The sequence below is a fragment of the Colius striatus genome, chromosome Z (assembly GCF_028858725.1).
Source record: "Colius striatus isolate bColStr4 chromosome Z, bColStr4.1.hap1, whole genome shotgun sequence".
NCBI classification, from domain to species: Eukaryota; Metazoa; Chordata; class Aves; order Coliiformes; family Coliidae; genus Colius; species Colius striatus.
In genome coordinates, this window is record NC_084790.1 from 51,328,514 (window position 1) to 51,453,505 (window position 124,992).

A 124,992-nucleotide genomic window follows, 5' to 3' on the forward strand; every position below is an offset into this window, starting at 1 on the left:
GCAGCAGCCGCGCGCACCGGCGGACGCAGCGGCGCCCCCTCGCGGCGGCGGCGGGTCGGAGCGGGGCGGGGCAGGCGCGGCCAGCGGCCGCGGGCAGCGCCCGGGGTGCCGAGGAGTCCTGGGAGAGCGGCAGCTCGGGCTCCGCGCGGAATCGAGGGCGCGGTGCAGGGCTCCCGAGTAAGCCGCGGGGCCCTGCGCCGAAATACGGCTCTGCGGAAAGGAACGAGCCCTACTTACAGGTTTGTTGGGGTTTCCTGTTTTGTTTTGGTTGGGGTTTTTGTTTGGTTTGGTTTTGTTTTTGTTTTATTTTTCCCGAGATCCCAATCTCCTAAATCTCGATTCAGTTTAAAACCAACTCATTGGGATTTCAGCAGCCCTGCTGTTGAGTATTCACTTGTTCAGGCGTTCTGCTCGGGTACCTCGGTGTGGGCACTCACACGGGAGCACCTGTGGCAGAAATGGGCACCTCTGGTGAAACCTGTGAGAAAAGGCTGTGCAGCCAAGGCAAAGCAAACCTCTACTCGTATATACATGTGCTTCCTTGCAGATACTCTCTCTCTGCCCTGGTAAGGCCACATCTTGGGTACTGTGACAAGTTCTGGGCTCCCCAATCCGAGAGATAAGATACTTCAGAAGAGAGTCCAGTGGAGGTCTACCAAGACGACTGGGGGATTGGAACATCTCTCTTATGAGGAAAGGCTATGAAACCTGGATCTGTATAGCCTGGAGAGGAGAAGGCTGAGAGGGCACCTTATCAACATTTATAAATAAATTTCTGTAGTGTTCAGTGACAGAACTAGGGGTAATGGATGAAAGCTGGAACATAAAAAGTTCCATTTAAACACAAGGGAAAACTTATTTCCTGTGAAGGTCAGGGAACCCTGGCACAGGCTGCCCAGGGAGATTGTGGCATCTCGTCTAGAGGTTTCCAAACCCACCTGAATATGTTCCTGAGCAATCTGATCGAGGTGAACCTGCTTTAGCATGGGGATAGGACTAAAGGTCTCTTCCAAACCGTAGCATTCTGTGATTCTCTGATTCTGTGATATAGTAGCACTGATGTAAAAAAGGAAGCTTCAGATTTGGAGTTTATCTGAAAAGAAATTAACACACAAAAGCTGTGTTCAGCATGTGGCATTTAGTGTTTTGAAATAGCTCTTCAATCTTAGAACAGGTCTGTGCAGTATTTTTACTGCAATGACTAGATTGTGCTCAACTCATATTGATAGATGTGTCTGTACCAATTTCATATGTTACCCAGCTTATGGTCCAAGTCTTATAAATGGAGTCACACTAAGAAAAATCCCAATAACTCATTCAGTGTCATAGAGTTGAAAACCCATGTACAACTTCTATCACTACGGCTAGAATTTGAGACACATCTAACTATTACAAAGCATAATTCTGCAGGTCCACAGTAGCCTTAAAGATTAAACCTTAAAGATTAAAAAAAAAAAAGTTAAAAAACATTGAAGTAGAAGGGGGAAGGAAAAGGGTGAAGAAAAGCCTTTGTAGAGTATTGCTCTGTTCTTAAAAACAATAATCAGCATTCACTACAGCAAGGAAATGTCATCACATTGGAGCTTCTCAAATATCAGTACAGCGTGAAAAGACTTCTACAGAATTGAGGACCAACATCATTTTGATACATAGTTATTTAAATGTATTTATTCAACCTTCTCCCTAAAAAGAAATCCAGGGCTCTTTCAATGAACTTAGCGCATACAGAAGTGAACTTGAAAATCAATATGTAGTCAACAGTGCAGCCTTCTGGATTTCTCATATTTAATCTGATAGTAATATTTGGTGTCATGAAAATAAAGCTACAATTACACCATGAAACATGCTGTGCCACATATTTGGGGAGGAAAAGAAAAAAAGAGCAAAACCCTGTAGTTCCTGACTGAAGGAATTTTCTTGTTGTGAGGGAGGGTGATCGGGTAGAAATTTTGACCCTGGTCCTGCAATTGGATCCATCACGCCTGACCTCTGTGCTGCTGCAGTGCTTGCTGGAGTCAGCAGAACTACATGCTAAGTGCAGGGATCTGTCCATGTGGAACTAACTGGGGATTTGGGACCTTCGAATTTCCTGCTGTGGAGGGAGGATGAGTTCACCTCTGTGTAAATTCTGGAAGAGAAGCTAGAGATTTCCATAAGAAAAACTTGCATTTATTTTTAGACCTTCTGTTCTCACTCTCAATCCCACGGAGATTATGCTGAACACAGAGTGCGTGCCTTTTTCCAACTACACGTGCCTACCTGCTAACACCAGGCCGTCACTGCTGAATAGATTTCCAATGAGAAAAACCTTGTATGTAGCTTGTAGTCACTGTCTGGTGGCTGCTGATGCAGTTGCTGATGCAGCTTTGAGACCGTTTAAATGTTATGTCCCAAATATGACCTCTTGACAGTGTCGTGTCCATCACTGTGAACTGTCTCAGGACACTCAAAAAATGTGCTATTTCTTGACATCCTCCCAAGTATACAGGACAGGAAAGTCAGTGCACACCTGTATCTTCATGCAAGTGGGCCATGTTTTCCATCCAGAGCTACATCTCCTGATGACTAGTGAGGCTGCACAGACGCTCAGTGACTTCAGCTGCCACATACCTCCTGTGTGTCCTGCCTATGGTCAACACCAGGCTTCTCCAGCCCTCAGGAGTGAGATCAATGAGATCAGTCATAGATCAATGACATCTGGCAAGAGCTGAGACAGCTGTGCTGGCACATAAGAGAAAGTTTATGCACTCCATAATGGACACCTGCTAGCCATGCTATTCCAGGCCAGGAGACTGACCTGCAGGCACACCAGCAACATGCTGCTCAGTTACTTCGGACAGAGGCATTTGTCTGCCACATTATTTTGCATGGAGCTTGCTTCAGCAAGTATGGGCTGAAAAGAGCTTTTGGTTTGAGCCCTTTGAGGGAGAGAGGCAAAACCAATGGCATCCTGCATGAGACATACTGGCTTGTCCAGCTGTATTAGGGTACTTCTAAGCACACTCAAAAGCAGAATACGAATCATATGTGGAAATAAAAACTAAAAATGAAAGGACTCATGGCATTCTCATTGCTCTGAGATTTAGACAGCTCCTGAGCAAAAGCATTCTGGGACCTCCATTCTGAATTGCAAGATCGAGGAGCTTATGCACTTCCTCCTTTCTTCGCAACGGCTCTAAACCCGTTTGTCAATACAAAGCCTGGAAGCACATTGATCTTGAAAGCTGAACTTGAAAGTTTGTTGCAGCCCATAGTTGTCAGGATGCTCTGGGAGAATCTAGAGCCTGAGTTGTGTTCCTAGGATCACATTCAAAGAATAGGCACCTCAGGAGGGTTTCTGCCACATCTCTCCCATAGGGTGAGGGTGCAGCAGGCAGAAGCTATGACTGTTAAGCCTTTAAAATGGGTAGGACCATGCATCTCTGTCAAGGCTTCAGAATGATGACATTGTCTCCAGGGACATTAAGCTAGTAGTTGTTCAGACTCTTGGTGGGAGACAGCTTTGCATCCTATCAAATGGGGAAGGGAACTGATCTCTTAAGGATCAGGATCTCTTAAGAGCTCTGTGTAAAAATGATCAGAGGTCACACTGTGTATTTTCTCTGTTCTGTGATGCTCTGGGGCAAGCAGTGTTCTTAAAAATGCCTGCAGGGATGGGCTGTACAGGTGAACCAAGCAGAGGAAGTCTAGTGTGTAGGCTGGACTTATTCATGAGTGAGCTAGTCTAAAGAATCAGACAGAATTAAGACATCACAGATATTTTCACAGATCAGACACTTTAGCACTTTGGAAGTTTCCCAAGCAATCAAGAAGGAAAAGATATCAAGAATAAATCAAGTGTTTTCTAGTGATGCTGAATATCCAGGAGCAATCATGACTTTCCACAAACATCTTGTGCGTTCACCGTTCACACTGGTTTCAGCAAGTCTGAAAATCAAGCTTCTTGTTGGCAAACTCTAATAAGGGTGTAGATCCTTGAGTTAATTAGTTATGCTATTAATACTTTTGCTATTAAATAATTAATAGCTCTGTTATTAAACCACACAGCAAAGGGCTAATTAATTCTGGGGGAGAAAAAGAAGGAATTGGTTAAATAATTTCAGGGATACTGAGCTATGTATCAGTACCAAGATCTTGCTCACACTTGCTCATCGTGTAAGTATTTAAAGAAAAGATTCTTCAAGATTAAAATGATGGCATCTCTTAGAACTGTCACCCATTGTCCACGGTTATTTCATGAAGACAGTGGGTATAATTCCTCATAACGTGGAGGTGACAAGTCACCACAGGCGTAATCTTCTAGCAGTTCTTCTGGCTCATCAGAACTGTCCTCCGACCTGAAAATAGGAAGAGGAGCAGGTGCATAAGGAACTTATCAAACAAGATGCAGGCAAGTGACCTCAGTGCTGCATCCTGTTAACCTTATCTGGGCAAAGCGCTTCCTGACGTCTTAAGAAAATGCTACAAGATAAAGTTTTACTGTGATTCAACCATTTGCCATGTTCTTGTGAAGTATGACAGTTTCAGGAGGTGACCTCTGTTTTCATGCTGTCTGTGCTTGTCACACATATTGCTGATGTCAGTCAGCAGTTCTTCAGACCTTGATAAATGAACTAAAAGTGTCTTGTGTTCTAGGAAAGATATAATTCTGAGTAGTTACTATAATTAGAATATCTTTCATCAGAAGAAAGAACTATATAAAATTAGGGTCTGAAGTAGATTCTAAAGCTCTGCAGTATCAACAGTCTCATTTATCCCCCCAAACAAGGAAAAGAGTAAGGGCTGGAAGGCTGCTATAGTGTGAGAGGAGTGTGTTGCGACCAGACACAATCAGGAGGGAGAAAGTCTGGTATCAAACTGATACTCACATTGTTGTAAAAGTGCTGTTTGTGTGCTGACTCATGTGATATGATTGTGTTTAAGTGAAGGCTTCTGGCTATATGGCTAATGACCTTCTGGTCAACAGTCTAAAGGTAGTAAGATAAGCAAAAAAACCCAAACCAACAAACCAAACATGGGCAGGAGCACCTATACTAATATCTTCAAAACCAACAAGAGATTTAGTAGACTGAAAATCAAAAGAATGCAATTTGGTTTAAAATGCTTTTCAAGAAAAATATGTCTCCATAGCCTTTAATCAATAAGTACTCCTAACAAAGAAATAATAACTCTGAAAATCACCTTAAACTAGCTTTTATTTCTTTTGAAACCATACATAGCACTTAAAATACTTGGAAGCCTGTATCCAAACATTGTAAGGCATTTCAGAAGAAGTACCTCTGATTCCTGGTATTCGCGGCAGGACAAGTATCGTAGTTCTCATCTCCGGTAAAAGCTAGGTTATCCATGGGGTAGGCAGGACAGAAACGAGCAGAGCCTGGGGTGGGAATCGGTGAGGCACTGGATGAAACAGCACCGCAGCAGCTGAGCATGGGGTGAAGGTAGCCAGGACTCACAGCAATGCCCTCCTGGGCTGGGTAGGGTGGAGGGATGTATTGTACCACTGTGGCACCGTGAAAAGTTATAGGCTGGTTAATGCCGGTGAAGACAAAAGACTGTCCGCTTGCGGTCTGGTCAAGGTCTGATGTATTTTCCTCCCTTTCTTTACAGGGCTTGCATGTAAGCATGTTAAACTTACAAACGGCAATCAGAATAAAAGTCACGCCGACAGAGAGCAGGATAGGCCCTAGTAACTGAGTCCACTCCAAGTGAGTAATGCCGTTGTATTTTATCCATCCCATCACAGTGAACGTGATCCCCACCAGTCCCAAAAACACACCTGAAAAGAGCAAAGTGGTGCCGGCTTTATCTCCATCTGACACCAAGACATCAGATCGGTTGGGCTGGTAAGGAGTGACAGAAAAGACATTCAAGGAGAAATCTTCTACATTGCTGTTATTTTGCTCCATTACTGAGTGTAATGTATCTTCTGCCTCAAGAGAAAGGGGGCTTGTAAGGGACTTGGCAGAACATTTAAAGTCGAAGGTTCAGGTTAGTTATGCAAGATCTTTGTGCGTATATGGTTAACAGAGTCCATCATGTGAAAGAATAAACTTTGCTTAGAAGAATAAAGGTCTCTGGGAAGTGAAGCCTGAAGCAATCGCTAAAGACTTCTTGAATTACCACCATAGCTTCCGAAATGGCTTCACCCTTGCAGGGGCTGCTCATCTCTTTATCTTCTTCTTTAATTTGGCACCCACTGATGCTTCCTTGCTCTGCCTGTGCCAGATAGGAGAGAAAGGAAGCTGCAGCCACTGCAGCTTTTCCTAGGCCCTCTGCCAGTTGATGCATCCCGCATATGGACAGTATACATCTAGTCAACAGCACTGAGGCGTGTCTTGCTCCCCTTGGCCCACTGCTCCAGCAACCTGGATCTGCAGGAAAATGCAAGGCCATTGTTGGGAGTGCTTTGCAGGGCTCTGAAGTGTGGTATTTATTACCATGCCTGGACCTCTGTTGTGGCTCATTCTGCAGTCCAGAGCTTCTGAGGTTTAAAAAATACCAAAGTAGGCTATCTGATATTTTACCAAGGGAGACCAGTGGGTGGGTGGGAGGGTAAAAGCAGCAACAGGATTGTGAGTGCTAACAGCTTGGGAGAGCTGCTGGGAGAAAAGTTATTACAAGTGAGACAAAGCTTTGCAGCTATTTGAAGGTAGCAAAATTGCCCTGTAATTTCCCCTTAATTGTGGACATTTTTTGTTGTGGGATCTCCACCCCTTCCTCAAAGTTTACACTGAACAAAGCTCACATACTCTGAACAGCACACCACTGCAGGAACGAGAAAGCACCTCCTGAAATGTTAAACCAGGTAAAGTGAGGCATCTTATCCGGTACTCAGAAGTACCTAGATTTTTAAAATTTTTCTGTTTTTTACATCACAATGAACAGTTCGGTTGAATACACGTCCCACATAGTAAACAGATTAATTGAATGTTGAGATTTCTGTGTCCTAACAGTTTCAGAGTAAAATAGTTTCTGTCAGAGGGTTCAGATAGAACATCTTTGGTGTAATTCCTTAAGGAGGAAACATGTCCAACTACTCGATCTGTTTTGACTAGCATGGCAAAGGAGTACACACAGGACAGAGTTACTCCTGAGGTGGTAGAAAGTATAATGCTGTTTCTTGCTACCAGCAGCTCTGGGGAAGCAAGCTTACCCTGAGATTTATAAAATAAAAATAGCTCTAGAACTAGAAAACTCACCTTTCAGACTGCTTCTTCAAAAGATACTGTACGTGTAATGTGCATTCATTTCACAGTGTGACAACAGTTCACTTCTGAAAGGGACTGCTCACCAAATTTGGTGTCTTCAGAACTGATGCTGAATGCAATCACAGATGTATCCTTCTCATTTTTTAGCAGACCTTGAAGAACATTAGTGCTTGACTCCTTAAAAAAAAATGTCTGGGAAGTTTCCAAAGTCAGTATTATGTCTCTTCCATTTACCTAGGGTGCCAATAAATTTTCTGACAAATGCACTCAAGATCAGCCCTTCACCCAGCACTGGTCTAGTCTCTGCACACTTGAGCAAGGTGTTAGAGCTTGCAATGCAGTGATTTTGTACAATGACAACTCAATTAGAAAGTGCTGAAATACCAGATAAGCTGTCCTTGTATTGGTAATTACAGTCAAAACCTAAGTCACCTTAAAATTTATATTTAGTAACCTTAACGGAATGAACTTCTGCTACTGCTCTCTGCAAGTCAGGCTTTTCCACACCATGAATCATTCCTGTTGCTGTTTACTGAACCTTCCAAGCTTTCCAACACCCTTTTAAAAGCAGCATTATGTCATTATATCTGTCTAACTAGTGGTATGTACAGATGTAGTGTCACCTCCTCCTTTCATTTATTCAAAAACTCTGCAACCATGTTTTGCAGCAGGATTGTTCTGGAGGACTTCCTTGGTTCTACCCAGTGGTCATTAGATGTGGTCTGGATGCAGAGTTTTCAAGTCAGGTGTTGCATCATCCCATGGCTGAAGCTCTTCGCCTGTGGCGTAGGACAACTTCATGGTTGCTGAGCAAGTGCAAAGTACAGCTAGAGAGTACAGGTGTTTTTTTTCCAAGGGTACTTGTCACTTCAACTTTGAAAGCAGGATGGAAAACATTTTCTGTTTGTGCAGTGGAATCTAGATTGAAATGACACCTTTCCCTGTAAATTGCCACCTTTTCAACATTTCCTCTAAGCCTCCCCATGTTTCTCCTATTATTTCCCCAGATAGTGGCAATGCTGCATTCAGGCAGTTGCCTAGATCTTAAGAGATTACTGGACTGCATTAATTTTTTTAAGAGCACTACTTTTCTTTGCTAAGTACTGGTCTTGGTATGTTCTGGATACTGGTGCTGATTTCCTAAATTAATCCCTTTTTACCTGGAATAACTCCTAAACAAATGAAAACAGTTTTGTGAAACCTAAGGAACTGATCAGAGTGAAGTTTTCAGAATGGGTGCTGTTTTCATGTCTTACTACAGTTTTGTGACCGTCTTCCTCCCTGAATGGAAGCCCTGCTTTGCTTTCTGTTACTCTACATAATTTTCTGTCTCCAATGCTGACTTCTCCTACAGCACTTGCTGCTGGAAGCAGGTTTCCTGTAATGGTCTGCACCTCCTCAGTTCTCTAACTTGTTTTAAGAATCATCCTAGTAAACACTCATAGGCCCTCAGGTCATCCTTTTCTGCTGCAAATAATTTTTACATAGTTGTTCACCTTACTGTCCTGCTGTAATGAGATTTTCTTACATGCCTGTACTACAGTCAGGGCCTTAGTCACAGAACATGCAAAAGGTGTAATATAAAGGAAAATTGTGGCACAAAATCACATGCTAATTGGCTTTAAAAGAGTAGGTAAGAAGCATCACTCCATAACGAAACACTCAATTGTAAGGTGACTGCGGAGCCAATTAGTCGGCTAAGAGAGATTTTTTCCTAGAGAAAGGTGACTGCATGTGGCATCTTTAATAGGAGACAGGTTCAGTCAGCTGCCTGTGGCAGCACGTACCTGCAAGGTGGTTTTGTATGCTCCCAGAGAACATTGTCCTGTCAGCATACACACCAAACTGGAGGTATTTCCATACCTACTTATCCAGATGTATGAATGTGTGTTAAGAAAGAGGAACAAAAATCCAGATGAAGGCTGACACATCTGCTGCAGAATTGTGGAGGTGTCCTGCTGAGACACAGAAATGCCCCACGAGCTGTGACTGAAGAGGCAGGATGGAAAGGGGACAGATGGATACAGAGCTACTAACTGCAAAGGGCAAGGATGAGGTGTGTGCAACCCACTCAGTGCTGCTGTCCCCTAGAACACAGCATCATTGTAGAGATCTGTGCAATCTCAGTTTTTCAGGGGAGTTACCTTTTGCTTTTTTTTTTTTTTTTGCTTTTTTTTTTTTTTAGCTGCTGATGATGCAGGAAGGGCTTCTCCTAGAGAAGAGGCTTGCATTTATATTTTTATTAATCCTTCTCATATCCAAAGGATTATAGTGTTGCAGTTAGAAGCAGCAATGCCAGTGCAGGCAGAAAGGAACAGACCTTAACTTCACTTAGAGAGGATTAGCAGTTGTTACCTCCCACTTTGCCTGTTTAAGTAAGTGTGAATCCGTAACCAACTTGATTTGCTCCCTAGCATTTGTATGTCAAGCACTTTAGCTAACCTTAAGGCAGAAAGGGGGTTACAGCACCATTAGTGTGACAGTAAAGTATCTCACTTCCTCAATAAAAATGCTATTCCATATTATTTTAAACTACTTTTATAGTTTTACAAGGTGTTGCTTCCTTTCTAATCAGAGGTTTCACCCCTACTCCCCACATCAAAAATTCCTCCCACTAATGCTCTTCACCCAGTGGCAGGCTTCACTGGTGGAGGCAGGTCTGGTGGCCTCTCACTCATGTTTTCCGACCTTGCTGAAACAGATTTTGACAGCACACTAAGCAAATACTGTTGCCCTAGCTATGTTACCTCCCTCAGCACTATGCACATTATGGAGACATATCCAGCATATCCACTGAGTTTCCAAGGAATGATGGTCCAAGTCAAAAATAGAAGATGCTAACAGAGCTGCATATTGAACTATTTACTAAGCATCTTCTCAAAATAGTACAGAGAGAAATTCTGGTTCCAGTCCCCACTTTCAGAGGTAACACTACAAAGAGTGAGGTCAGCAGCTTTCTAAAGAATGCTTTATGTTAAGACTAGTTTCTTTAAGAAATAGATTGGAGGCTATATCATAGAAAATCGAGACATAATAACCTTGTAGAAAAATATGATGTCTGTGTTTCAGTTCCACAGGACTCAGCTCTGAAGTAACATATTCTACTTGATTTGTCTGGTCTCTTGCATACATCTTGGGAACAACTGATTGAGCAAGCAGCACAAAAAGTTAAAACCTTTACAGTTAGCAATCAGACTGTATTTTTTTTTAAAAAAGAGGTGTCAGATTTCAAGATTTATTTGTTTAAGAGTAAATGCTTTTTGTCATCTTACCATTCCAGCAGATGAGCATTCATTTTTAATGCAGACAATGGAACAAAGCCAACATGAGTCTTTGTTTGCATGAGATCTCTCAGGCAAAACACCTCAGTCTCTGTACTTGCATGACAAAACTAGAGAGACAAGCTCGTTTGACACCTGCAAGGATTTTAACCACTGTTAAATTCAGGTTAGAAACAAAAGTTAAGAAAACAAAAAAAGAGATGGTAAACCATAGCTTGGACTACAGAAGGCATTCAAGGAACAGGCATCCTTGAAAAATTCACCAGGTAAAAAACATTTGAGAGAAAAGAGGACAAAATGCCTGCTGGCTTTTAGGTGGATCTGCTTTTTTCATACAGACATTTCCCATGGCTGAGTCATGCCAGTTAAATCAGCTTCCATATACTAAATCCTTTTCTGTGCTGGTTTGCTTATTACTCTGCATGCATAAGCCCCTCAGCTCAACTGCTGGCTAAATATACTTCCCTCACTGGCTGATTCAGTTTTGTGCGGCTGCACAAAGAGCTGCCCTGGCATGACTGAGGGGACAAAACACAGCTGAAAACAAATGGCCAAATGCAGGAGCTCCTGAACACCTCTCCAAAAAACTCTGCAGGTGAGAGGAATGTTCAAAGAAAGACAACACAACAAAGATCACCTTTCCCTAGGCACAGGAGGGAACTTGAGTGCTTAGTTCAAAGCTTGGCATTCTGTTGCAGACAGGTTCCCTGAAATTCAGCATGGCAGAAGACAAGGTGAGGTGTAGCTGAAGTCACAGAACATATGGGTGTTCAAAGACTCAGCTGAAGAAGAAAGAGATGGCTCTTCAGCATGCTGAACCAAGCCCAAACAGTAGCTCAGTTACCTTCTGTTTCCGGGCACAGAATCAGGTTTGTTTTCCTCAAATAGAGTTCATCCTGGGCACAGAGTGAGGTCTGTTTTTCTCAAGCAAGAGTTCAGAGCAAGTTGTAAAGCATCAAAGGTCTGCAGCAATTCACTTCCAGATAACTATCCTTACCTAGTAGGAGGAAATCCTTCCATTCAGGAATGGGTGCAGACATTGCAAAATAGAACTAGGACGTGCTGTCGCTCCACACTGAAGGCAGGCAGCTACTGCTAACTTAGGGGCTGCACAGGGACGCAGGATCTTAAAGAGGGCTGCATTTCTGCCACTTAAAACAGCTGTTTGTGTGCGTGTCCATGAAGCTGCCTCTCTTGCATTGGCTGGTAAGTAATGTTCCCACCTGGAAGACAACCATTGCTGGGTGGGAGTCACTCACTAAGAAAACACTCCTTGTACAAACCATGAATGATGACATACACAGTAATACAATCTCCCTGAAATCAGTCACTAACACGGTTAAACTGTTAGCCTATTAACTACCCTCAGCATTGCCTCAGGCCTCTTAACTGCTGGTTAAAACTGATTTTCATGAGGATTACACTTACGTAAGGACCAGAGAGAGTCTAAATTAAGGTACAGAGTGTTTGTTACCAGGCAGACCAAAAAGTAACTGTTTTAAGTTTTCCATAACATATTTGGTCCTAATCTTAAACATCCCTATTTGTGCTACTCTCAAGATTACACATAAAGTCAATAACTGCGAAGAAGTATTTTCCACAAAAGTCATACAAAAATAGAAATAAAAACACTTCCTAATTATTTCTTTTTTGAAGCTCCAAACAGATTTAATTAAAATAAGAAGAAGAAAAAAAAGTTGGTCTCTACTTAGTGCTTCCATTATATAAAGAACAACTGAAAATAGAAACTGAAGCTGCAACAGAACAGGATGAGCACTTAACATTCTTGCACTGAACTGAATCCCTTCGGCCTATATGTGCAGAAGCTCAGCATTATCTAGTACTTACTGAAACCCGAATTCCATCATTTGTGCTTCTTGATGAAAAATTAGACAAGGCCAACGTTATTGCTTTTATTACAAAATGTAAATAAATTCAAAAACTGTAAATCTGAGCACATGACTTAATTTAAAAATGAAGTCCAACTGACAGTCCTCTATGAGCTGGTGTCAGATGTGGATAAGGAAATAGAAGAAAACGACGAGGATGAAGGAGAATATTCACTATTTGTTATTGAAGCTTTTTCTTCATATTTTGGAGGCGATTCAGAGGAGAGATACAGCATGGGTAGAATATCCGAAGGTGAGCTGCTTCCAGAAATGGTATATATGGTTTCATAGTCTCTAACACCAACTGTTCTCTCATCATCTGCAAGCTGTGCTCTATAAAACACAAAACTGTGTATTAGCATAATTCATTTCTCTTCGGCAAGTGAAATTCCACTTGACTTACATAAACATACATGTATGCACACACGCCCTCAAAACCCCCGAAGCAAAGAAGTTGCCTAAGCATTAGGATTTTATTCTGTGGGCTACATTATGACTCATATGAAAACTCCACTGCTTTGTAGAAAGGCAAACAAGCTCCCTTCTTTCACACCACAGCCTGGCTTATGGCTATTAGCTGCTTCTGGCAGGACTGTCTCACAATCTTACTAAGTCTTCTTCTGATCTTTAGCTTCTACCACATCTTTCCTTTTGCAGACTGTCACATAGATACTGTTATCTTTCCTTATGAAAGACAATTACTACAATTCAAATTGCATCCGAAAAACAACAAACTGTAGCCACTTAAGATCTCACATGAAAGGCAATTTTTGAAACTTTCGCTAAGCTTTCCAGCAACTGTGGCAGACATCAGGAGTAGCAATTCTGCTCACAGCTGGAGAAATGGAAGCAAATGGACACAATCAGACTGCTAAGTTCCCAGTGACAGTCAAAGGGGACAGCCAACTATTTGCTGCCTTCCTCTGAGCACTCAACTGGATCCCATTCGGTTGCACCTGTGTGGTTCTGGTACTCTGCTCATGTCACCCTGGAGCTTGCCCTCAGCATATCATGTCATCTCCTTCTCAAGGAAAGGGAAGAACTCCGCATTCCTCATGACTCACTCCCAGAGCTGACTCTTGCCTTTGCGAACGCACCTGTACCCCCACCAATACTGTGTGATGAGCAAAACTGCAGAGCATAGTCACCTCACCTTCAGTGCATGTGAGGGTGTGTGTTTAAAGAAGAACATGCTACAAGGCAAATGCTGAAGTGGTGTATAACAGAATGCAGGAAGAACCCAACCACTTCTGGGATCAGACCATGACTCAGCTTCTTACAAACTTTCTCATCCAGTACAGCCTTTACCACAGCACTTGCTGGTGGAACAAGGAGCAATGGTCTGAAGAGGCAAACCACATTTGCTTGGTAACCACCTATGTACGAAATGGGTATTCTCTTCCAGCTTTGGAATCATCAATCACAGCACTGTGAGGAGGAACAAGTGCCCTTGTTCCTCCTCCATGAGTGAGTTTGCGAACAAGTTTGCCCCAGTCAAGACACTGCGGCTGTGAGTGTTGCACCATGGGAGAGCATGACTGAGTGGAACACCTAGAGGTGGTATTGACCCATAGGGTCCCAGCGAGGACCCCAGGGAGCACAGGAGGGCAACAGCTACAGCAGCTACAGAACGCCACGAGAGGAGGTCAGGTCTTCAGCATCCATGGCTGAGGTGTTCTCCCTGCTCCATTAGAAATTGCCCCAATGAGCTGGGGTACAAACTGGCTCTTTGTGTACATGTTGTCACAAGTCAGAGAAGTCCAGACAGGTAACCAACGATGGCTGAGGTGATGGGATCACACACAAAGTTTGGAGCACCAGAATTGGACACTCATGGGTTGAGGCAATTTATCAAGCTACAGGGGAATTTTATAGGAGAACAGGTGAAGGAAAGAGGTGTCATCTGGTATGTGTACCAGCAGAGAGAGCCTACAAGTTGTCTGAGGAACTAGCTTTATTGCCATTCCCCCCTGCCCTTTATTCTTCCATTTTTCATTGCAGGACATACCACTTGCACTCTTTCATACCCTTTGATAATCTTCACATTTTATCAAGCACATGGGTAGGCAGACCACACCTGAACTCAGGCCCTGAAATGACAGTGTAGCAAGGACTTGTAGCCCTCTGTTTTGTGCACTGTACTTTTACAGAAAGGTGGCACAAGAGTCATTCTTGCCTCTCAGCTACTTGTAAGGCTACAGTAGAACACGTATGTTCATATATTTATCTCAGTTACCAATTCCAGACTAGTTTTCTAAATGTATTTTAACTTAAATTATTTTTGAGGGTGCCCTTGGGCCACGTTTGAATTAGCTGCCTTGGGGCTATCAGACATCCCAGATCCTGATCAGGGCAAGTTGTTTCTCCAAACACACCAATTGCTTTGTATGTACAATACAGAAAGGAGCAAGATCACACACTGGAGTTGTAGCACAGACAGGCTCAGCATGGTGCTTAACTCCAGGATGAGCAGCAACTATATACAAAACACCTTCTAGCTGTGGATGCCTTCACCCAGACCAGTAAGACCACAGACACCTCAGGCAAAATCCTTCCTTCAGCAGTAGTTTCTCCCTCCTGCTTGTTCTGGGTGTCCTTTGATTGTACAGGTCTGACAGCTGGTATTTTATTTGCAATCTGAGAATACGCAGAGATTTTTATATTTAAAAGAGCATGTTTATTTGCATAAACAATTTGTGCCTGGTCACGAGAGCCACTACTCTCTGGAAAGCACTTTTGCTTGATCAGCCCCAACATCTTCTCATCTTGCATCTAGCCTTGTCATCCTGAATCAGCAGGTGTATAGGGCACTGAGTGATCAACAGATTGTCATCATCTTTGTACAAGATGATGTACAAGATGATGTCTCTCTCAAACAAGTAAAAAACAGTAGACAATTATCTGTGTAGCTAGGCTTTATTAGTCATTGCACCCCTCAGCACAAGTCATCAATCTCAAGCTGGACCTCAGTCAGTGAGAATCAGACACTGTGTGTCTCCCTTCCTTAGGTGGTACATACATGATTATTCTTTTCTTTGCAGGCTGGTCCCACTGTGCACTAGTAGCAAGGAAGAGTGTTTATTCCATGTTAAAAGAAGAAAAGTAATTTTGAAAAGAGGCAGAAGGATAGTCTGGCTTGTGGCAATAGCAAGAGGAAGACATCTGTTGTCTCCAATGAAGATGAAGAGAAAGTGTTTGGAGGACGGCACCGGGAAAGACATTATAAAGAGATGTTGACAGTGATTCACTAGAGAACAGAGCATCTTGCACAGTGGAGATGAGCCTCAAGAATCCACTAGGTATACTTGAAACAGTGACTTAAAAACCACAGATATGGCTGCAGACAGCACGGTAACAAGAGTAATCACTGTTGCTAACACAAGTATCCCCCTCCTGTGGCATTTATGTCTTTGGGCAAGAAGAAACTTTGTGCTTGCTTGCTTCAAAAGGAAGATTAGCACCAGACTTTTGAAGAAATACTGAAATCAGGCACAAAGCTGGTACAGATGATTACAGCCTCACGTGAGTGGAGGAGTCTGGTTAATAGTAAAAAGCCGTTAAAGCAATGTCCCAGCAGCTAATACAACTGGACAGAGCCACACAGGCTGGGGCTCCTGCTGTGGTGATGGTGCTTAGGATGCTTCAGGTACAGTCTTGTAAAACCAAGTTATCCAGTGAAAAAGTATCCTACTACCTACCTACTCTCAGATCAAAACCAAGCTGACATACAACCTTCTAAAAGGTAAAGCCAAGTCAATTCTGGACCACTGAGGGCCTGGAAATAAGTTGGGGGTGGCCAGATCTAGCTGTGGCTCCTAGTATGTGGCCTTTGCAGTGACCATTTTCACCTTCAAGTTAGCAGGCTACTGGTGGTAATCTGCAGGGGATAAATAACCCTGTAAGTTCTTGTGCTGCAGACAACTCTTCAGTCAGTCAGCAGCTCCTGCTCCCTGAGACTTCCACAAAGAGAGAATAAAACAGTCTTACCCGTCACTGAAGATTGAGTGGTATGGTGGAGGATTTTCACTTGCAGGCAATCCACTTGACATAAGACAACATGTCACGGTTGGTGACACAGAGTCAGCAAAATAAGGAGGTGGTGGAGGTGGGAATACTACTACAGCATCACCTGGGAAAAAAAGCCACCAATTATTACCTCTGAAAAACTGAGCACCACTGTTTATTCTAACTGTATCCTAGAACATCTTCTGTCTTTCAAATTACAGTATTTACAATTACCTGACACAGAATTTCTATATTCAGGCTGTTGAGGTACGTTCAAACCCAAAACTATCTCAAAATAAAGATGCAGCATATTCATGAATGGAAGAATGTTAATTTAGAAAATATGGCTAAGGAAACTGAGTGTTCCCTCTGGGCAAGAGACACAAACCTCTTCAATTCTGTCTTCAGAAACTAGAAGTGCAAAGCACACAGTTACTGCTGATTCATTTTAAGGGCAGGCATGTTTTCTTCACATACCTAAAACAGGGCGGTTTAAGTTTCTCCACATCTACTGCAGTGTAAGAACAAAAGCATTCATCTCATTAATAGTTCTGGTGACTGATCTGTGTGCCTTGACAGTTCCCCTAGTAAATTACCTGTAGCTGAAGGCACACTACCAATATCAGTGCTGTGACACCACTGATACATAATTCACTGCTAAGTGTAGCATGCAGCAGCATTTCTGCCAATTTCAACTTTGTAATTGAAGAGTTTCAAATTTTATTTTGTTTTTAAACTGAAAGTGTATTGACAGTCACTGAGCTTACACAATTTATACAAACATTCACAGCTGTCTGGCACTCTTTTATTTTCTTTGTGATTTTTGTGCTGCCACAGGTCAGGGAGCATCAAAAAATGTTGAGTGAGGTGGGGTGAGGTGTGTTTTCTGTCTGAGTCACCACGTTCTAGAATGTCACTATGCTAATCTGATGTCACCCTTCAGCCTTTCAGTTTTACTTTTCCTGATGGAAGTATAAAAGGAATCCACTTGCCTTTAAAGACAATCTGAATTCCTTTCTACAACCCTTTGATTTGGTGCTGGTGACTGGAAAACTGGCTTTAAGCACTCACGTTTTGTGAGGGTCACTGGGTTACAGGTCGGTACGCTGGCTTGACAAGCAGAAGAAAAAATGGCTTTGCATAATGAATTTTCAGTCAGTCAGATGACAGTCAAGCAATATTACGATTCACCCATTAATCCTTCCTGAGAGCTAGAAAGCTTTCAGAATAATCTATGTATAGAGTGTATTCATGGAGTACTAAAAGCAGTGCTACATGCTGACAAACATTCCCTGCTACCATACTACACTTACTCAAATACTCTGCAATTAACAGAAGCATTGTGCAAATACATCTCTAACCAATAGAAGACATGGCTGTAATTTTAAAAAGCCCATAAACAATACACTGCTTATGAATCAGATTCTACTGTTTAAGTGGTCAGAGCTCAAGGCTAAAACAAATCTTAAATACAGTCCCAGAAGTCATTAGACTTGTGATTTTTTTTGCTGGCTACACCCTTCGGGAAAGGAAATGGAACTGGACTCTTTTGTATCAGATTACATGGTTTCTTTTGCATAGGCAGTCACTTTTCTTTTTATGCCAAAGGAGAGGTTTTGTCTTTGAGAGAAAGCTAACTGAACTGACCATAAAGAAAATGTATGAGACATCAACATTTTTCTGGTTGGGCTGGTTTGACATGCCAGAACTGACACGTTTAAGAGCTCAAATAAGCAATATTCAGAAGTAAATCATTAGTGGAAAACACACCCTACAAACTCTCGAATGTAATGTTCACAAGTTGTTTGTTTACCCACCTACTGTAATCTGAAAAGATTCAGGGCTCTGAGGATGTTCTTCACTTTCACAGGATTCTTGGTTGAGATATAAGTTTTGTTTCTTTTTAACATGAGCTATCACAAAGAAACACAACCCAGTAAGCACAATCAAAGGTCCCATGATTTGAAGCGACAGGAATCCACAGCCCTGGAGGTCCACATCAGAACTGCCGGTGTGGTTGAGCTGTATGTTGTGCCAGCTGGGGCTGCAGCCAGGAACCCAAATGCCCAGGATGCTAATCAGCATTCCACTAGTTAAAAACAGGAATCCAAATATGAGAAACTGGGTAAACTGGCAGTTCCCACGACAAAAAACAAGGCTATACACCTGCTCATTTTGCAACTGTCTTTGCCTGAAATACAGCCTGGCCCTTGACCGTGCCAGCAAAACACAAACCAGGCCACTTACAGCCAGCACAGGCCCAGCAGCCTTAAGGACCTCATTACAGTCACTAAAGGTTCCAGATGGGCACGACTGGAGAATAAAGACTGAAAGCAGGAATCCAGCACAGAGCAACACAGCTCCAAAAATAAAAAGGGAAAAAATAAGCTTCCCCTGTTGTCCATCACTTCCTCCATCTCCTGGTGCAGGAACAGCAACTGGATACATTACAACAGAATCTCCTCAAGCAGATAGGTTGGGGTTTTTTTTCCTGTTTGCATTAAGTGGCAGAAAATTACAGTGGATCTGTGAACACAAAAATATATGAATCAAAATAAGAAAAAAAAAAACGGTGGGACTAGCCACATTATAATATTTACTTCTTCATTTGCTACCCAGCCTATTTTGTATACTCTCAGTGTATTTTCTGTTTTGTAGTACCTCCATTATGGATTAAAAGATCAAGTTTGCTACTCCTGAATGCTGATGAAAAGATAGAACTTGCTTTACAGTTATGCCAAAAACAACTGTTGCATGGCTAAATTAATTGTTTCTTTAGGTACAGAGCTGTATGTTTTTCTGTTTTCAAAGGCTGAATCTCTGGAAGAAGACAGGCTGGCCATCCCCTTGAAAAGAGAAAGCTAGGAGAAAGTTTTGTACTGAATGGCAGGAAGTGACAGCTCTTGAGAGAAGAATCTTAACGCAAATGGATATTGACAATTATTGGGTTCTTTAAATCTTCTAAAACATACCTTTTCAAAGCATATAAATCTTGCTTCTCCTTCTACAGGCAGTAAAGACTTGCCTGTTTCTCTCCTTCAATCAACTTTCTGTCCTATACAGCTGCAAGAGCAAGTATACAGGAGAACAGGTTCTGTTCTGAAAGGGAAAAAAAGAAAAAAATAACAAAGCCATAGTAAAGACCATGTGCTTCATGTTCGACTGATTCCACAATCAGAGTTGGTAAGCATACTGCTCCCACTCTTCCTTTCAACATCCCCTACTCTTGAATCCTTCTGGTGTACTCCAAGAAAGCTTTAAAAAGGAATGTAACAAAGGTGGGTCCTGGAAGGCTTCTGAGCCCACAGGAGTCTAGATTCAGAAACAAACCAGAAGAAAACTACTGCTGAGGCCAGTAACAGTCCATACGGTAGTATGGATAACAAATTTGCTGGATGTGGACAAAACTGGGACAAGGAAAGCCTGACTGAAGATTGAACAGGCTGCCACTTACTGAGTTCTAGAAAAAGAGATATTTCTGTCATTATGTGCAAGAAAGTCTGTGCTGCTCTGACACTCTGACCTACAAGGCTCAGACGGACACCATACTCCATAGCATGGTGACTAGCAAACCCAGAGATTTCGGTCTGAGTGGCTATCATCCATCAAAGTCAACCTGAAACTCACGAGAATTTCAGACCATGGAAAATAACAAGTCTGGACAGACCATGGGAAAGCTGTCCCCACCACATGCGCGAGGTATTTAAGTGTGCTCATGTTGCAATGTTTTAACACTGCCCTCTTCCCTCACCAGCAGTCTCTCGTGACAGACAATCTACGACTTGGATATATCAGGATATATCAGGTATATATGGACTGAAGGAGTTTGTCATGGATGGAAACAGGGAATCTGCTTACTAACTGCTGTTTGCCAGTTAACCTGCAGTCTTTCCTTTACCATCTTCCACCGCTCTGATACTAGTTCCACTGACTGGAAGCTGGAAGTCAAGTGACTCCTCCTTACATATGCCTTGACAACAGTTATTGCACAAGAAAAACAAAATAGTATGTGATTTCTGGAAGCAAACTGTTGAACATGTGTCAGCCACAACAAGCTTCACATCACTCCCCAGTTACTGCGGTGCCCCACTGGGATGAAAACAAAACACAACCATAAAACCCACTAGTCACTCAAATACACAATTATCTGTCTGCAATGCAAGGCAATCTATCCTGTCACTTTACTTAGCCACTTGTAAGAGTAGGATCCAATTAAAAAGTCGGATGAGCACATACATTAATGATGAAGTTATTAGATATTTTGCTGCTGAACATGAAACCCGTTGGGAATGAAAATAACTTGGTTGTAAAATATCATAATTAGTTGTGCAAAATCAGGATGAACTGTGATTTCTTAAACCTGAACAACTTTATGAGTGCAGTAGCCCGAGCCCACATACTTAAAGGTGACAAAGCACTGGGAGTCATCTGGAGCTGAACAACATAAACTAGAAGATGGGTGAGGAAATCATCCTGCATGAAGTTAATAAGGGACTGGTGACACTGACAACCACAAATGCAGATAATATAGATAGGAGGATATAAAATTGCAAGACTCTGAGATGAGAACACACAGCAACCTCTGAGATAAGCAACAGAAACCAACTAGAAACAGAGAAAGGAACAAGAAAATCCCAGACTCTGCTGTTACTCTTGGACTAGGCCATCACAGTAAAGGAGGGGAACTTAGGCTGTAAAGGTATAATCACCCAAGGTTTTCTTGGTTAGGGACTGCTCTCATAAAACTAGGTCCAGCTTCAGCTCTAATAAACCAACCTGTACAAGAACCCAGCGTCCAAATTCTTCTTAATGGTCAGGGAGTAAGACTGGATCCGGCTGCACCTAGGCTCCTGTCAGCAAGTCAGAAAGCAAGGGAGTCCAGTCTGAACCTCATGACTCACCAGGAGAAGCCTTACTGGAAGTTTCTACAACAACCAGACCCCCAGCAGCACAGAAGAAGGCCGAGAGCAGCATAAAGGTAAAAGGCATAACAATCATGAGATGCAATGGGCAAAGAAACAGGGTGCACCAGTTAGCAAAGAGGCTACTGCAGGAAGCAGCAAAGTCTCCCAGTGGCCTAACCCAAATGACCTCCCTTAATGCATCTCATTACCATGGTCAGTTAATGAGTAAACTATGTCTGCTAAGTGTTTCTTCACTGTTCTGAATTCAGTCTATTCCTCTACTAAAACTGGTTTGAAAAACTGCTTGTAAAACTTTGGTTTTGTTACTGCTTTGTAACCTGCTTTTTACTTCTTGGTAAACGATGCACAGCTTTACTCTGGAGAAATAAAGGTTGCAGAAAGCACTAGAGATACGAGTGTGTAATGAAAACAAAATAAAAGAAATTCTGATAGATTTCAAACTGAAGACCTTTAGCCATGCACATCTTCGGCACTTCATGAGCCATGTTGAAGGCTCTGCTTCTAAGCAGAGAAAAAGCATTAGGCTGTTCGCTCCTTCCACGATTTCACTGCTCTTTCCTAAGTTAATAAAATTGTTTCTCGTTACTGCATATGCTTTTTTATGTCTAACAACTTTCTCCATTTTTCTAGTTGATTGGGGTGTCTCAGAGTTACTGACCTACCAATAAATGCACAAAACCGAGTAAAGGGCCTCTGAAGTAAAAAAACCCCAAATCCAGCAAAGCCATTTCAGACACAACTGTCTTGAGATATTTTTTCTGCTGAGGGACATTAACCATTATAACAGCAATACACTATAATTAGAGAGAATTCTGGGTCCTTTCTTTGCGGTTCCCTCTAGGGAAGAAAACATGAACTTAAGCACAAGTAAATTAGGACAAAGGGAAATAATGTGAAGCAAAAAGAAATTCAAGCGTTTAGTCCTTAAAAAGAAAAAATTCTAGAGATTTGTTCTTATTACTCCAACACAGCGCCTGCTTCTCTTCCACCAGTCTTCTTGTTATGAGATTAAGTTAAAACACACATTAGAAATGAAGCATGTGCATATTTTCTTAATTTTTTTCAGGCCACAAAAGAAGGAACATTCAGAACAGTCTGTTGTGGCTTTGAAGATGAAAGCCACAGATCTTATGCTGCCAAGTCCAAGGGAGGAATAATTTTCATTTATGCTACCACCAAATTTTAATAGAAAACCCAAAGCAAAATGAAGCTTCTTTTTTTCTGTTACAAGAAAAAGTGTTCTAAGAAAGAAGCAAGCCTTATATTGACTATGTACTTGAAATACTTCGATTAGATCTGGTATCTGCACAGGCATATTGACATAAGGGAATTTTCCCTTCATATTGACCCCAAGTCTGAGAGCAGACGTGGAAATACCAGGTCAGAAACAACTAGAAAAAAATCCAGTAGTGTGGAGGCAGTTAAGTATGATGGAAAACGGAATTGGAAACATAGTTTGTAAAGGAAGTCTGGTTATGAGCTTAACTTAAATGATATAGTACTTCACCCTTTTCTAAGCCTGGCCCATGCCAGGTATACAGAACAGGAAATCACATCACAATTTCTTGTCATTTTTCTATGCAACACTTGCAATACAACTTTCACATTATGGATGACTCCAAGGATTTTAAAACACAAATTTTAATGATGAAACTGGGACTTTTTGCTTTCTGTTTAAACCTTCAGAGTACATATTGTCCAAGATTTCCACTGCAAACACAAGGGCTATAAATTTACTCCCCTTTCTCATATGAAATTTGATAGCCTCATGCGGTCCTATGAATTCAGGAACTAAAGATTAAAAGAAAAAAAAACCACTGAAACAAGGAAAACATTGCTGTTTCTCTGCTTTATGTTTCCTAGAGTAAGCCCTGCTTCTGCTCTTTCACTCGCAAACGCACCCAAACCATCTCATTCAGAAGGATCAGGTCTAGTCTGTGTTGTTATATCAGGAACTACAATACCCTGTCGGTTGCAGTCTACAATGGAAACCCCATTAGAAGCCACAAACAATCCTTTTCAAGAGTGCTTTCGAAACCATACTTCCAATTTTTTAACTGCTACTGGGAAATTGCCACTGCCATTGTGTGATTTTATTTTTTCTTCCCAGGTTTCAAATTAACCATGACTCAAAGTCCTCTCAACTTCTTTAACTTCCATGTCAAAATATGAACAGATCTCCACTCCTCTCACTCCCTAAATCCAATTTCCTCCTCCATTCACATCTGTCCCTGTAACCATGCCATTTTCTGTTCTTTATCATATCAGTTTCCCCCTCTGGGTTGCACTGTTAACTTGATATTCAGCAGAAGCACACATCCATGAACATAGATGATTAAACTAAAGTGAATTGGAGTTAGTCACCTTCATCCCCATGCTCTTTGCTCCCTGTGGTGTGTTTTGGTCATATGAAGATCTCAGAGGAAATGCCAGACAGGACGTAGTTTCAGTTTTCTGCCTTCCAGCAGCATTAAGACTACAAGTACTACCAAGTTTTGAGATGTCAAATATATAAAATTTGATTTATTGTGTACAGTCTCCAACTAGTGCCTGAGAGTCTTCCCATCTCATGAAGCATTCAACTCTGATAGCCCAGGCAAAGGATTTCTAAAATTTAGATGCTTTGCAAAAAGATCCCTAAGCAGAGTGCAGATGCCACAGCAACTCTGCCCACTGGTGTTGACTAAATGATTATGCCAGCTCACAGTATAAGGGTATCAGAGAATGGTAGGGGTTGGAAGGGACCTTTAGAGATCATCTAGTCCAAGCCCCCTGCAGAAGCTATGCTGGTGTTAATGACAATTACACGTGGAGCAGGAGTCAATATCTGGAAAACTGCTAGAAAGCAGCTGAGGTAGGAATTTCGAGAAAATGGGATGAATCCTGTCAGTCTCCAGACACATGTGCACCAGGGATCCTTCTCACCACAAACTGGCAGAGTCAAGGATTCTGACCTGCACCAGACAAAACTCTGCTCTGTAAAGAAGCTGCCAACTACTATCCCTGTGGGCTGCACGAGGAAAAACAGCTAAAGTAAAAGCTGCTCCACAAATGTTCCCCACTCACTTTGGTGGGAAAGAGAGTCCTGATGTCACAGTTGGATGAGGAGATCCCAAAAAGCTCCCCAGAAGGGAGCTTGCAAAGCAGAGTTTGGTAGCCTGTTAGTTGGATGTCATGCCGGCAACTAGGACAGTATCTAGGTTCAACAATGGGCTCTGAAGGGTCCCATGCATATGGACAGAATGCTTTCTTACATGACATACTGGTGGCACACAAAAGCAGGGACAAAGCAGTTCCTGTTTCCTGGAGAACCTGCAGGGAGACTGGAGGGAAGGTAGACAAGACACAGATCAAGTCACAGAGCTGCCTTTCTTTACAAGAAGTCAGGTAACACAAGACAGAGCAGTTTCTGGGAAGATCTGTTCCATTAATCCGATGTACCCCAAGGAGGAAAATGGCAGAGGCAAAGAGACTTAGAGCTCTTTGAAAGTATATGACTGTGAGCATCAGAAAGTCACAGGATTCCAAAAGCTGCCCAAAGCCTTCCTATCCCCGTTTCCTGAGATTGTCCAGTGACATTAAACCATATCTAACTCACAGGCAAGCAGGCAAGCTCTAGTTCATCTGGGAAAAGCAGCATCCCGTGTCATACTTGCACACCAGCCCATGAGGCATGCCGTCTTCTAAGTCACTAAGTCTTGCAAGTCACACTATGGTCTTCAAGGACAGATCATACCCCAAAAGCACAGTTCCTGTGCTTCATGCTGAGGGAAGAAGCAGGTCTGGGCTGCCAGTTCATCACTTCCCTCTGAGGGAGCTGCACCTGGCCCACGCAGTGCCAGCCCACTGCCCCAGTGAGAGCCTCCTCACCACTTGCCATGTGCCATGAACGACAGCTGGACCACTACACATCAGTGGAATGATTTACAGAGCCCCCTTCAGAGGCACCCTATCCTCTAACAGGGATAGCACAAAGGTCACTGCGGGCACGCAGTGTGGGGAGCAGTGGACTCTCTGGGGAGGACATAAGAGGCTTCTCGTAGCCCAGGACATGTATACCTGGCGTCAGTGACACGCAGAGGCACAGCGCGTCCGCCACTGAGGACTGCAAAAACCACGGCAATGGCAGCGGCCGAGCCGGCGGCGGCAGCCCGCGGGAGACACGGCACAAGCCCGCCCACCCGCCGCGGCCCTCTCACCGGCGGCAGACGGGCCACGAGCCGTGCTGCGGCAGCGCCCGTCCCGCGGCACGCAGCCTGCCCGCCGCAAGTTCCCCCTCTCCCCACCGCGCCCTGCCTCTCTTCACGGCCTCCCCTCGGCACCCGCGGAGTGCTGCCCGCCATCTTCCCTCCCGCTCGATCGCTTTCTTCAACCCGCGGCAAGAGCTGCGCCAGCCCCGGCGGCGGGCAGCGGGACGGGCTCCGCTCACCACGGCCTGCGGGCACGGGCGGCTCAGCATAGCGGAGCAGGTGCGGGAAAGGGTCAGCGGCGAAGGGCTCCCAGCGCCCGCCCCTTACCTGGCCGCGGTACGAAGGACAGCAGTAGCGCGGCCGACGCCGCTATTTAAGCACCTGCGGGAGACAGCACATACCTGGGCGGCACTGGACTGGGCAGGGCCGGGCCGGGCCGGGCCGGGCCGGGCCGGGCCGGGCCGAGCCGAGCCGGGCCGGGCCGGGCCGGGCCGGGCCGAGCCGGGCCGAGCCGGGCCGGGCCGGGCCGGGCCGGGCCGGGCCGAGCCGAGCCGAGCCGGGCCGAGCCGAGCCCGAGGAGCGTGGGCGCAGCAGCAGCTGCGGCACCGCCCCCCGCAGTGCTGCGAGCCCCACAGCCGCTGGCCTCGGCCGCCCCGCGCCGCCTCTCGGCCGCCCCAGCGCGCCAGGGCGCTTCCCGCAGCCCGCAGGGAGGGGGCGGCCGCTGCGGAGCAGGTTTTGTCGTCGCTTGCCCACAGGCGCGACTCTCCTGGCGGAGCTGTGCCGGGGACCCGCTGCGCGTTGGCTCCCTCCGCACAGCCATGGCGGGTGAGGAGGAGGAGGAGATGCGCGGCGACGCAGTAATAGTCATCTCCCTCGATATGCTGAGGTGACCCGCAGCTTCTGGTGGCTGAAGTCCAGGCTGATGAGATCATAGAATCACAGAACCACCGTTTGGAAGGGACCTGTAGAGATCATCCAGTCCAATCCACCTGCTAAGCAAGGTCACCTAGATCAGGTCACACAGGAATGCATCCCAGGTGGGTTTGAAGACCTCCAGGGTAGGAGACTCCACAACCTCCCTGGGAAGCCTGTGCCAGGGCTCCCTCACCTGAACATGAAATAAGTTTTTCCTTGTGCTTAAGTGAGACTTTCAGTGTTCCAGCTTGTGTCCATTACCCCTAGTCCTGTTGCTAATGACCCTCCTGGCTGGCGGTAAGCCAGCTCCACATCTGTGCAGGTGTGTGTGCCACCCGGCCAGGAGATTCCCAAGGTAGCAGTCAGGAGCATGAGTGCAGCTCACTGTGCAGGGCTATTCCAGGCTTCTGTGGCGATGTCCGTACGTGACTGAGATCAAGTGTGTACCTGAAATACCACTGTCTTCAAGGTGAGGCAGGTGAGCAGCCCTTTCAGGGAGGTTGTGTTGCATGTTCCATTTCAGGAGCCGTGTTTGTTGTGGTTACTTTAGCTTGACCAACGTTAGTCCAGCTTCTGCACACTTGGGAACTCACTAGGCATTAAAGGCAGGCCAAGCCTAGATGTGACTGATTTCCTTTAGTGAAGAGCCAGTTCAGCCACTGGAAATGGGAGATGAGGCTTTCTCTCTTCCTTGCTATGTGCATGCACTGTGGAGGAAGAAGCTGACCTTGTTAGTGGAGGCAAGAGATGCATGAACTTTAAGAAGCAACTGTGATGGAGGACGAGGAGCCAGGGGAACTTGAGTTTGGGGACTTGAGTTTGGATAGAGAACTAGTGAAAACCTGGATTTCAATGAAAGAATGCCTGAAAATACATGTGGGCTGTAGGAAGTAGCTTGTGATGGGGTAGAAGGCTGCAGGCTTTCCAGAGTTGTAGACTGCTGGATGTCAGTGACTTTTTGCTGTTTGTGTCCCAACTCAGCTACCAGTGACTGGAAAGTGGATTTCAGTTGTGAAGCACTCAGATGCTTGCTAAGGATAGACAGGAAAGTAACAATTATTATATTCTGTGAAGAGTGAAATATTTCAGTGACAAAAACAAAACCCAGAAGTATGGAATTTAAAGAAAAACCCCTAAGAGAACAAAAGAAGATAAGCAGTCTTTGTTATGATCAAAAGCTGAAGCTGTAGTCTTTGCCAAAGGTAAAAAAAGCATGGAAATGTACAATCAGACTGCTTTATGACGTGTGACAACAGTGGCACAAGATTTAATTACGTTTGTATAACAGGTTTTTAATATCTAATTGTCATTCTGTTGTTTTTCTGACACAGAGCTTTAATAATACCCCCCCCCCCAATTTCCATGGTGCTTGTTTCTGTATGAAATATCAGTCTAAAATTTCTTTAGTTATCTGACACCATTAAATGAATTAACTACTGCTATAATATATGTTCTTTTTATTTTCCTATTATGTAAACACTTTTTTCCTTTTGTTTAAATACTTCTTGTACCAAACCTAACATGTCTTAATAATTTCACTTAAAAAAAACCCCCAGCACTCACCAAAACAACCTGTTGGGGCCTGGTCTATAATGAATGTTATGGAGTCAGTCAGAAATGAAGAAAGTCTGCAGTTTGTCTTTGAACTGCCTTCTACAGCGAAAAAGGACAGAAAGGAATGCCTATGTGAAAGCAAGCTTGAGCAAGGGGAAAACCGAAACAGCAGATTGTAACAGAAACAAGGTCAAAGCAAGAAGATAGGACAGGACATTAAACTAAGCATTGTTAGAAGACTGAATAGAGCATTCAATTTAGCATTATATGATTGACTGTACTTGACTAATAAATTGTAACATGTGTAACTAACAATAATATAAAGTTAACTGAATGTAAGGTAAGCATAACCATAGTGTGAGAGAAAACTAACTGAAGGTCGAATAGATGGGGCGATATTTTAGACACAATAAGGCTGATGTTTCAAGCACAATAAGGATGGTGTTTTTACACAATGAGGTTGGTGTTTAAGTTGTTACAAAAATGAAACTTTGAGGCCTTATGCATAGCACGTGATGCTTAGTATTAACTTTTGCCATGAATTGTAGCACGTACACAGCATTTGAAAAAGGTAGATAAGTGATGATTATGTGACAATAAATTGGAGCTGATGCACATCATATTGGTGTCTGGTCACTCCCGTTTCACGCAACAAAGAAGAAGAAGAACCCCTGCACAAAGAAAAAGGGACCCTGCAACAACCCAGAAGTCAGCCTTGACAAAAGTTAACAAGTTCCATTGGCTGGCATCTACATGCAAATGATTTCTCTTTCCAAAACTTGTCATCAGCTTTTCCCCTTCATTCACCACTTGGGTTCCTTGTAGTGTTGGGTTTCAGGATTTGACACCAATAATGAAAGGAGGAATTTCAGGAATATCATTCTTCAGTTGGTGAGATTCTGACTCAGCCTGGTATGAATTTTCAGTGGATTAAGTGCCTGTTAATTCCTGTCATACGACTACAGTCATAAAGCTGTAATCTTGAGCTGTATCTTGTGATTTAAGAATTGGGGTTTTTTAACTTTTTTTTTTTTTTTTTAAAACCTTTTAACATAGTAACTGTTTAACTGTAAGTAATGCCTATTTTAATTCGAGATCAAAGTGGTGATACTTGGCAAAAATGGAACTAAAGTATTTTTCACTGTAGAGGAAAGTACTGCGAGACTTGTTTGTGTAAAGTCAGGATACAGTTGTATGAGAGTGGCTTTTGGATGTTGGTGCTAATAGATAAAATATTTTGAACTGGCCTGTAAAGCAATCCTAGAGCTATGGAAAGTGACAGTGGGGTATGACAGGGAACCCAGAACTAACAGAGAGCCCTTGCTGTCGATTTTTTTTCTACTACAGTCACAGTAACACTTCTGAAGACATGGACAGAAAGTTTACGTTTTGGTATAACGAGCAGAAAAATGGAATTGTTTATTGGTTGGGAATTAGTCAAGGCTGTTTGGATAGATGCCACTACTTAAAGCAATGATTTGATTAAATATAAAGACAATAACTAACTTCACATTCCACTTTTTGTTTTGTTTTGTTTCCAGTTATGAAACATGCTTAAAAATGGCAAAGCCATTTATGTGGTTTGGATTGTTTGCATAATGATGGTTATCTCTAGAGACGAGGGTACAAGTAAGTAAGACTAAATGCTGGTCACTTCTAGAACAAAATTCCACTGTGCAGCAGACATGGTAATCTGTTATGAGCAATACGCGACTGGTCAATAAAGTCACAGCTGTTAATTTCCTCTCTTCTGAGATAGGCATGAGAAATACTGAATTCGCTGAGGTTGTGCTTCAGTTCAAAACACTAAATGCTATCAGTGGAGCTTCTTTAGATGTTTGAAAACAGTGACAGAATCCAGACTCTAAACTGTCCAGATGAGAATGTAACCACCACAGAAGTATCTAGTGCTTCTAGTTCACAGTACAAGATTCTCCAGTCAAGGTTGGTGCTACTTGCTTTGTTTCAGTTAGAGGTGACCTTTAATTAGTATACTTCAAGCTGCTGAAGAACACATGGAGGTGATACATAGTAGACTTGACTTTATAAACTTGCAACTGGCTTGTTACGGTGTGGACCAAGTGAGATGGTGTTGCAGAAGCTATAGTGACCCAGTTCCCCAACTCCCATTAAGTTCTCTAACAGCCAGTTCACAGAAAGCACTTGGTGTGCATAGAAACTGCAAAGCTCAAATGAATAACTAAGAACTGTGTGTTTTGGTTTATTTAAGTTCTGGTAGGTTCAAAAGAGCTATACTTAGAAATATGAGTATGTAAAAAATGTTTGTTTTATTAGAATTGTCAGTTCATAGTCTCAGAAATGAAAAAAGCATCTCTGCTAGCATTCAGTAAGCTTTTGAACCAAACTTAATTAACTCTTAAATAGCTCTGCTTTGCAATTTGGCAGATAGCTACAAAAGAACCACAGAAAAGAGTGTCATGCTGGCTGTAGTAGAAGGGAGAGTGAACTAGGCATCATACTCTCTCCCCAGAATAGCAGCTGACTGGGTCTGTGGTGTTACACTCAAGTAGTGTACCCTAGTGACCTCTGAAGATCTTTCTTCCAGGAGGAACTGAGGAAGGGTCTAAGAACAAACCCAACATGACTGCTCTCCTCACGGCATGAGAATGCCAAGAGTGCTCACGACCTGGCTGGCAGTCACTGCCCTTTCTGTGTATCTCTTTCTGCCCATCTTGTCCCTCTAAAGTGTGTGAATGCAACAATCTCATTCAATATTTCTTTTAGTAAACCAAAGAAGTGTAGAAAGTTTTCGACTGGAAGGGACCTTTAAAGGCTCAGCTCCCCCTGCCATGGGTAGGGACATTTTCACCTCAGTCACCTCAGGTTGCTCAGAGCCCTGTCCAACCTGATGTTGAATGTTTCCAGGGATGGGGCATCTGCCACCTTGCTGGGCAACCTGTTCCATTGTTTCACCACCTGCATCATAAAAAAACGTCTCCATTGTATCCAGCCTGAATCTACCCTCTTAGTTTTAAACCACCACCCCATGTCCTGTCACTACAGGTCCTACTAAAAGTCTGTCCCATCTTTGTTATAAGCCCCCTGTAAGTATTTAAAGGAAATTAAGAAGTTTAGAGAGAAATGATTAACAATTAATAAAATTCAAGAAGGTTATGCATTAACCCTAATAAAAAACAAATAGTTTTGCTTTGGCCAGGAGAGGTACACCCGTATCTTGCATCTGCATCTTAATTTGTTGGGTTTGCTTATCATGCATTTGCATTTGATTTTTAGGAGAAAGACATGGCAGATGCTTCAGCTGGTGGCACTGGTAACCCCTGACCTGTTGTGCTGTGCTGTGATGCCACTGGGGTGAGGAAGGGAAGGTGAGCACAATATAGGAGTGTTCCCTGGTTGAGGGCTGTGCTCAGGGCTGAAGCCTGGAGAAAGGCAGGTTGGTTGTGCTGAAGAAGGAGGCATAGCTGGAAGCAGAGCATTTCCTTTTCTTATCCACTACACACAGAGACCCAGTATAGACTCGGGGAAGGTTTTGCCCATGTAAGCTGCACATTTCTAAAGCACTATTAAAAGATTTGTCATTTTCTGTTCATCATTAATGCCTCTATTTAAAAGCAACATGGGGTTGCTAGGTTGGGTATACACATAACGAGGAGAAGATACACATAGGCCTTGTGTTTTTCTATCTATGTTCATATCAGCTGTGATGAAGTCACTCCTTTGACTTTGATAGTCTAAAATAGACTCAAATCAATTGGTGTCCTGTTCCACTCACTGTGCAAGTCCCATATTTTTTTTTTTTTGTAAATTCTCTCCATGTTGGCTTTAAAGTAAGTTAAATGGAATAGGTTGGGTGTTTTTTTAGTGTCTCTATCTCTGCATTTTATGTTTCAGTGTGTCTTGTTTAGAAGTAAAAAAAAATCAGGAAGTATTAGCTTAATCATAGACAGTACTTTTGCATATTATCATAAATACAGTAGTTGGGGTGGGTTTTTTGGTTTTTGTGTTTTGTTTTGCTTTTTTTCTCTGTACAGAAACCTTGCCTGAGCTGATTTGTTTGGTAATGTTTTGCTTGCTTTATCTAATTGTCTTGATTCTCTGTTTAGTTACATCTTAAAACTATTTTTTTCCTCTATCATGTTCTTGCGTTGCTCTAGTTATAAACCTAAATGTTGTGTACTGCTAAATCAGGTAAATTACATAAATCTTTTTTTTCCTTTGACCCTATTGCTTTTCTGATCCAGATTTTCAGCCTAATCCTAAATTAGTTTAAGACCTCTATTCAGTACATCTATGACTGATACTAATTATCTCAACAGTGCTTTAATTTTATTACCAAGTTCTATATTACAGCTATGTGGATTGCCACCTTTTATTTTGTAATAGTGGATTGTTAGCTTTCTTCTAATGTAATAATTTCCAGTGTTTTAAGACTCACTGAAGTAAAAATTTCCACAGTATGGCCTATTTAACTTCCTAAATTCTTGGATGTTGTTTATCTGACCTGCTGGCTTAAAAATATTTAGCCTTAGTATATGATGTGTTAACATCTCTCTTTAGATACTGTTGGATTGCAAAACATTTTCACCATATGACTACATAATCTAGATATCCTTTATGAAATGTGGCAAAATATTTCTTGAGTGTTTTTCTTCCTCCCTGTTCAGTTTTCTCACTGATTCTGGCATTTCCAGCTACTATGGGCCTAGTAGCACTGTGGAAATGAAACACTTTTGTTGGTTTTTTTTTGAATGCACTCCTTTCTGTTGCCCTCGGTTGAACTATCCGCATGGACTTTCCTACCCCCTGTGTTTCTTTGCTTTTCTTATCAATCTCTCAGAGTTTATGACTTCAGTGTTTATAGCCACTATTAAGAGAAGTCTTCCATTATGTCATGTTTTAGTTCTTCTCTCTTTCTGTGGTTTACTGATCAGCTGAGCCAGGCTGATGATGTGGTGCTGCCAGAAGGGTGAGGTCTCAATCCCTACCCCTTCTCTGCTCTTGGGTTGAGACTTCCTGTGTCCTGTGTTTGCCAGATCCTTGTGCAGGCTGGTTCAGTTGGCTCAACTGAGCATCTTGGGGTTTTTTTCCCTTTTTCTGGGTTTGATATATGTCTTGTTGGTGAATTAAGTTGACTCATAAACAGATATGATGCATGTCGGAGCTGGTACAAAGTGTGGTGGGTGAAGATGGAGAGCATGGCCTATACCTTTTGGCAACACTGAACTGTTCAACTGGCTCATCATGAAGCTGTAACCTAAGCCAGCTTGGTTATGTGAAGAGACCCCCCCCAGACCCACAGGGACACCCCCAGACCCACAGGGACACCCCCAAACATCCCCAACTGAGGCAAGGAGACCCAAGAGATGCTCAGGATCAGGTTGGGGAGGGGTCAGAGACCCCCTGAGACCCCTCCCAGATTCACAGGATTCATTAGTATATGCATTGCTTTATGAGCATCTAGAAAATCTTCTGAAGTACCATGTGCTCATAGTACTTGAACCTGGTTATAAGCAACAAATGCAATCAAGTAATAGTGACTTGGTTGTCACTAGAATTTGTTAGTGCAATCCAGCCAGGTGTCTCAAGATGAGGTATAATTTATGATTCTTTGTTTAGCAACAAAGCATTTCATTGGTGTTTCTTTCTTTCCACAACCTCTATACTCTAACCTCCAGTTCTGAGCTCAGTTTGGGGCACTACAACTCACAGCCAGCAAGCATGGGAGCTTCTTCAGAGTGTAGGACCCTCCTAGAGGAAAGCAGCTACTGTGCAAAACCATGAGAGGAAGGAAATTACCACTGAAGTGTCCAGGAGACACTTAAGAATTTTAATGTAGTTGGATAACCCACCTTTGGACTCAATAGATGGGTGATGGTAGATACTGTTGTTCACTATGGACACTAACAAAGTTCTTAAAAATACTCTGCAGTTTTCTCAGAGAAAGAGATCACAGGGGTTTGAATATAGAAGCAGGAGATCCTAGATGTTACCAGTTACCTTTTACAGGGTTGATGCAGAAATCTGTCTCATGTTCAAACTGTGTTGTCTACATTACAGAATGCAACAAATACTTGACAGCTTCTGTGAAGTGGACATAGCAGGCTACTGGTGCTGCCGGACACTGCAGCAAGGTCTTAAGATTTGCTCCAGATGCTAAAATAATTACTTGTAGACTGTTGGGAGTAGTCAAAATAGTGAATATGTCTTCTGGATGCTACTGTTTCTGCTGTTGTGTGGCTATAAATTTTTTAAAAGCTTCTTTTCAACTTGGCACAACTGTTGGCTTTTCCTAACGTCTGTCAGCATGAAAAGCAGGGGATTGCATTGCTGCTGCCTACACAGCTTCTTGAAACACAAATTACGATTTTGCTGTTCTTGACTAAAGCCTGGTTACTGTAGGAATGTCTCGAGATGGATGACCCCTTGGAGGAAAGGCTGGAAGACACTATTTGCAAAACCCTGTGCATTCTAATGTGTGTCTTCATGGTGTCTTGTGGGGGATCAGCTGGCAGAAGTGCTCCCAACTTCAGCAACTTGGAAAGCTCAGGGAAATGCGGATACAGGTTCCCCACATCTCCCTCTAGGAAATGCATTCTTGCCTGGAAGCAAAGGAGGATGCACGGGTGAACTGTGCTCCCCAGGCTCGGTCAGCACAGAGTGCAGCAATGCCATGTTCTACCTCACAGCTTCACAGACAGAGCAGCACTCCTTCTAAAGGAAGACATCCTGCATGCTCTCCCACACTGTTAAAGATAACACTTCAGTTTTGAGAAGGTTAAGAGTCTCTTCAGATACCTTGCAACACACCAAGACAATAGCTCTAATAGCCTGTTATCTTGACTTTTCAATATTTCTGAACTCCTTTGTGGGAAAGTTGTGTCAAAAACATATTCTTCCCCTTAATCTAAAGGAAACAGTGGACCCCACATTTGTTTTTCCATGTTATTTCCTGATTTTGTCTCTTGTGAGTGTAGTGGTTTTCTCTATGTTACCTAGAGAAGCTATGCCACAATAACAGTGGCCATCTGAAGTGCACAAGACGGAGTAGTCTTCTGCATTTTACACCTTAAACAAAATGAAATTTATTCTGTCTTCTCACTAGAAGCAGCCATGCCAGCCTACTGTTTGTTATCAAGTGACTTGGAACACGGACATGTGATTTCAGCAGGAGAAAAGAAAATGCAGAATTTGAGTATTAAATGTTTAATGAGTAGTTCAGAAAAGGCCTCTTGTTTTTAAGATTATTTTCTTCTGTAAAGATTGTTATTCTTTCTGTTGTTTATTTAATGAACTAAGAGAAAACTTAAAAATCAACACATCAGTGAAGATGGAGCTGAGAAGGAATACTCTCAGTAGTGTAATAATGAAATATTAAACTTTCAATTAAGAGGCCAGTCAAGGGCACCAGATAGTAAATGTCATTTGCTGCTTTAGTACCTTAAACTGTTTCTGGTTTACCCTGTCCTTGGAGGAATTTTTTCTTGCATGCTCTGAAGTAAAATTGCTCTTTCATGACAACTGAAATGGAAACCAATTATCTGTCAATTCCAAGAAAACAAAAGGTATACAGATATTAAGATGCTTATCTTAAGCTTCTCAAACACACAGGACTTGAAATGCAATCCTTTTTGGCACAATGCAAGACCTGCCTCTCTAGTTAGATAGCAAAACCCGCCACACCTATAACTCCCACGCTGTTCCAGTTCATAATCAAATAACTCCTTCAAATACCCTACATAAAAAATATTTGGCAGTGGTAGTCAGTTACCCCTGAAAAACTATCTGATCATGTACTTAGATAATCACAAACTTCCCTGAGCAGTATAAATCCAGTTTGTAGTAGTTGTGAGCAGTATGTGAGTGCTGGCTTACAATAATAGAAGTCAAATGTTACCAGAAGTGCAAGGGCAGTGACCTCTGACATTTCAAGTTCCATGAAGACTAGAAGAACTGAGCAGCCTCGTACCCTTTCACATCCCTAGCCAACAACTGAGGATGCAGGGGAAGTAGAAAGGAAATGGCTTGTGATTTCTCTATGCCATAGTCTGTTCTTTGGCCATTGTTGGAGACAGAGTGCTGGGCTGGCTGGGCCATTCGGTCTGACCATCAGGCATCCGTGTTCTTCACTCCTGCCTTCCAGCAGAAGATAAGAATCAAGCCCTTGGACACGCTTGTTTTCCAGAATGACAAGAATGGTACTTACTGCAGTCATGCCCAGCCAGCTGAGAAAGTCAATTAGATATGTCATTACCTACTAAACTTACACAGGCTGTGGAATTAGTAGGAAAGAAACAAACTCATTTGTTCTGACTTTTGTTTCTGTGCTCACAGCTCAGAAGGACTATTCTCAGACTGACAAAGCAATATCTAAATTGTCTACTTGTTTTGATTGGTGGAACATAAGAAATCAGAAAGAATTACTTTCACCTTGCCACTGAAACAGAGGCTTATTAAGAAAGTCAAGGAGCACACAGCATTTGATAGCACTACTTACAAAGAGCAGTTCAAATCTACAGAGTTGAGATTTCTCTGATAAACACATCCGCAGTTTTGCCTGATCAAAGTTTAGTTAAGTGTATCAGTTTAGTGAAGGCATGGGCCATTGCAGGCATCTCAGGCATTCCAGTGTAGTAAAGATGCAACTCTTTGTAGAAGTCCTCTTTCCACCTGCCTTCTCTATGATGTTTTTTAAATACATAAAAAGGTTTGTGCATTACTTCTCCCCCCATCACTTAAAATTCAATCAACACTTTAAAAATATTCAATAAAGGCAGAATTTGGCTTCGTTACCTTATTGATTAGAAGCTCTGTGGGACAAACTGCAAAAGTATAGGCAATACAAATCAGTATTAAAATTATATATTACATGTTTATTATGGGTGCACATTTTTAAAAATTTACATTTTATGAAAAATCAGAAGTATTTACAATTTTTGTAAGATAAACTTGTGTGCTCTAAGTTACAGACTGACATAGTAACAATTCATAAAAATTCAGATCCTTTAGAGCTGTGTTTACAAATTCATTTTCCCAGGAGGCAGCTACAATGGATATTGATGTTTACACAAGCAAGAACCAGCTTGCTAGATGTGGTGTTTGGTTGTTTTTTTTTTTATCAGACTACATGTAATTTTTACATTGTTTTTGAATTTCTTTACAAAAAGTGTACACAAACTTATATGGCTTCAAAATTGTAACCTGCACCCAATGCAAATGTATGTATAATCACCTGAATGAAGGCTAGTTTAAAAGTGCTGAAACATAACTACTTCATTTAACTTAGAAATTAAAGTAATACTTGACTGAAATACCAATACAGTTTTGGGTTTTCATTGATAAAATATTGTCATGTTAAACACAGTTTGATTGCAAAGCAGATTACAATTAAGATTCCAGTAAAAAGACTGTACCATTTTATAAGTTACAAGTTTATCATTCAGTAAGATTAGCAAATTAAGAGCCAAACATACTCTTCCAATCAAATCTGCAGTACAGTACATGCTTAGTGCTAACAATGGAACTCCTGCAGTATGCATTAGAATTTATGTAGCCTCTACAAAGCTTAGTTTCCTGTAAAGCTTCAGCAGTCCAATTCTCTATGGGTTTTGCATGAATTAGTTCAAGCACATTTTACTGTTTCAATAGAGAATCTGAAACATTTATCAGTATTCAAAATGGTCATACGAAATCCCCATGTGTCGCCCCAATACTTTCGATTGTGGCGTTGAATAAAAACACTTGATCATACAAATACAAATCAGATTTTCTAAATTAGCAACTTGCTTTAAAAAAAGGTTACTAATGTGTCACTTCCCTGTGCTTAGGCTGTGGCAAGCAGATTAGATGACAACAGAAATATTAAAACTAGTAGTTACAGAAAAAAGCTAAACTGACGGAAGTGGCAGTACTCGTCATCCTGCTGCCATAAAATACCCTTCTAAAATGCTACTCATCCCCAAGTACTGTGTTTACATTCACACCACACAACCCCAAAAGCGCTCAGAGTCTGAAGACTTGCATTCAAAGAGAAGGGAAATGCTTTCAAAAGTTTGCTTTTACCATGTTGGGTGATGTCTCAGGACTCTCGTCTTTGGTGACATTGAAGTTACTACCTCCAAGTTTCAAAGTCCTGCATGCTGCATCTCCCTTTGCTACAGCCACATTTATTGCCGTCACCCCATAAGGAAGTAATCCAGTCTTTAAAATCTCTTTTAAAACAACCTCCAGTTTTTGCAAATCTGCCCTCTAAAATCCCAGTGACGGGAATTTTTACATCATGTGTATTATACAAACACCGTGCTTTCTTGATGAAGAGTCAAACTTAGAAAAAGGAAGCGAGGCATGTGAGTAACAGATTGGATAGGCACAGGCTTTTTTTAAAGGCACAAACGTTATGCAATTCATATAAAAATAAATTAAATCTACAGCATTAATTCAAACACAACGCCTATAAAATCTACTAGCTGCAGAAGTAAATCTCTGCCGTCTTTTGCAATTTTGTAACACATTGCACTTAAAAAAATCCCCTATGTGAAACGACTTATGTGTTAATCATATATGATACACAGGCATCAAGTTACATTTCCTTTATACATCTCTAACTCGGCTGGTTTTGTGAGATGAGTGGGCAGAAGAACCACATGAGACTTTGCCTCTGCTTTCTTTAAAAACTGGCAATTCAAGAATCTGAAGAATTAGTATTACTTATGGAAGGCTCAAACATTTCTTACTTGCTCTCCTACATTTTAGGGTTTAGCGTTTACAGCATAACATATGATTTCATACTTTCATTACAACTATGGATTACTATTTTGATTTCATCTATATAAACTTGCTAAAATTTTTAAAAATTCTCCCCAATATTGCAGTTGATCATTTACAGACAGTGTTGAAGTTAACTTCAGTGCTATTATAAAGTGATAAAAGGTTTGCAAAATGACTTTTAAAAGTGCATTTTCTGTTCTGTAGTTCAACCTTAAAGTAGGCAACAATAAAAAAAAAAATTAATGCATGTTAAAATAGTGTCTGAAAAGCAGAGAGGGCAGAGTGAGCTTCTTGTACTCCTTTGATCCAATGACTTTCGCAGGTACATCAGCAGTCTGCCATATACCGTCCTAAAAAATAAAGGTAGGTTTTGAGCAGTCAGTACATAAAGCAGATTTTTGCCAGCATTTTCCTGGGAGCAGTTTGAGTAACTATGGAAACCCCCAAAAACTGTGAAACAGTTTTAATGAAAAATAACTACTTAATGCATCACTTAACAGTTTCATATCTTATAATTATTATGACATTTCAGAATATGAATTTGAACATAGAAGCATGACAGTGTCTTACCAGTGGCAAATCTCTTCTTAAGGAGGGAGAGCCGATAGCCAGTGCCTACAAGCTCTACGTCTACTCCTGAAAGGGTGCTTCCTTCACTAATGAATTGCACTGCAAGTGTTGCTGGTTTACTGGGTCCTTCTGAAAGTTCAAATTTTGCCCTGAGGGATCCAGAACCTAAGAAAAGAACAAAACTGAAAAGCCGGTTGTTTTGCAAGAACAGGACAATCTCCCAGAATGTTCAGTAGTAAGAAGTGAAGCTAAACGTGGTGACCTTTGAGATCTACTCCTAGTGGCTGTCCTACGTAAATTTTCAAGAGACATGAGAGTGAAGGTCTGTTTTTTCCAATACTCTAAGGCTTGTGAACAATTTGAAAATGAATGATACACACGTGGTGGCTTTGCCTTGGCCAGGTTTTGGTAGTGGAGAGGCTACAGGGGTGGCTTCTTTAAATAAAGAGCTGCGAGAAGCTTCCCCGGTAGCTGACGGGGCTAATGCCAGTCATTTCTAAGATGAACCTATAGCTGACCCAGGCCTGGCCAATTACTCACCTCTGTGAGTAACATATTTGAGAGGGGAAGAAGTTGCTGCACAGTTGCAAAATGGCAGCAGCAGAAGGCAGTGAGAATGTGAGAACATCTCTGCAGACACCAAAGCCAGTGCAGAAGAAGGGGGAGAAGGGTGCTCAGGCCCTAGAATAAAGACTCTGCTGTGACCTGTGGTGAGGACCATGGTGAGGCCGCTGTGCCCCTGCAGCTCATGGAGGCCAGTGGGGAGCAGAGATCCATTCACAGTCCATGGAGGAGCTCACGCCAGAGTGGGTGGATGCCTGAAGGAGGCTGTGACTCCAAGGGAAGCTCACCCTGGAACAAGTTCCTGGCAGGACCTGGGAGCCCATGGGAAAAGAGGAGCCCATGCCAGAGCAGGTTTGCTGTCAGGACTTGTGACTCTGTGCGGGACTCAGACTGGAGCAGTTGGTTCCTGAAAGACTGTTCTTCCAGTGGATGACCCATGCTGGGGCAGGGTGTGAGGAGCTGCCCCTGTGGGAGGCCCCATGCTGGAGCACTTTGTGAGAAACTGCAGCCCATGGGAAGGACCCACATTGGAGAAGTTCATGAGGGACTGTCTCCTGTGGGAGGGACCCCACAGTGTAGCAGTGGGAAATGTGAGGAGGCCTCCCCCTGAGAAGAAGCAGCAGCAAAGTCCATCTGTAATGAACTGACTGCAACCCCCATCCCCTGGGCTGCTGGGGGGGAAGGAAGGACATTTCTGGGAAGAAGGAGAGGTGGGGGGTGTCTTAAGATTCAGTTTTAGTTCTCATCTCCCTGCTGTGTTCTGATTGTTGAGTCTGTTTTGCTGGTGACACTAATTGCCGAGTGATCTCCCTGTCCTTGCCTTGACTCACAAACCTCTTGTTATATTTATCTCTCCCCTGTCCAGTTTAGGAGGTGGAGTGACAGAACAACTTGGTGGGCATCTGGCACCCAGCCAGGGCTAAAACCATCACAACACACTTCTGCAAGATTATACAGAATGTGTATGTCAGACAGCTTGGTAATCACTTGTTACTTGAAATATTGGATTGGTCCCTATAATAGTCATTTATGCTTGTGGGTCTGTAAGTACTTACTACCACCCATCCTGTATGTGGTACGTCTCATTAGCAGATGTAAGATTTTTAAATGTGGTCACACTGTCTGTATCAATGTCCATGAACAAAACCACTGGAAGAAATGCAACTATACAGTAATATACCAGGAAGAATGACATTCTTATTTTCCTAATCAAGACAAGGTCTGATGAAATACTTTTCCCAACAAATTTCAGTTGATTTTTTCAGAGACAGTGTTGAAGTTTCATCACTGTAATGCTATTATAAAGCAGTAATAGTTCAAAATTAAGTGTATTTCTGCAGTCACTGCAAGGCACTTAAAAAAACCCCAAACCACAACACTGTTACTAGTCTCTTTTTCTAGCTTTTAAACAAGCCCTTTTCTCACTCTTGCAAAATATGCTGGGAAAAATATGTAATAATAATGAAAGTCAACTATTTTTACTTCTTTAAAACAATTCACTATCCTAGTCAATAGGGATTGCTAAATGATGAGGAGAGCTAGTAGCCAAAAAGTTAATGAATTAATTAAGGAATTAATGAGTCAAATTGCTATGCAATCGCTTGCTTGTGATAAATTTGGCTTAAGATCCATTTAATTTCTTCAATAGGTCTGTCATAGTTTGGGTAAACTGGAACTCCATTCCACTGGAAGTATAGAAATCCTATAATCAAGTGCTTTGAAATTTTGTTCTGTGTTTCACCTTTGTCTGCAATTGACAGCTCACATAATGTGTTGGACCACAAAACCCCAGAACATTTCACCACCCTGTACACCAAGATAAAGAAGAATTCACCATTTGTCCCAATATTAAGAGTGTACAACTCCCTTTTTGTTTCCCTAAGTGTAAGACCGATGTAGTATTACTTCCTCATCAACACTGAAGTGTGAGTACTGTGTGTTACACTCAAAGAAAAGGGGAAAAAAGATGGTGGGAGGAGAAGGGAATATAGCAGAACGAGTGGGATATAGGTGAGTCTACTGAGCACACACAAGCTGCAATCCACATCACCAGAAGTCCATTTTATGCAGTTCTGCAGGTGTATAGTAGCTCTTTATCTGCTGCATTTGTGGTCTAGTGTGATTTGTTTCCTTTAAAAAAGCTTCACAGTTTGGAGAAGGAGGGAAAAAAAGGCAGTCTGTATGTGATTGTAATGGAAGACAGATGGCAAAGAACTGTGAGGTCAATGAAGGATAAAGAACACCAGAATACAGCAATGTCTCTATCAGAGAAAATTATCTCTGATTTTGTTTAACAATAGCCACAATTTTACAGCCTTTGCAGGAATGGTTTTCTCTTTCCACACTTGTAGATTTTATATGAAGTCAGTCACATTTACAAGCTAATATGTTGCTTCTGTAATGCCCTTCACTAAACTGTTCACAAAGCTAAAGGACTCTCCTTTACACCATGAGTTCATTTCTCCACAGAGGCTTTCAGGAAATCCCAGAATGGAAGGGGCTGGAAGGGACTTTCCAAGGGAAGATCATGTAGTCCAATTCTCTGCTCTAGCAGGTCCACTTAGATCAGGTCACACAGGACTGTGTTTTGAAAACCTCCTGAGAAAGAGACTCCACAACTTCCCTGCGCTGCCCATGCCAGGAGTCTGTCACCCTCATAGAAAATGAGTTTTTCATTAAGTGGAACATTTTGTGTTCAGCTTTTGTCCATTACTCCTTGTCCTGTCACTGGACACTACAGAAAAAAATGTTGCCTCATCCTCTTGACACACACCTTTCAACTACTGTCTCAGTCTCAGTCTTCTCTGGGCTGAACAGCCCCAGTTCCCGCAGCCTTTCCTCACAAGGAAGATGCTCCAGTCCCCTGATCATCTTGGTGGCCCTGTGCTGGACTCTCTCCAGAAGTTCTCTGTCCCTCTTGAGCTGGGGAGCCCAGACTGGACACAGGACTCCAGATGAAGCCTCACCCAGGGCAGAACAGAGGGAGAACCTCCCTCGACCTGCTGGACACACTGCTTTAAGGATGAGATGCTTCCCTTTGTCTTCTGCTCCTCTGCTGCAGAAAAATATTGCACCTGCAGAAGCTGCAAGGGCTGTGACATCAGACAGCTGATGGTACCTTACAAAATGCTACATAAATTGCCACTGTGAGCAGATATGCACAGATTCATTTTTTGTCCCCTTCATCTGTATATAGCCAAAACAAAGACCCTCCAAATGTTGGTCAAGAATCATCTTTTGTTTGAGTCCACCTCAGCACAGGACCTGTGGATTTTTTTTTTTCCCCCCTGCCTCCCCCAAGTTCTTCCACTTACTACTTTCTACTTTATCTGAATTGTCAGTATATGGAAAGACACAGATATTAAACATATGTTCTGTATATGTCCAAATAGCATTGATGTAATAATTTTATACCCAGTCTAAACTGGGGTTTGGGCTACTAGTAGTTTTGGGCTACTAATTGCTTTCATGGTGCTTCATTATTTTTCCTTTTATAACTAATTAATACATTTCTGTTTAGTCACCATGAAATCTTTCAGGAGGAAATTAATTGAGAAGCAGGTGGACTGGTAAACAAGACAATGCATGGGAGGACATGTAAACAGGCATGAGGACATAGAGGATAAAACTTACCTCCATTCTCAGACTTCTCTGAAATGCTAGATATTTTCCAATATGCTTTCATCTGATCTGCACACCTGCAAGAGAATGGTAGGTCAGTTGTAAGCACCAGTTTCAGCTTATTAGTTCCCCAGATTTACATCTGTGTGATACAAGAATCTCTAAACAGAGGTTTATAAAAATACTTGATAATTTTGTGGAAAGCTATACAAAGCAAACAAGAAGGGAGTGTGTATCTGCATTGACCCAGAGCAGCAGAGTTCAGAAGCACACACCACCTTTTTACAGTGTTAATGCTGTCCTGTGCCCCTGCTGTAGCTCCACAGCTCAGAGCCCTCTGTTCTCAGGGGGTAAGGACAGGGCAAATACCCTAGAAGCAGTGTAAAAGCTTCATGATGATGGTATGAGGGGGAGCAATGTTGATTGTTCTCCCCTATGCGAGACTCCTGCCAGCATGAATTTTATTCCCTTTCCATTCTAGTAAAACCAGTTGGCTTAAATGACACATGGTTTAAGCTAACTGCTGATGCTGTAAAGGGACAGGAAAGGGCACTGAGCACCACAGTCTCCAAGCTGACATGGTATTTTAACTCATGAGGCATGGTGCAGCAGTCCCATCAAAGGAAAGTCAACAATTTCAAGATGCAAGCAGCATGAAGTTCTGATAGGTTTGAAATTGCTTTTGGCATTGGTGTAGTAGGAGTGAAATAAACACACAAGTAGCACAGATGGTAGCCATTACATGCAGGAGGTCAAGTTATAAACCATTTATTTTTAAAAAAACAAACGCCCACCAACCCAACCCACTAGACCAAACAAGCAGCAAAACGAATACTAGAGCTGCCTGGGACATGACTGTTTTGGGTTTTTTTGGTAAGCTTTCCAGGCTCAAAATTCTGGCCTTGGGTAAGACAGAATCTGGGCTCAAGACCCTTAATCTCATGAATTTGCAATGAAATTGTCACTGAGATTCTTCCTAGCTAACAGTAGGTGTTCTGGGTGGGTGTTCCTGCCCTCAATCAGGCTTCATTACAGAGGGTTTGTGGAAGAAGCCTGGTTGGGGAGACTGGCTCCATCGGATGTTCTTGTCGTTTTACTCAGGCGGGATACTAAACCCGCCCTTGCTCAGAATAAGCTTAAGATGATTTGGTTAAAACTATTGCTCTTTTGAAATACCAAGTTAGGAAAGATTCAGTCTTGCCAGGATTTTTTCCACTTATAATGATAATGTTATACTACTTTGTCCAATTTACACATTTAAATGTGTTGTCTCAGAAACATCAGAACCTATCTGACAAATGCATCAAGTTTGTATTTTTCTTCTGAACCTTGCTTTATATGGTAAACTGTAAGTAACAAGGTTAACAAGGCCTGACTTCCTCCAACTTGGTATTCTTGGAAATAAACAGTCCATGAATTATGATAGAGCTGGGCAAGTACCTATGAACTGCCATGCCATGGGCACAGTGATTGTATTCTGCTCATCTTTTGCTTCAGGGACGTACTACTATGCCTACTACCACTATCCTCTGTTTTCACAGACTTGTAGAAACATAGTTACCAGAGATCTATGTCTCACTTTCAAGTGCTACTGTAAATACAAGCAACGAAAGTGATGGCAGGTAGCTACTGCTCAGACAATAATCCACACAACTCTCAAACTGAGAGCCAGTGTGGTTTGGATTATGGAGAGTTACTAAAGCTTGTTTTAAAACTACTTAAACTAGAAGTTAATTTGTAAGCCCAAATAATCAAGAAATCCTAAGAATGGCTTTTCTTCTACTCCTCCTATATAATCCATAGATATGGATATATTGACACAAATATAAAATGTGGGTTTTTTTAAACATTAAGATTTTTGGCTTTAAATCAGTATATTAAAAATGTCTACCCTGTGTACCAGACAAAAGAAACTTCACATAGCTTGGCATTATTATGCAGTTGAATGGGAGCACATTGTCTATTTTAGTTTACATGAACTGGCTGCACATGATCTGTTGTGGATCAGAAAATGTCCTGAACATCTGATACTATGCATTTTATGAAGACACCAAAAAAATCAAACATTTCTTCCAGTGAAAGTTTTCAGGTTGACACTAATGAAAACACTGAAATGAATCTGAAATAATCAGTATTACCATTTTGCAGGTGGAAGTGACTGCATGTTTGTTACTCCTCCATCTACTGGTACCACAACCTGGACATTAGACAGCATACTAGGCACATTCATAGACTCCGGATTGTACTTATAATCCACTCTCACATCAGTAGTGCTAGCATTACATTTCCAGTAAGTTGCAAGATTCAAGGGAGTGGACTGGATGCCATTTGAAGTTACCTGTAAAAGAATAAACCATTGAAAGGCATTAATTAAAATATTCACCTTTGGGGCAGAATTAGGGAATGATGGAAATGAACGTATCTGTAAATCCTGACAAAAGATCAAGGCCTGTCAGTCCTTACTGCAGTATTCTGAAGACCTGTTGCAGCCTAAAGTAATTCCTGTTATTTTAAATTAAAGTAGCTAAAGAAAAGGGTTAAACTCCCTCTGCCCCATGAGGCTCCTTCCTCTTCTGGCTTTTATAAATCAAAATAGTTTTGTTTTAGTCTTGTGTTCTGCCTCACACAGGGAGCACTCTTTTGGCAAAATTACTTCATTCTTAGCAGTCATGTGCCAGCTCAGCTGCCCAGGCAGCCCTAAGTGAAAGCGAATACACATCATCTTGGCACAGGCAGACAGCAAAACAGTTCTTACCTATTCAGTGCATTGTTTTCCTCCTGCAGGAGGGCTGGATGCTGCTTCCATAGCTCAGCTTGTGCTGCTGCATGTCTGCCACCTTCCTGGTCTACTTGAGGACCGTTCTATGTCCTGGTGGCCCCTCTCCCCTGTCCTTGGCAGCCCAACATCTTTCTGTCTGCCACAACTTCTGCATGCCAATGCCTCATTTTTCACCAACAGTAAAGATCTTAAATACGTATCATTCTTCCACAGTACTCATCTCTGCAATCCAAAGACATGTTTTGTTCCTTCCATCTTTCTCAGGAACTCTGTGTGCCTAACATGATTTTTACAGATTTGGTATGCCAAGACTTTAAACTGTATTGGGAGAATGTGGAAACTACAATGGTATCAATGGCTGGACTGACAGATTCCTTTGCACGCTGTCAGAAAAAGAACAATTCCTTTAATTTCTGTGTAGATACCAAACCTGACAGAGTTCCTTAAAAAAAAACGGAAGTACTTACCTGATACTTCAAAACATCTACATTATAATAGGATGCAGATGGGTTCTGCTCGGATAATTTCTTGAGGTAGACAGTTATAGCTTGCATGTTCATCCAAAAATCCTTAGTACTGGTATCACTTTGTGACTGATCACTACAAAGGAAGAGAAAGGCAATACCAAGTTTTATTATTTTGGATGACTAAAATATTAAGATTAGATCATTCCTCTTCTTCACTTTTTCAAACAAGAATTTGTTCTAGTACTTTGTAACACACAATTGTACCTTTCTAATCATTAAGACAAATTAAATGTTTGTTGTATCTGCTAACATTTTCTCTTTTCAGGCAATAGGCAGTGAGTTTCCTCCACTGACAACTTGCATCACAAGATGGAATTAATGCTGAACTTTGATTTTATGCTTAATAAAACACAATTTTAATACACTTAGGTGCTGTGGGGATACGTGGGAGGACAAAAGTCAGTTAAGAATGAAAGATCTCTTCTGAATGTTTGTGTATACAGTGAAGAAAGGCATCCATCCCTAGGGAGTACACCCGCAGAATGAAAGCTGATAATGAGCACCTGGAACACAGTAAATACGACTGCAGTGGATTGAGTGTCCTAGAACACTGACATAAGTACCAGCAGTTTAAAGAAATTGGGTCTCAATTAATTGTTGTGATTCATGACATTTTCCATTTTCTTTAAAATGTAAACACCACTACAGAGGCCTTCCACAACTTAAATAAATGAAACCAGTAGTAAAATCTTTCTGTTGCTCTACAACCATTAGAGCAATTCAGATCACGAATTACGATATCATCACAAATATCACTCTCATTATAAAAATTTTAATCTCTTCAACACCAAGCAATGGGATACCCTTTGTAATACATGATGAAAAGTCTAATTATTACTGTATGGGTTTAGCTTTGTTAAATATCCATTACATGCATCCTTTCTAATTTTAGGTGAACTGTTACAGCATTCAGACAAGACTACTGGACATTGTAACTTTTCTGCAAAATATACTTTTTCAGTACAACTTGCTAACATTTCAGCTATCGTATCAAAAAGTAATGAAACTATTTTGTATGAATTATTCATTACTTTAAGTATTAACAATCAAAATGAAATTAGATACAAAAGAATGGATGGCTATGGTTTGACTGTTTCAGTAATTTAAAAAATGTAGCATCTAAAAGCACTTAACTAGTCTTCAAATAACTTCTACAATAAATTAAATGGACACTGCTCAGATGAAATACAATTCTGTTTAATAATTACAGCCTTTATATTTTTCTTAAAAGAGATCTCCAAGTGCTGTGGCTTTCAACAATTATCCTAGTCAATCAGCAGCCTTTTTTCATAAGAATTATCCCAAGAATATTGCAACACACCCGAGAGATAATGTTTATGTTGACCTACTGCAGGAATGATCAGATTAAAAATACTCTAGTGAGTGACAAATGAGATAGGTGTAGCTCCTACTACTTGTTTTCCATTTAAGGCTACTATTTCTTCACTTAATCTTACAACTACTGTATAAAGAAATAACTTAGAAAGGCATATAAAAAACCAGCTACATTTATAAACTATTTTTTATGGCTCCTGTTACTTTCAGCAGAAGTTTCACGTCCTGTGATCACTGAGACTTTTAATGGTGGTAAAGAACTAAGCTGAACAGGATTAACAGGAAATTAAACTATGTAAAAGCAAATCATCAAGACTGTAGAGAATTCTGATTTACACTTACAAAAGCTCACATTTTACAAATAATATTTTATATATATAGAGATATATTTAAAAGTACAAAACCTGTATACAAGTTGTGCATTTGGAAGAATCTGTTCTAGTTTGCTTGTGTTTTTCACCCTGAAGCAGAGCACAGCTGGAGATGGGTTGCTGGTGAAGACTTTAATAATCCCACTTGGGAATGATACTGTCATATCACCAGTAATCTTCACAATACATCTAGAAAAGAATGGAAACACTGGTTTCATTGCAACTCATTAACTGCCTAGCTTTACTGCCAATTTTAAAGCAATCACTGTACTTTCACAGTCTGCTGAATTGGATTACAAACAGAACATCTATTTTGAATGAAGGTAGTAATGTGACAATGTACTGCCACTTTTAACTTGGAAGTCAGATGAGGTAAGAAAAAAGTTTAGCTGGTTAAGCATACAGTAGTCTCGGATATTTTTGAGGCTTTGAAAACATGGCGTGACTATGCTTAGGTAAGGCCTAGGTAGCATAGCAAGGGATGTTATATAGAGAATGAGGTGCTTTTAGCTGCCCAAATTTACATGTAGCACCTACCTGACTATGACAAAAACCCTTCTCATTTTCAGTGTTCTCACTGAATGCGTTTTTGCAAACCAGAGATATATCAACTCCTAGTGGGATGCAGGCCAATATAGAGCAATAAGCCACTCATGTCACTTATACCATGTTAAAAACCACCCCTTTGAATCCCCCTTCCACTCTATATACATTTCCCCCATAAATATTAAAAGTAAACTCAGTGTGTTTCTTAGTGTAACATTACATTCAAAACAATTCACTATTTAACTAACTTTGTGGGATCTGCTCCTTTAAAGTAGGCGTTAACAGATTCAGTAAGGGCTACTGCAACAGGCAAGGTGTCCTGGTTTCCAAGGCTGACAGGGCTGGGACCACGTGAAACACCTAGAATACATACAGTGTATAGGTTTAATTTTCAAAAAGCTTAGCAACAGATTCAGAATGGTTGACTATGTGTATAATTTTCGCAAGAGGTTAATATCATCAAGGTCACAGTAGCATCTGAAGTATTACTTCAAAAGTGTGTAGAAAAATACTAACATAGTACAATCATACTGTCAAAACACTGCTGAGCAGCCTAAAAAAACCAGGACTATCATTAGGACTTTATGTAAACAGACAGACACAAGAAATAAATATATGACAGAGGAAAACTGCATTAAAATGGCTACTGATGAAAGTGAAGTCAAGAGATCCAAAGGCAACTAGACATTGACTATGATACTTAAAAATCCCTACTGTATGCTTATTGTATGGAAAAATGTATGACAAAATGGTCACAGGAATGCAAATAATTCACTTACAGTATGAACGGACTTAAATGCAAATATGTTAATATTACCCCACATATGTGAACTGTTGAACATTTTTTCAACTATTTCTGCCAAAGACTGTAATTCCCAAGCAGGAATTGTTGGAGAAGCCTTCACAGATGCCTGTGTCAACACAGTTCCAGTGCATCACAGAATCAAATATAGCATGGCTATAAAAATAAACTCAGACCACATGCTAAGGCTTTTTGAAAAGTGTCTACACAGTAGACCAAACCAGTTGTCATGGAATTTTAATTTTCACAAAATGTGTACTGAATACAAAAGACAATACTGTAAGTTCTGTCTTTTTATTAGTGCAGCAGCATAGTGAAGAGCATCCTGCTAATACTTTGTGCCACTGCTAAAACAGTCTGTATCACATAATGTTATCTATCACAAAGGAGGTGACTCATTTCACAGACACAATTAGAAATTTTCTTACATACCACAAAGTTGAAACAAAATGCTTCTGTGTAACATTGCTCATAGCAGGCTAATCTGATTTGCTCTAAAATGGTGGTTGCGCTTTCTGAGCTTTTTCAGAAGCAAAAAGTAACTTGGGGCTTTCTTCTTCACAGGCTAATATGAAATATTGCACCTTAATTCAGAGAGAAGTGAAACAGGTAGTATAGGAAGAGTAAACGATGGGAGCTGGTCTACCATGGTAATCTCATACCTCAGACTCCAACATGACTTCTTGCCTAAGGCAGTTAAATGTTCAGAGTACATCTCAGCATCATGAAAAAAAACAGTGCAGCATTCAGACTTCTTTAGACTGAAGGCATTATGGTGTTTAAACCCAAAATTTCATGGGTGAACAAAATATTACGATGCCATCCTCAAAACTCAGATTTACTTATTTATTTACTCAACATGAACAGTTGTTTTTATTTATTCTTTCAGACTATACTTTTTCCAAACTGTTCTTTCTCTCACTGAAAAACTACCAAGAAAAGCTGTGATTCTCAGTGGTCTTGGGAATCCAGAAATCATGATTTACCAAAAAGCAAAAGAGCAATAAAAAAATGAGTTAACAGCAACCAGAAATTTTGTTTGGTAAAATACTGAACTCCAAAAGTATTCTCCATTAAAGACAAAACATGCACTCAATGGGATGCTGCACTATGGTTGCCAGGGTGTCTTTTTGCTGCAGTTTACTAAGGAACAACAAACAATTGCAGAGCAGAAAGGTGGTGATGACTCTGTATTATAATCACACCAGATTGTTTACAGACGTATTAAAAAATATCTTTTACCTATAATGGCCTTGTATATATTTTCATGTTGATATCTGAAAATAATGCACAGTAATGCAAATATGTAAATGATATCCCCGTTGGTAAATAACTGCATCATTGGTCATAAAAAGGGCCAATAAACAAACCCAACCAATGGCTTGTAAACAGCTCAGGAGCAAAGATTCAGACAGTTTTATTACTGGCTGAACAGCTGTCCTGAAAACAAAATGTATTTATGTGTATTGTCAAAGATGTTTATTATAAGAAATCACATAAACATTTTTACCTACTAGTTTTATGAAAATAAGGATTGTTAAAATAAAAATGTATTCACTTTATTTGAAAGAAAGTAGTAATGACAAACTGAAGACGTCAGACCAAGTTTCAGCTTGTTTGGGTTGGGAGTGGGATAGAAGATTAAATTATATAAAAGTGGTTATAACAAATTTTGGTGATTTCAGCAACACATAACTTGTTAAGTGGTTGAGAATTCAAGCTACTCGTATCTGCCAGATACCAGAAATTACTGGAAAAAACTTGCTTCAAAAGAAATACAGGTGTAGTGTATTAGGACAATTAGTTAACACATAAATCTGCTTTGAATACAATACCTTGTGGTGTCTCACAATGCTTTTCAATTGTAGGAAGATTTCCAATCAAAAGATCATCCTCTATTACATTTAAATGAAACAAAACATTGCAAGAAAACAAAATGTTTCAAGCAAAAATAACTGTTAAAAATTACTACCTGTAAAAATACTTTGCAAATTAAAATAAGGCTAAAGCATAAAAGAAACATTTTATGCATGTCTTAAAGTCTGCTTGGAAAAAGTCAGTTCTCCATTACTCAGGATAAATGGGCTAAGGGAAACACTAGCTTGTGCAAAAGTCAAAAGACTCTTAAAAACTCAGTAATGCAGAGTACATCCTCAGTGGCTCAAGGTCATTCAGCTGTCTGCACTGTCCTTCCCAGCTCTGCAGTACTAATTATTGTACACCATCAGCGCAGATGGAACTGGCTGTGTTTATTTTTGGTAGGCCAGGTCAATAACCATGTCAAACACTGGTGTCAGCACACACCTCCTTACCTCCTCGCTCACCTCATGATTTCACTCTGTCACTGTCTCCAAACACATACACTCAGAGCTGGGGCTATTAATGCTGCTGCCACCAACTTTTGGCTCCTGGGCACCAGTGCTGAGGATTAAGGATGTCAGCCTGGATGGACTTTGGCAACCAAAATACCAGTTATCTTTCTGTCATACTCTTCAGCTTTTGGGAAACTGATGGTCACTGAACTGTGGTAGCTAAGGCTGGAGAGACTTTACTAACTTTGGTCCTGCACAGGGTAAAAACAGGGTGGAAACTCCCACTACAAAGATGCTCTCCTGAGCTGCTGCCTTGGCATTGATAACATTCATGGATAACTTGAGTGTTAGCTCAAGAATGTGATTTAACTTGGGACTAAAGTGGTAGCAGTGGTAAGCCACGAAACATTTCAAATCTGCTGAAGAAACAAGTTAAAATGTCTTTAAAAACAGCCTCAAACCGTTCTAGTAAGCCTCCTTTTCGTTTGTTATAACAAATATAATTTGTTATATTTGTTATAATATAAAAACTGAGAGTCCTTCCTTTAAAAACATGAGAAGAATTTCAGAAATTAGTGGCAACACATGAAGACTAAGTTGCTTTCATCTTCATCTTTCTTGTCTATCTCTTTTTCTGCTTTTACTGAACACCTCTGTTTAGCTTATACATTTCACTAACTTGTAGAAGATGCATTAGTTTAATTTCTTTTTGCAAATTGCAATTACAGGAAAAAAACAAAATAAAAAGAACTCCATTTATCAGTAACTCAAACTATTTCTACACCTATACAATATCTTCCGAACAAATACACAACCATTGTGTTTAATGAATGAACAAGCATAGCAAATAAGAATTAACAGAATATTAATTAAAAAAAAAATATTTCCGTAAAGAACACACTATAATTGGATCTGTGGTCTAATCTAATTAAAACCATTGCCCTGTTTCTCAGTGCCATTTAGGAGCAAGTATTGCAAAGGATGCTTATGACAAATGGCTTTTCTACCAGGTGGAACATAGTTTCAGAATTATGCTATTTCAAAAATAGGTTAAAATGGTTAATTTAACTTACCAACTGTAGGTGTGTTTGCTGCACTGAGAGAAGCAGAAGAGGATATAGAGGAAATGCTCTCTGCACGTGCCAAGGGAGCTGCAGGAGGTGGACTTGAGTTAGAGGTCAATGGAGGGCTGAATGGCCTGGGCTGAAAAAAAGATATTACAAGAGTATTACACAAAGTGGTTATAAAGAGACAAAAGAAAGACTGTAAGGTTCATTTCACATCTCAATCAATTTCATAGTGTTTCTCAACGTCCTTTAATGTTTTATCTACCCTAGTTTTTAGCATAATACAGAGAATTCACATTTTCTATTGTAATCCATTCCATTAATAATGATAATCTATGAGACATTTTTTGCCCGGGTAGTTAAGTCCAATATATTTGATTATGCAGCAGATGATCAATAATTGTGCTACAACACAGCAACAGAATCTAGGCCTACAGCCCTGTCTGTATATGTGCAGCAAATAAAGAAGAGAAGAAAAAACGCTACTAACAAACTGGAAGAGTCCAGCAGAGTACACCTAAAATCACAAAATCACACAGAATGGTAGGGGTTGGAAGGGACCTTTAGAGATCATCCAGTTCAACCCCTGCCAAAGCAGGACCACCTAGATCAGGTCAGTCAGGAATGTATCCACGTGGGTCCTGAAAACCTCCAGAGGAGGAGACTAAACACATTCCCTGGGCAGCCTGTGTCAGGGCTGCCTCACCCTCACAGTGAAATAGTTTTTCCTTATGTTTAAACAGAACTTTTTGTGTTCCAGCTCTTTTCCATACGTGGGATGAGTACACGAGAGGCAAGCTTAAGAACCTGAATTTGTTGAGCCTGGAGAACAAAAGCCTAAGCAGGGCTCTGCTAGCAATCCATTACTAGATAAAAGCAGGTAAAAAGAAGGCAGAGTTAGCCTCTTCTCAGAGATGCATGAGCTACAGCAAAGGAAATTTCAGCTGAACTTAGGGTAAAAATTCCTTCTTGTCACCTCCTGGTTAAACCCTGGGACAAGTTGCCCAAAGAGACTGTAAGTTCTCCCTCTCTGGAGACTTGCAAAACTCACCATGTCCCTGAACAACCTGATGCAATTTTGAAGTTGTCTCTTCTTTGAGCAGGAGGTCGTCCTGTTCAAAAGTTCCTTCCATACTAAGTCTCTTAGTGGTTTTATGATTCACTTGATTAGTATTAAAATAACTAATGACAATTTTGGGGATTAACCTATCTAAAAGGCACTAGAACCCCTGAAGGATCCATCTGGGTAACTGGTTGGTGTTTTTTGCTTAATTTTGTTTCTATCACACTTGTAGCTGGGTATGTGGCTTTTATACAGACTATGGGAATTGCAAAAGGAGCTGATATATAATGAAGGCAACTGATAATCCTCCACTTGTATCCAGGTAACAGCCGACTTCTAGAACAGTTCAAAACAAACGTAGCTTTGTGCAGAGTCTAAACAGAATTGTTCCAGATAAATTCTTCTCTTTATGATGACATGAAGAACAGATTCCTTGATCTAACAGCAATTACTACAATTTTAAACTAGAATGAGAGGAGAAACTCAAAGCAAAGCCTATTTTGGCCTTATTCTGATCTTACAGAAGTGCAGAACTGTTTAAAAATGTTTCAGTTTTCATAGAATCATAGAATGGTAGGGGTTGGAAGGGACCTTTAGAGATCATCCAGTCCAACCCTCTTCCAGAAGCAGGGTCACCTAGATCAGGTCATACAGAAACATCTCCAGCTGGGTCTTGAAGACCTCCAAGGAAGGAGACTCCACAATCCCTCTGGGCAGCCTGTGCCACTGCTCACTCACCCTCACAGTAAAAAAGTTTTTTCTTATGTTTAAGTGGAACTGTTTGTGTTCCAGCTTCATCCCATTACCCCTTGTCCTATTACTAGCTAATATAGAAAAAAGGGACGTCCCAACCTCCTGACACCAACCCTTTAGATATTTATAAATGTTAATAAGATCTCCCCTCAGTCTCCTCTTCTCCAGACTAAACAGCCCCAATTCCCGCAGCTTTTCCTTGTATGAAAGATGTTTCAGTCCCCTGATCATCTTGGTGGCCCTGTGCTGGACTCTCTCCAGCACTTCCCTGTCCCTCTTGAGCTGAGGAGCCCAGAACTGGACACAGGACTCCAGATGAGGCCTCACCAGGGCAGAGTAGAGAGGGAGAAGAACCTCCCTTGACCTGCTGGCCACATTCTTCTTGATGAGACCAGAATCTTGTCCATAAGAAGAACTTGGTGAAAATACCTTGCCATTTTGAAAGACAGTTAAGAGTCAGTAAGTCAAACGCAACCCAAAGAATCCTAATATTCACAGAGGAGATTAAGCATGGCTTGGTCTGATACGCTGTCTTGGTATCTGCATTCTTTGCCACATTCCTTATGGGCAGGTGGACCTGCACTGTGGGCAGCAAGCAGAGATCAGGCAGTGTGTAACCTCTCACTATCCAGATGGGTAGTTGCTGCAATCTGCTACTTCTTTTCTCCACCAACCAGCATCAAGGGCAACGAGAAGTCACAGCGAGACTGCTTCTGTCAACACGTGACTGATAAAGATCTACTTAATATCATTCATTCCCCAAAGCTTTGGTTATATGCCTAACTGAAGGAAATTCTGTTAATAACTTGTCTAGTATTTTGCATTTTGAAAACTTCAATCTCATACATAGGCCGTCCTTTCATTAACAGATTGTTGACTTGTTCAATCAAAAAATATTCAGCCAGTGCAAAAATGATGTTTTGGATCTTTGTAGTTCTGTTAAGAATTATTTTGTTACAGTAACACAGTAAAACCCGAACAACTTCCATGCCTGTCTGGCAGTGGTGGAAATCCACTTCTGTGATTCCTTCGGCGTAGTCTGGAAAGTGAAACTGTGTAAATGGATGGTTATATGAGAAATGAATTTACAATGGAGAACTGAAGAAACAACCAATACGTACTATTTCATTAATCCCACTAAGTTTCCCAGAAGACAGCTTTGGTCTTGAAGCAGGCCTTGGTGGGGGAACAATGGTACCTACAGAAAGAGGTGTTGTGGGCCTTGCTGCAAGAAAGCACAAATAAGAAAATAAATATTAAAAAGATCACACTGGTGTAAATATATACTCATTTGAAAAACTGAAAGTTACATTTCTGTTACAGGTTCCTATTTTATAAGCTCCATTTGGTAAGATTGGTAATCCATTGGTAAGATTACCACTAACCGTAACTGCTTTTAAAATAGAGCCATGTGATACCCTGAAAAGTGACTCTAAAAATGGCATCGTGGGCTTTCTCATTGCTCTCAAACCATTTTATATTAACTATTCTGGGAGGTATGTATGTCAAAAGATGGTTTTACCTGTTTCCTTTTGTGTGTAAGCTATATAGATTGAGAATACAGGACAGCCTTTCATGTTCCACCACAAATGGAAAATTCAGTGGAAATTAATATCTAGTCCTGTCCGATGATGTTTTACACCTGATTTTGCCCACTGAAATCCCACTGACTTCAGCAAGAATATACCTGAGTAACAGATAAATTGCTTTGTTGATTTTAAGAAGACACTTAACTCCTCATTACCACCTAGCCAACCTGTCAGCAATAAAAAAGTTAAAAAAACCACACTGCTCCCATGCTCTTCTAAATCTAACGGAAACAACTGATGGTGGCAGCAGGACAAAGATGCCACTTTTATAAAGTCACTTTTCTGAATAGAACAAATAGAACAATATTTCAAAATAAATGTTAGATGTCATCCAATGAGTACACCAGATCTACAATTAACATCAAAATAGACTGAAATCCTCATATATGACTATGATCAGCTAATATTACTTAAAATACAGCTTTTAAACATGGAGTTTTCTCAGGCATTCAGCATAACTCTGCCATCATGTAAGTACGGGAATTTTATTACTGACTTGGGAAGAAAGAAGTTAGACTAATGCTGAACCTGTTTAAGAGTTGCAAACTCAAATGTCCCCAGACAAATTAACTTTTAAAATATCAGTTATTCCTTTAAAATTCTTATTATGCCCCGAGATGACAGCACATGCCAAAGGCCAAGTGTTCTGCTGCAGTACTACAGGTATCCAGTCAGCCATAGTACACTTGGCACAAATGCACTTTTCCTTTGCCTAGCTACTAAGTCGCATTACTGTGGTATCATCCACACTTCCAAATACTGGATGTTAAAAAGGAACAGTTTAAAATCCAATTTATTTAACTTTAGTTAATCTGAAAACATCTATGCAAAATCACTTAGGAATGAAATGTTTCTGCAAATTCAATCATGTAAATCTTTGAGATTTCACTAACATCTGACATTCTACAAAAATACATTCCTGTTTCTAGAAAAGCAAAGCCCTGCATAGTTAAGAGAAAGCAATGCCTTTAATTGAATAATTCGATTTTTTTCTTATTATTTCAAGTTGAATATTTACTTTGTTGTCCTAAATTTAAAGGAAGTTGGTGCTAATAAGCAGTTTAGTACATTCTAAGTAAGATGAGTTACTTTTAATGTCAGGTGAGTGATAATAAACAAAAAGAAAAAAAGAGTCCAGAGCTTGCTTTTTGGAGTCAGTTATTAGCAAAGAGCAGTATACAATGCATGCTTGCCATACCCTTATTTGTATGAGCACAAGAAGATACTAAACTACAGTCCAGTAGTGCTGAAGATGATGCAGAAGGAATTTCAGCAGCAGTGCCAGTTTCTTCAATGAATAATTGTTGATGGCATATAGTATTATTGAAAAAGTCATTTTGATCCTCAGAAGCACAGCTGTTGGAAGAATTCCCAAGAAAAGCCGAAGAGGCAAGGCAGGCATTTTCAGTTTTAAAATGCCATCTTTGGGGCTCCTTCTTATCTGCACTTATGTCTCTAATTGTAAGAAGTTCATCAGCAAAGGAAATCCACTGACTGTGAGACCGTGAAACACAGGATAAAGTACCAGTACTCCCTGATGGTGCTGCTGTAATACCAGATTTGCAGAAAATGCTCAAGGTAAAGTCTGGTGAGGATGGGCTTGTAGACCTAGAATCTGTCTGGTATCCAAGCAAAGACTCAGATACTCTACACCGAGGCAAATCAGTGGTAGAAGATGAGGAGCTCCTACTGTGCTCTTTTAGGGTAGCTGAAGAAAAAGGGAAAAACTGAAAATAGGACCAACATTGAAAAGATAAAAATTTCAATATTCAAAAAAGTATTCAGTACCCACTGCATAAGGATTACTAGCCAGCATGAAAAATAACTGTTCTAGGCTAAAAATCCCACCACTCACAAATGAAAGAATAAAAAACCGAGCCACATATCATATGTACTTTATTCATGCTGTCAAAAATGTCAACCATGTCACTTTCCATTTTTTAAGTAAGCCAAAATGCAATTTCCTGTGTTTATCTCCACTCATGGCCCTTACTTCTCTGGACTCTCCTTATTCCACTAACTTCCTACTTGTCATGGTTTAACTTCTTCTCAACTTTGTCTGCTTGTGTCCTGCCCCATTTTTGTTTCCTCTCCATAGATTTCTGCCTTTCACTTCATTCAAAGCTATTTGACCAAACCTATCCTATCCTGCTCCTTCCATTTGTGTCCTCTTACTCTGAATACTTGTAATGGGAAGGCCTGACATAAACAGCTGTCCAGTGAGTGAACGAAGCCAATGCAGTAATGAGACTCTGTTTGATATTATTCTGTCTGTAACAACCTGTATTGAGTGAGTAACTACACTTAAGATACATTGTTCACCCTAGTTTATTCCTTCTCTCATCCTATAGTGTTCAGGTTGCTTGAAAACGGGAGTTGTTCACGGGTATTCCCTGAACTTGGCTATTGCCTGTTGCAGTAGATGAAGGCTAGTTAATTTTCAACATCTCGCAGATGGGCAAAGCTAGGAGCAGAGTGACATACTGAATCAAAAAGAGAGCAACATGTTCGAAAGTTCAGCTCGAGAGTATAGATGTCCTTTCTACAGTTGTCCTTTTGCCACAAACAAGTACATTCTCTATGCCCACAAACAGAACTTGAACACAGCTTTCCCTTTCTGATAGGTATTTTAAATATCATACAAAGGTTTAAAAATACCACTCTAAATCCTACTCAAAAAGCAATGCGGAAATTTTCAAAACTATTTAAAAAATACATTTGGATGATAATGAGGAAGATAAATTAAAAAAAGCATTTTTACAATGTCAATAGCTGGCTGAAAAATGTCTGCTGTGTTTGTTTAAGATAACAAAGTTAGTTTAAACTTCTAATAAAGCAGGATTATTCATGGATAACCACAGTTTACTTCTGTACTGCATAAACCACTGTCTGCTCAAATATCATGGTAGTTTAAGTGTTCAATGATTAACAGAGTTACAAAACAGTATCTAAAGAATTGTTTTAACAGTAAAAAAAAAGTTATCTGTGGGACATGCTACATCATGAGGTGCAGATATGCTGTATATAAAAAACCTAATTTATGTAATTTAAATTTTGGATTGACATTTTTGAAACTTTTAAGCACTAGCTTGCCTATACTAACCTTCAGTTGAAGATGAAACACTGACTTCAAAGAAAATAAAGTCAGATCACAGTTGTATATTTCTTGAAGTCTTCAGAACTGAGCTGCAGGTTAGTGAGCATTAGAGCTTGATTTAAACATTATGACCTACTTCAATCCAGTATTTTTTTCCCTTCAAAATGTATTAATAATTTGGTATACTTTAGAACACTCACTTTCTACTTAAGTCCATGGATCATTTAACAAGTGAAAATATCTCAATTAACTCCTTGCACAACAACCCTTCAAATAATTACTTAGCAGATAAAGGTTGCCAAGGCACAAACGTCTTCTACCTAAAATGGACTTACGCCCACAAGACACCATATTCCACTAATTTCAACAAAATGTAGGGCTCTATGCATAAGCCTTTTTTGGGTATGAGGGCTGAGGCAGATGACTCCCTCTCAAATAATGCTACAGAGGATGTTACAGATCCCAATTACCTGTCACTACTCATCAGCCAGAAACTGGTTTCTCCACAGCTCTGCTGCCAGGATGGACTGTATGAACAGTTCCTAACCTGCTTTGACATTCCCACCAGACACAGCAATAAAGAAATGCATACAGTAACACAACAGGTATCATACAACATACCAACACAACAGGTATCCTCTGCCTTCCTCTATAGGCAGACCAAACCACACCAAACCCAGAAAACAAATTAATTTGAGAAAGCTTGACTTGCTTGACTTCCTTTCAGATTTTCCATTAATACATATCTCTGTATTATTTATCCTTAAACATGTTACAAATTTGGATACACAAGCCAATAATCTTGATTAGTTACCTGAGGAGGAGATAATCTAATTATTTTCATAAGCCAGATTTGTTAAAGACCACAACTTTTAAAGAACATGAATTTGTAGTGAAAGAGCAAGTTCCACTTAAAACCCAAAGTTACATAGCAATGCTGGTTGCCGCTAAAAGGACATTACTAAAGCCAAGAAGACTAGTTGTGCAGAATTCCCCTATTGATATGTGTAATCTTCCTTGCTGTTTTTCAATCTGTACCACCAATCACAGAGGAAAACTACTAGAAAGCCATGATTGTGAATAAAGAAGTGAGGTAGATTATAAATTCTGGAATATGCATACTTAGCTAAAAGAAACACTTCCTTTCTCAGGCATGTGGGAGGAGTAGCAGGTTCTGCTTTAAATCTCCCAAGATAATCAACATAAATACTCCTAGAAAGCAGGTCCTAACATAGCCATAGTATTTGCTTTTGTTCCAAAAAAACTCTCTCCTTCCTGCTTCTGAACTAGTTTCTCAACATCTCGTGCTCTTAGCCTCTTCAACACACTATCCACTTATATGCTCTTTTGTCCCCTACTCTTTCACTCCCTTTCGAATTTAACAACCAATATTGACTATTTTGGTGACCTTTTCTCTCCCCACTCTGCCACTCTGCGCCTGCCCTGTAAGGACAGGAAAGCTGGCCAGTATCCTGCCCACATGGGGATATATCTGATATATCTCACTCTCAATTCTGTATTACTTATCAGATAGCATGCTGCTTTCCAAAATTCTTTCATTTCAATGGTCAAAGCCTGTCCACCTGCAATAACTAAAAAAAAAATTACAACAGAACATCCTGAGGTATATAGACAGAATATTTTCTACTATCAGATATTTTACCTGAGGAGGATGAGGATGCCAAGGAAGCCGATGAGGAAGATTCAAGAGAACTGCTGAAGAGTGGATCCCATGCCAAGAGGTCATTGTTCCCCTTTCTACATTGAGTTACAATTGGAATATAAATTAAAGATGTATACAATAATTAATTAAAAAGAAAAAAACAAACTACAACTTCATTAGGTAGTAATGTTGATAATACTTGATAATATAATAAACATAATATGATACATAAAACTGACAAATTCTTCTTTATTAGACTTTGCATCTAAAAATAAAAAGTACTTAGAGATTGCAGGTCAAGGAACTGATCTACACACAATGAGACTACCTGAACTGACACTTTGATGCAAGTTTGTGTGTGGATATACTTCATAATGTCAATTAAATCAATGTCATTTTCAAGGAGACATACATCTAATAAATTTTTTTCAGTATATGCTTATATAAGAAATGTATACAGACATCCAAATTTGAGGCTTATAATCCTAAACACTTTACTATGAAACACTATAGGATAGAAACTAAACCCATCTTATTTAAAAACTGAGTTTTTAATAAAAAAAACCCTTTGTAATCATAACTATAAATAAATTGTGACAGATCATAATGAAGGGGAAAAAACTACTAGAACTCCCCATTGTTACACAATTACTCTATGGTTCCACAATGTCATAAATGCCCAGCTTAAAATAGCAGATACCTTTTACCTCCAATGAGTTTCCAAGTATTAGATCAAAATGAGGCCAAATTCCAGCAAAGCTGCATTTGATAGAAATTTAAATTTGAACTTACTCATTAGTTGGAGCAGAAAGCTTTGATTTTGTTAACTCTTCACCTAAGCAAAAGACACAGTATTATCACTTTCAGTTTAATGATAAAGAGACAGTAAAGATGAACAGTCGCAATTCAAAACTACTTATGAATTATTAAAAAGGAAATTAGAAAATTAATTATTTCTGATTAAATTAATAATTCAAATACTCCTGATATAGCTTCTAATAGGAGAGGATTACACATTCGAGTAAAACATTTTTGGAGGAAGTGTTACTTCACTTCAAATTTCTTCCTTAAATTATACTGTTTACATCAGTACTATTTTTCAGCAAATCTGGCCTGGATTCCTACTGAAAAAGCCCTACAGGACACAGACTAATGCTGTGTCCTCAGTCTCCATGGCCACCTTTTATGTGTTTGAATATAAAACACAGAGACTGTGCTTTGCTGGTTTGTGGATCATACTAAAATTGAGTGGGTGGAAGGGTTTTAAGAACTTGCACAGGAGTCTTTCCCATGAGGTCCTCCTTTTGGCTCCTGGATCCGTTCCTCATCACTGTCCCGAGACAGCCTCATCTCTTTCCCAGAACAGGGAAAGAACAGTCAAGTATATAGAAAAAGAACAACTAGAATCTAGAAGTGACAAGAGAACTATTTTTTCCTGTTTAAAAATACAGATACTTCAAAAGCTTATTTCTTCAACAATTAAAAAAAAAATTCTATTTTCTCGCTATGTTAAAAAACTAATGTAAATAGACTTAAAAGTTGAAGATTTACACTTACTGGATGAATTTCGATTCATTTGTGCCTGAAATGGGGGAAAAAAAGAATAAATTATTTTATCAAGTGTCAGATAAAATGCTTAATAGTCCCAGGGTTCTTATTTCCACTCAGCTTTCTATGAGATACTTGGCTTTCAATGCCAGGCAAAACATTCTATGCTTGCAGAAGACCAGAACATGAGCCAGGTCGGAGTAATCAGTGCACACCTGTCACACCAGCAAGAACGGGCAGGAATGAACACTGTAGAGCTGACAAAGGGACCAGTATTACTAAATCCTTTCACAGGCTGGGGAAGTAAAATTAAACAGCTTACATATCACATGGTATATATGAAAAGAAACATTCCTGAGGTTTTCTCAATAACTCCTCTTACCTACTACACTTACTCGGTTTTAATCTAAAAATGTGAATAAAAAGTCATTCTTTACTTACAGGACTGTGTCTCTGCTTTCAAAATGTGGGGAAAAAAAGAGAAAAATTATTATTTTAACGTGTTATGCAGAATTTTTTCCTTAAAAATCACAACTGTTCTTACCCTGCTGGCAATACTGTACTAGTATACTTTAACACTATTTATTTGTAATACTATCTCACAGTATAAAGGATCACTCTTGAATTGGCAGAATACATCAATAAAGCTGCACTGTAAATGTTAAACGCATTCACATAATAGGATCTGTTATAAAGGTTGTGTATCACCTAATACTAATTAGTAACCTATGTTAAAAGCCATGTTCAGTTTTCTCCACAATGTATTCTAATGTCTTGTGGTGGCAGCAGCAGAAATATAAGGACTGAACACTTCAAAGACTCCAAGGAAAGTTAAAATCTGAGAAGGAAGAATTAATTAATGCTACACTGCAATAAAGCATACCAAAGATGACCTAGAACATCATGAAAAAACAACAACAAAGAACCATTGAACTCGGACACAGACTATATTACAAATAGTAAAATGTACATTTACACTAAAAATTCTTTATCACGTTTCTATGCATTAAAAATACAAGGCACAAAAGAACTTACAGATATTGCTGGGGAAAGAGTGATGTTCCCTATTGACACCTTTAATTCATCCAAGGAAGGCATGGTATATTGAGAGCTATTATTTGGCTGGACAGGTTTTATTTCTACATGGAACCTCCTGGGTTCGTCATCTTCTGAGTCAGAATCACTGGATGTATCACAGTCATTCTCTTTGGTATGTTTTTCTCAGTTAAGGTAGAAATAATATTAATCTGCTAAATCTGTTCTATAACTAAGCTCTAAAAATTGCCAATATTAAGCAAACACCACAGATAAACTATGCTGCCTAACCTCTTTGTGCACATCTACAGACACTTCAAATATATCCACCACCCAAAATTCACAACTCAGAGTTAAAATTTACTTTCTCTATTTTATATTAATGTTCCTAATGGTATTATGTTCTGAAACACACTATGCCATATAACTGAATGCATGCAATGTCTGTCACATAACTGAACATATTTTAAGGCATCAAGAAAAAATAAAGATCCTACAGTAGCACCACTTCAGCATATTAAACTTGTGACTTGTAAAGACTCAACCAGGGAACTCTTGGATGCTAAGGAAGAAAAAGGAAATGTACTGTCAACTTCCTGACTCTGGTCAGGAATGATGGCCTTCTTTATTGTTTCACAACAAGAATAATGTTGAAAAGGATGCCTAGACGAACCATTTATGAAGTACAGATGTTGTTCACTCTTCTCTCCCTTTCAAAAATGTATGCAAAGCATGAAATAATTCCCCTCTCAGAACTGGATAAAGCCCTTTCACTTTTATATAAATGTTGTTAACAGAAGCTAAACTTTAAGCAGCACAGGAATAGTCACTGGGAGCAACAGAGACATATTCTGCAAAGCTGATGAAAACAGAGAAGCTTTGATAATGGACTGGCCCACTTCAGGGTGCTGATAATTGCTTAAAAGTTTTCGCAGTTGGAGGTAATTGCAAAAGTGTAAGTTTACCTTTTCTCTGTAGTATTCACAGAATTAAGAGAATAGATTTCAAAATAAATGAGCTGTCTTGCTAATGTATTAGGCTTGCTTAGATCTACAGCAACTATTCCCACCTCTTACGCAGAGCTTACCTCTGACAAGAAGAGAAAAGAGGACAATAATTGTTTCTTTCATGGAAAAGCAGAGAAAAATGACAAACCTGTAAAAAGTAACTCATAACAAACATTTATTCTACATTATCAGAGCTATTAATAACAAGACAATAAAAGCTAGAAGCAGCTATTAGAAACAGCATGTGGTGTAAAGATTTCATTAATTAAAAGAAATTCTACTTGACTGCTGGAGTTCAGTATGTTTTTAGTGGTGTGATAAAAGTGGGAGGGTGCAGGTATAGAACAGCAAAAACACCACTTAAAAGCAGTTAACAGGGTTTATAAAATCAGAGAGTTCTTCAAGGAGAGAGATCTGCACATTCACCTTAAAGCTTTTGTTCAGGATTTTTATTTAGTTGTCAGCCAAAATTCATGGTCTTGAGGTTCACAAGACATTTGATCCAATCTTTAACATTTGCATACACACAAAATCTAAGATGGATAAAATTCTGTACTTTTTCCAAAAGCTATGAACCTAAGAATACAAGGTTGCATGACAAACATGAATGTCATTCATCTTCCTTCACTGAATGCTTTAATCAGTACTTACTCTCTTCAAAGAACTGTAATAACATCAAGTAACTTGTAACAATAATAGTGAAAAGGATATCCTGTGTTGCTTCTGGTTTTATGCTGTATCCTTCATTATCTACATCAGGAATGTTCTAAAAATAACAATAAAAATTATGATATTGACAAATAACAAAAAAACCCACGTTCTTACATCAGACTGAATTTTACATAATTGACAAATTCAAATTTTATTACAACAGCTCACGAAAGTCATTGTTATTCATTAGTTATCTCAAGTAACGATCTCTAGTTCAGAAGTAGCATTAGAAGATACCTCGGGAACAGAATACAATAAAACCTCCAAATTGACTATAAAGGCTGCCAAGTTTAATGCATCTCCTTTTACTGATACTCTGTCAAAAAGGTCAGAAACCAACAGCAGAATTTTAGCTTTACTACTAAGTCTTAAATAAGCCTGCTGTTCTCTTGGTCCCACATATTTTTCCAATTTCTATTTTTACTCACTCAGAAATCTCAGTAATTTTATTATGTAAAACCCACGACTCAAGTGCCTTCAAAATTTAGTGATTTCACTAGTTATAAATTTCTTATAAAAATGGCAAAGATTCATATAACAAAGTGATTTATTCTAGTGTATGTGTCAGTTTATTCTACCAGAAAGTAGGTACTGGGGAGCAGTTTGACTAATCAAGATATATACACTATGGCAAAAATATACCTTGACGTTACAACTCAGAAGTTGTAACAAAATGACTAACACTGGAGACTTCAAGTGGACTAGCAAGGAACCACTTGACCTCACCGAAAATGTGAAGCCAAATTTAAAGAAATATTCAGTTTCAATAGCTTTTAAATTACAGAGGAGTACAAACACAAAAATGTAATTGTCTCTCCATTCGTTTTACAGATGTCACAAATGGATTTTAACAAGAGAGATTCTCCTCTGTATAGCTTCCTAAATCTAGCACTTCTGAATTAAATTAAATTAATTTGAACACAGACCAAACATTCTGCTAAAATGAGTAAGGACCACAAACCTGTATACAAGACATAAACATGAACTCAATTAAAAAGCGCATAAAAAAGTAATCTTTAAGCTCAAACCTTAAAATATGAAACATATAGATGCAATTTCTTGAAATACTTCTAAGATTCAGACTTTAAAAAAAGGAATAAAATGAACTGAAAAAAAAAACCCCATAGTAAGAGTAGGATCACACGGTCCAGTACCTTAGCTCTACTTGCTCAAATCAGGGTTCTTAGCTACGCTTGACCTCAGGCCGACCTTGTTTATATACCGAAAAACACTAATGAAACTTGACATCAAAGTAAACAGAACAAAAACATATAGCTACAGGGTAGGTACACTTTCCTATAACACTACAACTCTTCAATTCTGAAATCATTTTAGTTGTCATACTAGGAAACTTTCAATAGATCGGGATCATCTATGAGATGAACTGAAAGAAAACAAAATCTTTAGACAAACAACTTTTAGTTTTTCTTCCAGCTGGCCATATATGTAAAAGATATTACTGGGCACACTCAGCATGCACAACATAGCTGGCAAATATGACTATTTTGATATAAAATGTGAAAGAAAATAATTTGCAGAAGTTGTTTTTATTTACTGAGTTAATTTACCGAATACTATATTGGATAAAATAAATCCTTAGAAAGCACCACATCTTGAAGTTGTTAAGATGCTAAATTTATTTCTTGTTATTTTCTTGTTAATTACTTCTGATCTTGCAAAGATATTTGAATCATATGCTCCTCAGCAATAACACTTTACCATGTACTTAATACATACACATCAAAGATGGATGGTCTACAGATTAATTTCTGAATGCAGGAACTGAATCATTCTTTGGTTCTTTTTCATTAGGCCTACATCACTACTTTTTTCTAACACTGTGCCAAAAACTTCATTTATACTTTTTTCTATGTATAACATTCATATAATTTCAAGCATCTCACTTCACACAGTGTATATAATCTGAAATGATCTGCTTTTTTCTGTCAGATTTGCCAATGATTCACATTGATCTTGTACCAATTTGTGATCATTCTTTAAATGATACATACAAAAAAAGCACGAGGACTAAGCACTCTCTTGCTGAAAATGACTTTTCTGAGTTTCAGTAAATACTTTGCCTAAGTTTCCTTGTCATACAAAAGCAATGGAAGGAGCCACACTATTTCCAAGTCACTAGTTCCCCTGGGCCATATACAAAGGACAAGAGAGGAATACATGGAACATATTGCAGTCTAGCTACTTCATTTGGCCCTTCTTCACCAACATCAATGCTTACAAGTTTGTTACTGCTTAAGAAGCAAAGAACCTTCATTATACTTCAGGTTGATTTCTGTCTATTTTCTCCTGGAAGATGTACAGTGTTTATGGGAGCTCTTTATCAACTTCTCCTTAGGGTATACTTCAAGTTACACGACAGTTGAACAGCTCACTATTTCTTTTTCTGCCACATAAGCTTTCTACCATTTTGGTAGACTAACTTTCTATGATCTAGATGAGTATCAAAGCAAAATCTGAGTAGGTAGTTGAAGGTCACAGTCTAGAACAAAAGAAAAAAGTGCCTCCCCACGTTCGATGTATTTGAGATGTAAATTTGATTCGGCCACACACTTAGGTTAAGACAGAGGTATTATATATTATCAGACTGCTCTCTTTAGGATGCCTATAATAGCAAGTTTCTTCCCATTGCCTGAGACGCATAGAAAAACAGGTTCTCAAAGTGCCCCATCTTGTGCTGTGATTACAATGCCTTGTACCCTGTATCAATGGCAGCTATTCAAAATATGCCAGAACTAAACATCACAAAATGCAAATAAAGAAAATCATTTGATTTTCATTAAATATAAGGTTACACTTGTGTTCCACTAATTAGACTTTGATTGTTTCAAGTTCAGTTAGTCCTCAGCAATAAAAATTGTACATAATTCTATATAACTGTAATTATGCTACACTCATATGTAAAGAGGTTAATGAAAAGTTTTGGATGCCTCTATATATTTGCATCCCAGTTTCTTATTAAAGTTTCAGCATTATGTTCTGTGGATCTGTGGGTCCCTTTTTAATTACTTTTGAACTTTCTGGATTTGACAGACAGAAGACTCAAAAGATAATTATTACAGTCTTCATGAAAATAGGCAGTCAAGTAGAAGAAAGAATCCTAACCAAAGGAAGGGTTGTAATCCAAATTCAGATCTTACCAGACTTGGTTTACCCAAATTAAGACCTTACTGGACTTTGACTTCCCCAAAAGAAAAGTTTCTACTAGAGCTTGTATCTTCCTACAGGCCATGGGAAACAAGACAATTAGTTTTACCTTCAGAAAAGATTTCTAGGTAATGAAAACACAGAGTCAGACTTCAGTTGCTATCTCTTTCTAATGTACACACAGTTAACTTTCTACTTTTCTCAATTATCAGAGCTTAGCTTAATGGAAGTTACATGTGTAGACTGACATATAACAACACAGGATTTTAAAAACTCATGACATACTGTCATCTATATTTAAACAGAGACTGCTTATTGAAGTGGTCAGCCTTTTTAACAAACAGTTCTCAGTTCACAGCTGCCTGCCTACTTACAAGCACATAAAAACCTTGTATAGCAGTTACAAAAAAATACTGATAGGATTTAACAATTTATCCATATTCATTACTTTTTCCAACATACAAAATCTGACAGCTACGGAAAGGATAAGTGAGTGGCTTGCCAGAAACAAATTTGAGAACTTCCATTTTGGTACAAAGGATATTTTTTGGGACCATTTCACTACTTTGTTCTCTGGAAGCAGAGAATACAATTTTGAATACACCGGTTGATACCTTTTGGACCCGTGAGAAGGCCCTAATGGAACTGGATATACACTGTGTGTTCAAAGATTCACAGTATCATGTAGAACTAATATTGAAGGCAGTTCTTATTGCATTCTTAACATTTAAAATATCAATATATTTACCTCAATTATAGTTGTAAATAATTGTAGAGTGGTTACCTCTTACACATTCCTTTCACACAGTTAAAATTCTTGACAAACAAAAGCCACCGTTTGAAAAAAGATCACTCTAATATCACAAGAGTCAGAGAGAGACTTTCTGTAACTAAAGCTGACTAAAATCATAACCAAGACACCTTAAATAAGTGGATTTTTTTGAGGGTTAGTCCTCAATACTTTCTAATAATCGAACATCAATGATAATTGCTTCCTTTTTTTTTTCAACAATCCTTTTCTAAGTTCTTTTTTTTCAAATGTGTAACATACTGCAAAGATTAATACAAAACAAATCCTCATAAAACATAACAATATAGACAGTTGTAGCTGTTTAGATCAAGTTTGAAAAATTAAACAGAAAGGAAATCTTAAAGTAAAAGAAAAATGAAACATATTTTAAATGGGACTTTTCAGAAGAGGACATCAAACTTAAAATGTGTAAGCAGTCTGTGGTCCTTGTTTGTAAGGGGTGAAATGGATCTCATCCATGGTATTTTTCAGAAGAATGATGGTAATGGCTTCTGCTGTTAAAGCATCTTACCATTCAGAATAATACTGTTGCTTGTAAAAAGTATGAGGAATGACAGATCAAATTTTAAATTCCAAATGCAGCCATAAGATGTTGGGCATAAAAAAATTAAAGAGAATGCAAAGAAAGTATCAGTTTTTTAATTAGATACTATGAAAGTTATCTTTTTTTAACCAAACATAAACTACATATAGATGGAAAAATTAACTTAGATGATCATATGGCATGCCTAATGCAGCCAGAAAGAATGTCAGATGTATATGCAGTTTAATTTTTGTAACTAATTATTAAAAAAAAAAGAAAAGATCAAAATAGGGAAAAAAGAAAATAAACGTTGCAAGTCAAACCCAGTTGTGGTTCACTCCAGTGACTCAAACTGAACTGTCAGAAGATATTATTTCCATGAAAAGCCTGATAATTATAGGGATAATTCTGAAGTTAAATGTATCCAAGAAAATAAATAGCTCTAAATTAAGACGGTTTTGCCCAGGATAAAATAACTGTCTAGATGATGCTTACAGGGTTGTTTTTACACATATAGTTCTTTATGTGGCAAAAATTACTTTTCTTTATTCAGAAGAATGGCTCTGTTGGATTTTTTAAACTAAGTTTCTCAGAAGAAGTTTTAATATGAAGTACTAAAATTAACAGATATTAGGTGTAAAGAAGAAAATCCAGAAAATAGGAGAACTTGGAAACCTAAATTGTTTCATGTAATTGGAATCTCAATAAATGAACTGAAAACCAATCTGTATACGAAAATCACTTAAACTATTCTGCAAACTATTTCTTACTATAGCTATAGGGAGCAGTAACCTCTGTTACATATAATTCAAGAAAACATAGGTGTTTAAATTGAAGAAAAAGGCTCAGTTATGGAATTTAAAAAAATTAGAAATTTAGTTTGCAAGTGTAACTTAATTAAATTTAACAAATAAAATTGAAGATGTAACCCAGGTCAAACTGAAAGCAATGAAAACCAGGCCATTAATAAAGTATACCTAGAGATACCTCACTGAAAGCCATATTTAAAAGGTATATTCTGAGACCCTATTGACAGGTGATAAACTAGGTGATACTACAGGATTTCTCAAAGGAAATGGTAGTAAGCAGAGAAATACAGTGATGAAAAGTTGGATCCACAATAAACCAAACATTTTTCTTTCTTAGAATCTGTTAGCCAAGCAATGTAAACTATTTAGTTAACTTAAACTATTCACTTGAAAAACAAAAGGCAGCAAACGCAGTAAAAATACCTTGCTTTAAATCTAAAATTGTTTGGAAATACAAATGTATGACTGACAAGTATTCGTATATAAAGATTATGTACTAAGTAAAATTAACACTTCAGCTATGTTATCATAATACTAAATCCTCTATCAGATACATAATGCATTGCCGAGGCTGTACATAAGTTAAGGTTCATCAGACTGTAGCATTGACAATATTAGGATATGCATTTGTTTTGGCAATAAGTCTACTTACAATAGAGTCTGCATCTGGAAACTCCCTATTTAAAAAAAAAAAAAGCACAAATTATTTTATTCATACAATTCTGGTACTTCCTTTAATATTTTCAACTGATTAGAAATGTTGCATTTGACCCTTTTGCCTTTCAGACTCTATTAAAATTTCCACTGTAAATAATCGACATTGAACTGAATGAGCTGAAAGTTTATGCTCAAAACAGTGCAGAAGAAAAACCCACAAGAAATACCGTAAAAGCAAACTCACATCATAGTGAAAAAAATAAACAAACAATTATAACGAAAACCAGGAAGACCATGTTGTACTCTGGATGAATATACCTTAAGAGTCAGGTCTATGTGGTTTATGTGCACAATAAGTAGAAGTCACCAATCCTAACAAAATAGTTAGCATGCAATTGCAAAACATTTTGGACAATAAACAATTCCTAAAGAAATTAAGACTATTCTTCAAGTCATAGTTTCCCTCTTTTGGAATGTCATTCTTAGTTTGTTTATCAAGCACAGTTGCAGTCAAGCACCAGAAGATGCCAGAATAAAGTACCCTCTTAATAAGCACTTTAAAAAAAAAAAAAGCCAGCAGAAAGACAATGATTGCAAGCATATTATTCATAAGTGTTATACTTTTCCACTATAACTCTGATTTAAGCAGTAGTATTTGAAAAATGAATGATGTTGATTCTCTCTGATGTCTACAAAAACCAGACACAATTCCATTTACAGAATGTGAGAATACTTGAGTAACACACAAATTCTCTCTAATTTGAATCCTGACAAATAAAGCTGTAAATGACAGTGCAACTGAACAATATTGCTTTTATATAATCAAACTGAACATCCTCACCTTGTACTTATACAAAAAAGGAGGAAAATCCTCCAGAATTATTGCAATCTAAATAATTTTCTCTAGCTAACACGGCAGAATTAATATGAAACTCAGTACAGCCTGTTAAGGAAGTGGTAGTGAGATGAGGGATCCCATCTCTTCTGAAAGGCCTCACACAAAAGAAAACATATGTGACCAAGTTTCTAATTGACTTACGTCCTATCTCCCTCTGCTGGCTAAATGAATTTTGTAGCAACAGAGTTTCAAAGTTATTTTACAGCTTGAAGAGACAAATTATTAAAACTTCTCTCAGATTTTCTGACATGTGACTTTTAAAAAGTGTCTGTATCACACAAGACAGCCTGAAGCCCATATAAGTTAAGAAATATGAAAGATGTCAGGCAGACTACAATGAAAGCCATTCAGTCCACAATGAAGCTTTTCAAAATTTGTGAGCTAATAGATTTCAAAAAGTAATGGCAGATGTAGTATCACTCAGAGGAGCACCAACAGCACCTCCCTGGATCCAAGGAGAACTCAATAGTTTTCAAATTTCTGATTAAGTGGAAAATTGAGGTTTAGATAGATGTGCTTTTACACACCACTAGACACATGCTCTTCCTTTTAAGATTAAAGAATAAGGCTATGCTTTCAGTATATGATAACACTTTAGCAAATGGGGATTCTGTAAGAGAATTTAAGGATTACAGGTAAGAACTAAAACAACTAAATAATACAAAGCAGTGAAATCCTACTGCAGTATGTAATAGAGTACCGTAACTGTGTCTAGTATTTCCGTGTGAAAAAACATTCCTAGTCATGACACCCAGTTTAGAGGTCAACACTTTATCAACTGTATTGATAAAATGAAATGCCTAGAAACCAAAAGAGTCTTTCTAGATGCATAAAGCCTGCCCTACACAAACTAAACAGGCCTACAGCCTAATCTAACAAGAGACTTAAGGACTCGACTTCTGTGTGCAAATAAGTTCCTGATAATAACAGAGTTTTATCATTTAGAGCCGGTAACAGCAGCATCAGTTGAAGATGAAACCAGACAAAATTTAGACTAGAAATAAATCTTTTTAAGGATATCACAAATAACTATTAGAATATTTCACTTGAATTCCAGTTCATTTAGAAGTTATGGATTAATGAAAGAATATCTGTAAAAATCTATGGTATGTATTACACAGGCAGTCAATTTCATGTCATGGCACTTCTATCTTTCTGACCTCAGATTCTAATTATTTTTGCATTGTGTGTAAATATAGAAACAAATAAAATAATATAAATTTCAGTTTAACTTGCTGAAAGTAAGACAAATAATTTTCCCATCTCAAAGTAGATGAGATGATTTATATTTTCTGATGACAGCATTGTACCATGAAAACCAAATTTTTTTAAAGAAAGGGACACTGGTATTATCTTCCAACATTAAATAAAATTTCTTTAGAAAAATGCAGCTTTTGGAAAAGTATTCAGATACCACAATGGATAAGCAGACAGAGGTAGAAAGTGTTTCCCATACTAGAAATTTTTTTTCTAAGTCAAAAGAAAATATGATCTCCAACTTGGATGTATTGATTTATACACCTGGAAAGAGTTAATTCAGAGCATCCAGGCATCTACTGCATCCAGAAAACTACAGTATGAGCTATTAAACTTTACTAGGCCTGATTACAATGCATCATCTGCCAAAAAATGGATGGAAGGAGGCTTTGAAACAAAAATGTATTCTCAGACTACTGCTATCCAAAATCGCACTATATCTAAAATCCCTCTCATCATTTACTCCAGCTTAATGAAATACAAGAGATAGTGGGGGAAAGACTAAATTACAGAGAGAACAGAAATATAGAGAAATTACTTAAAACCCCAACAGCTTAGTCCTAAAGGCATAATGACAGAGAGGAGAAACAGTATGGCTTAGAAGTGTATTACTGTTAAACACCAAAAGAAAAATGGCTACAAGGCACTTTTTCTGTGCAAATAAATAGCATCTGCAGTTCTTAAGTAATTTTTCAGCATGATATTAAAAACTAAGGCTGGTAAAATATTTTTTCAAGTAATTTTTGACAACATGTATGCAGATACTGCCTCTGAGAATATTTCTATATTGTTAAGTTTGACAAACTGTAAGCTATTTTCTGTTAAATCAAATACTTCTATCAAGAAAAAACATCTAGAAATGATGAAAAACCCACAAACACTGGCGTATAGTGACCATAACTACTAGTAATGTAGACTGTGACCGGTGCATCTAAGAACTTCAATTCAAACTTGCTTTCTGGAGAATTTTAGTTCCTGGAGACAGAGCACATGCAACAAGTATGACAAAGGACATGGGTGAGATATCAGTTGTGAGTTAGAATGATCATCTTTTACAAATAAATGTGTGGATAATGCACTGAAAACAACATTCAAAGATATTTCTGTTCTTCGATACTGTCCACATCAGTTTTTCTAATGAAAGAGTAACTGAAACTTCAATTCTGTAAACACAAGCATGCAGTACTTTCATGTACACAGCTATTATTTTGTTATGAGTACACACAAGTATCACATTACCTACAATGTTCAGACACAGAATATGGAAGATATACTTAACTATGCACAAAGTATGAAATATAAGCAGACTGTTGCAAATATATTTATATTTCCTTAAAAACTTTAGTTAAAAAAATCTTAAATAGCTTTGATGTTTTAATATTCATAAAATTTACCATGCTTTTACTAGTTTTCATACAAGACAAGGCTTTGAGTTGGAAATATACTTACACAGATTCAGTATCTTTTTCTTTTTTCATTATTCCTGATAAACCAAAAGGCTTCCTCTTCCGTGGTTTTACCCCTGTGGAACAAAAACTTTTCATTTAAAGATCAAAGAGGGAAGTATGTATATAGCAATGTCAAATGAGTGCACAACAATGCCGACACATTTTAAATGCTAGCACAAGTGATGCAAAAATCTAACTGTACAGCCAGGTAGGGAACCAAACGAATGGAATATTATTTCAATTTGTTGTTAAGTAACATCCTAATAAAATTTTCAATTAAAATATGGTTCAACACATTAATAACAATAGTCTTTACAAAAATGGATTTGCATGGTACATGCAACTGTCCAAGCTGGGTATGCAGACTGTCACTTTTTTAAAACAGAAAATAGTTGTACTGTCTGTTTTGAGGAAAGGGACTCTGGGCATAGGAAGACAAGAGGATCTACTGCTCCAGCCAATCCTGAATAGGCAATGCACCTGGATCAGAAACTGAACTCTGACTCTCCTGGCTACTGCAATTCAACATCATGTTACTTCCCTGCCTGCTCATGATAGCTGTAAGTCCCTGTCTCTTCTAAGAAATAGGATCTCGGTCCTGTAAAAAACCAGAGATTGTCTCTTGACTTTTCAGCTGATGCTGAGTTCACCATTTCCCAGTGCTGTAGATAGCTCTACAGTTAGCACTCACTGAGCATATAGCAACATGCCTCCCTTCTCTCATTTCTTTTCTATTTGCTTTCATATCTGTTTAACGTACGAAAATTAAAATACATTAAAATATTCCATCAGACTTGCTGTCATGTTGGCTTCTCTCTTCAGTTTTTGCTGAAGCAAAGTAAATTACCAAACAAAACAGCTAAGTGGAAACATTTGATTCAGCCTGCCTGTAATTTTGCTCTAATGTATGATACTATTGACAGCATGCTTTTGAACAAAATGGTGGAAATAATTTGATTTCCAAAATTTCACAACTGACAATACAAGCACATAATTAATAGAAATACACTAAACAGTACATAAGGAATCTTTCCACTTGGAATTTTTCAAGGTTAAATAACTCAAAGCATGTCAAATCTGCTAGCTGTAAACTCAGCTTAACATTTTAACAAAAACATAACTTGATCCAAAATTATTTTTAAATGTTAGTCTGGGCTTTATTTTCTTTATGTGCCTTATAAAGCCCAAAATAATGACAAAGGGAGTATGAGGATAGTTCCCGAACATGGATCATCTCTGCAGTCAAAAAAGATTTGAAATCTTTGGAGATCTTATTAACATTTATAAATATCTAAAGGGTGGGTGTCAAGAGGTTGGGACATCCCTTTTTTTCTATAGTAGCTAGCAACAGGACAAGGGGTAATGGGATGAAGCTGGAACACAAAAGTTGCACTTAAATATAAGAAAAAACTATTTCACTGTGAGGGTGACAGAGCACTGGCACAGGCTGCCCAGAGGAGTTGTGGAGTCTCTCTCCTTGGAGACTCTTTTCTTCAAGACCCACCTGGACATGTTCCTATGCAACCTGATGTAGGTTGACCTGCTTCTGCAGGGAGGTTGGACTAGATGATCTCTAAAGGTCCCTTCCAATTCCTATCATTCTATGATTCTATGATTCTATTTCTGCTGCAGTCTCGGCAACTTAGAACTTGTTGGCTGTTATAGCTATACTGTCAACTCCTCTGTCCCACAAGTAAATACATAGCTTACACAAATAAAGTAGTTCTTAACCACATAAAACAATCCCATAAGCAAAATAAGCTATGCAACGAAAAAAAGCTTTGCAGCTATAACACTACATTAGAGTTGGTACAACTAACATGGTCACAATGGAAAAAGCTTGGCCTGTGTTTCGACACTTGTAAATTAAGTTACATCACAATCATAAGCAAATCAAATCCAGGCCTCTGCAAAGACAGAATCTTAGTCAAAATATACTTGTAAGAAACATTAAACTTCTCGACCTTTGTGCACTATGATTATAGACTATCATAGGTCTTGCTTTCATTGGATTTTGTTTCTCAAAAGGAGAACTGCTTTTTAGTCTGTTAGAGTACTGTAAATATCTACAAACTCACACACTGAATGCTCTTCTGTCAGTTTCAAGTCCTTATCCACAGCATTCTTACCAAAGTAACCATGCTACAACAACTCACCTTCAACTGCACTGGATGTGTCACATTCTTCAAATTCAATAGGGCCTTAGAGAAAAGAACAAAAATACACATTAGGTCAAACTGAAATTTTAATGACTATTAATATTTCCTAAAAAATGCTAGATTAGGTAATTAAAAAATGGTGGTGGTAACTGAAAAATACAATTACCCTGTTAACAGTCAAACGGATTGGAAAATCAAACATGTACAACACATCATTAAAGAGTCTCACTCTTTCATACAGAAAAAGTAAAATACTAGTGCATGCTCACTAAACACAATTACATTTCCTATGTGATTACAGAATCACAGAATGGTTGGGGTTGGAAGGGAACTCTAGAGATCATCCAGTCCAACCCCCTGCTAAAGCAGGGTCACCTAGATCAGGTCACACAGGAAATCATCCAGGTGGGATTGGAAACCTCCAGAGAAGGAGACTCCACACCCTTCCAAGTCAGCCTGTGGTAGGGCTCCTTCACCTTTACAATAAAGAAGTTTTTCCTGGTGTTCAACTGGGACTTCCAGCTTGTGCCCATTACCCCTTGTTCTGTCACTTGAGACTACAGTTTCTATTTTCTACACTTTCTATTGTAGCTAGCAACAGGACAAGGGGTAATGGGATGAAGCTGGAACACAAAAAGTTCCACTTAAATATAAGAAAAAAAAATACTGTGAAGGTGAGGGAGCCCTGGCACAGCCTGCCCAGGGAGGTTGTGGAGTCCCCTTCATTGGAAGTCTTCAAGACCTGCCTGGACAAGTCCCTGTGCAACCTGATCTAGGTTGACCTGCTTCTGCAGGGAGGTTCAACTAGATGATCTCTAAAGGTCTCTTCCAGCCCCACCATTCTATGATTCTATGATACAGAAAAAAGACTGGCCCCATCCTTTTGACACCCATCCTTTAGGTATTTACGTGCATTGATAAATCCACTCTCAGTCTTCTCTCTTATTTTCCAGGCTAAACTGTCCCAGGTCTGTCAGCCCTTCCTCATAAGAGAGATGTTCTAGTCTCATAATCATCTTGGTGGCCCCGCGCTGGACTCTCCATTTCTGAACTGGAGAGCCCAGAATTGGATACAGAACTCCAGATGTGGTCTTACTAGGGCATACTAGAGAGGGAGAATTACAACCACATGAAATATCTCTAATTAGTGTAATCTTTTCATTCAAAACTACATCTACAATATAGTGTCAGCAAAAAGTTTTCAATTTATCTTCTTTTAATGAAAAGCTATATAAAGAAAAATGAAAACCAAAAATAAGCACAGGTGTAGACAAGTTTGAGATTAGCTTTTGGTAATTCTGTGGTGCTAGTTCTCCTGCTTCCTTTTCAGGGCAAATTACTTCAGACAGTGAAAAGTGGCATGAAGAGTCTTAAACACAGCAAATATGAAGATAAAAACCTTCAAAAATCCATTAACTCTAAACAGGATGAAAAATGCAGAGAATATCGTATAAATTCATTATTGTCTTTCAATTACATTTTATAAAATGTAACAGTTCATTCTCGCTGCAAAGCTGAATCCTAACCCTTGTTTTTTCAATTTGGCAAGGTAAAGAACATATTTAATCCCAATAAGAGCCCTTTTAGAGAACAAATGTGTAGAAAAAACAGTGTTTTTTCCTAAGATCTTGTTAAGTGGTTGGCAGAATCACGCAACTGCAAATAAAACTCAGCCCATACCAGTAATGAGCCCTTTGGCCCATGTTTGAATTAGTAACTGTATCCATAGAAAAAACCCCAAAGTTTAGCATGCTAGCATCGTGACAGAGAGGTTGTTACTTACACTTCTGTAATAACTTTGGAGTTTATATACAAGCACATTACAGGTAAGAGAGAGAGGGAAAAGCTCAAAGCCACACAAAATCGTTCCCCTGAACTTACTGAAACTACTTTGTGAGAGTTTAAAATCTTAAAAGTTTCAATTAAAACAAACTGGAAGCAAAGTGACTGTGGAAATTTCAAATATATAAACTACTTTCACTCTTGCCCCAACACAAGCCTGTTAATAAGTGCTCTGATTAATTTGTTTTTATTATGAAGTTATTATTTGTGAGCCTCCACCATAAAAACAAGAGCCGTACAATTTTCCATCTGTTTTCACATAAAATAAAGGGTGTGTTTCAAAGCATTTTCCAGGATTTTCACTTGTACTGTTTTCAAAACGAATGTGTCATACTCTTGGTTTTGAAATAAATAGCTGATATAAACATATCTCAGATATGAGGAATATGGAAACTATAAGCCTTATTTTGTCTTTAAATAGTACATAGCAAATCCTCATGCTGCAATGTGATTTAGCTGTGAATTAGCATTTTAAATTACACAACTGGGATTAATTTGTATTTGATTCATGCAGTTAAGTACCTCAAATGATTCTATTTCTAATGTAAATCCCAGAATGTATATTTAACTCTGAGAGAGGGTAACATTGGCTCCAACTAGGTATATATAGTACATTTTAATAGCATTTCTCAAAACTACAAATGAAAAAACTTGTGTCAAATCAACTGAAAGACAATTGAGAGGTTGGCAATATAACTCAATACTCATCGATGTCAAGCAAACTGAATTATTTTAGATAGATAAAATCTACCAGATAATTTCTTTGAAATTTCAGTCTTCTAATGATTTTTTTTAAAAAAAAGGTGTGCTCAAAGAAATGACTTGTATTTACTGTAATTAAGACTGAGACTGCAAAATTCTTCCTGCCAGTAACTAAAAAGAAATGCTTGTAAAACTAAATTTGAATCCATCAATGTTGGGTTCAAATAGAACCCAATCAAACTAGAATTCCATCAATGGGATAAATATTACATTTATCATAATGTAACTGTTTGGCATCCAAATGAAGCTCTTGAGAGCAAGAATATCAAAAGACTGCCCTTTGATTTTAAATTACCAAATTAAAATACAAGTCTAATTATTTAATATGACAAGAAGAAATAGAACTCTGTAACAGATCTCTCATTCTACTAAATATTGTAAATACATTGGCATTATAAGCCAGTTTTCCAATATTATCTTTGCTCTCCACTAAATTCACAGTAAATCACAGTCAATGTGCTCGACAAATCAGCAAATACAGTTTTTTTTGTATTCCCATTTGGCCAGGAAAAAAAAACTCAAAGCCAAACCAACCACAAACACTCATCTCCAAAATAAAAACAGAAGGAAAAAACTGTAAACAGACTTAAACATATTTTTAGAGAAGAACAATACCCAAGCTTTTTCAGAATACCACCTTTTCTTTACTGTTAACAGTGACTAAGATCAATCCCCAGACTTTTAATCAATAGATTAAATATTCAAGACTCAAGTAAACCACATATTTATTTCAGATCAGTATCTACAACTTTCACTTGTAACATATGCAGAAAGCAAAGGTTCCCTTTAACAACACATCCAGGTTCTTGTCTTTTGTCCATTACACTTGCTTAACATTTGGCTTTGAACATGTGTTTTTGGTTTTTCTTTTACAGCTTGATAAAATCTTTTATTTGAAGAGACAAACATTCATGCCTAGCATAGATATGAAGATCAAATTAGCATAAAAACTGTCCAACTCCCAGAAAAATTCACTTAACTCTTGCAACAAGATATTCCTTTCTTACAGACATGATTATAAAATATAATGAAGAATCTCAGTTACTGAAGAATTGTCTGAGATTGTAACAAGATGGAAGCTGTGCAAAAAAACCCAAATCACTAAGGTCTATTAACTTAACTTCGAACTTTAAACGCACTTTCTTCTTAATGATACCTATGACCTTATTTTATGCTTCACTAAAATCCACAGTTTCTATAGCAGTCCCTTCTCCTTTTCATCTCCTGAACCTACAACTGCAGGAAAGTGCCCAAAGAGGTAATAATACTGTAGCCCAGCCAGAAGTGTGCACTGTGACCACATAATCTCCTGCTAGAACTAGCTGCAGTCTCCTAGCCAGCCAAAAGGCCTTAGGCACACATATTGCTATGGAAACACAGCATCAGTAAGGAATTTGAATGCTCTCTTAAGAAGTTCCACTGCACTGCCCACTTTTATATATGGAAACAAAAACATCTGCACCATCACTGCAAAAAAATCCTCAAAAGCCTTTTTTTCTCTGAAGCATTTTAACGTCTAAAGTGAAAAACTCTAAATGGCCTGGTGTTAATGGAGATTGCCAGACAAGTGTAAAACATAGCTGCAAGTCAAAGTGCACAAACTTATGTGCTGGCTATCACAATAATTTATGTAACAGCTACCTCAAGATTTTAAGGTGGATGCACAACTTCTTTTCTATGAAACAAAAATTTTCTTTACAGAGCTGTGTCCCATGTCTGAAGTACAGACAAAGGCTTAACATCAGCAGGGATTTCAGCTCAAAATCTGTCAGAACCTAATGACCAAAATTTCTGAAGCAAGTATGCAGACTCACTTCCATGGCAACATCCAAAGAAAGAAAAGCAGTTGTTTCACATTTAAAAAGTATTGCTGATGTTGGGGACTGAAGCCATTCATTCCCTGAAGCAGTCTCTAAAGTCTTTGCCACACAGGAGCCCAAAGAACTGAAAAGGGCCATCTAGATGTTGTCATAGTGTAATAATGATGTGATATTCTGCAGTACTACAGTCAAAGCACTGAGTTTTCTTTCGTTCTCTTTCTCTGAACAAGACAACAATGTCAATTGAGAAAGAGGTCTATTCTCAAGCATTCATATGAGCACAAAATAAAAGCAAATACTAGAACTAGAGCAGCACTGTAAAAATAAACACTTTAAGACACTGATTAGAGAGAGTAAAATTGTCGATCTGAGATCTAGTCCAACCTTTGCAAATGTCTCTGAATTAACGTTTTGTTGGCTTAAGCATGGATAGTTTCAAGCTCAAGGTAATTTTTTTCAGTCTGGTCTGTCTGTTACAACAATCCATACAATGGTGACTATGGCTTAAGCATCTCAAAAACCTGTACATAGAATTGAAAGTATTTGTTATTGTACACACAGACAATAGGAGAAATTAATACAGTGCATAAATGAAGGCTAGACTTTATAACAGAATGAGATGTGACTATCTAGTGGTATTTTAGTTATTATGGATACATATCTACCTATCAGGATGCTAATGAGAATTTAGTATTCTACAAGGAGTAGAATTCAAAAAAAAAAAAAAATCAGTAAGTTCCTCTAATTGTATGTAAACATTCCCACAAAGCACTATTCTAAAGCATTTTCCAAGGCAAGCTGCTGCAGCTCATAGCATTCTATCAGCTGAGACAGATATGGACAGGAAGGATGGACAAATGGATGATGGTTTTACAGACACATGGAAGCAAACAGCTGCTACTTGAGCAGAGACTGAAGCAAGTAAATCAGTAGTGGCTCAGTTCTTAAGCTCTTCAAAATAAGGAAGCCTGAATTTGCTAGAACAGAAACGGCAAAAGGTAATTGGAATAAATGAAAAGAAAAAAAGAAATCTAATATCCTACAATAAGTGACACTGATATAAATTAAGCAACGGTAAGTCTGCAGTTTGGGATGCATCTTGTAGACAGTCCAGAAAATACATGTACTGTTTTTCCTGTTTTAAGACCCATGTGAATATGTGGCACATTTTCATGACACTAACAGACAATATGGATGGCTAGCAATAAGGAGACATTGATTTTATTCAAAGATAAATGAAGAAAATCTATTTGCACTCTAAATTACACTACAATATTTACTATATATTTAGCCCATGTCTATAGGAACAGTATTTTCAAAGTATACTGTATACAAAAGAGAGTTTATAAATAACAACCTTACACCTACTACTTCATTTATCTAGAAGTATCTTGAAGACAGTGAAGTTTGTTGTCAACTGCCTTGAAAATAATTAAAAAAGTCATCTCAACAAAACCTACAGATAGGTTGTCCAACTGCCTGTATAGTCCTTACACAAAACCTCTGTGAAGAACACTGGGAGAATGTTTTATTAAGGTTAAAACAATAAAATAGTTTGCACTTTCCTTAATAAAGAGGAAAGACAGTTTTACTGTTTGGATTCTTAAACATTGCAAATATAAGCCAACTACTATAACCAGGAAGGAAAACATAATACTACATCATACTCTGGAAAAGATCCTTCAGTAAGTATATCAATGAATTGGAAAACTGTAGAGTTAAAAAGGTAAACAAATCACAAAATCAACAATTCAACTAAAAACTGCTTAGCATTTGGTTTTGGAAATTGTCTTCTTTTTAGTTTAGTTATGGTATTTATGATGGAAAGAAATGTTATCCCACCCAATCACATATTTTTTATTAAATACATTTAATTTTCAGTAACTGGAAACACTCACTCAAAAAAAAAATCTGCCCTTCCCCGCATCCTGAGGAATCAGTTTACACACACGCATGCACTCATATAAACATTAACATGTCTGTTTCAAGAAAAACATTTTAAAAGACCTTCCTTACATCTGTACTTGTAGTTACAAATACAATAACAAACCATATTCTTGTTTTTGATAAAAGTAAAAGTTTGACTCTTAGAGTGTAAATCATGCATGAAAGGAGGACAATTTTTAAAAAATTGCATATGCTTCACATGCTGATTCAAATGGCAAAGCTTTGCGTGCCTGGCTCAGTGCCAGTTGACAGCTCAGCTGGATATCAATGCACATTCTGACCCCCCTTGCAACGTGTCACTTCTGAATTGTTTCCGCAGTAGAAAGTTTATTCAACCTCTCTCTCAAATTCAGTGGACCGACCATCATTCTGCTATTTAATCACAGCAGAACAGGTTATTTTTCTGACAGCACTAAAGCCAGACAGCAATTCCTAATGAACAGCTTGATACAAGTGGAATTTCGACTGTTTTAGCCTCAATTAATTCTGCTGTCAAAACAAATGACTGCTTTTAGTGTTTGGATGTCAAGCTGCATCACAAAGGTCAATTTTGTATGTACACAAACATATAAGCAATCTTTTCCTCGCTATCATCCAATCCTGTAACATATTTGTCAAAAACATTTCAAGCTTTCAAATTTAGAAGCCAGGCAGCTAAAATATATATTCCCAACATTACTAACTTCTCAGGTTTACTGCCTGTCTTAAAAAGAGAAGTAATGTTATAAAAAAGATATGGAGAATGTTCTTTTTCCCTGGAAAAGGACTTCTTATTCTAGATGTCTTTAAAAAATGAAATAAAACCAAATTCAAGCATAGCTTATTTGTATGAATGCACACTGAACATGAATGGTTGCTACCAACTTTGAGGTAAATCACACATTTTTTGATATATTTATCATGTTAGTAAGAGGGTGTGAGAGGCAAACACTAGTTTGTGGATTCAGTCTGCTCTGCTTTCCCAAAAAGAGGATAACAGAAAGAAAATACAACTGGTCTATTAATAGGCCAATCCAATGGATATTTAAATAAATTTATCCATTTATCCTTTCATCTAATTCTGCAAATACACAGTTGCACCACAATAATCACTCAATTTCTGACTACTCTTTGTAACATCCTCAGGATTATATACCAGTTTATAGCTGATGCTTGGGACTGAAATGCATAAGCCTCGACTAAATCCTCCTTTTTAAAAAAAAACACATTCAAAAAAGAAAACTATAGCACAGTTATAGTACTCCTTTTGAAACAGAAAAGATAGAGCTGATATTGGCAACATAAAGAAAATTACCAGTAGCAACATATATAGCATTTCCAAGGGACCTCTGGTTTTAAATTAAGAAACTAATATACAAGGAGAGCATCAACTAACATGTAATCAGTTCTATCCCTGATTCTGTTACTGGTCTTCCAGCCCTAAACTCGGTTCACTGGATCACATCTCAGGCTTTTCTGTTGCTGTGGGTACAAGCTCTGTAAATACAGCTAGCACACTAGTCCCAAGGGACAGTATTTCCAGGTAGCTTACAGAGAAAAAAATGCAGGAACGGATCATAATCTGAGCAGCTTTACAATAACTACATACATAGGGCAACATTTCAAGTTAGAGAGCCACTGACTTGCAAAACCTGAATACGCAACAAACACTGGAAGTTTCAGCCTCATGATATGTGGCATGATATCTGTAAGCAGCAAAATTAGTGTCAGCAAAGACATAATCTTCAGGATGCCATGTTCCTCACGTTCCATACTCCAGACCACTCCCGGCTCCTTTTCTCATCCTTTTCTGCTTTGCTCTTGCATGTTTCCTTTTTCAGCTACATTAAGAACTGGATCTGAGGTGTGGTTGGTTTTGAACTATCCATAGGCTAAGTGGGTGGCCAGCATACACATATATATACAAGTACACACTCAACCTTCTGCTAACTCTAAATAAGTAACTTACGTCACTGCAACTGCCCTTCCCTTACATAGTGTGTCTAGTTTGGGTTCTTCTACTCTATCCAACTTCTTACTTTTATAAAGCCTTTGAAACCCCTACTTTTCCATCCAGTTGGGTTGAAAGTAGCAAAGTCTCGTGAAAGCTATATAACCATGTGTGTGAAAATACTGAGCAGAAGCAGAAATCTAAGTATCTGTACTGAACAGTTATGCCTAATTCACCTGCTGAAGGCAGACCAGGCAAGTATGCAGTGATGAAAGAAAGGTACAGACATATTCAAATAGTTTTCTTCCTAAAGAAGAGTCAGCTAAGATTCTAGACATTGTAAATATATTAAATTACAGCCCTCAACTTTAAATATTGCTTCAAAGAATCATGTCTTTGTAACAGTCAAACACTGTCCCAAGAGGGGTATGGTTTCTTATTGAAGTTCTGAACTTAAACCCATGAAATTGTCAAGAGGTCAAAACATTGAATGAGACTCATTTCCCAATGACAAAAAAACAGAAGAAGATAAATTTTAAAGTATCCATAATTTTTCAAACAGAAAAATATCTTTTTTTCGTTAAACAAAATCCTCTCCATGGGAACATTTTCCTGTTGTGCTTTGTAAACATTTTCCTATTTACTTGTACAGAAGACTAATTTTGTGAGGAAAGTAAGAAAAGTGTATGTGCTTAACCACCTCTCCACTCCAACCAAATGGGAAGTACTAATTAGCATATGAGTTTCCACACATGTACCATCAATAAGCAAAGAAAGTCAATATGAAATTCTTCCTAGTGTGCTTTTTCTGTGAAGTTTATGGAGAGTGAGAGACACTCTGTGGAGGGAGAAAGTCTGAAAGGACAGGAATATGATTGAGAGACATGTTATTAAGGGTTACCACAAAATCACCCTTCCCCACATTTCTGCCTAAAGAGCTACTTGGAGCCCAACACAGCACAGGTTTGACCTTGAAATATGTCTTAGCATTTAAAGACACAAAATGTGCATATTATTATACAATATTATGCATAATAGTATAAAAGTCAGTGATTGCCAAGAGGGCAAATGCATGTGACAAGAGTGACTTTCTATTCGTCTGTTCTTCTGAACTAGGCCACCAAAAATTACACAGGATGGTATCAGGTATGACAGTAAAACACTCTCGGAAACTAAATTAACAAGTCTTAGGAAGTTTAATGATAGCAATTGCATTTCTTACACTGCTTTTCTAGATATCCTCTTTCCCCCAAAAATATTTATTTCAACATTAAATAAAGAACTTAAATTACAAACACTATTGATAAAAGACAGCGATTTCAAATTTTGTTGTTATGGTTAAATCTGGGCTTATGTCTGGGCAGCCAGCTCAACTGGCTACTGCTTAGACATTTTCCTTTTTTCCTACTCTCAAACAATTTAGGCAACAAGTCAAGTGGTATCCCACTGTATCTTACGTTGCCAAAACACATACAAATCAATATCCATAACTTAAAATTGAATTAATGACACAGAATGCCAGCCAGGTGATCTGTAACAATTAAGACAACAGTAAAAATAATGAAGACAAAGCAGAAGAGATTCTGCACTTCCAGAGAATGACCATGGACACACAAGGTCAAATACAAGTCAAGTGAGAATTCATTTTTGAATGCCAGAATAAATATTTTTGTTCAAGAGAGTATGACATACAGACATAGTTGTCCAACCATTCAATGCAGAAGTCGTCCAATGGCAGCTTGTCCTGGTATAATGCACTGTCACATTGCAAAACTATTGTCAATGAAATTATGAGTTAATTAGAGTTGGGACCCTGTGCCACACAACTTAGTGATCATGAATACTGGATAGACTATTACAAGCACAGTTAAGGACTTATTTAAGTTATTAGAAAGGTAGACTATTAGATAATATAGGTAGTTTTGAGCTTGGTTTTAAGTCCTTTTAGATTCCTGTGGTTTAAAACCATGTTTCCTCAAAAAGTTTGTGGTGAATCCATTGCTGTTCTCTAACATTGCAGTCTACTAAGAATGAATTACATGTACAGCTATTTATAAAGTTTTCCAAGTATTTCCAGATTTCAGAGTTTCAATTAAGTTTTATCTTCTGACAGAAAATAAAGAATATGCTTCCTTCCAATTTTGCTATGAATGCTACCTGTGAAAAATCCGTGTTCGAAAAGACCATTCAGTTAATTCTGTCAAACGAACATTTTGTATCTTAAAAGAAAAATATTTCTCCAATAAATAAATGAAAACCTCCAAGCCTTTCTCTCAATATTGATTCCATATAAGGTTTTGCTAACTTTATGTAATTAAAGTACAGGTCTTAACTTTATTAGCATAGAACACATCTCAAAATGTTATTTCTATTCTCAGGTGTTTAAAAGTTCTTCTGCATATTTTTTATTGTTATAAAATCACCTGTTGTGCATTCACATTTAATTTCTTCTATTATCTTCTGAAATAATAGCAACGGTTTGCCTTACTTTACAAAAAAATAGTTTTCTGAATCTATCGGATACTGTCAGTGTTGACAAACTAAACTCACTCCTCAATCAGCCTTCTTTGTAGAATTATGTGTTAGCACAGGCTACAGAACTGTGACACACTTCAAGTATTTATGCACCTAATCACAAGGGTTGGTAGCATTAAAGTAGTCACAATATTTACAGAAAATACAAAGAAAATCATTTATAAGAACATAAAGTAAATACATACTTTGTTACACTTCCTTAGGGAAAAGAAGCTCAAGGATGTCCTGCAGAGCTGTTAAAAATTTATTAATAGGCATTTTCAGTGTTTATTTTCATCTACTTTGTTACTGTTTAGTGTCTTGGAAAAGCTTTTCTATAAATGCTATATACTATCACATTATCAAACAAACCCATGGAAAAAATAAATACTACAGCCAGTACTGTTTCAAGTCTTTCTCTCAAAGCAGGGTTCATTATTCAAGCACATAAAAGCTAGTAGCTTTAATCAAAGCAACCTTCAATAATCCATGGCCCTAGTTTTACCTCTCAATCTCTGAGAAAGGACTAATTTGTTTCTAAAATTTCTTAGGGGTAATGCAGTTATTCTTAATTATTTTTTTTTCTACTACATCGCATTCATCTTGTACATTTCTTCATTAGAAGAACACGTGCTGTTTAGCACAGAGTGAGTACAACTGTGCATTTACAGCATTTGCCCTAGCTTCCCACTTGCATTGCCACTCACTGCAATGATCTTGCAGTCACTTTGGAAAAAACACATAAGTAGAACACTGCATGGATATTTAGGACTAAAATGCCCACATAAGCAACTAGAAAAGAATCTGATAGCATGTCATAAATTCACATCAAACTTTGCACTACCCCACCCTGCCAACAGACAGTCACTTAAGATAATAATCAAATAACCAATAATTCAGTTGAGTTCACTGAATCAGAAATCAGTTGAATTAAAGCCTAGATACAATTTACTATTTAAAAGTTTACTAAATTGAAGCTTTAATGCATTATGATTCTGGTAAGAGGCAATGCTGACAGCATTAACTTGTAAGGATCCAAATAGTGATCCAAATGGTAAATACTATGGTTTATCAACAGTTTTGCAGCCTGTGAAAAGTCCCCATTGCTATCAGCAGAAATGCCATATTTAAATAAAGCATTATTTTTTAAGACTTCAAAAAATAAAAAATGTGTTAGCTTTGCAGGAACAGAGCTTCCTAATGGTATCCCTCAGAACAGACATGGGTCACTAGCACATTGACAATTCATTAATTAAAATATCTCTCCATTAAAAACACTTGTCAAATGCAGAAAAGTATTCTTTTAATTAAGAAAAAGCAGTCTTTACCACAATGGATGTTTCCATTTCATTCTTAGAAGGTTGATAAATCACTTTGCCTTTAAAATCTTTGTAATTGCCAAAGCTGTATGATTCTAAATTAAAAGGAATTTAACAGAAGCAGTAACCATAATTAACATCACTAGTGGTCTATGCTTCTAGTATTTGACTTCTTGTTAACCTGTACTCTTTTACTGATGAACTTGATTGTGCTTTCTCTCTGCACTATGATAGTTTTACAAAGTAGATATCGATACAATAATTTAGCACTTTTTAAAAAGTTCAAGGTGCATAAATTTGTACACTAAACACACTATCTTTCCTTAGAATACTTCACTATTAAGAATTGAAGAAATAAAATTCGCTATGGCAAAAGCTTTTAGTTGACCCCACAGAAGACAAACGGAATTTGAAGAACTCTGTAAGCAGCAAATAAGCACAAAGCATGCATAACTTCTCACAGTAAATTAAAAAGTGAGGTGTTTCTTTTTTTAACGATTACTATGTTGCCCAGCAGAAAAACCACACTAATGACATGTATGATTTGAATTACATAGTGCTCTAGGATGCATCAGCAAAGGTATTTGTAATCCTGGAGTCAGAATCCTAAATGCAAAACTGCAATCTCTAGCTGTGACATCTCAGCAACAGTCAGTTAAAAGAGGCTTGACTTCTGAACTTTCGTGTGTCTTTTCCCTGATCCCAAACCAGCTAAACTTACACCATTGACGTTCACATTTTTTCTTCCTTAATCTTTGCAAGATACACATTCAACGTTTAAAAATTGTTCCACATATTATTTCATCTCGGCCCACTCAGATGTCACCATTTTTGGATCACAGAAAGAACATGAAATGTTGGACTAAAAGACCTCAGAGAAGCATTGTAAGATACCTAGTAATCATATCCAACACCACAAATTCTCAGCACCTACTCTGTTATATATGTCCTTGCTCTGCAAAAAAAAAAAAAAAAAAATCCTTTGTGCTTCTGTACTAGGAGACTGAGATGCTAGTCAGGATTCCCAGTGCTGAAGAAAACAGAAAATGGTACTACTGAAGCCCTGTATTCACACAGGAAGTGAATGTGTATTCATGTCCAAATACTTAAGTGAAATCTTTTATTTTTTCAGTAACACTACATACACAGTACCGTGAGATTGTCTTCTTCTGTCACTCCAGGAAAGTCTAATACATCACACCCAACAAGCTGTACTTTCAGAAAATACTACTTGATTTGCTACTTAGTAAAGAAACAATCTACATGCAATCTATTTAAATGCATTTTTTTAACCTAACTATATAAACTGATGCAACTGTTCCACAGTTCAATAAGCAACTTTACAGACAACTGTTCTGAATATTTCCATAAAATGTAATATAAACTTCAAAATATAGTTTTTTGCAGAAACATGTACCAGACAACACAGTTTTTGCAAGGAACTTCAGTCTCTTGATAAATTTCATTGATGTACTACGCAACAGTATAGCTTAAAAGCTTCCTTGAAGGTATATGTAGTGGGAATCAGAGATATAAATTGCTATGTTTCATAAATACAAATACTACATGTACATAATAAATTGTGTGTTATCAACTTCTATGAATCATTTAATATCAAAGCTAATGAATTCTGCCCACACTAGTGACTGGCTGCTCAAATGGATCTCTTGGCAGACAAAAAGGGATCTGCAGGTATAAACAGTATTCATTCTGCACCCACTCCCAATGTTGGGGAGTCATCACTGGGCTGCTGGTTCTTAGATTCTTTTTAAGTGTACATAATAGTGATGCTAATTGTGTGTTATCAATTTCTATGAATCATTTAATATCAAAGCTAATGAATTCTGAGAATTTGAGATTATAAGTACACTAAAAATATAACACACAAGTAACAAGGACTTGACCTTCTACTATGAGAGACAATCTGCTTTTAAAATTACCATTTCCTATTCCGTTTTTCTTAATCTCTTACCAGGTCTTTCCTTGCCTGTTCCTTTTGACTCAGCAAATTTCTGTATTAAGCTTTCAACTGTAGTATTTGCCATGTTATTAATAAACTCTTCGTGCACCTTCAAAAAAAAACAACCAACCCAATCAAAAACGATCACACAAAAGGAAATTAAAAATTAGTAACTACAGTAACATAACAAACTTTAAAAAATAGGTTTTTTCTGGAGATAAAGTTCAAATTTCCACCTAAAATACATTACAGACCTTCCAGAAATCAACAGGCATTGTATCCAGAAGATCTCTCTTTTGCTTTAGTATTAGCAAGTGTAATACAGATAGAATTTAGTGATGAAGGAAACAATGTTTGGAAGGGTCTATGATTTACTTCCATTTCTTTCATCTAAACTACTTCCGTATATATCATTTTCTGAATGTCGGCAATATGTCCCACTACAATGTCAGGAAGACAAGCAGTCTCTTCAGCCAACACCAGTTAAGGGTGTGAACTGTTACTGTATTATCACAGCTCCCACCTGCTTGAGTGAAAACACTACTGTTGTAATGTTTTTGCTCTGACAAAGGAAAAAGCACATGTTTTCAATACAAAGTTTTCTCAATTAGGCAGCATGTATATGCTTTAGAAGTAAATAGCATGACCCTTGTGACCACCAGTCATTGGAAGAAAAAATTGAGAAAAATACTGATTAAACTGTATGCGAACAAAACTACACTTCAAATCATCTAAACATAGAGGACTACTTGTAAAGATTATTAACTAAACCAACTTATGTCTAAAGAAAAGGTACTATAAAGACTAACTAGTGTTTCTAAAAATCTCTTGCTCATAAAACTCAAAGCATATGAAAAGATTTTGAAACTTTGCAAAGATATAATTTCAAGTTTTAGTCAAAGAAAAACACAAGTGTCTTAATTAGTGTGAAATCAGTTCTAATTTAACCTAGGCAACAGAACTTTGAAATAAATTAAAAATTCTTATTCTCTGTTAAGACAAAATTTATTCACACTTATTCTGTTTATTTTGTGATACTGAACTTATAAATGCAACAGGAAGCCATAAAAAAGCTTATGTTGAATTTAAAGCTTATGTTGAATTTACTATAATATGAAAGACGTGATCTTGGAAGCATCAAAAGCACAGTAGAAAATATTCCATTTAATAGTTAAGAAAAATACGAAACACAATCCAAACAAACAAACGAATGGTAATATAAAAATTACCTCTCCTATTTGTAAATGAATATCTTTTATGGTATTTGACAGTGATTCTATAATCTCTTTCATACGAAGAAGGTGGGTTTCTTCAATGTCCTGAAATTTCTGTAAACCAAAAGAAGCAATTAATCAGAATGAAAATATTTCTTGAAATACCAAACCTTAGATTTTAATAACCAAAAGCATTAAACAGAAAAAAAGAAATTCAGACACTGATCATGGTAATTACAAAGTTTAAGAAAGAAAGGAGTTATGAAATAATGTATTTTAAAATCCAATAGCCACTATCTAATTGTTTTTTACTTACTTTCACCTATCTTGATATTTCAAAACATCTGAACTATTTCTACTGAAAGAAAACGGGGTTAGAGAGTGTTTAAAGCAAATTTCTTAACTCCACTTAACTCCACTATGAAAGTCTTGTTATTTCTATATCTTATTTCTGAATCTGCTTTGCATTTCCTTCTTAGCACCCTTTCTTTCTGTTCACTATGTATACATGGTCTCTCTTTTTCCAGTTAAATCTATATTCTTTGCTTCTTTAAAAACAGTTTGTTTGATCTTTAAACTCATTATATATAATCCTTGCAGTTTGTTCCACTTTACCCAGACTTATATCTGACAGCCATTTTAAAATCACTTCCCATGTTTTCAATGACATCTTCTTAGTCAGAAATAAAAATACTCTCATCCTCCCCAAAAGTCAGCCTTAATTGTCTTGAAATCTTTGTTTACTCCTGTTCTTCCCTAGTTCTCTTCCTATTTCTACAACTGACCTTTCAAGTGTGTCCAAACTTTGGAGCACTACTTAACCCCCTCTCCAATTTCTAAAGGGTTTTCTGAAGACCGTATCTCCACGTTTCACACTTCCTACTACTCTGATTCACAAAAACACAACTCCATGCAGACAAGTAAAATATTTCTAACTTCCAAACCAGTCTCATCTAAATTCATCTCTATAATGCATACAGAAACAGTCAGCCATTCAGAATTTTTTTTTTCTCTCTTACACCAGTGGAAAGCTTCCCCTTCCCTAATTTACAATTAAGAAAGCTGCGCACCTTGTACATTCATATTTCACATCTAGATCCAAAATATGCTGTTACTTTGCCTTTTTTTGTTGTAGTGGATTGTTCAAATGGATTATTTTACTAAATAATGAAAAGCTCACTCAACTAGCTTCCTTACTGAAAGCCCCTTCACTGATTCACAGACAATAAAATCTATTTCAAATACTCTTTTGAAGTTTCTTTTCTGTCATTTCTAAACTAGACCTCTTTTTCATTTTCACTCTTTCTCACTGGGGATAAGTTTAGAGTGCAATTTATTAAGACCAGCTTACTGAAGTAATACTTGTTAATTTTTTTCCTTACTATTTCAGACACCAGTAACTGCCATGAACACAGTCCCCTTCTTATAAGGTAGCAGACAGACAGCAGCTAGCTTTTGTGAGATTAAATAAAAGACTTAAAGCAACCTGACTAAACTTGCTCTGCAGTGAATCAGAAGCATTCAAAGGATCTATTTCAGTGAGGGTTCAGTAACTTCCAGGGTAAACTAAATAACAAACAGGGCAGGAGTTTCTTGATCCAGATGAGCCACACTTACATATGACTTGAGCCAAATAAATACAACAGTTCAGTATTTTTTCCGTTATTTGATTTCTTTGTAGCAAAAGATGAGGTCTGCAGCAGAAGCTGCACTATAATTTACACAAAGCATACAGTGATGGAGTTTCTGGAATGCTTACTGAGCAAACACAATAGTTGGATTAATAGGAACGCTACAAAAAGTTACCATTTTGGGTTGTGTAGCAGCAGTACCTTTTCACATGCTAGTTTGATTTCACTCACTCTTATTTCCGGAAACCCTCAAGCAGGAATGTTACACTTCAATGATTATTTTGTTGCTATTTTAACTGTTTTAAGATACATATTAGTTAAGTTTAAAAAGGTTGCCTAGTCCCAAAATTCTCAAGTGCTTATAATCACACATGCCAATTCCAAACCTAATCCTAGTCAAAGTGCCTAGTGATAACTGATACACAAATATTTTAAGTTACAGAGTGAGTCACACAACATTAAAGCAACTGATATGTGTAAGATGGACACATATACAAGTAAATTCAAGCCAGTGTCATGTGTTAAACTGGCCTAAAGATGCAATTCCCTACCCACAGTACCATACTGCCTCTGCCTTTTTGTCACCAGGAGTGCTTGCTTGATCTCTTAAAAATTCAAGAGTGCAAGTCTCTCCTGTGCTAAAGCCAATCTCCCATCATACATTAACTTTAGATGGACTAGTACTACAATGTAGTTCCTTGCACAAAATACTGGACAAATGCTACTTTTGTCAGCAAAGCCAACTTAAAACATTTTGAAAGCACAGCTTTACTCTTCAGAGATGAGGGAGAAGTTTAACAAGCCTTATAGCCTAGACCACAGTACCCATGAATTTTGTATTTTTAATGAAGCCTTTTGAGATCACTGAGTAACTGCAGTCATCACTGTTTTTACACTCTACGATAATAATGAAAAAAGTAATAATTTTTTTAAAAGGAGAGAAAAATAAGGTACATAACCAAATTTAACTAAACCGACAAGAAAAGCACAGGGAGTATAGCTCCTTTAATCACCACTGAGTCAGGATACTGCACAAATAGATGCCCGCTGCAAACTTTTTAAGGAATATTTGTCAAGAGTCCTAATGTACCAGTCCTGTTACAAGACTTTCGAGCTAGCACGCCTGTGCACTTCTTTTGTTGCAAATGCCTGGACTAGGGGGTGGTAAGGAAGAGCTATGGTATGTGATGCCTGTAGTGTCCTTTTTCTAACAGCTGTGTAGAGTATCTATTCAGAGACGAACTAGATCAAATTCTAATGAAGTCAGAAAAGCAGTTAGCAGTTTAGGACACGGTAGCTTTTCAGATATCAGCCCATACAATCCCCTTACTTTCTGAGGAATTAGAAGAACCTTAACACTTTCCCACTTTTCTGTTAAAAATACAGGTATAACTCAATCTGTCTACTAATTCTATTTATGCCTAAAAACTAGTATTTGAAACTAATGAAAAAAGCAAAGAATTTTCAATCAAAACGAAAATGTCTATCTTGTAAAAGCTTTACCAAACCAAAAAGGACACAAATAAATATGCCAAGCACTCCTCAAGTACCTATTAAAAGCAGAAATCAGGAAGTTTGCTTTTTGAAATCTGGGGCAGTGGAAAAACTGTCTTTTTCAAATTTTTTGATAGCAGACTTTAAAATGCAACAAGATGCAGCATACGCAATGATGACAGAGCCCACAGGGTGGTGATCAATGCCACAGAGTCGAGTTGGAGGCCTGTGGCCAGTGGAGTTCCACAGGGATGGGTTCTGGGGCCAGTCTTGTTCAACATCTTCATCAACGACCTGGATGAAGGGACAGAGTGTACCCTCAGCAAGTTCCCTGATGACACCAAACTGGGAGGACTGACTGATTCCCCAGAAGGCTGTGCTGCTATTCAGCGGGATCTTGACCGGCCTGAGAGCTGGGCAGAGAGGAACCTCATGAGGTTCAACAAGGGCAAGTGCAGAGTACTGTATCTGGGAAGGAACAACCCCATGCACCAGTACAGGCTGGGGGTCAAACTGCTGAAGAGTAGATCTGCAGAGAGAGACCTGTAAATCCTGACTGATAATAAACTAAATATGAGTCAGCAATGTGCTCTTGTGGCCAAGAAGGCCAATGGCATCCTGGAATGCATCAAGAAGAGTATGGTCAGCAGGTCAAGGGAGGTTCTTCTCCTCCTCTACTCTGCCCTGGTGAGGCCTCATCTGGAGTCCTGTGTCCAGTTCTGGGCTCCTCAGCTCAAGAGGGACAGGGAAGTGCTGGAGAGAGTTGAGCACAGGGCCACCAAGATGATAAGGGTATGGAACATCTTTCATATGAGGAAAGACTCTGGGAACTGCGGCTGTTTAGTCTGGAGAAGAGGAGATTGAGGGGAGATCTTATTAACATTTACAAATATCTAAAAGGTGGGTGTCAGGAGGTTGCGACATCCCTCTTTTCTACAGTAGCTAGTAACAGGACAAGGGGTAATGGGATGAAGCTGGAACACAAAAAGTTCCACTTAAACGTAAGAAAAAACTATTTCACTGTGAGAGTGAGGGAGCCCTGGCACAGGCTGCCCAGAGGGGTTGTGGAGTCTCCTTCCTTGGAGGTCTTCAGGATCCACCTGGACATGTTCCTATGTGACCTGATTTAGGTGAACCTGTTTCTGCAGGGGGGTTGGACTAGATGATCTCTAAAGGTCCCTTCCAACCCCTACCATTCTATGATTCTATGATTCTATGATATAGAGAGCTTAATATCCTCTGGAATACAGAGGAAAAGACTTTAATTTTTTTAATCCAGAAACATGAACAGATATAAGAGCTTTTCACAACTTCAGGGAAACTCTGCGAAGACATTTTAAAAACTTCTAACTAAAGCATTTTACCAGAATGAAAATGAAAAAAACATGATGGATCCCAATATTAAAACTCCTGTGACTGTGGTTTCAGTGTTCAGCAATTCACAGGATTTTGCACATGATCTACAACATTTCCACATGTTCATTTTGCTTTCTTTCTAAAAATTCCTTCAAGAATTCTTTCTAGAGTGTTGGTGCTGAACTGTGTTGTTCAAGGACAGTACCATCACAGCATACATGGTCAGTGTTTGCCCTTCAAACACACTACTTCTGGCATTAGTGTTCATACCAGTTTCTAAGGGAGATAATTCTGCCTTGAACCAATTTTTCAAAAGCCTTGATTTCAGATGTCTTTAGGGATGAAATAGAATATTTTAATTTATTTTAAAGGTAACTCACTTAATATAACACTTACCTGTGCAGTTTCTGTCATCTTCTGTTCAAAATCAGATTTAAATGCAGCATATTTCTCCACATACAGTTTATAGGTATCTGTAGCTTTTTTTGATTTAGCAGCTGCCTGTAGATCAGTACAAAAAGTGTCAGATGTCACACAAACAATCTGATTCAAAGTTTTTAAAGTCACAGTTAAAAGAAATCCTAATGTGATCTATAAAAAATATACAGGGATGTATCAAAACAGCAGAACGACATAACAGAATTTCACCACCAAACAGATTCATGGCAATAGAGATTTCTATTTCAAGATACAGACATCTAAAAAAGTATCAAAGTAAGTATCTCGTTTAAATCCCTTCTTTTTATCAACAATGACAAATTTATAAAATATGTATTCTGAAATAAAATTTGTATTGCTTAAATTAACTAACTAGCTCTTTTCAAATACGTAGGTCTGCAACAGAAAAACAGCAAGAAAGTGGGGCTAGAATATATAGCAAACAAATCTGTGCAATTTTGAAAGGGTCAATTGCAAAAAAACCCAAGATGGCGCAGTTGTCTGTTAAAAATGAAAAAAATTAAAAGTACTTTTTACATCAATGAAATTTTAAGATTCAGAGATATTTGAAAGTTAAGTTAATACATGACATTATGACAGCCAGATATATGCAATTCAGTGTTGTTGATAATAATTATTTTTGGTTTTATAATGTATTGACACACTCCTATCCCTCATACTTGCTGCTAATAAACCAAAATTATCTATCTGGAAGTTGAATATTCTTCAAAGACGAAACAAAATACAGGTGGATCTCCATATTACACGGAGAGTACTAAACACAACATCAAGATAGTCATCCATTGGGGTTTTGGACCATAAAATTGGAACCTTTGAAATTAGCCCCGAAAGTTAATCTTCTCAATGGAACAGACTTCAACTACTTGTGCAATTAGCTGTTTTGTCTCATTCACAGGACAATGCAAAAACTCCTACTCCTCATTAGAACAACAAAGGCATTGAGTGCTTTGCATATTTAGCTAAGGAAATTGATCTAAAAATATAACAAATGCTGAAGCAATTATACACAATTTCTGTAAAAGGCACTACACAAAATTACCACATGACGCAGGTATTTACAAAATAAAGAACTTCAGTGCAAGTTAGAAGAGATAAGGAAATCAGTGTAAGCAAAACATAACTTGGTATTCAGAATATCATGAACATTATGAAACAGCCACAACTACTCCTTTTAACTACTTTCAGCGGCTTCTCAGCTTTTCACTTACTGATACAAGGTGAACTGATTGACAACACAATGAGTTAAAGCTAATATATCACAGAACTACCTTATCAACTTCTCTCTGTGTTGCACCTTCCTTTTTCAAACGTTCTTGTTCGACACACTTTGTGTTGTAGTTTTCCTTTGATTTCTGTAAGGCCTGAGTGATACTTTGAATATTTTGCACTGCTTCCAATGTTCCTGAAACGTCGTCTTTAGTCTGCAAAATATCACATGGTTGGGAAAATCAAACCAGTTTAATTTTAATATTGACGAGTCATTGGACAAGCATAAGAAAAAAAGATTAAAAAATACCTTTTTATAAGCTTTGATTTGTTCATCTCCATACTTGTGAACTTCTTTTATTAGCTCCTGTAATCTCCGAACAAGATCCAAGTGACAACTTGCTAGTTTTTCTGTTGAGGTTTTGAAAACATCCCAAACTGGTGCAAATGTTCTAGATTGGGGAAAATAATATTTAATGTTCAACTGGATTTCTTCCTTTTTAGCTGGCTATGATTTTTTAATAGTGCTAAAATATAAAGGATATATTTATAGAAGTTCACTTCTGTTCCTAAAACTGATACAAACAAAAACATCAAGAACTGCTTTAACTACTTCAAAATATGTTTAAAATATCCTTGGAATGCTATCTACTATTTTTTCCATGCTTTACTTGTATTGACTCTAAGGACTATAACACAATAAAGCTCACTTAATCTCCTTTGCTGTTACCACAGTAATGCCAACTGAAATACCTAAAAGTGATGCAAGAGCAGCTCAAAATAATTTAATGTGTAGAAGTATTGTTATTCATATACTACATAAAGAAGTCAGAAACTGCTTGGTGTCATGTGTTTGTGAGGAGAGTTTTTGTAACAGGGGGAGGAGGCTACAGGTCTGTCCCAGTAAGCAACTTTTGAAATAGCTCTGAGGTGGACCCACCTCAAGCTCTACCGAGCCAATCTGGTGCCTCTACCATCACTATTTAAAAAGGGAAATCTGAGCCAGAAGAGGAGATGAAGGAGTGGTACAAGAGGGAGATGACCATGCAGCCCCCAGAGAAGGAGGAAGGAAGGAGGAGTGACAGACCAGAGACCCCTCTGCAACCTGTAGCAAGAACGCAGCTGTGCCCCTGCAACCTACAGAGGGCAATGGCAGGACTGAGAGCCACCAGCAGCTCTGTGTGAGTGAGTCCGGATGGGTAGGAGACTGTGTGAGGAGGTGGCTGTGGCGCAGGCCGTGCTGGAAAGCCTGCAGGCTGCAGAGCAGACCCACACAAGAGGCGGAGAGGAGCTGCAGCTTCTGGGATGAACACACGTCGGAACAGCCCGTGCAGGGCTGCCCGGCCTGTGAGGGACCCTGTGCTTGAGCAGGGAAGACTCAGTGAGGAGCCCACCTGCCCTGAGAAGAGACAAGCAGCAGGTGCCATCATGAAAAGACTGACTGAAACCCCCATTCCCTGACTCACTGACCCATTCAATGTGGGAGGAGGCAAAGACACTAGGATCAGGACTTTTAGCCCAGGAAGACAGAAGGGTGGGGGGAAAGTGGTCTTAAAGGGTTCATTGTGCTTTTCATCATTGTATCACTCTCTGGTTTCTGATTGCTATGTTTTTGGTGAGTGGTCAATTAAATTAATTTCTGTTTTCTTCCCCAAGAAGAAAATTTGTCTGTTTTGCCTTGTCTGTTTTGCCCAGGACCATAAGTGGCAATTGAGCCCTTCCTGTCCTTAGGGAGTTCCAAATGCCCTCAGTACTTACAGCTGACCATGCTCCTTTGTTTCTAATGGGCCTAAACCAAGACACTTGACTACTTAGGTTTCTAGTTGTCTTACATCATTACAGCATGAGATACAGGAAAAAATATTGGCAAAATGGTCTGCCAGTAACCGATTCACAGATTAACCCTATGGTACAGGAAGGGAGACAAGAAGTCATTCCTCAGATTCATATTTCCATACTGAATTGACTTCTTCAGATAAAGATACATTCTTACCTCAGTTTCCTGGTTAATGCTGCTAAAATATCTATACTATATATACCCTTCAAAGCACTGATGTTTGATCTAACATGAACTTTTAAAGAGCAGCAACTACTGGTCTCATATTATCCACTGATGAAAATTTCCCACATTTCTAACTGTGATTTCTAGAAATATCTAGCCTTATCTAAGAAGTCCAAGTTCTTGCAGGCATAATCTTTCTAATGAAAAAATATCCATGAATCACTCCAGTTTTTAAAGGATATCCCTTGTACAAATTTTCCATTAAATTATGAAATATATCTATTGAAAAATTGTATTCTTAACATCACTTGAGACACAGATAACACACTAGATAGCAGAAATAATAGAAATAAATTTACTGTCACATTTGAAGACCACACGTTCTCTTTCCAGAAGAATTACCATAGGTTTGAGAGTACAGAATATAAAGTCATGTTCTTTATTATGTCTCAGAAGAACTAGACCTTAAACACAGATAAACAGACAGTCTCTCCATGTTTGGGCTTTTTTTTTTTTTTTTTAAACTGTGAGTAATGAACTGTACTGTCTTTGTTCTTGTCATAGCTGCATGATACTTTGCATGGTTACTGAAGAACTAACAATAATTTTTGAATATGAAAAAACTAATGCTACCTTCAACATAATCCATAAAATATTTAGAATCAAACTTCACTCACCATCTATGCAATTTCTCTCTTATGTACTTACCCAAGTTGTGTGTAATTACTTGCTGATTTGGCTAGTTTTGTCATTGACCTTGAATATGCCTCCTCTATTGTAGCCCTGTGAAAGAAAGCCATCAACGGTATAATCAAAAAGTCGGTCAGATGAATACGCATTCTAAAGGTGCAAACAGAGCTTTTGCTTTAGCTGAAAATTACTCTGTTTTAACGACCTTGCAAAAACTGCATGCAAAATAACAGAATTACATTTAAAAAAAATAAGAATCCTGTGACAGAAAGTTGAAGGGAACAGAAACAAGTAGAACTTAGGAACTCAAGAGTTGAAAAGGCTGTTTCCTTCCTTCCTATATTCTCTGTTGTTCCCCCCTGCCTTCAACACTGTATAGCAAGTCAGAACAAAGCAACATAACAATCACCTGCCTAGCACCGTTTAAGCACCATAGATTTAATACACAATAAATCAAAGATATGTGTATTAAAAACATTAAAATAAAAAACCCTGAATGCTTAATGAGCAATCACATTTTATTTAATGGGGTCTTGTTTAGTCTTTTTCTAGGGTTTTTTTGTTTGTTTGCTGTAGTTCTTTGCATAGTTATATTTAGTTTGAAAAACAGTAAAATAATGTGCAATGAAAAGCGTTTATATTCATTGATACTGTTTAGAGATTTTTAAAGAAGGTTGTCTCAACACATTCTGATTTATTTTGCAAAACCTCTTCCCTACATAAAGTTTCACTACCTTTTCCTGCAAAGCCACAATTTTACTTGCCTTTTGGAGATTTTAAATCCAAGTCTCAAAACAGATTTCCTCCTTAGAGCCTCTGCTGGTACAATTGGCATGGAATAGCCATCACACAAAATGTTTTCACAGCAGTTGCTCCCTGCAAATCCTCCCCCTATCAATCTTCCTCACCCTCCTATTTCTAGGGTAAAGATATACACTATTTTAATTTTTACACACTAAATCAATATTCAACATGTAGGGTCAACTTCAATTTAGAAGCATCCTGGATTTGAGTAAATACTGTAATTGCCATTTCTTGAAAACGGAAAAGCCTGTAGCCATTTCCTTCTTGCTGAATAGTATGTTTATTTAGGGGCAAAAGAGAAAAAAAACCAGGGAAATTAAGAAGTTATTCCTCTCTTCAGTTACACCATGATTATAAGCACTTATTGCTGAAGCAGAAGGTTTCATTTCTTCTTTACAGCAACATTTTCCAAGCAAAAAATTTTTCATGTGAAAATACGAAAAGTAGCAGTAAACACCCAAAACAGAGCGGCATATATGTAAACGTACTGAAATCACAAAATATCTATCCAGTCAGTTGAACAATCAGTTTCAAGAAGGAGATTAAACTGTAAAATGCAATAACGCAGCTTCAGAATCACAGAATGGTACAGGCTGGAAGTGGCCTCTAGAGATCATCTAGTCCTGCTAAAGCAGGTTCACCTCGATCAGGCCACACAGGAATGCATCCAGGCGGGTTTTGAAAACTTCCAGAGAAGGGGAGTCCACACTCTCTCTGGGCAGCCTGTGCCAGCGTTCCCTCACCCTCACAGTAAATAAGCTTTTCCTCCTGTTCAAGTGGAATCACAGAATGGTATGGGTTGGAAGGGGTCTTTTAGAGATCATCTAGTCCAACTCTCCCGCAGAAGCAGGTCCACTTAGATGAAGTCATACAAGAATGCATCCAGGTGGGTCTTGAAGACCTCCAAGGAAGGAGACTTGACAACTTCCAAACTTCCAGCTTGTACCCACTGTCCCTTTTCCTGTCACTGGGCACTATCAAAAAAAGACTGTCTCCGCCCCATCTTCTTGACACCTGTTCTTTGCATACCTCACTGCCTGAGGTTTCTGATGAGGATGTTATGGAAGACAGTGTCAAAAGCCTTGCTGAAGTCAAGGTAGATGACATTCACTGCTCTCCCTTCATCTAGCTATCCAGTTATACCCTCGTAGAAGGCTGTCAGGTTGGTCAAACAGGACTTCCCCTGGTAACCATATTTTCCTTCATATGTTTATTAATAACTTTGAGGATAAGTTGTTCCATCAAAAAACCAAAAAAGTTTGAAATGTGTTTATATATAATAATATAACATTTTTGTATTGTATCTGCTATTCCAACTGGATATTCTAGAAGGAGCAGAAGATTCCTCCTTGGCTCTGTTACTTGTCAATACCAGTTCAATTTTCAACAGTAGTGTTTCACTTCTTTCAGTTTTGCTTTTGATTATTTGTTAATGGTCAAGCATTAAAAGAACTGAGAGACAGTGTATCTGTGGTTCAGAAATGTCATCTGAAAGAGTGAATTTTATGACTACTCTGGTTTAGTAAGGAGCAGGTTTTGCTTGGTAACAGGGGGAGCAGGTTGCAGTGAAGACCCAGTGAAGAGTTTGTTGACTCTCCCCCTGGCTCCTGGGTTTACACCCACCTCCGGCCCGGCTGGGCCAATCTGGCGCCTCTGCCTTCACTATTTAGGGACAGGAATTTGAAGTGCTGGCAGGTGGTGTTTGAGTGATACAAGATGGAGGTGACCACGTGGACCCCACAGCCAGAGAAGGAGGAAGAAAGGAGAAGCAATAGACCAGAGACCCCTCTGCAAGCTGTGGCGAGAACGCAGGCTGTACCCCTGCAACCCATGCAGGGCCATGGCAGGACTGAGAGCCACCAGCAGCTCCGTGTGAGTGAGCCCAGATGGGTGAGAGACTGTGTGAGGAGGCGGCCATGGCCCAGGCCGTGTTGGAGAGCCTGCGCGCCACAGAGCAGCCCCACACGAGAGGCAGAGAGGAGCTGCAGCCTTTGGGATAAATGCGTGTCCCAGCAGCCCGTACAGGGCTGCCGTATGTGTGAGGTACCCCATGGACTTTCACGGAGGACGGGTGCGGAGCCCTCCTGTCCTGAGGAGAGACACAAACGGCAGAAGCTATTGGGAACAGACTGACTGAAACCCTCACCAACAGCCGTTCAGTGGGTGAGGAGGTAAAAACATCGGGATCAAGGCTCTGAGCCCGGGAAGAGGGGAGGTGTGGCAAGAAGGTGTTCTTAAAGGGCTGGTCAGACTCTTCACTGTTGTACTACTCTGTGTTGTTTTATTTTGGTTATGTTTTGGGTTTTGGGGGTATGTTTTAGTTGATGTTGCATTAAATCATTTTCTGTTTTCTTCCCCAAACCTAGTGGCCTGGTCTGTTTTGTCCTGAACCTTAAGTGGCAATTAAGCTTTCCCTGCCCTTTGGCTATTCTCAGCCTCTTTGGTACTTGAAGCTAATCATGGTCTTTGTTCCCTGATGGGCCTAAACCATGACAATAACAGGCAGTCTAATCAATGTTGGTAGATCTTTATCAGTGCAGGTTATTTCTGTGCTGAAAAATAGATAGCTTGGTTCTTAGTAAAGCACGCAGAAATTTTGTTTCTGGAGAAGTTAAAATGTGAGAAAGTTGAGCTGCCCTCAGATTTTTTTTCTTTTAATACTGGGGAAATATTGTAGGTGAACTGTCTCGTACTTGTGTATATTTAACACCTAAATAAACCACTGTGTTCAGCTAGGAACTGAACAGTTATTGCATTGGCTTTTCTCCAGCAGCCATTCAAGTTTTTTTCTGCACAACTTGCCTGTAAGCATCATAAGAACAATCTCCTGAATCAGAAGAAACTGGCAATGCATATATATTACCTTTTAACTTTTAAATGTTTAACAGATCCCAAGCAAAGAATCACAGAATGGTGGCAGTTGTAAAGGGGCCAATAGAGACCATCTAGTCCAAGCACCTGCTAAAGCAGGTTCACCTAGGTCAGGTCACACAGGAATGCGTTGAGGTGGGTTTTGAAAGCCTCCAGAGAAGGTTTCACACCCTCCCTGGGCAGTCTGTGCCTCACCCACAGAAGAAAGAAGTTTTTCCTCATGTTCAAGTGGAGCTTCCTGTATTTCAGTTTGTGCCTGTTACCCCTTGTCCTGTCACTGGGCACTACAGAGAAAAGACTGCTCCTGTCTTCTTGACACCCATCTTTTGTATTTATGAGCACTGATAATGTAGCCTCTCAGTCTTCACTTCTCCAGGCTAAATAGCCCCAGGTCTGTCAGCCTTGCCTTGTAAGAGTTCCAGTCTCCTGATCCTCTTTCTGGCACTTTGCTGGACTCTCTCCAGAAGTTCAAATCAGTGAAATTTAATTTACTGACATATTCATAGTGTGTTAACTGTATATCAGAGAGCTTCTGAAAGTCAGTTGGTGGGACAAATGTAGATAGACTACCACAACTGGTCACTAACTGCATTTTTCAAATGTTAGTGTTTCTAACTGGTGTGTGTTGTTACTGCATGGTAACTTGTGGAACTGCAGTTTTTTAGAGATTGCTCAGGTAACTATTCTGTAAATTGCTCCAAAAAAAGGAGGCATGGATTTTGCACAGAAATACTGTGATTTTTTTTTTTTTAAAGATAAAAAAATGTAAAAGGCACTGCACTATGAAATTGAGGAAGCTTTGATAAAAACTGTGGATACTTAATAAAAATGTATGGCTCATCATGGTAATTTAAAAAAACAACAACAAAACCAAAACAATAGTGCCTCTTCTAGGCATCTGTGCATAGTGCTTCTTGTAGTGAAATAAGCAAGAATTCCAAAATTGGAAACTTTTCTTATAAAAAAATACGTACATATGTGTACATATCTATGAGATTAGTTGACTTTTTTGTGGTTGATAACTTCACAGTTTTTTCTAAAAGAGATTTAAAGTGTAATTTTTAACAGGGAGGACTTGCTGATCCCCAGAAGGCTGTGCTGCCATTCAGTGGGATCTCAACTGGCTTGAGAGTTGGGCAGAGAGGAACCTCATGAGGTGCAACAAGGGCAAGTGCAGAGTCCTGCACCTGGGGAGGAACAACCCTGGAGGTTGAACTGCTGGAAAGCAGCTCTGCAAAGAGAAACCTGGGAGTCCTGATTGATAATAAACTGATCATGAACCAGCAATGTGCCCTCAAGGACAAGAAGGCCAATGGCATCCTGGGATGCGTCAAGAAGAGTGTGTCCAGCAGGTCAAGGGAGGTTCTGCATCTTCTCTGCTCTGCCCTGGTGAGGCTTCACCTGGAGTCCTGTGTCCAGCTCTGGGGTCCTCAGCTCAAGAGGGACAGGAAACTTCTGGAGAGAGTCCTGTGCAGGCCCATCGAGATGATAAGGGGAATGGAACAGCTTCTTTAGGAGGAAAGGCTGCAGGAACTGGGGCTGTTTAGTCTAAAGAAGGAGACTGTGGGGAGATCTCATTAATATTTACAAATATTTAAATAGTGGGAGTCAGCAGGTTGGGGAATCACTTTTTTCTATTGTATCTAGTGACAGGACAAGGGGTAATGAAATGAAGCTGGAATACAAAAAGTTTGATTTTAACATAAAAAACCTATTTTACTGTTCAGGTGAGGAAGCCCTGACACAGGCTGCCCAGGGAGGGTGTGGAGTCTCCTTCTCTGGAGGTTTTCAAAACCTGCCTGGATGTGTTCCTGTGGGAACTGATCTAGGTGAATCTGCTTCAGCAAGGGTATTGGATTAGGTCTCCAAAGATTCCTTTCAACCCCTACCATTCCATGATTCTATGAAACAGGTTTGAAGTTTCAGAACGTTCTTACAGAGATTTTGAAAGAAAAATCTTAAAATCATCCTTAAGCTGACTGTAATAAAAAATTTCCACATCCTGTACAATTTTTTCTTTCTTATTACTATTTCTAAGGCTGGAGAAAAAAAGAACAATAGTCTGTTCCCTGATTAGGCTACACAACACAAATAACAGAGAATAGCTTCATACAGACATGTGTCTTTGTGCCCAAAGTTGTCCATATGTCCAAAGCCACTCAACCATCTTTTATTCCTGAGATCATTCCATAAAAAACCTCAAATTCTCTGGCTAGTCTGAAGATTCCAGCAATCTTAACTGACCAGGTGACTACTGTCAAAAAGTACACAAAAATATTAAGCATGTCATCTTGTTGAAAGTACCACCAACTCAGATCTGTCTCCTCTACCTATCCAGTAGTTTTCACTACCCTACTTCTCCACTTCTGAAAAAAAAAAAAAAAAAAAAAAAAAAAAAGAGTTCCAACATATTAAAAACTATCAGAATGACAGATGTAAAGAATATTCAAATATCTGTAATTTAGTTTTCACAGGTAACAGTTCAGAAAATCTGGTACATTACAAGTCAGGGCATAAACCCACTAGATTCTAGGACACTCCTAAGAAATGCGGTTCATAGAATCATAGAATGGTAGGGGTTGGAAGGGACCTCCAGAGATCATCTAGTTCAACCCCCTGCAGAAGCAGGTTCACCTAGATCAGGTCGCATAGGAACATCCACTTAAATATTTCTAGTGGAAAACAGTACTGTAAAACAGTACTTAGACTACACCCTGTGGAAGGAGGATGGGGACAGATAATTGTGTGCAACATTTCTTTATTTCTTTGCAATAAACAAAGACTCAAAATGCAACACAGTTAAGACAATTAGACTGTTGTAAAATATTGTTAAAGTATTGGCCAACCCAATTTCTTTTTGGATCAAGAATTTGATCCATGTGAATAAAGTTGTGCTACAGAATCATTTCCTGGGAAATGAACTGATATCCCACAGTAACTACATAATGGTAGTGAAGGGCTTCACTGCCTAGATATGGACACTCAAAAATATTTTTATTAAAGTGAGGGTAAGTATTTAAAGCCCATCTATTTCTTAGAAACTACAAACTCTATGAAAGAACTACTGCTAGTTTAGACTAAGATTTATTAGTGATGCACCTCTCACTTGAAACAAACTACTTATTTAGCATTCAACTGCCTTTTCAATGGCAGCCTGCCATACTAACATCCATCATTAAAGCACGGCTGAGAAAATAATGGAACAGATTAGATACCAGGTTTAATATGCTGATGGGAGGAGGTCACCAGAAAGGAGTGAACTTACTGCTGCCAGCCTGCATCACTGACAGATGTCTTCCAGTCCCAGGTCAAGTTGCTCTTACAGAACTATACTGAAGCTTTGTCAAATAAACTGAAATGTATCACTTAGGTTCCATTCAATCTCAGTATGCTAATGAAAACTAAAATTACTCATATATTTTACAAAAAATGTTGTTAAGGTGACTGCATTCTCTTTGGCACATCCTGATCCATGCTGAAGAACACAAAAGAACACAATTTCTTGATCCCTCATTGAGTATAAAGTGCCTCTCTGGATACTCATGTATTACTATATGCTCATGAATCTTTTGTCCTAAATGTTATTTAAACATGTTTAACCGGAGGAAAAAAAAAAAAACCTCCTGTCTCCTTCTTGACAAATCGCTAGAATTAGCAGAAGCTTCACCTGAATATTTTCTAATATGTGGTGAAAGATCCAAATATTTTACTAACTGCAAAGGCACACCTCATTTAAAATTTAATATGGAAGTAGTTTTTTTAAAGAGTAAAAAAACCCCTCAGAATGCTATATTTTTTTTACGAGGAATTTTGTGTAGAATGAATTGTCAAGTTTTATTTATGTCACTATAATAAAGAACATAATCCCGGCAAGATAGAGCATCAAGTTATTTTTACCCATTTAGGTAAGACCTTTCACCTTAGGATCAGTATAAAACAAAGCATGCCTAAAGAATACAACAAAAAGGAGATATGAAGCAGAGTAAGAGAGCTTTGGATCTAAATATGGAGGTAAATCAAAATGCAACAGATGTAAAACTAGTAAAATTAAACATGTCCATATGATGTACAGCTTAGGTTCGTGACTTACTGGAATTAAAAACTGAGTGATCCCAAAAATTAAAACAGTTTTCAAAGCAAAGATCCAGACATTCACAAGCATAACACAAAGCAAACACTTCTAACAGTCAACTGTGAAGCAATTCACACTAAATTTGAACAGTGTGATATTGCTCTTTTTAGTCCAATGCAGGATTTCACTGAAACCCTATCTGGCTTTTTAATGTGTTCTCTGGAATAGGCGATTCTTGAAACTCAAAATTCCTTGTGTTTTTCAGTCCTTCCAACAGGAGACTGACCAGCACACATGAACACTGGAACTCACTTGCTTCTAATAAGTGGAAAGATTTTTTTTTTTTGGTCATTTTCCACAATTCAGTCAAATTATGCAAATGTCAGTGCAACTGAGTGCCTGCCAGATTTGTCACGGTTACATTTTGAGGAAATTTAAAAGAAATTCTTTATTAACATTCTTTATTTGAAGTCAAAATTGAAATTTTGACAAAAAAAAAATCCAAAAAACAAAAGGGTGCTTTTTTTGTTTTGGACAGTTGTTACTGCAACAAAGTCTCACTGAAACAGATCCTCAATCAGTCTCCTCGAAGTTTTTTCCATGTGTCATCTGGTGTCAGTAACCAAATTAAGAAAAAATTCTGCATCAGATATACAATTCATTTTGACACAAGTGGAAATCCTTATGCTCAACATAGCACCAGCAGTCTTCTTTCAGCACTAGGTTATCTGTTTTTGAAGTTGCCACATATTCAGATGTCAATTCAGCCCCTTCCATCCCATACAGAAGGCCCTGTGTTATTTGCTGCTTATTATTTTCTTGTCTCCCTTGTCTTTAACACATCTAGTTTATAAACTTCTTAATCTAAAAGTACCACTTTTTCTAAGCCCATACTAGTAGCTGCCAATACCCTAATTCTATATCTATCATCCAAAACTTTGCAAGATTGATAATTTTTGCTACTTTAAAAAAATACTGCTTTGCTTCCAAACATGATGAAAAACTAGGATTAATTTAAATTAACTGCTGGACACCTAATATGACACTTCCATCTTTTTAGTCTCACTTTTTAATTCAAACCTGAAAAATCAGAAGCTTGTTATTAACTGATGATTAAGAGTCATTATTCGGTTCTAAGTGAATGGAACAAAACTAGATATTCTTGTAGGATTTAAGAGATACTTTAAAATGCTCATTGATTTTTATATATTTTGCACATTACTGCTAAACATAATGATAAACTTAAATAAAACCACAAACGGCATACTAAAGAGCCAGGATTACAAGGGATGAATATTTACCTTTCTCTTATAAAGTCTGCTAAGTCTTTTGTTGACAAATGTCCGTGTTTCATGTTGTGATAGAGGACATCAAACCCATTGTTCCTTTCCCCCTAAAGATTAATAAAAAGAAAGCAGAAATATGAAATGCAACATGCTAAAGCAAATACAGAACAAAGTACAGAATCTATGAATTCTAATAACTGAAGTTCTATGAAGTCAATTATGTCTAATGTTTCAGCTTTTTACCGGTTGCTGTTAGTTCCTTTCAATCCTCCTACGTCTAAAACAAACATCACCTTAGCAGCTACTACTACCATCCAGCTGATGACAACTCTTCTATTACATATTTCTAGGTGACATTCAAAGCCATTTCTCTTCTAGATTTCTATAGGTCTTGTATTCTTTCACTTCCCATATTACAATTCTCAATGCTGTACTCTCTCTTCATTTCTGTCACATATTTACATTTTTTCCTGTTCACACTTTGCGATCACTGGATATCATGTTTCTCCAGTTCTTCACACTTCATACATCTTCCTCTGTTTTTTCCTAAATTTGGTTACCTCCCTCTTCCACGCTATTTTTTTCCCTTCTCACAAGTATTCTCCCTTTGTCTATAAAAGTGAGCAAGGCATATCTTATCATTAAAACTGAGACACTGCCCTAAACATTCATTAACAGATGCAGCATTCTTATCATGTCAGGCACCACAGTGAGCTTCTTCCAGATAGCAGAAAGCAACAACAGAAATGAAAGGAAGGCGAGGCAAGACACAGCATTATAGCACTGCTACTATAAAAGTTTTCCCTTCAAACTATCTGTCCCCCTGTCCCTTTCCAAAAGCTTTCAGCTCCATAAAGCTGCTACTACAAGAGATGCAGAAATATGTCCTCAGGAAAATTGCATGCATGCTAAAAGTGGAAGGGAAAGAAGGACAGAACAAAAAGTTTCAGTTGGAATGGATCTGCAGGGATCATCTAGTCCAACTGCCTGACTACTTCAAGGCTGATCAGAAACTGAAGCAGGTTGCTAAGGGTATTTGTACAAGTGCCTTTTAAACACTAACAGGCTCGGGGTATTGGTCACCTCTGCAGGATGCCTGTTTGGGTGTTTGACCACTCTTATGGTAAAGAAATGCTTCCCAACATCCAGTGTAAACCTCCTTGATGTAGCTTTGAACCATTCCCACGTGTCCTGTCCCAGGGAGCACAGATAAGCACCTCCATCTCCAATTCTTCCACTCAAGAAGCTGCAGAGGGCAATGAGGTCACCCCTCAGTCTCCTCTCCTCCAAGCTAGGCAAGCACAAAGTCCTTAGCCACTCCTTGGGACATGCCTTCCAGCCCTTTCACCAGCTTTCTTGCCTGCCTCTGGACACATCCAAAGACCCTCACATCCTTCTTAGAATTCTGGACATGTCACAATGGCAGCTCTACATCTCCAATGACAGGAACCTGAGGATTTGGTCAAATGTCCCTCCAAACACTCCTATCTTTTCTGTTCTGGAAAAAATCATTTATGCAGTCATAGGGCAAATCTGACCAGGGAAATGATGCAGCTGAAAAATAGAGCTGACAAATAAAACCAGATCACTATGAGGACAGACACAGTCAAATTGCTCAGCAGAAGTGGTGAGAGCAAAGAGGAGAAAGCAGGCAGGGATCTGCTACCTTAGGAAAGTGGAAGCAGCCATGGGTTGATGGAAGAACTTCACTTCACTTCTGTGAAGTGTTAGCTGCACTAGCAAATAGATCAGTCAATAATACAGCAAGTTGCCTTAAATGACGCCACATACAGACACGTAAATTTACAAATAACAGACAATGGAAGGCAATTTGATTCATTACTAGCCAGGATTAATTGCTTTACTTCTTCCATGCATCACAGAAAACAAACCCAAACAAACATAAAGAAAAAACATCTGTAAGAGCCCAGTGACTTGTAACCTGATAAAGGTCATCAAAATGCAGATTGGTTTATCATAAAGGCAATTACAGAGAGTTTGGTAAAAAGTACAAGCAGAACTAAACTGAATACATGTAAATACAGAGCAAGGCTTTTATAAGTTTTTGAAAATAAAAAAATTATAAGAACACCATAGAGATTTTCACTTCTCCTTCACTCCTTTCTAAACTTTTTCCCTTGTAGTCTGAAGCCACAATAATTTTGACGACTGGTGCACAAATAAGTAGCTTATTAACTTTCTGTATTTATAAACTCTGGATGCCATTGCATTACAAAACCACCACAATAGCTCTGTAATTAGGACCTGCTCAACACAGACTGCTTCTGAACTTTTCATAATGGGATTTTTAATGGAGACTTTTCTATACTGGAACTCCATAAATTTCCTGCTACTGTAGAAAGACAGGAAGGGTAGCATAGCCATGACCTAGCCTTTGGCTGCAGCCTTCCTGATGGCTGATAATCTATCAGAAATGTGACTTTGCAAATGTTTAGAGAATGGAATGAGCCACAACAATCAATACCAAGCATCAACTTGTCCCCTATCTGCAACTGAAGGTTACTGCAAAGGAACTCATTTTTTAATTTAAATGAAGTTTTCTAATCAGTCCTGTTTTTTTTTACTGACTTCTCATTGAATAACAGAAAGTACAACAGGGAAACTGAACAGATACTTTCCTCAATTAAAAAAAGAGTCTCCTGAAATCAGGAGAATTAAAACTAGGAACTAGGAAATTAAAAAAGCTCTCCTGATCTTTTATAAACTAGCAATAGTTCTTGGTGGCACAGAGGCTATGTGATAAATACATTACAGTTTAAACTAAGCAGTAAGTCCAAAGCAGGTTTCCAGATTTGAAGGTCTATGTGGAGCCATGCACTAAGCCATGCACAACTAAAAGATGCAACTTCCCTTGTAAACATACAAAGTGTCATCTGTTTTGCCAACATCAGGCTTTACCTGTAAGTACAAACATTTAGACTTCAAAATTATTTAATAACTTGCACAATCAAGAGTTCTGATGCTTAATCTGATGACAATTCTATAGATGATGATATCTGCCCCTTATGTTTAGAGACACATGTACCAATATGTACTAAAAAATAAGTATGGTTTTGCAGTGCTGAGAGCAGACATTTTTCTGCTTAGCAAAATCTATAGACTATCCACAATGTCTCCATTCAGAAATGATGTTCTTCTTCATGAACATCAGGGGTTTGTTGTGGCTAAGAGGAAAAGTAGTTCCATTTACAGAAACCAAGTATGTATTTGCATGCACATGTATCATCAACACTGTTTATTTGTGTTTTTGTTGCTTTTCTCCACACTGCCTCTCCTCACATACAATTCTGTACATGGAAATATGTGTGTCTAGACAATTTTTCTTCAGTGTTTTTACCTGTTCCTTCCTGGTAGCAACAGTAATGGCTGGGAGCCCAATACCAGCCTACTTAAAAATAAGTAAATGTGGCACATAGAGGGAATTGATGTGACCTTACACTCGCATTCAGAAGCAATTACCATCCAGTGCTATGACAGACAGTCAGTGAAATGGGATGCAGATTCTTCTAGAAGTTACATCTTGGAGAAAGAGGAACTTCTATTTCCACATATAGCACCAGGCCCTTTGCAACAGACTTGCAGATCAGTTTGAAAGATTATTCTAAATGTCATTTTGCAGGTTAAACACCATCTGTTGAGGATGACTCCATCATCACTCAACAGAAAACAAATGTAAAACCATATGATAATGCAAAATATAATAAGCTGTCTCCTCTCTGTATGGGCTCTGTTTAATTACTTTGAAGTTCACCAGCAGTCTTCTTCTTCCCCAGAGCTAACAAAACTTTCTGCATCAGCTGGTGTTCTTGTTGAAGTTTCCAATTTTACTCTGCTGTAAGACAGCTCTTCTGTGTACACAGTATAGATATCCTCCAAATGAAAGCCATTGAAGGAAACAAGATTTCAAATACAAGTAAATACTCCACTTAAAAAAGCCTACAATGAGGCACTACTGACTATATTTGCATACAAAATAAATTGCCACTGAAAGCCAGGGCAGTCAATCCTTCCACATCCCCTCATCAAGAGCTAGCTATAACCATCTTCTCATGGAAATGAAAGTAACCTTGTCAGCAAATGTAAAGCAAGATTTCAGCATTTCCATGACTTGTGCATAACAGGAAGCAGATTACAGGAACTTTGTTTTACTGAGCTACTTGACAGACTTAAAAAAATTTAAAGAATGCTTGTGTGTTGTGTATAAAGATGATTCTGCATTTGCTACGTTTGGTAAGGTAGACAGAAATTTCTGGACAATCTGCAGTAGTACTTACTTCCTAGGTCTCAAATCAAATTGTATGAGTGCAAACTGTAAAACTGTCTACTTTGAATTAAAACTGTTCAACATTAAAGCTTACTAGGGTAAAAAAATTATATTCTCTATTGCAGTACTGTCCTTTCACATAGTATAAACAAGTGTTTCTCAACTATTAAGGTGATTCTTAAGTTCCTAGACTAGTCAGATAGGTACTACTGTTTAGCTAGTGTGAGAAGTAAGAAAAGGACAACAGCAAATACTGTTTTCACAGTAAAATTAAGTATATGAGGCAATAAAAGGCACTCACAATTCTTAAACACATTTTGATTTTGGTCAGACTTCAGAAGCTTCATTCCAAGTTTGACTTTTGCCAAGTTCAGCAAGTAAAGAACCGTTTGATAATAACAGAATTACTACCATTTCAAACTTTGCTTTTAGAACATACATTAGCAGTGGACAAGCACACACAATCGTTCCCCTCAACCCTTTAAACATGACCACATCACCACATTACAAAGAAGGAATGGAACAGACTGAAAAAACTGTACTTTTGATTGCAAACTGTTAAAGTCATAACCTGCCTAATCCATAACCTACCCGACCCACAACTTATTCTCTAGGAAACAGGCAGACAAATATTCAAACTGCAACATTTGGAAGTTGTACTCCAACTTAATTACATGATTTCTTTTTAACCATAAAATGTTTATGTCCCTAATCATCATAAAATGAAACCTGAGATTCTCCAAATTAAGTTTCCAAATCCCAGTTAAACCTGACAACTGCCTTTGGCAAACACGATATATCAAATATGACCAACATCCCCCACCGTGTTAGATAAATGCTAAATAAGAAAAGCCTAGAGAAAAATGAATGTGGCAAACAGAATCACTTCAGTTTTAGGGGTGAGACTACAAAGCTTCCTTTGCCTCTCATTTTGGTCAGGTCCAGAGAAGTTATCCTACAGCTAGTTTTACACCTAATTACTGCTACTGCTCCCCTGTCAGATACGAATATGGAAGACCCACACCCCTCAAGAGATTATGCATGCACAAATACTAATACAGATAAATCATAACGACATTGAAGTATCTTTGGTAAAAAGACACTGTATTCCAGACTTGCACCCAATTAAAGCACAAATTTTAGTGCAACAGAACAACAGAGACTGGATGTTCAGTCATGCAATTGTAAAATGAAATATTGAAATATTAACTAAATCCAACTTTTTCTTCACATACAAACTTAGAAAGACATACACTATTCATTATGGTTTGTCCACTTGTACTAACAACCTGTTTTTATTCACTCATGAAGGAGTAACACTTTAAAGAAATAAAGCAATAGAAATTCTCCTAACTCCAAGGACATGTAAACTCATTTTAGATGCTCTGAAAAACACTGATGTAGTTTTCTTTAATCTCTTACTCCCTGTTGTAGTTTCAAAAAAATTAGATGTGTTTCATCCTTTCCACCTAGGCAATTACTTAATTTAATGGGACTTGTACACATAAACACTTTCCTGTGATTAATATTATGGTACTACATTTTTGAAAGCTAGCTCTCAGTAAACTTGAATATCTGAGTGAAAGAGCTACAGAAAACTGAGAACACTGAAACATGGAAAAAAAGCAGTCACCTTTGGTTTTATGTGGACAACATTTCATTTCCAGTTCTCAAAAGTTTTGAGAAGTCTGAATGTGAATTGCAATCCAGCAATTTCAATTTTCTTCTTCAAGTTTCAATAAATTAAAAAAAGATTGGCTCCAGAGCAGCTCTATGTGCATGAGGAAGTGCCGATATTTTCCTCCATATCTAGATAATTACAATTATTTTTTGAACTCCAACTCATGCTGGATGCACACACACAGAGGGAGGAGACTAAGCAAATATTGCACAACAGCTCTCCTGAAACTCAGCATCCAAGTGTATGCCAAGCAGAAAATTAGCACTGCGTAAACACATGAATGGAACTCCAGATGGAAGCATGACAAGTCTCAATATTACTCATATCGCATAAGTGCGTAAGACAATACATCTTACGTTTACTACAGCAAGCCTCTTCACACAGCTGAGATTATTAACCCCGGATACTGTCAGCCCCTACTTGTTACAGAAGCTCTTGACAGGAAAGGACTCCTCCTCATGGCCATTCCAAAAGCTACAGGGAACACAAGCAGTTATAAAGATAAAATAAAAAGAATTTGTCAAAGCCAACTGAAACACACATTTTTATACCCCAGAGCTTCCAGAATCATTATACAGCAACTGGTTTCAACAATACATGAAACTTCCAACAGTTTAATCAAATTAATTCAAAACAATAAACAAATACTGACTGGCTTAGAAATGGCTAATTTTTGTAGACCTGACATAGTTTAATAGCCTTACAATTAATAGCAGTATCACCTGCACCTGTCAGTTTACATACAAGGGTCAACACTTCCTAAGCGGTGTTAAGAAAACTGTCAGTGATAACAAATGCTTTTTACTCTACTGTACTACTCTACTAGTAAGAATGTAGTCAATGGACTGAATGACCTTTCAAGGTCCCTTCCAACCCTTAAGATTCTGTGATTCTGTAAAAGAGACAAAATGTATCTATGTGTAATGGAAATAACTTATGGAAGTGATCCCTTTAAATGACATCATTGTTTTGATGTAGTGCATACATAGCTGCAAGCACCCAGTGTTTTATGACAACATCCTAATTAGGATGTTGGGAATGTTTGGCTATGTGACATAAATGCCTAAAACTCAGTCATAAGAATCAAAGCCATTTATAGCCTGTACTACTAGTTCATAATTTCCGATGCCACAATAAAGTAACTGTATCCTACTGACGTTGAAAACTGGTGCTCTACAGTGCCTTGCTCTTGTTAGCAGACCCCTACGTTCTCCCAGTGACAGTAAAATTTTCCAAGTGACAGCACAAGTCTCTGCACTTCAAATTCACATACCTTGAAAATAGTCTTGTTTATCTCTCAATGACCTCTTACAAGCAGTCAACAGAAGACAGGCCGATAAAAGGTCCATTTTTCTTACATCCTCCAACCATTTTTTTTTTAATTGCAACTATTCAAACACTTTCAAAAGAAGTACAAGTTGAAAGCCTCATGATAAGCCTCAAGACGATTACCATAAAGAAGCTAAGACCTGTACTGTTTAACTGAAGAACTTTTAGGAAATTCTTAGAAGACAACAGCCTAAATAGTGAGTTAAAAATTGATATGCATTCGCACACATACCACTTCTCTTTTCTGGAGAAACCAATTAAAAGCCCTCAAGTTTTTTATGTCTTTTCCTATCAGCTACAGCAAACTACCAAACTGGGGGAGAGAACCCTACAGCTCAAGATCCAGACTTCCACTTCCAATGAACAATTTCAGCTGCAAACTGATGACAGTGTGTACAACAAATAAGCAAATATTAATTATGCTTTGGATTAATTTTCACACTAGTGCTTTAGAAAGCATAATTATCCCATTCCACTGGTGACAAAAAGATTTTCCCTACTGTTACCTAGAAGGATAAGGCAAAAGCAGGAAATAGAAAACAATTATTCCAAAGTTCTACACATACACCTTTCTTTCTCCTTATGTATTTCTTTCCATTATTTTTGGTCACTATGCACTAAGTGCATTTTAACAGCAATCATCTCATTTCCATCCTGCTGCACTTTGAAGTGTATATAGATAGTATACTTAGTCTCCCAAAGCAGTGCAGTAACAGCTCTGAACAATAACCTGTTCTCAAAAGTTAATAAAAATGAGAAGCCTAAAGATTCAAAATGCACAAGTCTACAATTTAAGCAAGGTTCTGAGAAATTCAGAATTTTCTGATTTTAAAAATCCATCACATTTACACACTGCAGTTAACCTTTAAAAATATTTACCCACAACAGCAAAGAAGGAACAGCTCCTATGTATTTTTTTCCACAATATAAAACCCTGTTCATGGTTTTACAGAGGTTTCTTAGGTTTTGAAGTTTAAGACCCTGTCTAATGTCTTTGCTGTCACTGCGAGACAAACAAGAAAAGTACACTTGTTGTTCTCCTCTGTGTCATTTTTTTCAGCTAGTAGAAACACACCAGTAGAAGAAGAAAACTACTTCTCCAGGCACTCAGTGATGACCTACACTAGCAGTTTTGCCAACAGAGCTGTAAGGCAGAGGCTCTGCATAGCAGAGAGAGGGAGGATTGGAAGATTTTTTTCAGCTAGCAGAAACACTCACACCAGCAGAAGAAGAAAACTACTTCTCCAGGCACTCACTGATGACCTACACTAGCAGTTTTGCCAACAGAGCTGTAAGGCAGAGGCTCTGCATAGCAGAGAGAGAGAGGATTGGAAGTTTGGGCAGATACCTACTACTTTACATATGTTGGTGGCATTTCTGAAGACGCAGGCACTGAAAAAGAACAGCAATAGCCTGGCGCTTTCACTTATTTAACAAAACTGTCTTACTAGTACAATACAATGGATAAAACAAGCTGTAACATGAACATTTCACAGTCCATAACATAGTTAAATAGAAAAGTGTTTGATTTCAGTTAAGACAGTTAAATAAAAACCCTTCATTTTAACTTTAATCTTGGGAGGATATAGTAAGTTTCTGATGAAAATGAGAATTTTTAGATTAATTTAACTCTTACTGTTATGAAAGATAAAAGTTTTGCACATGTCAGTTAAATGCTAATCTCTGACATCGAGGCTTAAGTAGATCTGTATGCCAAGAGAGCAAATCTAATATCTTGTTTAACATTCTGTTGAAAGCAAAACTTAAGAGAGTCAAATTAAACAGTATGCTGCAGATAAAGCACAGCTTGAAACCTGGCTTCAGCTATGTTTTACATTCAAGCCGAGTATATTGTATTCGTGGAATTAGTTTTCCCTAAATATTAGGGATACCTGTTGTTTACACACAAAAAGCAGACATCTAAAAGGTGACTTCTCCTTTTTTTTTGGGTTCAGTCTTGGCAAATAACTGTTTTTATGTTTCCCGTATTAGTTGGTACAGAGGCACACTAAAAATTAAACATGCAAACAAGCAACAACAGTGTAAACAACTCGATCCCCACAAGAACACTTATTTCTGTGTTTCGGACCCGCTACGGTCACAGCGGGAGCAAGTTTCGTTTCCTGAGAGGCTCAATACTAATCCAAATCCATACTTAACTCCTTTTCTTCCCCCCTCCGTATATATCCACCTACTTAAAACTCGTATATATTTGCGCAGAAATGTATGAAAAATTGTGTTTGTTTCTAAATTGGGCTGGAGAGCCTGTTGTTCCTTAAGCTGACTGCCGTGCAGGCTCTACCTTCCGACACGCAGACAGAGACAAGTTATGGGTACAAAAGCGCGGAGCTCCGAGGCGCTGTTTCGGGTTTGCGTGATACAACTGTTAAAGCTGCTAGAGTCGGTGCCATTCCCCCGCACAACTGCATTGTTCGGGAGAGAGTGGACAGCCGCCCAAGCCGCATCCGCGCACCCCGGTGCCTGCGAGAGTGAGACCCCCGCGCACAGGGTCTGCCGCCCGCCTCCGCCGCTCCCACGGCCCCCCGCCCCCAGCGGCGGCCCGCAGTCCCTCTGCCCCTCGGCTCTCCCCCGCGGAGCCCTGCGAAGGGGCATGGGTCGGTGGTCCCCTCGCTGATACCTCGCTTTCCCCACGGCCCATCCCGGCCGAGATGAACGACGGTGTCCACCATCCCCCCTCCCCGCCTCAAGGCCCCGACCCACCGCGGGGGTGGCCTAAGAGCCGAGGCTGTTCCCGGAGAGGGGACCCCGGCTGCACCGTGCCGCGCCGTGCCGTGCCTTGCCCTGCCCGTTCCACGCACGGGAGCCGGCCCGCGGCGCTTCCCTACCCAGAAGCTCTCCACGAAGTACGCCATCATCACCCCACCGCCGCCCCGGCCACGGGCGAGCCCGGCCCCGGCCTCCTCGGGCGCCGAGACGCGACAGAGGAAACGGGCGCCGCCGCGGCGCGCCGCCCTTCCCGTCACGGTGCAACCGCCTCCTTCCACACGGCCCCGCCGCCCCGGCCCCGCGCACGCGCACAACCCGCCGCCGCGCGCCAGCGCTCCTGCGCACGCGCTGCCCGTGCGTGCGCGCCGCCGCTGTCCGGCCTCGTTGGGTGGAGCCCGCCTGAGGCGCTGCCGCAAGAGCAGCTCGGGCTGGGGGCGCTGTCTGCCCGCCGGGCCCGGCACCGCGCGCTCCGAGAGGCAGCGCCCGGCAACTCCCACCCTGGGCAAACCCAGGGCGGAGCGCCACCCCCCGAGCGACCCTGTAGAAATCCCGACTGCGAACCCTGAATACAAATCCTTGCAGGCGGAGGGCGGGCTCAGTAAAGCCCCCTCTACGCTATAGAGAATGTCAGCGGCAATTGCTGCAGTGCACGGAGAGCTGCATCCTGTTGAGAGTGGCTTCGTAAGCAAGCATCGTTCCACCCAAGCAGGACAAGATCCTTCAAAGCAGGTGATGGCTTGTCATGCTGGTACCTTTGCTCAGACAACGTAGCTTACCCTACCAACTGCCTTAACAGTTCCGGTGGCATGCTCCTAGAAATGATGTTCTTCCTCTAAAGCCAAACAGTCTGGAGAAACTGCTTACTTGAAACCTTCGTCCTGTTCCAGAGTGATTCAAAGGTAGATAAGTTTAGGTTCTGGAGGCTTGCTTATTAAAACTTACAATATTAGTTAGAAAATTGCAGTCTTGTAAGCCCAGAAATAGCTATTAGAACAACACAACGATTTCTTGTAACGTAACAATTGCTTAGCCCTGATAGTTTCAAGACAGGTATGTACTTAAACAAAGTTATTATGGCAAAGCTATTACGTTAGCTCTACACTTGAACATTTGAACATTGTACACCACTGATAATTACAAGGCCTGCCTAACCCTAAATAAAACTGTTATCTGGGATGGCAGAGGTTTTAGGCCAGTTTTCATCCTGTCCAAGGACCCAAGAGGAAAAGACCATTGCAAGGAAAGTTTGGATCTTAATCCAACAGCAATCCCTAATGACCACTGAAGGAAGCAAGAGGACACCGAAAGAAACACGACAGAGGCATGACTTGAGTGAACCAAGACAGGACTATGGGTGGGCTCGTTCCTGGAAATGTGATGAATATTCATTATTTGCTGTAAATATAAACTGAAAATCCAAAGGCTGAGGTGGGCACATTTGGTGGAGAAATCCCCATGTTCCCCAGCACTGCAATAAAGAATACCTGCTTAATAGTCACATTGGCTATTGAGTCCTGACTGGCTTCTTCACGGCATCAAGAGCAGTTCAGTTTCCAGACCTTTCATTTACTTGATGTAGATTATTAGCCATCGGAGGTGATGCTGATTACTGGACCTGAAAGAGCCATTCATATGCTGCCTGTGGCCAGCCTGTACCCAGAGTGTTGTGTTTCAGTCAAAGTGTCATATATTCTTGGCACAGTCAGCACCACAGGGCTCTTTCTGGGATCCCAAAGAGTTCCTGTTCTACCATAATGAGATGTTTTGTTGCCCAAGACAGCACGTAGGTTTTCATTATTGACTAAAAATAGAGAGACAGGTCTAAGCATTGATGTGAGGGGCTGCAGCTGGTTGTCCTATGCAAACACATTGTAAGAACTTTATTCAAACTTTATGCCAGCACAAATCCGTATCCAAGATACAAAAAAGTATGAAGCTGATATTCTACGCTGGCTGTGCAAGACCCTCCCCCCTCATGGAAACTCTTAACACTTCTGGTTTGAAAAATCTCATCTGCCTCCACCTTAACACTGATGTCCTTTGGCCTTTGTCTGTATATTATGTAAGGCACAAAGCAGAACATTCATGTCATCCCCAAGAACCTGATGAATGCAACAGCTTAGGTCAAATTTATGCCAATTAAAGTCTCCCATGAAAGCTAAATGGTTAGGAGAAAATATAGCTCAGAAGTTTACAGAGCTAGAGAATTTATCAGACAAAAAAATACTGGTTAGTGTAAACGAGACAGCCAAAACTGAACTATTTGTATCAGTGCAAGTCAGTGTGACTCATTCTGCATTACCAAATTTCAACTACCTTTGCCAAAGATACTTTCATGGAAGGTGAACAATATAATTCTGAACTCGTATTACAGTCATTGGCAACCAACTGTAGCTTTAGCCCATCACTTCCTGTAGCTCCACTAGTTCAGAAGTTCCTTTAGTTAGAATATTAGTTTAGTTTAGAATGTTACTAGCAACATTCTGCCAAAGGTCCAGTATATGCCAAGCTTCCAAAGTTGCCAACACCAAGACAGTTAGATCTAGATCTCTCTCTTGTGGTAATAGTAGTAGGCCTGTGTAGTAAGCATAATTCTAACCAGTAATAACATGCTATAGGATTTTATTTCACAAAAACTACTTCATGTATCTCTTCACATGACATAAGTAAACAGGCTGCTTCCTGGTCTGAAGAAAGATATGAACACAGTAATTTTGCAGTATGTGTTGCTATCTGTGAGGATGGAACGAGAGCAAACAGTGAGACACAATGTTCATGACCAGTGCTAAGAGTTTTTCACAGAATCACAGAATGGCAGGGGTTTGAAGGGACCTCTAGAGCTCATCCCACCCAAACCCCTGCTAAAGAAGGTTCACCTCGATCAGGTCACAGAGGAATGTGTCCAGGCAGGTTTTGAAAGCCTCCAGAGGAGACTCCACAAACTTCCTGGGCAGCCTGTGCCAGGGCTGCATCACCCTTAAAGTAGTTTTTCCTTATGTTAAAGAGGGACATTTTGTGTTACAGCTTTTGTCCATTACCTCTTGTCTTGTCACTTGAGAGAATAGAAAAAAGTGCTGCCCCATCCCCTTGACATACACCTTATAAAGACTTGTATTAATGAGGTCCCCTTTCAATCTTCTCCAGGCTGAACAGCTCCACGTCCCTCAAGTCTTTCCTCCTAAGAAAGATGTTTCAGTCTCCTGATCATCTTGGTGGCCCTGGGCTGAACTCACTCAGAAGTTCCCTGTTCCTCTTGAGCTGGGTAGCCCAGAGCTGGACACAGGACTCCAGATGAGGCCTCACCAGGGCAGAGTAGAGGGAGAGCAGAACCTCCCTTGACCTGCTGGCCACACTCTTCTTGATGTATGCCAGGATGCCGTTGGCCTTCTTCGCCATGAAGACACATATTGATATATAGCTAATCTACTGCTATATCGAAATATGAAATAACTACTGCAGCCATCTACCATCACACAAATATCAAGCCCATCCTCAGGTTTTGAATAACAGCTTTCCACAAAAATTTGAATACCAAAATACCAAACTTCAAGGCACTCTGCAGCATATGTGCAGTTATTAGAAAACCACTTTGATAAGGATGATGACCTGGATCAATAAGTTATGTTCTTAGGGCACACTGGCATTCCCCAAAATAAAATTAATTTCTCAGGAGTGATCTTTCTCTTGAATTTCACATATAATCATCAAATGAGCCCTGTTCTTAAACTCTACTGTCCTGCATGTCAATCTTAACACTTTTAAGGTAGCACATACCAAAAAATCCTTACTAAGGATGCTGCTTCTTTGGAGACTGGCCTGGATAAGAATATCTTAGATTACTGACAACCTTGTTTTAAGTGCTGCTAGATATTTTGCAGTGAGCATAACTGAAGAATAAGCTCATGTACTGTGCCAGTGTCATGGCAATATCGAGTCACTGTTTCTTCTGTCTTTCAGTTGTGCTTCTTTCATAAGGTGTTAGCAGATATCAGCACTCAGTATTGTGCACTTGAGTTTAAAATCAGGTGTAAAGAAGCATATGGAAGTGTGATAGGGTGTCAATTTTATGTGCTGAGTTGGCTATTTTCTGTGCTGGGTTGGCTGGTTTATGTGCTATGTCAATATCCAGCCAGTATATTAGGTCATTCTAGAAGGTGGCAGACTCTGAGCTACACTCAGAGGTTAGGAGACTGGCTAAACACTGTTAAAGGCAGACATGGATCACAGAATCATAGAATGGCAGGGGTTGGAAGGGACCTTTAGAGATCATCTAGTCCAACCCCCCTGCTCAAGCAGGTTCACCTAGATAGATCAGGTCGCATAGGAACATGTCCAGGCGGGTCTTGAAGACCTCCAAGGAAGGAGACTCCAAAACCCCTCTGGGCAGC

General features: G+C 38.9%; 3 protein-coding genes across 13 annotated transcripts; all 3 read right to left on the bottom strand.

The window, feature by feature from the left end:
- Positions 1–4,234: 4,234 nt before the first annotated feature.
- TMEM174 (transmembrane protein 174) lies at positions 4,235–5,909 on the bottom strand. The gene is made up of 2 exons (XM_010203909.1): positions 5,278–5,909; positions 4,235–4,337 (listed from the first exon to the last, which is right to left on the bottom strand). The coding sequence occupies exons 1-2, from the start codon at positions 5,907–5,909 to the stop codon at positions 4,235–4,237; spliced, it is 735 nt and encodes a 244-aa protein (XP_010202211.1).
- Positions 5,910–12,131: 6,222 nt separating this feature from the next.
- Positions 12,132–25,945, bottom strand: TMEM171 (transmembrane protein 171). 3 transcript variants are annotated; one of them, XM_062018603.1, is made up of 5 exons: positions 25,903–25,945; positions 19,359–19,485; positions 18,204–18,912; positions 16,369–16,510; positions 12,132–12,714 (listed from the first exon to the last, which is right to left on the bottom strand). In XM_062018603.1, exons 3-5 carry the CDS (start codon positions 18,832–18,834, stop codon positions 12,489–12,491), a joined length of 999 nt encoding a protein of 332 aa, XP_061874587.1. In that variant the 5' UTR covers positions 18,835–18,912; positions 19,359–19,485; positions 25,903–25,945; the 3' UTR covers positions 12,132–12,488. The 3 variants fall into 3 exon arrangements, with proteins under 3 accessions (XP_061874587.1, XP_061874585.1, XP_061874588.1); XM_062018601.1 differs by having other exon boundaries at positions 25,829–25,917; XM_062018604.1 differs by lacking the exon at positions 25,903–25,945 and adding an exon at positions 24,378–24,448.
- A 10,856-nt stretch (positions 25,946–36,801) lies between these two features.
- FCHO2 (FCH and mu domain containing endocytic adaptor 2) lies at positions 36,802–120,884 on the bottom strand. 9 transcript variants are annotated; one of them, XM_062017409.1, is made up of 27 exons: positions 120,724–120,884; positions 110,598–110,689; positions 101,568–101,642; positions 99,168–99,309; positions 98,920–99,072; positions 97,589–97,693; positions 92,727–92,825; positions 91,510–91,606; positions 77,401–77,445; positions 75,246–75,318; positions 71,637–71,661; positions 65,674–65,731; positions 63,959–64,134; positions 63,365–63,379; positions 62,933–62,957; positions 62,168–62,210; positions 61,376–61,470; positions 57,814–58,323; positions 56,148–56,251; positions 53,217–53,346; positions 49,278–49,389; positions 48,517–48,672; positions 46,718–46,850; positions 45,610–45,809; positions 43,484–43,548; positions 39,287–39,451; positions 36,802–39,066 (listed from the first exon to the last, which is right to left on the bottom strand). In XM_062017409.1, the coding sequence occupies exons 1-27, from the start codon at positions 120,751–120,753 to the stop codon at positions 39,044–39,046; spliced, it is 2,946 nt and encodes a 981-aa protein (XP_061873393.1). In that variant the 5' UTR covers positions 120,754–120,884; the 3' UTR covers positions 36,802–39,043. The 9 variants fall into 9 exon arrangements, 8 of the variants coding, with proteins under 8 accessions (XP_061873393.1, XP_061873391.1, XP_061873395.1 ...); XM_062017407.1 differs by having other exon boundaries at positions 120,697–120,884; XM_062017411.1 differs by lacking the exon at positions 120,724–120,884 and adding an exon at positions 116,905–116,991.
- Between the last annotated feature and the right edge of the window lie 4,108 nt (positions 120,885–124,992).

Excerpts from the sequence above, each read along its gene's own strand:
- TMEM174 (XM_010203909.1), bottom strand. The coding sequence starts at position 5,909 with ATGGAGCAAAATAACAGCAATGTAGAAGATTTCTCCTTGAATGTCTTT. Across the intron at positions 4,338-5,277 it reads GCGAATACCAGGAATCAGAG|GTCGGAGGACAGTTCTGATG; the intron begins GTACTTCTTCTG and ends TCCTATTTTCAG.
- TMEM171 (XM_062018603.1), bottom strand. The coding sequence starts at position 18,834 with ATGTATCCAGTTGCTGTTCCTGCACCAGGAGATGGAGGAAGTGATGGA. Across the intron at positions 16,511-18,203 it reads ATCTTTTCAGATTACAGTAG|GTGATGCTGTAGTAGTATTC; the intron begins GTGGGTAAACAA and ends TTTTTTTCCCAG. Across the intron at positions 12,715-16,368 it reads CACTCAATCTTCAGTGACGG|AGCACAGCTTGCAGATGATG; the intron begins GTAAGACTGTTT and ends TGTGTTTTATAG.
- FCHO2 (XM_062017407.1), bottom strand. The coding sequence starts at position 120,753 with ATGATGGCGTACTTCGTGGAGAGCTTCTGGGTAGGGAAGCGCCGCGGG. Across the intron at positions 99,310-101,567 it reads AGTAATTACACACAACTTGG|AACATTTGCACCAGTTTGGG; the intron begins GTAAGTACATAA and ends TCCCCAATCTAG. Across the intron at positions 49,390-53,216 it reads AGCAAACACACCTACAGTTG|GTGTTTCACGTGGTCCCAGC; the intron begins GTAAGTTAAATT and ends TATGTATTCTAG.